This window comes from Euleptes europaea, chromosome 19 (genome assembly GCF_029931775.1).
Source record: "Euleptes europaea isolate rEulEur1 chromosome 19, rEulEur1.hap1, whole genome shotgun sequence".
Taxonomy (NCBI): Eukaryota; Metazoa; Chordata; class Lepidosauria; order Squamata; family Sphaerodactylidae; genus Euleptes; species Euleptes europaea.
In genome coordinates this window covers 30,437,136-30,581,314 of record NC_079330.1, presented here as the reverse complement: position 1 = coordinate 30,581,314, position 144,179 = coordinate 30,437,136, and the positions used below count along the sequence as shown (strand labels likewise).

The window sequence follows — 144,179 nt, the reverse complement described above, 5'->3', positions numbered from 1 at the left end:
TTGTTCTTCCGCCATAGGGTTGCCAGGTCCCTCTTCGCCACTGTAGGCTGGAGATCAGTTGTAATAGTGGGAGATCTCCAGCTACCACCTGGAGGCTGGCAACCCTATTCCTTCAAGAAGCTCGGGGTGGGATATATCATTCTCTCCTCCTCCATTTGATCCTCAAAACGACTCTGCGAGGTGGGCTACGCTTAGAGAGAACGAGTGACCTAAGGTCACCCAGAGTGCTTCCACGGCAGAGTGGCAATTTGAAAGTCCCCAAATTCTAGGACGCTTTCACACATACTGAATAATCCACTTTAACAATCGTTTGCAAGTGGATTTTGCCATTTCATACAGTAAAATCCAGCTGCAAAGTTCATTGAAAGTGAACTGAAAGTGCATTATTCTCCATGTGCGTAAGTGCCTCTAGTCCGACACTCTAACCTCTGCATCATACTTGTTGGGAGGATGTTCCTTCATGTCAATATAATTTCACCAGCAGTTTTGGAGAAACCAGCAAGTATATCTGAGGGGGGCCAAAACTGCTTATAAAATACACCAAGCAACCATCTTTCAGTACAAATATTTTCCTTCCATTTACTGGCAAGATAAAATGTTAGATTCTTTTTCCCCATCTTTGGGGTTGTGTGATGGAGAAAGATCTGGAAGTCATTTATGGGTTCCCTCCCCCACACACACATCTTGATGAAGTATATTTGGGTGGTTGATTGTACAATGTCTCCCAGGAACATTAATAAAACCATGATTATATTAGTGGTTGAGAGAATGAGCTGTGAGCCAGGAGGCTGCCAGTTCAAATGTAATTTCAGCCAGGAATTAGCCAAACTGCTTTCTCTTGGCTTCAGTCCAGGGATTATACTGGTCTAGCATCTAGGGTTGTTATATTATATTTGTGAAGTTCTAAACACTTAAAGAGAAATTTATCGATGCTAATTAATATTACTTCAACTAATGAATAAATGATACATTTATCCTATTTGTTTCTGAATATGACATGAAATGAAGCCATTTCTACTCCCAATACTCTCATTCAGCTAAAACAGTAGTGAATACGGGTGTTTCAGAACTTCTAAAAAATATTCAACATGTTATTTATATTTTATTTTAAATTATTTATCGGTATAGCTTTTAACCACAGTTTAAGACTATTTCCCATCTAACCCAGCATCCTGTTTCCAACAGGGGACAGCCAGAGGGCTCTGGAACACTTTCAAGCAGGAACTGAGGGAGAGAACCCCCAGCATCTGGCCCTATGAGCTAGACTGCCGCTGAACATGGAAGTTATCATGGCTAATAGGTATTAATAGCTTTCTCCAGTCCTTTTTCCCATCCAAGCTTTTGAAAAGCAGTGAATTCCATAAGATCAGTTTTTGGAGCAGGGAAAGAGGTCTGTTCTCAATAGAGTTGCCAACCTCCAGGTAGAAGATAAAGAACAACAGAATAGCCAAACAACAAGTAATATGCAAGGGTGAGCGTTGTTGTAAATATATCAATAAAGTGCAGCAAGGTGCAAACACATGTAACAAGTCAAAGCTTGTATACAAAATACAATTATACACGAAATACAAAAGTACAAAAATACAAAAATGCAAAATGTCCAAGAAATATAATCCTTGTGAACCTGATGAAGGTGCCTGCAAGCCTTTCCACTTTGTTTGCTATGTAGCATGAATTCTTGGACATAAAGAGCTGCTGTAGAGTTCCCTTGACCTGTATCAAGAGTGTAGGAATACAGAGATCCGGTAATCTTCCTGTTTCGAAGATTAATCTTCCTCAGAATAGGACGTGGACTACTCAGTGGCTAGTTCACACATCAGAATGAGAGAAGTATCTTTATTTTGATTCAACCTCCAGATAGAGCCTGGAGATTTCCCAGAATTACAACTGATCTCCGGATGACAGAGATGAGTTCCCCTGGAGAAAATGGCTGCTTTGGAGGGTGGACTCTATGGCATTATACCTCCCCAAATCCCCCTGTCCCAAGACTCCACCCCCAAATCTCCAGGAATTTCCCCACCTGGTGTTGGCAACCCTAGTTCGCAAGATATTGACACTCCATTTCTTTTTTGCGACCTTGAATTCTAACACAGTATTCCTTTCTACTCCATCTTTTCATAATATTTTAATCAGTTTGGCTGCCCTTTTTATGTACTCTTTCCAGCTATACAGCCTCTTTATTTTTGTCAAGGGATGATCAATAATTACAATGATATGTATAATTTAAAAAAGAGAGGGCAAAAGAACTCCATATCCCAGTTGCGCAAAGGGTGGGGAAAAAATGCTCCGTGTGTTCCCAATCCACATATGCGGCGCTACTACTAAACACTGTTCAAGGGTTAACCCCTTCCTTGGACCTATATAAAAATATTAATCCAGTTGCCACAGGGTTCTCTGAAACTGAAATTTACTAGGGTAATCAAAACATATGTTTTTGGATCAACACAACATCCTTTCATCAAATGGGGGAAAAAATCCAACAGGCCATCTAAAAGGGCATTCGTAGCTGAATCCATCATATTTACTGCGTTTAATCAAAACTTGATTTGGTTAAATTTATACCATATGCACTGGCCATGCTGCGCTCCTTGTTTCAAGCCCCAAGACGCAAGTCTGTAAATATGTGAGGAGGCTTTGAATATTCTGCTCTTGAATGCTAATAAGATCAGGAGTGTTCACTTAATGCTATTATTAAGGCTAGAACTTTGCAGTGGGGATACCTGTGTTCAAATTAAAGCTGCCACGATTCCTTGACGAGACGTTTCAATTGGTTTTTTTCAAAAAGGCATCTTTAGATCAAACCAAAAAAAAAAAACCCATCTTGATTAAGAGGAGAGGAGTTTTTAAAAACGTCGAGTGGTTTTAGATTAATACCAGGACAGGCTGAGTATCCCTTATCCGGACTGCTTGGGACCGGAAGTGGTCTGTATTTCGGCTCTTTCTATATATTGGAATATTTTGGTATTTTTGCATATACATGAGATATCTTGGGGATGGGACCCAAATTCATGTATGATTTATATACACTTTATACACATAGTTTGAATGTAATTTTAAACAATATTTTTTAATAATTTTGTGTACATTGAACCTTCAGAAAGCAAAGGTGTAACTATCTCACCAGAATACCTGTATCAGCTGTTAAACAAGAGCAACAAGAAACACACGAACGACGGCAGGCTTTCAGTCTCCACCTACATGCAGGGTACACTGTATTTTATTTTTTTGGACGAGAGGAAACATTGAAAGGTTAAGCTGCAACAAAATGACTGGCCCAAGATCGCCTAGCGAGCTTACATGGCAGAGTAGGGATCTGAACCTGGGGCTTCCCAGATCCATCCTAGTCTGTTAGGGCTGCCAGGTTCCTCTTCACCACCAGTGGGAGATTTTTTTTGGGCGGAGCCAGAAGAGGGCGGGGTTTGGAGAGGGGAGGTCTTCCGGCAATTGACACAGATGTGTAGGTTGCCAGCTCCGGGCTGGGAAATACCTGGAGATTTTTGGGGTGGGGTTTGAGGAGGGACTTCAGTGCCAAATGGGTGGCTGAATGAGGTTTCCATTGACAGGAGAATGTTCTCACATTTTGTGTGCAGCCATAAGGACTAGGAATATAGTTTTTTGTTGTTTGTAGAAAGCTTCTGGTGGTTCTTTTCTTTTTCTTTTTTTCTTTTCTTTTCTTTTAATAGAATGCTTTTGAGAATCTTAGGATGTCAAATTCTGGGCTTGCAAAGTGAAATTGCAGGTCTCCAAAATGCTCCCATTCCTTTCGGTCTTTTCCTGAGCCTTGGCAAGTTCTTTCACAGCATGCAGACAGACACAAAAGCTCTCCTATAAATGCACCCCATGTTTCTGCCCCTTTGGAGGTCAGAAGCAGAGAGGCCAACACCTGCGTTGCAAAATTAATTCTGCCTTTTGTGAGACATTCTGTATTTGGTTGCTAACTGCAGAGTTGTTTTTTTTTAAGGAAATATTTCAAGGGTTGCAGTTGAAGACAAGCCTTACCCAGCAGCAAACAGAAAATATATTACCTTATATATCAGGTTTGGGTCTCCAGCTGAAGAGAATGTTAGGTGTTTCTTCTGCAGCATCTTGTGGAACTTCCTCGTGAGTAAAAAACACATTGCACGTCAAAGAGAACTACAAACTTGCAGGAAACGGTGTTTGTGTGTTAATTTGAAAAACACAACCTTTTCTCTCTCCAGTCTCCCATCCATTTCTCCCTAAGTCAGATGTGCAAGAAAAGTCATTTCATGAAGTTACACACAAATAGATTTTCAATTGTCACAGCCAGGGGCAACCCAGTAAATTTGCAGGGGCGGGAGCCAACTTCAGGCAGCAGATTTATTGTCTACATTTAAAGGACATCATGCCGTCAAATATTTCATTTCTTATTTTAATTTACCACCATTTTTATTTATAGACTCAGGTGTATCTCTGGCAGTTGCCATTTTGAAAGAGGACAAATGTGTGTTCAAAATAGATCCAGCCCTTTACCGTGTGAAAATGCCCTGGACTCAAGGAGATCAGATCTGCTATGTTCATATGGTTGCCAACTCCGGGCTGGGAAATTCCTGGAGATTTGGGGCTGGAGCCTGGGGAGGGCAGGGTTTGGAGAGGGGAGGGGTCTCAAAAGGGTATGATGCCTTGGGGCCCAACCTCCAAAGTAGCCATTTTCTCCAGGGGGGTTGATCTCTGTCATCTGGAAATCAGTTGTAATTCTGGGACATCTCTAGGTACCACCTGGAGGTTGGACAACTCTACTCCTTCAACCAGATCCAATGCCAGCTGGCCCAGGATGCTCTTTTCAACAGTGGTCAGCGAGATGTAACAGAAGATCATCTTCAGCATCTGGTACCCAGAGGTATACTGCTTCTCAATTCAGAAGTTTCCACCCTGCTAACCTTTCCTCCATAAATGTGTGTAATATGCTACGTGAATCACTAGCTCCAGTTTTTCAGTGAGGCCTGAAACAGCATACTACCTGCGGGGCCGCTGCTTCAGGCCAGGCTGGACCCCATTAGAACATTTTCTTCTTCTCCCTCTTCCAAAATACTAGAACTCAAGAGCATCCAATGAAGCTGATGCACAGTAGATTGAGGACGAACAAAAGGAAGCACTTCTTTACACAATGATTGATTAAAATGTGGAATTCTCTGCCAGAGGATGTAGTGATGACCACAGGCATAGACAGCTTTAAAAGGGTATTAGACAGATTCATGGAATATTGGTAAGGTTGCCAACCTCCAGGTACTCCGTGTAGCATATAAACGCACACGTTCTCTTAGAGATATGCTTACACAGCACACACACAAGAGCAACATTTCAAATCTTCCTCATGGTAATTATAAATGTGGCTCTTGTTTAAGTTGCAAGTACATGCTTACTGTGAAGGAAATTACACATCCCATTACTAAGAAAACCTTCAAGATATGCAGCTTTAACAATTGTGACTCACGCAATCTTGTGTATTGCGTAATTTGTTCCTGCCGGCAGTGGTACATTGGCAAAACGTCTAGACCCATCAAATATCGCATCAGCGAGCATAGATCTAGAATAAGGAACCAGGTAGCTGAGGCACCTTTAACGGCGCACTTTCTTAATAAAAATCATAGTGATGAAGACTTATCTTTTTTTGTATTATGGCGCTTTGAAAGCTCACACAACCATGACAGGGTTGATCTGGAATTGTTGTTGAAGCGACAAGAGTCTAAATACATCCAGCTCTTTGACACTGTACATCCTAAAGGTTTAAATACCACATTAGATTTGTCTTGCTATTTATAATTGTAATTCTGCATATGTTCTATCATGCCTTGTAACATTGGGTCATTGTACCTTTAAGAATATGTCTATTACTGAATCAGTGTATCACGTGGATATTTTGTATTTAATTGGGGCGGTGACATGGCTACTTTGCCAACGCGGAAGCTTTGTTATTAACAGCAAGCGTGTAAGTAATTGTCTTTACAGTATATAGCATATATATATATATTTTTAAATTCTATATCATATGTTTATGCCGTTGTACTGCATTTTTTTTATTTATGTTATCAATATAGTGGCCCCTGAGGAAGGCTATATCTAAGCCGAAACAGAAAAACAACCGGAAGTCTGTTGCATTTCATCTTACCTCTTGTATGGTCGTCAAGTTGAACCTCCTTATGAGAAGGATGAGTTCCTAGTGACTACGCCAGGATTGTATAAACTTTCGTTTAACATTTATGCCATTTTGAAAAATTGTTTATGGTCATATAGATACTGGATGTATCTTTGGCGTTTTCTATGCTTTATTATTTAAAAACTAAGTGTTTGTGCAGTTTTGTGACTGTCTTTGATTTATTAACCTCCAGGTACTAGCTGGAGATCTCTTGCTATTAGAACTAAACTCCAGCCGATAGAGATCAATTGGCCTGGAGAAAATGGCTGCTTTGGCAATTGGACTCTATGGCATTAATGTCCCTCTCCTCCCCAAACCCCACCCTCCTCAGGCTCCACCCCCAAAATCTCCAGGTATTTCCCAAACTGGAGCTGGCAACCCTAAATATAGGTCTATCAGTGGCTACTAGCCATGGTGACAAATCGATCCTCTACATTCTAGGGTTCCCAGGTCCCTCTTCGCCACTTGGGGCGGAGCCTGAGGAGGGTGGGGTTTTGGGAGGAGAGGGACGTTAATGCCATAGAGTCCAATTGCCAAAGCAGCCATTTTCACCAGGCCAACTGATCGATATCAGCTGAAGATCAGTTGTAACTGCAGGAGATCTCCTGCCATCACCTGGAGGTTGGCAGCCCTACTACTTTCAGAGGCAGTAAACCTGTGAATACCAGTGTCAAGAGGTGACATTTATTTATTTATTTATTTTTATACCCCGCCCTCACTCCCCGGCTGCAGCTGGGCTCAGGGTGGCTCACAACCTAGTACTCCATACATTGGATACAATAAAAAATCACACAAAATCAGTAATAAAGATAAAATCAGTCATTGCCGGCACCACAAAACATCCATAACAGATTTGTAAATTTGGCAGATGGTGCTCATTTTGAAGTATAAGGGCCGCTGCAAGTAGGGTTGCCAACCTCCAGGTAGTAACTGGAGATCTCCTGCTATTACAACTGATCTCCAGCTGATAGACTTCAGTTCCCCTGGAGAAAATGGCCTCTTTGGCAATTGGATATGGCATTGAAGTCCCTCCCCTCCCCAAACCCCGCCCTCCTCAGGCTCCACCCCCAAAACCTCCCGCCGGTGGTGAAGAGGGACCTGGCAACCCTAGCTGCAAGGCCTGCAGACAGCCAATACCCTCCACACATCAATTAATAGTTAATGAAAAAACGAAAGGGTGGGGGGAAGGGAGGCCATCTGGGGAAGGCCTCGACCTCTGCCCTGTTGCTGGACCTCCAAAGGAGCTGGTTGGCTACTGTGTGAGACATAGGGCTGCCAATAGGGTTGCCAACCTCCAGGTACTAGCTGGAGATCTCCTGCTATTACAACTGATCTCCAGCCGATAGAGATCAGTTCCCCTGGAGAAAATGGCCGCTTTGGCCATTGGACACTGTGGCATTGAAGTCCCTCCCTAAACCCAACCCTCCTCAGACCGTCAAAACCTGCCACCAGGGGCGAAGAGGGGCCTGGCAACCTTACCTGGTGAAAATGGCTGCTTTGGAGGGTGGACTCTGTATGGCATTATACCCTGCTGAGGTCCCTCCCCTCTCCAAACCCTGCCCTCCTCAGGGCCCACCCCCTAAATCAGGGGTGGGGAACGTCAGGCCTGGGGGCGTTTAAGGCCCGCGAAATCATTTGGTTTGGCCCTTCTTGGGTCCTGGCAGATCTCCAGCTCAGAAGGATCTAAGACTGGCAATCCGCCCCCACCAGCGGACAGGAATAGCTTCTATTCAAGGCGGATGTGAGTTTGTTTTGCCGAGAAAAGGAACCTTTTTCCCCCCTTGCAGAAGAGTCGTTAGCTATGGAGCTGCTAGGACCGCCCAAGAAACTGTGTTAACCCTTTCCCACCCGGGCCATGGAGAAACTATGTGGCAGACACTCGGAGCCATCTCCGGTCGTGCCTCTTGGCTAAATGCTTGACCAAATATAGCAGGCTTATTTTTAAGGTGATAACAGCCCGCGAATGATGTTATAAATCTCCAAATGGCCCTTGGCAGAAAAAAAGTTCCCCAACCCTGCCCTAAATCTTCAGGTATTTCTCAACCCAGAGCTGGCGACCCTAACCACTGGCCTGATCCAGCAGGGCTCTTCTTCAGTTCTCAGGACTCTTCTCTCTGATTTTTCCAATTGCACAAACTTGTGGCAGTTCTTCTGTACTTGGACTGTTTGTGACCATTTGTGGTAGTCCTGTTTGCTCTTTTGCTTCCTCTCTCACTCAAACCAGCTGGATGCATATATCCAGGACTGAGAGGCTGAGGGAATTACTCTGAAAAAGTGCAAAGTGAGATTGAGAAATCATGACGTGTGGAGCGAAATGGGAAGCCCCTGTTCTGGTGGGCTGGCCGCCCCCGCTGCAAGGTGTTCCTGAATCTGTCAACAGCCATCTGCCTGCTTTCCATGGGTAAACAGCCACATAGTAAGTGACTGTCAGTGACGGACACTCATCAAGAATAGACTCGTAGGCTCCGGCCGAGGCGAAAAAGAGCCTCAACTAAAAGCAGCAAAGTTGCAGTCGCGGAAGGGAGTTGCGTCGGACATGACGCGATACGGACGGTTTCCCTTAACAGATGTGGACGGGGCTTCCGAGGGGACGGAAATGGGCAATAATGGGGCGGGAGAGTGACGGGGACCATGCTTTTTGCCCTCGTGTTCACCAAGCGGGAGTGGAGAGATGAAAAACGGTCAAGGAAGGAAGGAGAAGACGAAGCAGCCGTCCTTGTGGTAGATGCTTGTCAAGAAACCTCTGGGTACCACCTGGCCTAGCGCCTCATAAGTCATGGGCGGGGACACACTTCACCCAAAAGGAAGTGTATGCAGCCAGCTTTCTTTTTCTTTTCTTTTTTAAAGGTTTCTGCCAGTTGTACAGTGCAATTTATGGCTTCGCAACATGGGAGCAGTTCAGAGTTCCCCCAAGTCGAGCACCGTACAGGGGCAGCTCTGTTTCTTATTTTGCTTCTGCTGTTCCCGCAAGCGTTGGGTTTGCCAGACTCTCCAAAGCAGACCCATCCGCTGGGAAGGAGACAGTCTGCAAGCCTTCAGCGTCAGGATCTGACCAAATTTCATGACGACTCCTGTTCAGTGAGAAAGCTTGAGTTTCTTGGACGGTTTCGCACGATAATGCCGTTTTCCTGGCCTCCTTATCGAAATGCAACAGAAATATTGCTGTTAAAATGGATGCTTGCTTCAGTGTGAATTGTATGTCCTTGCTGTTAAAAATGGCATTAAAAAGGCCTGCAAAAACATTGCAAAAGAAAGCAAAACAAAAATGAGAAATCTGCAAAATAAAGTAGGAGCAATAAAACGAAACAAGTATGTGTGTGTATTCACGCCCACACCCACACATTCATAATCATTACCTCGGAGGAATAGAAGAGGCTACCGTTTTCAATGCCTTTTCAGTGCCCTGAACAAAAAGAGTGTACAGAGAAGACCCAGGCCCGAGAAATCCATTACTTCCTTCCAAGTATATGGGCTTTAAATGAACATTTTGAACTCCTTTCCTCTAATCTCTGCGGTAAAGACCATAGCGACCTGAGAAAATTCCTAGAATGTCACTACAGATGCTCCTCAATTTCTTGTGGGTGAAGGATTGGGGCTAGGGTTGCCAACCTCCACGTAGTTGCCAACCTCCAGCCGATAGAGATCAGTTCACCAGGAGGAAATGGCCGCTTTCGCAATTGGACTGTATGGCATTGGCCCTCTCCTCCCCAAACCCCACCCTCCTCAGGTTCTGCCCCAGAAATCTCCAGGTATTTCCCAACCAACAGCAGGCAACCGTAATTGGGGCTGAAGGCCCCACCTGCTGTGGGGTGGCAAATGGCAACCGTTAAATGAAGTAGGGTTGTCATGTCCCTCTTCGCCACTGGTGGGAGGTTTTTGGGGTGGAGATCAGTTGTAATAACAGGAGATCTCCAGCTACTACCTGGAGGTTGGCAAGCCTACCCCCAATCCTCCACCCACAAGAAATTGAGGAGCATCTAGTGAAAATAGCTGTTTTGGCAGTTGGATTTTATGGCACTGAAGTCCCTCTCCTCCACCCCAAAAATCTCCAGGTATTTCCCAACCCAGAGCTGGCAACCCTACATGGCCCCTTCCATGCGTTGCCTGAACATGTGGAGAGGCAGAGCGGGCGTGAGTGCGTTGGCCCGGCCTCCTGCCTCCATGGGATTACTGGCTTGTGAGACCAGCACCTATGCTCCCTCCCTATGGTTGAGGAGGCTGCTTTCTGCAAGTTGCTGATCCCGGGGAGCGATAGTTGGCAGCGTGCCTATGTAGCGGTCAAGATACCGACCGGATTAAAGGAGTGAAGAAAGTTTTATTTAGGAACTAAAAAACTGGATAGGAAAGAGAAGAGAGAAACCAATCAGCCTCGCTAGCTGAGAGTAGCGTTCCCAGGCGCCCGTTTACGGCAGGCAATCTCCTGGCGATTCTTGCCGCTCCCACCAACTAGGGTTGCCACCGGTGGGAGGTTTTTGGGGCGGAGCCTAAGGGGGGCGGGGTTTGGGGAGGGGAGGGGCTTCAATGCCATAGAGTCCAACTGCCAAAGCGGCCATTTTCTCCAGGTGATCTGATCTCTATCGGCTGGAGGTCAGTTGCAATAGCAGGAGATCTCCAGCTAGTACCTGGAGGTTGCAAAGCAAAATAATGATCAACTGGTGCTGTACTGAGAGATACTCAATCAAAATAACAGCACACAATATCTTATAGCATACACAAAATGTATTTTTTTACAGAAGTGACAAGAATAAAGGAACTACCTAACTATTATTAACATGCAAATCGTGTACAAACACACAGTGTACTGAACAAAACAATATATACAATATATACTGTAATGTATGTGAGTAGCTAGGATCATAGCAAGGGAAAACCTAGGAGCTTAAGTCCCGGGCGAAGGCTCCTAAACCCTGCTCGCGCTATTGGCCAAGCCAACGCATCCCACTGGCCCTAAGCCGGGTCGTGCCATTGGTGACCCGGGGGTTGTATTCCCCCTACCACGGATCAGGGGGGGAGCGGCCGCCAGGGGCCAGGGGAGCATTTAAGCAGGGCCCGGTTGTACAGTTCTCAGTTCTGTACTCCACTGCAATAAAGCGTTGTTGTTGGAACTCCGTCTCGTCCTCGTGTGTCCTCCCCACGTGGACTTAACATATACAATAAATCGTGTTGTCCCACAGCACGTATATAATTTCGTAATATATCTTATGGATCCTGTAGGTACAAGAGGAGATAAGCCGTGTATGGACTAAGCCAGCCTCAAAAACGTGGTAAATGTCTCTAGTTTCACTCGTAGTATCAAAACCAATATGGATTCCATAAAACGGTAATGTCGAACGCCTGGTGGGACCCACAAACGGACCGCATCAAAGGACGCAAATCCCAGGTATTCTTTTGCGTTTCACCAAACGGCTTCATCAGCCTGAAAATGTAAGTTGCATGTATAAAATACTTGCAAAGTTGCATTTTTAATATAAAGAAATATTCAATATGTTAACCAATGTTAAAACTCCTATAATAAATCAAATTAAAATTGAAAATCTCAAACCTTGCATGTCTCTAAATGAATTCACGAACGCCTTGAATAAAGGTCAGAAGGTTTCCAAGGAAAGAGTTCTCTGTATATAATTGTGCATAGAGCTCTACTTCTGGCCTTTATTTCCTTGGAAACCTTCTGACCTTCATTCTTGATAAATCCCCTTGTATCCGATTCAGGAACGTGGTAACTGTTAAACTGTCTGTGCAACCATATCAAATGGATATCCTATATTGGAATTGATGAAATATAAATAGAAATATGCATGGTTGCTATATTGATCCCTGATGGGGATTTATCAAGAATTTTATAGAAATTATTGAAGCTACAGAAGCTTATATTGAAATAAGTACATGCTTGACACCATTAAATAAATGGGACTGAGGAAGAATTGAAACGATCGTCTCCCTTTCCACCTTTCTTCATTGGAAGACATCGACCTTGGATTGATTGTTACTGTACAAGGTCTAAGACATTGTTTTTTATGTGCAATTGTTTGGCTTTGTAGCACGTTGTTAAATTTAATACACCATTGTTATCACGCATTGCCATTAGCTTATTCAGTACCTGGAGGTTGGCAACCTTACATGGAAAGCTGCCATCAGTCAGAGTAGACAATACTGGCCTTGATGGACCAAGGGTCTGATTCAGTACAAGGCAGCTTCATGTGCGTTTATGTGCAATCTTTACATAACTGGCCGTTTAAATCTTATCTCTGAAAGTCAGCATGGGGTAACAGTTACAGCATCAGACTGGGGAGCCACGGGTTCAAATCCTCACTCGACCCTGAAGCAAAGTGAGTATCTCTCAGCCTCACTCACCCCACGGGATCACAGTGAAGATAAAATGGGTGGGGGGTTGTGAATGCCACCCAAAGCTCTTTGAAGGAAGGGCAGGGATCCAACATGTGACAGATAGTTGCCAAGATGAGGCCTACCACCATTTTTCCATAAGCTGGCTGACAATGTTTATCTAGAACTTTTCAAGCATCACGTGAAGCCTTCGAGCCTACTGGATTATTATTTCTTTAAGCTTTATTACATCTTACATAACAATACATTTCAATATAGTATCTATTTTGCATCCAGGTTTCTTGAGTACATGAACCCTAAAATTTAACTTTAAAATTAAATGCAAAAAGTGAAAGGATACAAGGGTGTGGAAAAAGCTCTATGGAAAGTAGTTTAATGGGGGAAGGGGATTTCCCCCCCCCCATTATTTTTTCTTTAGAGATGCCAATTCAGGCCTAAAAACAGCGCATTATTACCAAAAATATTGCAGAGGGAAACGATGGGGGGATATGTATGCCGGTAATTAGGAAAGATGATCAAGATATAAAATGAAAATTGGCCTCGCTAAGGCAGTTTGAACTTCACCCTCCTCTGTCTTTCCAGTCCTAGTAAATGATAACTGTTTTCAGAGGGGGGGAAATCAGACAAAAACATTTGTTTAGCTTGAATTTCTTATTCCTTTTAATTAACGTAATTCCTTCCGATCAGCTGCCAACAAGCTGCCAAGGCAGCTGCTTAATTTCCCAGATCTTTACGGCTACCTTTCTAGGAATTGGCCAGATCAGGTGTTCTATAAGCAGAGTTAGTTTCACTGACTTTAGTGCGACTCGCCAACATTTTACTGTGTTGGAATCTTGTAAAAATAAAACCCATTAACTGTGCTGGGAGTTTTGCCTGTTGAAGGGGAAGAGGAGATTTGAAAGCCAAGGAAGAAACCTAAGAAGTTTTTGCATCTGGACGGATGGGGAGGGCTGCTGGTTTAAGGACAGAACAAGATGTTGCAAGAGGCATGGAGCTGACATTGCTTTGAGCCTCCTCACTAGGGCTGGCAGCTAGGGTTGCCAGGTCCCTCTTCGTAACCGGCAGGAGGTTTAGGAGGCGAAGCCTGAGGAGGGCGGGGTTTGGGGAGGGGAGGGACTTCAATGCCATAGAGTCCCATTGCTAAAGCGGCCATTTTCTCCAGGTGAACCGATCTCTATTGGCTGGAGATCAGTTGTAATAGCAGGAGATCTCTAGCTAGTACCTGGAGGTTGGCAACCCTAGGTGGGGGAAGGCAGTGGTATGGCTCAGAGCTGCAGTATTGGGAAAAGCTTTTTTAAATCCTCTCCCCAGACTAGGAATGGGCCAGTTCTCAGCCTCTTCTTTTTTCAAGTGTCAAGTTTCTAGTCCTCTAGTCCTCTATCTCCAGTTGATAGAGGTCAGTTCACCTGGAGAAAATGACCGTTTTGGTAATTGGACTCTATGGCAATGAAGTCCCTCCCCTCCCCAAACCCCGGCCTCCTCAGGCTTTGCCCCCAAAACCTCCTACCGGTGTCGAAGAGGGACCTGGCAGCCCTACCCCCACCATTTCTTGCGAATTTGGCTCATATACGTTTGAACGAGGCATCCAGAAAAGTTGGGGGCGGGGGGGGGGGGAGACACAGTAATGTACCAGACAACAAAATAATTGGAATAGGCCCTGGTCAATAGGGCTGTTTGGAACACATGGAGCAAGCTTGGTTTCCCAACTTTATGTCCTTGCTTTTCCCATTACCAAGTTTATTGGGGGGTTTTAAAGTAAAGATGTCATCTGAAGCTGCCCCCCCCTCCATCCCCAATGCAGAGTTAAGTCATGCACTGTACAGAAAGCTGCATCTTGGCCCCGCTGGCTGTTTGGAGCCCTCCGGCGCTCGTAAGCTATGCGGCCGAAACAGCCTCCCTCCCACCCGCTCGGCTCCTCCAGCAGGGCTCTTCTGGACTGTCTCTCTTGTCTTTTGAACATCTCCCACACTCTGTTCCATCGCCTGAAGAGAGCAGAGGTGTGAGAAAAAAAGCAAATCCCTCCACTGGGGACTGCCAGAATGTCTTTTACAATTAAGGGGAGATACAGCTGAATTTTCTGGCTGATGGATTTTTCTGCCATATGTACCTTTCTGGGGTTGTTGGGCCTTTGGGGGAGGTATGTGCGTGGGGGAGACCTATAATTCTCAAGGGCTTTTCTTCTTGTATCGTCTTATATCTTGTATTCTTCTTATATCTTCTTCTTTTGTGTTCTTGCTTGTTTTTTTTTTATTGAAATGAAATACAAATCTCTTTAAAAGAATAAAAGAAGATTAGATTTAATTTGGCATGAAGGCCAAATTATGGAAAATGTATCCCCCCCCAACTCTTGACCTTTATGTGTGAGGATTCGAAATGACAAATGTAACAATTATTGAAGAACTTTTGCATTGAAATGACAAATGTAAATATTATTGAAGAAGTTTTGTAGATATAATAATAATAATAATACTTTTAAAAAATGAAGATCTGTATAGAGTACTGAGAATCCTGACCCTTATTCCCACCTACTCCTGTCCCCCTTTTTAATTAATTTTATTTACTTACTTCATCCCCCCCCCACCTTTCTCTCCAGGGGGACCCAAAGAGGCTTACATCATTGTCCTCTCCTCCATTTTATTTCCACAACAGCCCTGTAAGGTAGACAGCTGAAAGTATGTGACTGACCCAAGGCCACTCAGCACGCTTCCATGGCATAGTAGGAATTCGACCTGGGTCAGCCAGATTCTAGTCTGACCTTTTAACCACTTCACCATGCTGGCTTTTAAAACATATTTTATTTAAACGTTTTTACGCCACACGTTGAAGTGAAAAAAATTCCCCAAGACCCTTTGAAATGATGATCCTGGATGTCAGGAGCTACTTGTCATGTTGCCAACAGACTCTGCATGTGCTCAGGGGCACTATCACCTTTATTTCCATGTCCTATATGCTCAGGGCATAGAACCCTGGAGGTGAGAAACAGCGATTCCTGGCTCCAATTAAGACTTGTCCAAAGGACTTCGTACTTCATTCCTTTGCAGGCCTGCATATCATTTTAAGCAGAGCCTCCTGTGACTGAAAAGTACTTAACCCCAGGACTTCCCGAGTCTTCCTCCTGTCTTCTGATGTCCTTTTTAAGACTGTCCACGTTGACAGTGAGTGATTTCATTGCTGAATCCCCCTTTCCGTGTTTACGGGCAGCTGTCCAATTTCGCCTTAAGTGGGCCACCCCCTTTAATGGTGCTACCAAGGCTTCTGCCCCCACGCTTATCCCTAATATCATTCAGAAGTCCCGCGGCTGAGTCACCTTTGCAAATATCCCTTTTCTGCCTCTTCCTGGCAGGGGCAGAAGGAGCCCCCTCTCTAAGAGCTGACCCATTGACCCTCCTTAAGCCGGGGAGGAAGGAAGCTTCTTCGGGTAGAAGCAATACCAAGGCCTGGTGTGACATTTCTGGACAGCGGATCCATTTAACAAATACGCTTTATTAAGGATTTTTTTAAGACTTCCGGAAAAAATTAAACCATTCACATTCAGGTATATCCTATACCACATAATTACAATGAACTCAAATTACGGACGCATTAGCAATCAGAAAAGACAACACAAATCACATGAAGCACAGTTCTATTCCATGAAATTATGAGAGATCCAAAACATAACAGAAACCCCATAAAAAATCTTATTCCCCCTCAAGGGATCTTGCCTTAATTACACAAACATGGATAGTTTCATTAATTTAGCTACTACCCCTCTGTGTATCAGACCTAATCCAATCATGCCTGCTAATGTCATTTACTTGCTTTTGGCATTTACATTGCCATTGTGGGTCTAATTCACTCTTCTCTACTTAAGGAAAGAAGAAGAAGAAGAAGAGTTGGTTTTTATATGCTGACTTTCTCTCCCACTTAAGGAAGAATCCAACCAGCTTACAATCACCTTCCCTTCCCCTCCCCACAACAGACAGCCTGTGAGAAAGGCTGGGCTGAGAGAGCTCTAACAGAGCTGTGACTAGCCCAAGGTCACCCAGTTGGCTTCACACGTAGGAGTGGGGAAACAAATCCAGTTCACAAAATTAGTGTCCGCCACTCATGTGGAGGAGTGGGGAACCAAACCCGGTTCTCTAGATCAGAGTCCACTGTTCCAAACAACCACTCTTAACCACTACACCATGCTGGATTCACATTCTAGCTGTATCTGAAGAAGTGTGCTGTGGCTCACGAAAGTGCATACCCTGCCAGAAATTTTGTTAGTCTTTAAGGTGCTATTGGACTCTTTCTTTTTTCTACTGTGCTTTTACTGCCATTTCTGAGTGCGTACAAGCAGATTTCCATTTATGTGCCACTTATATTTTTGCTGCCAGTAGCATATTGCCCATGGATTGAGCAAGTCCATAGATCAAAGCAAATTAACTACCCTTCTTCAGAGGGCCAGAGGAATAAATATTCCCCACTTTGATTCTATATCCATTAATATTTTTTAAGCCATTTTAGTTCTCTGCGCTCTATACTTGGTTTTGTAGAGAGGTTTATCATGCAAGTACTTTCTACAGTTTTAAAGCACATTTAAATATACCATGAAGGTAGTTTATATCTATAATGTATATCACTGTTTTGCAAAATTAAAAAACAAAAAACACTGATTCCATTTGCACCAAGGAAGAGGAAAATCAGAATGGGTATCTTCAGTTCAAAAGAGCTGGGACGAGAAACTTTAAATAGTTGCTGCACAATGAGTCTTGCATAGCCAATTTGCCACCAGTTGGGAATGGTCCACACCCACTCTACTTAGGGTTGCCAACCTCCAGGTAGTAGCTGGAGATCTGCTATTACAAACAATAGAGATCAGTTCCCCTGGAGAAAATGGCTGCTTTGGCAATTGGACTCTAGGGCACTGAAGTTCCTCCCCTCCTCAAACACTGCCCTCCTCAGGCTCTGCCCCAAAAATCTCCAGGTATTGGAGCTGGCAACCCTAACTCTACTTGGATCTTTCTACTGGATCCTGTTTTCATTTCTGCTCTGCAAACTACTGTAACACACCTACCTCTTGGCTCTCCTGCCCTTCCTGATTTGGTAATGAATCTTTCTCCACCCCTTTTGCCCCCATTGGAGTGTGATGTGTATTTATATATCTGATAAATGAATGAACACTTCATGCATCCCACGGAGTGGGCTCTGGTTCACAAAAGCTTCTGCCGCAATAAATGTGTTAATCTTGAAGGCGCCATGAGACTTTTTGTTGTTCTGTCTGTGACAGAGTAAAATAGGAACCCCTGTGGAATCTTGTCAAATTCTTTTATAAATAAAGAATAAAGCTGGTTTTTGTTGCATCTGTTGTGATTAGGGTTGCCAACCTCCAGGTACTATAATTCAAGTTCAAACAAATAAGTGTGTGTCAAAAACATGTTTAACTAAACATAACAACAACCAACAATAAGTGTGAAACAACAACTATGTACAGGGTATACACTAAAACAATATAAGCAAGACAAGTGTGAAATATAACGAAATTATAAGGTGAGTATGAATACTTTTCTTTCTTTGTACTTAATTATTTCTTCTTCGTTACAGGTATTTCCAATTAATCCCAGCTTATTCAATATCAGTCCTAAGACTTTTTGACATGGAACATGGAACAAGAATGATTAAATAGTACAGATGATAGAGAGTTGAATTAGACTCAAATAGGGATAGAAATTGTTAAAAATATCAAATGATGTTATATTGTATCCTATACTTATCCTTTTCCTTTTTTTGTTATTAATCATCACTTTTTGAAATAAAAAAAATATTTTTTAAAAAAAATAAGTGAGGAGCCATGTAGTTCAATACGAACTTTCTTTTTACTCAGATTGAACAGTTTGTTATAATCAGGTGTGCTCACTACTTCCACGTCATTTAGTGAAGGCATGGATTTAAGAATTTTTCCCCTTTCCGCGTTGGAAAATGTAAACATCAGAATTTTTTGAGCCATGGTGAATAGTAGATATACTAACAAGAAATCACCATATACTATAAGTCAAGTTTAAGCAAAGTAATAGTACTAGGCTGTAGGTATAATAATTCAAGTTCAAACCTCCAGGTACTAGCTGGAGATCTCCTGCTATTACAACTGATCTCCAGCCGATAGAAAATCAGTTCGCCTGGAGAAAATGGCTGCTTTGGCAATTGGACTCTATGGCATTGAAGTCCCTCTCCTCCTCAAACCCCGCCCTCCTCAGGCTCCACCCCAAAGACCTCCCACCAGTGGTGAAGAGGGACCTGGCGACCCTAGTTGTGATGTCATTTGGGCAATGCAATGAAACAGGGTGGGCATGTGAACCAGCTGTAGGATCCACTGCACAACGGTTATCAGCTGGAGATCTGTTGTAATAGCGGGATGATGTCCAGCTAATACCTGGAGGTTGGCAACCTACTTTTCATTTAAATATAGATGTGGGGTTTTTTTGTTTTTTAAGGATTGGGCTCTTTTGTTTGTTTGTTTGTTTGCAACATTTATGTCCCACCTTTCTGCCCATCCAGGGCTGCCAAGACAGCTGACTATTAAAATATTGTAATAATTTATTATTGTATGGCTTGTTTGTTGAAAATAATTTTACTCGTGCTGGAAATTGGCCTCTGGGACACTCTCCCATTTCCTGCCAGGACAGAAGAGGAGTCTGAAGTAGCGGCATGGAACCCTGAAACTCCAGCATTTCTTTAACTAGGAGATAGGCTGGTGTGATGCCCCAGGAGTGGCCACCAAAATATACTGTAGCAGCGAGTTCCATAGGTGACTTTTGTTTAAAATAACTGCAGCAGAGGCTCCGTTTGGATAATACATGCTATTGAGGGATGGGTATTTAAAAATATCTGCATTTTTATATGCGGTTTATCTCTTTACCATTTTTAATCACTTCCTTTTCTCTCTTTCGTTGACTTCAATCTATGCTTTGGGGATGGAGGGTAGGAATCAGTGTGGACTCTTGGCCAAAATAGCTGAGGAATGAAAGAGCAAAGTAAACGAACCCCATGGCTGAACACAATGTGGATTGGAAGCCCTTCTATGGTAGTAAATTAGCTTATTGCACAAATATACTAGCGTCTTGGCGACAGGAACCCGTTGACAAGCCCTGGATGATACGGCTGTGATCACAGAGGACTAACACAGCCTCGGCGTTTTCCTTTAGAACTTGACAGCAGTCCCCTACACAACAATGGGCCTGATCCACCAGGCATTTCGCTTGCACAGACCATCCCCTGTGAGAGAAGCACAAGCTTATGCTCCCAAGGGGAACTTCCCAGTAAGCAGGGTCTTGAATGCACAATTTTTAATTTGGCAAGTAGTTTCCAAATTGTGTTCCAGAGCATTATCAGGGCCAAACCACACAAGTGATGCGAGGGATCCCCAGATGAGTACTGTATCTGCGAAAGGAAGCTGGATCCGAGCCATAGCACTGGGGGAAGAGAGGTTCCCCGCCATTTCCTTGAGTGCAATCTCTTCCCACTGCATCTGCCTTTGGCAGCTAAAATATATGGCTCTCTAGGATCCCATGTATGTTGCCCTTTAGTGTATTATGAGAAATAGTCTCTTGTGATTCCAAAGGACCCATTCACAGAGGTGGTTGCCCATTCTCTGCACAAATTACTGCTCTGAACTTGCCGGCTTCCAGCCAGTATATCCTGGGGATGGGCCGTATTTCAGGGTGCCCGCATTGGGCAGGATTTAATGCAGAGATGAGATGCAATGTTATTGCCAGCCTTCAAAGGAGGCTGCCCCTTGTCTCTCTGCATGAGTCATTGCTCTGGTCTAGCCTTGCAGTCAGGAAGCACACCTAGAACCCTGAGCATGCAGAACCACAGGGCTCCTTTGGTGGCCAGTATCTAGAAAAGTTCATAGCACTCTATAGAAAGCACCTCACAGTAGGTAATGTTGGATGTTCCCATAAACAGAAATAAAAGGGCCGCGCCAGAAACAGGAGATAAACACAAGGCTGAGGCCAATGGTAGAAAATAGGGAGCCAGCGTGGTGTAGTGGTTAAGAGCGGTGGTTTGGAGCAGTGGACTCTGATCTGGAGAACCGGGTTTGATTCCCCACTCCTCCACATGAATGTCAGAGGCTAATCTGGTGAACTGGATTTGTTTCCCCACTCCTACACACATGAAGCCAGCTGGGTGACCTTGGGCTAGTCACAGCTCTCTCAGCCCTACCTACCTCACAGGATGTCTGTTGTGGGGGGGAAGATAAGGTAACTGTAAACCAGTTTGATTCTGCCTTAAGTGGTAGAGAAAGTTGGCATATAAAAACCAACTCTTCTTCTAGGTTTAAAAATGTATTACTCAGAATAGAATTTCCCTACATGTTTCGCCCAAGAGGCCTCTTCAGGGGAATTGGTAGTTATTACAGTAGTCCTTCAAACTAGCATAAATCCTGAGTAATATTTTTTTAACCTATTTTGCACCTTTGGCCTCAGCCTTATTTTTATCTCCGAATATTTCCATAAGACATTTATATTTATGTAACACAGATTATGCTAGGGTTGACAGGTCCCTCTTCGCCACTTATGGGAGGTTTTTGGGGGCAGAGGAGGGGGGGGTTGGGGAGGGACTTCAATGCCATAGAGTTCAATTGGCAAAGCGGCCATTTTCTCCAGGGGAACTGATCTCTATTGGCTGGAGATCAGTTGTAATAGCAGGGGATCTCCAGCTAGTACCTGGAGGTTGGCAACCCTAGATTATGTATGTGCCACATAAAACTGCAGCATGGCATCTCGAATAATAACATGGGCAAGTCATCCTGGACCAGAGAGTCCACTGCCTAGATTTTCCCTTTTTGGTACTGTCATGCTACCTTGGTAGTGAACAAGGTTCCTTCTAGGATAATGGGCATGATTCAAGAGCCAGCGTAGTGTAGAGGTTAAGAGCAGTGGTTTGGAGCGGTGGACTCTGATCTGGAGAACTGGGTTTTATTCCCCACTCCTCCACATGAAGCCAGCTGGGTGACCATGGGCTACACTCTCACACACTCTCAGCCTCATCTACCTCACAGGGTGTCTGTTGTGGGGAGGGGAAGGGAAGGTGATTGTAAGCCGATTTGATTCTCCCTTAAGTGGTAAAGAAAGTTGGCATATAAAAACCAACTCTTCTTCTTCAGTAAGGTGAGCCAACCCATCTCAGGCAGCAGATTTTGGGGTACCCTTGAAGAACCACGAATGGTTCACTGGAGCTTCTTCTAGGGTGTAATTTGGGTTTTCCATTCTTGGGGCTGTCTGGGTGAGATTCTGTTGGTTTTGCCTCCCAGTGTCGGTGGAAAGGGAGGACGGACTTGCTTGCCACAGAAGCCAAGCCATAGTATGGTACATGTCTGCAAAGTGTAACCTACCTTCCAAAAGGCGCCCCGCTTTGCCAAGCCAAGGTGGTTGTGCCTGAATCAAAGCTTAGCGCAAAGCAGATGTTGAACTGGATGGAAAGAGGCCTTGAGGCTCCAAAACCAAGTCACTTGGGTGCATTAGAAATTATTTCCTTCACTTAAAAGGGGGGGGGAGTGAAATCTTTGCGTGGCGAAAGTCTCTTGGCCCTTGATGAGTTACAATTTCATAATCTGGAAGGTATTTTTATAGCATTGGGGGGGAGAAAGAAAGTGAAAGCAATGGGAATTTTAGAACGCTCCAACTCTTGTAGGGGAAACAAAAATGATCACATCTTGAAAAATATGAAATCGTCATAGGATGTCTGATCCTATCCATTTCCACCACCACCGATTCCCCAAGACTGAACTGCACGAGTAGCTATTAAAGACAAGGCAATGTTACTTTGGAAATCATTATTAACTACCAGTGTTAAAAAGCCAGAGTATGACAGTGATGAGTGATTTTCAAAAGGCGGCTTTTGCCAGGGTGTTTCCCCCCTCTCCCCCCATAGCCCTTCCTGCCTTTTCCCCTTTCTCTCTCTTCTCCTTCACTCTCCGATGATGAGAAATTGATGCAAAAGATCACCAACTAGTTGGGTGTTTATACAAGGTGTGCCAGCACCCCAGGGTGTTTCTAGATCTAGGAATAAATTACCAGAGACCTCTCCGAACATACAGTGGTTCTAGTGACGCTTCAAAGAGATTTTGCTTTGTTTCATCAATGGGACTTCTTTTTCTTTCTTTTCTCTCTAAAATGACTTTTAAAAAAAAGTAGGAAAAAATTAGATTTCAACTCAGACAGAAACATTTATTGCGGCATTACGCCAGTAAAAAATTAGAACATAACAACAATGTTACCGCGGATACATTGATATTGTTTAAAAGTTGTGTCATGTTAATTTAAAAGGATATATATAGTTAAAATGTTTTACAAATTAGGCAGGAAATAAACATTTTGCCACCAGTTCAGAATTTTTTTTTAGCTTTGTTTTTTTGTTGTCGTTTTTTAACTTTATTTTGCTAAACTTTGACGAAGTTTATAAATTGCTGCGCAGCATTTGGCGACCTCACTAATTTGTTGGGGAATTTCATCCGAGAGGAGCTTCCTAATCAGAAGTTTTTCAGAATAGCCCGAAATTTTCTCAAACAAGGACCGGGTCAACTTAGAGCGGGCAGCCTTGTAGAATGAGCATCTGAGAAACATATGTTCCAATGTTTCTATTTCCCCAGAGTTGCATGGACAGAATCTCTCTGCTCTTGGGATCTTGTTATACCTCCCCTGTAAAACCGCGGAGGGTAGAGCTGAACACCTAGCTAAAGTGAAAGCCCTTCTGTGGGTGTGGATTTCAAGGATGGAAAGGTATGCAGCTGGGGCTGGGATGTATCTAGTCGTAGGGGCAGACATAAATGCGGGTACCCTCATCAGGTCAGACTGCCGTTCAATATCATTTACTCTCTGAATTATAATTTTCTTTGCTTGATCTCTACCCACCTTCAGCAAAGCCTGGGGGGAGAGACCCAAACTCTCCAACTTACTTTTCACGGCCTTCTGCCATTTGGATTCGTAGTTGTCATTTAAGGTTAGGGGAAGAAGACCATGGGGATTGAGTTTTGTTTTTAGCCATAGAAGGGAGGATGATATGTTCATTCTTGTTTCTACTCTTAACATACCTATTTCTAGATGTGCCAAGGGGTTTGATACATATCTGGGGACCTGGAGGGCCAGTCTAAGAAACGTAGACTGGACTCATTGGTTCTTGTAGGTTATCCGGGCTGTAGACTGGACTCGTTCCAGTGGTGCAAAGCAGGAAGAGGGAGGTCCAAGATGTGTACCGTAAAGCATTTGTGCCAAAGTTTTGGCCTGATATAGTTTAAGAGCTGCTGGGATGAAGTGTGCCCCCTTTGTGCGGAGGAATTTGGTTATACTATAGGCTGATCTAACCCCCAGGTTGGCCACGTATTTGCTATGGGCCAGCTTAGAGCCTGAGACCTGTAGAACTACACCCAAATACTTAAAGCTGTTCACCTGCTCCAGTCTATGCCCTTTTAGGTTTCAGACTCTGAGTTTTGGACGTTTGCCAAAAGCCATTATCTTTGTTTTCTGAAAATTGATGGTTAATTTTTCATTATCGCAATATAAGGCAAATATGGCAAGAGCTCTTTTAAGTCCTATAGGGGTTCTGGATAATATAACGGTGTCATATGCATACAATAGGACCGAAATATGCTGATGTGAAAGTTTTGGGGGATGTAGATTTCAACTCTTTGGCCTAATAACTGAGCCAGAGATGAGAAAAAACGTGACAGGGTCAATGAACACTTTAAGCTCCTTGGGAGCAGAGAACTGACCCCTTTGGTTCATACTTGTTTGTGTGTTTATACCCCCACCTTTCTTCCCAATGGGAACCCAAAGTGGCTTCCATCATTCTCCTCTCCTCCATTGTATACTCACAACAACCCTGTGAGGTAGGTTAGGCTGAGACCAGGTGACTAGCAGAAGTAGGGTTGCCAACCTCCAGGTACTAGCTGGAGATCTCCTGCCATTACACCTGATCTCCAGCCAATAGAGATCAGTACACCTGGAGAAAATGGCCGCTTTGGCAATTGGACTCTATGGCATTGAAGTCCTTCCCCTGGAGTAAATGTGACTTCTATGCCATAGAGTACGATTGCTAAAGTGACCATTTTCTCCAGGTGAACTAGGCTTGCCAGGCCCCGTAGCTCCACCGGCAGAAGCTTTGGGGGGCCACGGCCGAGGTGCGCAAGGTGCCTGTCGCGGCACGCACGCACATCCCATGCAACGCGCCTACATCACTTCCGGGTTTACCTGGAAGCGACGCAGACGCTCTAGTAATCTCAGCCGAAACTCTATGGTTTCCATAGAGCTTTAGCCGAGGTTGCCAGAGCATCCACATCGCTTCCGGGTAAACCCGAAAGTGGTGCGTGCGCATGCACGCAATGCATTCCGGCCCTCAGCTGGTCGGCGGAGAGTCCGGTGGATTGGCGGGATTTTACCCGCCACCACCAGGCACTTGGCAACCCTAAGGTGAACTGATCTCTATCAGCTGGAGATTGGTTGTAATAGTGGGAGATCTGCAGCTAGTACCTGAAGGATGGCAACCCTAGGTATGAATGAAGTAAATAAATAAATAGAGAGAGGTTTTAAATAAGTCAAAAGGTTTTTTTTCTGCCGGGGACCCTAGACAGCTGCCACCAGTCTAAGTAGGCAGCTCTGTGCTAGAGGGACCATCCAATTCAGCTTAAAAAACAGATTCTTGTCCTTATCTGAATTCCTTTCCTAGACATTTATTTATTTTATTTATCCTTTCTCTTAAAGCAGTGGTTCCCAACCTTTTTTTGACCAGGGACCACTAGGGCTTTTTTGTTCGGTGCAGGGACCCCAAGGTTCAAAATAAAAATTCGGAGAATTTGAAAATAAACTTTAATCATAACTGTTAGTTAAACATTAAACTTAGAATAATATTTGAATATATATATTTTTATAATAGAGAACTTTTAATTGAAAATGTTAATTTATTATGGGTTTATAACTTTGTTTCACTGACCCTAATTTAGTTCTCGCGAACCCCTGGTGGTCCACGGACCCCCGGTTGGGAACCAGTGTCTTAAAGCCTGCCCTCCCCGGCAAAGCTGGGCTCAGGGCCACTCAAATCCTAATCAACATTATAAATACAATAAAATACAATAAAGAGCAATAAGATAACAAGCATCAGAATAGTACGGGGCTAGTATCTCCTGGTCAGACTTTTGCTGTCCCAGATATGCTCTTCCCGCAAGCCCTGGATGCTAGAAACAGGATCCTGACCTCAGCTACTAGCTCACAACTGCTCATTAGAAGGTTCCCAGACTGAACCTCGCCTCCTCGGCTAGCAGGGGGCAAACTCGGCCTCAGGTAGGGTTGCCAACCTCCAGGTGGTGGCTGGAGATCTCCCGCTATTACAACTGATCTCCAGGTGATCAAGATAAGTTCCCCTGGAGAAAATGGCAGCTTTGGCAATTTGACTCTTTGGCATTGAAGTCCCTCCCCTCTCCAAACCCCACCCTCCTCAGGCTCTGCCCCAAAAATTTCCAGGTATTTCCCAACCCAGAACCGGCAACCCTAGCCTCAGGCCCCACCTTCCAACATGAAGACACAAATGCTGGCCTACTGTACAGAGTTGTTGTAAAGAATGCAGCAAGAAAATGGCCTTGGGCTAGTCACACTCTCTCAGCCCCACCTACCTCACAGAGTGCCTATTGTGGGGAAGGGAAGGAGATTGTAAGCTGGTTTGATTTTCATTAAGTAGGAGAGAAAGTCGCAACTCTTCTTCTTCTTCATTCTCACCTCTCTTCGTCTTCTTCTGGGGTTGATAGCTGGAGCTAAAGAGCACCGGACCCCAGAGTTGACCGGAAGTCGCCAGTTGTTTATTTCATGATTATTTTATATAGTCCCACAAATCTACATGACCCCTCACAGAATAAACATAAGTAAAAGGGAGGTACATTGAAGGTGGATCTCTTCCCTGGGCAGATTTCAGTATAAATTCTACTTTATCCTCACAACATTCCTATGAGGTAGGTTAGGTTGAGAGAGAATGACTGGCTCAGGCCTACCCACTGAGCTTCATGGCTGGGTGGAGATTTGAACCTGATTCTCTCCAGTCCCGCACACTAACTACTGCTCTGACACCCCACTGGGTCTTTGAAGAGAAGGTCTGATACATCTGTCGACCTCAGCTACACAGCACTGCAATGATCACTGTACCCCAGTACCAAGCTGTGAGATATTTGGGGTAGACTGTTATTCACACAATTAACAGTTTGTTTTACATACATACTTATACTGCACTTTGTTCAGTTCTTTATATCGCTACTGCACACATTTTTAGAAGGCTCTTCTAAGGACCTCCCAGACAACCTGGATTAAGATGAAATGGATAATACATAAATATATTTCCTTTATATGATTGGCCTATTTACATAACAGAAGAGAACATGATATAATATCTACAGCGAGACCTATGGTTGAGGTCATTTGCAGAGGCCATTTGACCTAACACACTGTTTGTTGTCTATACATCCTTGGAAGCCCAGAATGAAATACAAGGTGGGGTATGTGAGCCATGTCCTAGTGTACATGGAGTAAATAAATTTACAAGAAGCTTCATAATACTAGAAGGGCTTTTCTGTGTTTTCTACCGTGTATTATGATACTATACTGTTAGGATGTGTACTAGACTACAATTCTAGGTCTGACCACTGAGGAGGGCCTTTTTGAGGCCGAAACGCATTTGGTCCATATTTGGTCCTACTTTGGTCACTGTACGATTTCACATCAACTGTATATGAGTTTCATGTATTTATTGATTGTAAATGACTCACCTATGATATAGGCCTTATGTTTTTAACTTTACTGTGCACCATATTAAAATTTATAAATTTGTAATTTTAGTGTCTTTTAGCTCGATCTTTTCAGTTTGGAGTCATTTGCAGAGAACCCTAAAGGAGAGTTGGGTCCTTGCCCCACTTCATCAGGGGCCCACAGGGCCCACTTGCCATCGGGCAAGCTGACACAATGGCCAGTCCGCCACTGTACTTAAGGAAGCCAGACACATCCCCTTTTGGACTACTTGAAATATCACAAAACTAGGTGGAGAACATGTGCTGCCCAATTTTGACATTTTGGTTGGTCCATAAAAGGTATAAGACATTTTTTGTTTCAGAGATCCTCGTGGACATCACTCCACTCTTTATACAGTGAAAATGCACCACAAATATAATACATTCCATACTGCAAACACAAAAGAACCTTGATAAGGTTTGGGGACATTTTGACCACAGGAGCGTCTGTCTTCCAGAGTAGGCATAAATCCCCAAAAGAGCACAATGTCAGCTATTCAACATATACACAAATATCTATATATGTCATCTACCAAATGGAATATTATGGGGTGGCATCTGCTGAAGCCTGTGGGCAGTTTAGGTTTAAATTCAGCAAGGGAAGCCTGGTCACCCCTCCTGTTTTTGCATCATGCTTTTAACAACACAGAGGGATATTTCACCCAAATAATGTTCTAAACAACCTCTTTAAGTCTGTGCCTGTGTAGTTACAGGGGAGCAGGGAAGAGAGTCTTTAAATCCTATCCACGGCATGTGAGTATTTCCTATATGGAGTCCTTGTCCTAAAAATGGTTTTGAAAGTAATCTTCCAGCATTAAAAATGTTTTTTTAATGGATCATCTGTTAAATCTCTGTCCAAACCCTTATCTAGATTTTCTCAGCAATCGCACAATAACCCTGTATAGTAGGTCAGTCTTAATTGTTCCCATATTGAAGATAGGTTGGGTAAGGCTAAGACTGAGAAAACAGGGGCTTGCTAAAAGCCCCACATGATTTGGGGGCTGCAGAGAGAGTTCATCCTAAAACACATGTTCTTTCTTTGTTACAGCCATCTTTGGGAAAAGGTTGGCCTTAGACCTCTTATGAGCACTGACTTCACTAAGGCGGCCTTGCAAATTAGTTCTGAAAAATTAGGAACCTGCAGGGTATTTTTTTACTAGCCCCTCTGCTCATTCACTGGTGTAAAATAATTTCATACATCAGCTGGAAAGGGGTGTGTGTGGGGAGTCAATTTTCTATGAATATAAAAAACCGTTCCTAACAGTGTTGTCACTTTGGAGAAAAATCTGACACCATAGGTGAACAAGCCAGAGTCTCCGAGCAATGCCCTTGCAGCAGACTTGTAAACTAAAACACTTTCCTTTCAAACGCTGAAAGGACACTTTCAGAATAAGTCACTGTCTAAAATCCTGGTGGTCAGAGTCAAACGACTCTTTAAGCTAATGTTCAGTATATCCTCTCCTTCTGTTTCTACCCTCCCCCCATTCTAATGAAAGAGTTCTATGTAATTCCAAAGCCTGCACTCTTTGAAAATATTAAGTCTTGATTGAACAAAAAATATGTTATAAATATAAAATATTGAAACAGGCCATATAGGACAGTAAGTGGAGCCGCATTATAGGTCACGCACATCCAGCGTGCGATCAGATTTCACCTAAGGTGCAACTGCATGTGAATGCTAAGCGTCATACAAATGTGCATAGAAATTTTACAAACAGTTTCAACAGAATTAGTAAAATTGGAGAGGGGGCATCGTTTGCACCTCTCTGCTCCCCTTCTTCATTCTCCCCCTCCAATTTCAATCCTCTTGCTTACTGGTCCTTGATAATCGGACGCTCCTCAGAACCTTATCTAGGAGTTTCTTATTTCCTCAACTCCAGAAGGGAAGGAGAATGGGGGAGAGGTGTCAATAGTTTCTTGTTTGGTCCCATTTTTATCATACTGACTGTAACAGCTCTGTATGCATGGCAGGCTGTGCGTGTAATTTGTTTCTCTCTTTCCCCATCCCTACTCCCTCCATCTTTCCCAGAGCATCTGAAGAGAAAAGTTCAAAGCAGTGCGTTCTGACAGTTTTTTGTACAAACACTCACTTTCTCTGTTTACATAGCAGGCATGGTTTCACTTTTTAAAAAATACTTGAAAAGAAAAAAAACTTTTAACAGGCTAGGTTTTTTTTTTAACTATTCAAGGCCCCTTGTTCAAAGGGAGGGGAAATGGACTCTACAAAAAAAGTTACTCTAGTGTTTCGTTAGAGGGGACATCATAGTTGAAAAGCAACTTGTGAATGGTGTAGAGAAAGAGGAAATCTTGGGCAACAGGCTGTTAGAAACTCAGCCTAATGCAGCTGGGTGATAATAGGTTCCAGACTTTGTCACTCGAGGTATAGCTAACTTATGGAACTCCCAGCTACAAGATTTGTAGATGGCCATATGGATTAAACCAGAGGTTCCCAAACTTTTTGAGTCATGGAGCACTTTTCAGGAGAGAAATTCATCACAATTTTCACCTAGACCCTATATACTGAACCGAATGACAGTAGTATTTTTCTTTCCAATCTCTTCATGGAGCACTAGGAGATGTTTCGTGGAGCACCAAGTGCTCCACAGAGCACAGTTTGGGAACCTCTGGATAAAACAAACTACTATCATTGCTCAATACTCGAGCAAATCAGGGAGACACCAGGACCAAGCGAGGGAGGGGATCTTCACTGCCAGATTGAGATCAATATAGAGGCATCTGTCTTTTTGTAGTGTAGATGCAGGATCCAACCCCGTTTAGCACTTTCAAGGATGCAACCCTATGCACACGGACCTGGGTAGGAAGCAAAACAACAGAAATCCAATTGCAACCATTGAACAAATTACCTATTTCTGAGTAAATAGGGTACAGTAAATAGGGGAGGGGCAGTGGCTCAGTGCATGTGCTTGGCATGCAGAAGGTCCCAGGTTCAATCCCCGGCATCTCCAGTTAAAGAGACTAGGTGGATAGGTGATGTGAAAGACCCCTGCCTGAGACCCTGGAGAGCTGCTGCCGGTCTGAGTAGACAATACTGACTTTGATGGACCCAGGGTCTGATTCAGTAGAAGGCATGTGTTCAAAATTGGGCTTCATTGACTTTTCCCCCTGAAGGACATTCAAGACCACCTTTAAGTCCCCTTGAAAACAAGGAGACTTTAAAAAAAATTATTTTGGATATATTGTGCTCTTCATGTTTAATAATATCTGGGGGGGGGGGGGAGGCATTTTCCTAGAGATTTACTCTTCTTATTTTACTCATGCACCTGAAAACGTTCAAGAAGAAATCTGTCTGGTGGTTTGCCACTGATGAAATCATAAGGTAAAAATGTCTGTTTTGTTCTTAAATAACTCTTCTTCCCTCCCCCACCCCACCATGAAAATCTGGGAAACAGTTGGTGGAAGCTGGTATAAAAATTAAAGGCTTGCTACCCCAGAGCTAAGGTGGACTTTGATTGGGTAACTAAAATAGATCTCATGGGGAGGGGGGTGTTTGGCAGGAGATAGGGGAGCCGATTCTTGCTTTTTGCTCTTTGGAGTTTGCAGGAGAGGAAATGCACACGCAGGTCTCCCAAACTCTCTCTCTCTTGGAAATGTATGATATAAAGCTTGAATTTACACCATCCCAAAATCTGTATACAGAAGGCCAAGCTCAAAGGACTAATAATTTTCTCCTAATGCTAAGTGATGTTAATTGCTCCAAGATGATTGTATATCTTCTCGGGTTGTCCTTTTGGAAAGGGGAAGGGAGGATGAAAACAGATCAATAAAAATAAATTATTTTTGTATAACTCTCCCCCCTGTAAAACAAGGAGCCAGAGGATCAAGGAGGATCCTCTTGCTGGTTGGGTTGGTGGAGACAAAATCAAACAAAACCCTGGGGTCTTTTAGGAACAGAGTTCAAGGACTGGGGTTTGTATTTGGGATGGTCTTGGGTGTGAATGCAACATTTCAGAAAGTAAATGCAATTAAGTTTATTAGGAGGAAGCGGATGTCAGGTTGGGGATCGACGCTGACCTGGAAAGAAGCCCCATTGAATGTAGTAGGACTTGCTTAGGAGTAAAGGCTCAAAACACTGCTTTGCAGGAGTACCACCCCAGGGCACAATTACTTGGGAGAAGAATCCCATTGGATTCAGTAGAATTTACTTCCAGGTAAATGTGTATCGTAGAGGGCAAGGAAGATCAAGTCCTTTTGGAGTCCCTTCCATTTCCCTTCCCCATTCCATCTTTTTTTTTTTCTTTCTTTCTTTTTGGCAAATGTGCATTGATGAAGAAGATAAAAGGAAATCGAGGATAATCTATTAAACAAACAAATCACCTCCTCGATTCAGCTATACGATCGATTAAGTGAACTGGAAAATTGGAGAGGGGTGGGTATTAAAAACAAACAAACCCAAGGCCGGATCCTGCCGAAGCTAACACTTCTCCATAAAGGGAGGGGGGAGATAAGTAAGCATGTGGACAAGCCGATGGGGCTGCTGCTGGATCGTGCCCTCTGTTTCTCCGTCCATTTCCCTCCCTTAACTGGGGAGGGTCGATTTTCTAAATAAACCCCTACATCACGCTTAATTTTTAAAAAATAACTCCCATTTCAGACATAGCAATCTGAAACTCTTGATAATTGTTCTTCTTCTTTTCCCATCCGGAGCGACCTGCACACTTTTCACAAAGGGGGTGGGAAAACGTTTCTACTTTGGCGTTCATGGGGACCAGATCCCCTTTCGGTTCCCTCGGAGGTCTTTTTGAGAATTGATGGGGGGGCGGGCGGAGTCTTTAAAATTAGGATTCTTGTTCAAAATGCGGATCCGCTCAAACCCGAAGCTGCCCCTCTCCTGCTGGCCCTGCCCTCCCTGGTCGCCACATTAACGTGAATGGTAGTCATGATACCTAAAGACATCCTTTCCGCAGTTGGGAAGAAACCGATGGGAGGGAATCGGTCTTTGCCCCCCGGACTTTGCCCCCACGGCCAATCCTTTCGGGACCCCGCCCGTTGCTACCGAGTGATCTGTGGATCCGCCTTGGAGGACAAGCGGATTTCTTGAGGTGTGAAATCTCACATCCCTCCCGAAAAGGGCTAGAAGATCCTTTGAGGAATTATTTTTTTTTGGGGGGGGGACACCCCAATAGAGACCTTCTCCCTCTTGCTGAACGTGCCAGGGGGGCTAAGTTGGCGGGTATGGAGAGCGGCCAGCCCCCTCTCCGAAGCCTTTCGATCATTTGGAAGGGGGGGGGGCAAGATTTAGGTAGACGACCCTGGAATCCTATCCAAAGACTGGTGTGGTGCGGCTGGGAAGGCTGGGGCGACGGCCCCTCGGAGTCCGGACCCTGGGGGGTGGGTGGGTTGCAGAGCCCCAGGCAGGCCGGCAGGTTTAGGCGGCCCGACCTTGGGCTCCCCCTTCCTTGCCAGAAAGCCCCCCGAGCCTGGGCCACGGACTTGGGTCCCGCTGCCTGGACGAGGATGCTGGGCAGCCTCTCCCGCCGCGCCGCTGGTCCTCCGCTCTCGTCCTGGCCAGGGGGGTCCGCGCAACAGGGTGCCCGGAGGAGCCTCCGGAGGGTGTGCCGAGCGTCTGGCCCCCGGGGGCCACTCCGAGGAGACCCCGCAGGGGGAGCCCGCTCGGGGCAGGGGGCGCGGGGCGACCGTCGGGGAAAGAAAAAGCAAGGCAGCGGCGGCGCACGTTTTTGCTCGACGGGATTGACCCCCTTAGCCACGACAGCACAGCCAAGCACCTTTCCAAAACGAGGCCCTTCCTCCCCACTGAACTGCGATATTATTGTTATTAGTAGTAGTAATGGTATCATTAGTAGTAATGGTAACCCTTGCCAACCGCTTTGGAGATTCTGGACCCTTTTGCAGATTATTAGTATTAGTAATAGTAATAATAATGACAACATGCAAAAGGGTCCAGAATCTCCAAATAATAATAATAACACGAATGCTAAGAATACTAATTTGGAGATTCTGGACCCTTTTGCATGTTGTCATTATTATTACTATTACTAATACTAATAATCTGCAAAAGGGTCCAGAATCTCCAAAGCGGTTGGCAAGGGTTACCTAAAAGACTCATCGACGGCTGCATCCCCAAAAGACACGTCCTAACGCAGCCAGGGGAGGCAACCAGATCGCCTGGGTTGTTGCGTTTTCAAGCCGCGTCGTCGGAGTTTCCCGGGACGGGAAGATCCTCGGGGCAGGATCCTGGCGCAGTCTGGAGACACGCGGGATCGCTCCAGGCGCGCCCCGCAGTTTGCAAACGCGCCGGGAGCTGCGGGCCCGAGTCGGGACGTCCAGGTGAGGGGCTGCAAAGACCCGGGCCGGAGGACCCTTCCTTGCAACGAGCAAGCATGTAAACAACCCCCCCCCAAAAAAAAAAACCAATTTACTGCCTTGCGTGCATTCAAGGGAGGGAACTGAACGTGGGAGAGGGAAATGTGAAGAATCGTGATTTTTTTTTTAATTATCCTTTTCAGGAGTCCAAGAGACTCATCTCCCCCCTCCCCATAAGGGATGTTTTGGGCTGGGTGGCGACTTGCAAAATTCCCTCTCCTCATACGCATCTTCCCCCCCACACACACACACCCCCGAAACGGTCAGTCTATTGATTTTTACACATTTACATTTAATTGGTTTCCCTCCAAAAGCTTTTAAAAAGAGACCAGGAAAGTTTTCCTTTAAAAAAAATAAAATTGAATCAATCGGACTGATCGTTCAAACATTTTTGATCTTAGGGGATGAAATGACCCCCACCCCCCCCCCCCGCGCGCGGTTAACTGATACTGACATTATATAATTCATTTATACACTAGAATATTATCATAATATAACATTCTTCTCGGCGCGACGCGACCAGCACGCCTAAAACACCTTCGGCCTGTCAGGGATCTCAGAGAAGCTGCGACCCTCAACTCCCAGCCTCCGCAGGTCTGCTCCGGAGTAAATCTCACCGTGTACTCCAGAATACCTTGCAAGGAAGCCTGCAGATAAACCCCACGGATGATCTTCTAGGCAAATATGGTCACCGGCCACAATTTACCATTTCTGCTACAAGAGAGCTGGTGCCCCGAAGCGTTTGCTCGTGGAAGGAGCCCCCAGACTCATTTCTGGATCAGTCCCATCATTTCTTCCTTTGTTCCCCCTGGCATGACCGAAATAAGCGGATAACGTCTGGGTGAGCTTTTTAAAGACACGTGTTTGGTCTCGAGACGACCTATGCCCGGAGGGGGAGGTTGGCTGGGATGACTTCTTGGAGACGGATACCACGTGTGGGAGCCAACACGTGTTTGGTTCTTCCGCGCCCATGTCTGGACTGGAGGGTGGGGAGAATCAGACCCGAGCGACCGTTCACACGTTACACGTCTAGCACCTGTTCTTCCTTGGCTTTCCTCTCTGGAGCCCGGTTCGTTTCTCCCTTTCCCTTCCTCCGGTTAAGCGAATCCTAAAAAGCATTTTGGTCTTACCACTCAAAGGAATCTCCTCCTCCTCTTCCTCGTTCTCCTTACGGATAACATTCTAGGCAGCTGGTTCGTGTGTATATAACATACATATACATACATACATATATACATATATATATTTAAGGTCTGGGAGAAAATGGTTCATTAAGAGGTTGAGCATAGTTTACTTTTTCAGCTCTGCTTCTGTTCCCAATTTCTGTACCACGTGACGGTGGGAGTGAGTGTAGGGGTTTAAATTCACTTTCGGGGGGGGGGAGAGAAACTCTTGCTTTTTTTTTTTTTTTTTGGGTAAACGAAAAATTGACCCATAAAGAACCATTAGGGTGGGTGTGTTTTTTAAAAAAAGCATTGTCTTTTGGGACGGTCCAGGGGAAATACAAGTTATTGCGGTTTTCCCCTTCCCCCCCTGTAAATTTAAGATTTGGGTGGGGGTGAGAAGAAAGGAGAAGCAGTCCTCTTTGGATTTCGTGGACCCGGGACAAGCGACCCCCGACTGGTAAGCCCAATCTTCCGTTTCTGAGCAGGGCAGCACCGGGGTTTACAAAGCACGAAGCCGGGTTTTAAAAAGCGAAATGTGGTCTTTGAGAAAAACCACCGAGAGGAAGATCAGTAGATTTAAGGCTATTTGTATTGTCCTCCACACTTAAAAACTGATATATTTATTTTTTAGAATATGGAATGGATCGCCCCATAGCCTTCTAGGCAGAATTAGGTTGATAATTTACTTGGGGGGGGGATCAAATACTGATATTCTGTCCACAAATTATTCTTATCCTCAAGATTTATAAATATTGGGTGCGATCCACAGCTCCTTCGCGTCCATGATATTTTTTTTGTTTTATTTTTAGCCCTCGATATCACCTTCTTACATGTATACCCGGGTACAGAAGCAGCTCTCTCTACTCCCTTTGGCACACGTGTCAACGTTTTCAGTCCCGCTGCAGAGGGAAACAATAGGCGCTTGGATGGGTTTAGCATTTAGAGAGTGATTTAAAACCGCTAATTGCAATTTTTTAAAAAAAAAAATGCCTTGAGTATTATGCAGACAATTTATTGCCAGAGGATGTAATTTCTCTTCTTTGCATGTGTTGGAGAGGGATGCTTTGGGAACAGTTTCCAACTGTCTCCAACTGGACCAAAAAAAAAAATATCCCCAGATTTTTCCTCTTTCTATCCCCCTCCCCAATTTCACCCTTATGTTTATATAGAAAGTCCTATTACCCTGTCCCATCCTCAAACCCCCCCCCTTTCTATTTTGTCTTCCCCCTTTCCAGAATTTAAAAACGGGTCCCTCCCTACTTACTTTGCGTTATCTTGCATGCTGATAAATACCACGTTGAGGCCACGATCAAAGCAAAGGTAAGGCAGGGTTAGGGCTGGTTGCAAAGGTGGTTTCCCCTCCGCGAGAGGCGCAGTGCGATCCTGAAACGTGTTTATTTGGAAGTCAGACCTTTTCAGTGGGACTGGCTAGGCAGCAGTGCGGCCGATTCAGCTGGGGATTAATTTGAAGCTGAACTGAATTGCGAGAATCCCATTCTCGATCTATTCAATAAAAGATTACATTGCAGTTTATAATTTTTATTTTATTTTATATGGGGGAGGAGGACAGAAAGGCTCCCGTAAACTTTTCCTTTTGGAGAGGGGAAAATTCACTGCTTTTGAAAGGTATGTTTTAAGGCTCCAATCCTTTCACGCTTCCCCGCGAGTAAGCCCCGTTGGGTAGCTCCCAAAAGATCGCTATTATTCTATGGATAAGGTGGGCAGAAAGGATATTTCAGGATGGACTTCTTGGGGATAAAGCTGGCATGAGCCGTCTCTTTCTCGCTCATTTCGCCTTCCTTTCGAGAAGCCAGCCGGGAAGAGGGCGGAAAAGCGGCGACATTTCTGGACGTTATTTAAAAAAGCAAAGCAAAACCGAGTTTGGAATTAAAGGAATAAATCAACATTAAGGGCGACCATAAATATTCGCGCGTTTTCAAACTTGGCCTTGTCTTTGCCCAGAGTCCTCAGCAGTCAAAGATTCAGATCAGGAAAGGTTTGAGGAGGGGGTGGAATTAAATCCAGGAGAGCTGGACGGTAGGGTGAAGTTTGGGGGCCTTGGGGGACGCTTGCCTGCCTGCGCTGGCCGCGATCCTTTGTACGCTTCGACGGGAGAAAACCCCGTGGACCCCGACGGAACTGGATCCCGAGGAAACAGCCTCGCATTCAAACCAGTTGCGCCTGCCATAAAGACAGTTCTTCGTGGTTGGGGCCCATCAGGGCCTACCAAACGCGGCTCCACTTGGGAAAGTGTGGTCCTGGCCAATGCGTTTACTCCAGAGTAAGGTCCAAACGTCAGGAACAGGCCGGCAGGCTACCAAACAAACCCCTGAGAGGAAGTCTCCCTGACTTTACTTCTAAGTAAAGAAGTCTAAGTGGTCTCGGCTAGATAATTTCCCAGAGATACAATTCTGAAGGGGCTTTAGGAGAAAATGTGCTCCGCTGGACCGTTGCCTTCTGAGTAAAAAGTACTTTGGATGGGGCCGCAGGCCTAGGAGCCCATTAGTGAACACTTCGGTGGAGAAGAGGGTCCCCTCCAAGAAAGAAAGAAAGAAAGAAAGAAAGAAAGAAAGAAAGAAAGAAAGAAAGAAAGAAAGATAGATGATAGATAGATAGATAGATAGATAGATAGATAGATAGATAGATAGATAGATAGATAGATAGATAGATAGATCACCCCAATCCCCAGCACTTGGAGAATCCCCTAAATTTGAAAAGAGGGGTTTGAAAAGCGAAACGCCAGAGATCTCAAATCCTAAGAGAACCCCGAGGGCCCGTCCGGGAGTGACCAGAGACATTTCCAGATGTTCCGCACAAAAGAGTTTCTCTTCCAAACAGCCACGTTCGAGGGTTAATTTTATTTCATATTACGCGTGGAGAGATCGACGTGGTTATGTTGGGTGAATATTTAAGGAGGCCGGGTTTTTTTTTTTTAATGCGAATTTAGGCTGCTCACACCCCAAAGTTGCCACCCTATGCACACTTACCTGGGAGCAAGCCCCGTGGACTTACTTCTGAGTAAACATGCATAGGATTGCGCCGCTGGATTTGAGAGGCATCGCTCTGTCCCACCAGAGCCCGGGTGTTCAGACGAGCAAATCCCATCGGCGGGTTCTTACAGCCTGAAATTCTTGGCCCTGGGTTGTTGTTGGGGTTTTTTTTTTTGGGGGGGGGGGGGTGTTTGGGAGAAAGCGGCCTGTTGGGTCTCCATCAATGGTCGCCATTGTGGCGCCCCCCTTGGGCCCCAGAAAGGCCACCGTGGAGGGGTCTCTTGGCTGGCAGGGCTAGATGGGGGGGGGCGGGGGGGGGCTGTGTTTGCCCAGCCAGCGTCTTTCCAAGAGACGTTTCTGCATTTCCCCACTTTCCATTCCCTTGGTGTCTTTTCTGCGCCCCCTCAAAGGCGTCCTTCGCGTCCTCAATGTGTACTTGCAATCCGAAATCACCTTAGTGGGTCGGGAGGATTGCACATACATACAGAGACGCGCTCCCGTTTGCAAAGGCAATGCCCTTACTCGAGAGTAGAGCATCCTCCCCCCCCTTCTCCGGGAGGCAAGGAGGGGGGCGGTCTGGGTCTGCTCACCCTCCCTCTTTGCTCCAGCTTCAATCCCGAATCGAAGACGTTGCTCCGGAGGTAAGGGATCGCGGTGACTTTGGCCATCCCTTAGCCCAGACGGCGATCTGCCCGCGAGAGGAAGGGGGCGGGCAAATGCGGGGGTCCTTTGGGTCAGTTGGTCAGGAAGGGGCTTCCACCAGCGCCCCACCCCACCCCCTGGCCTCCCCCCAAACCGCTGCAGGATCCACAAGGGCTCCCTTCTCACCCCTAAGCGGTCCTGTTCCTAGCCGTTAACCCCTGGAGTGGATGCCCCCTTGGCCTCAGTCCCTTGGCCCATGTGCCTGGCGGCTCAGGGGCGCTTCCAGACCCCCGAAGTGCCCTCCCCCCCCCAATAAAGGCAAAGGCAGGGTTTTGCCCGGCGCCTGCCAACCTGGGCCCTGCCAGACGACCGCCAACGTTTGCAACTGTGCCCCGACGGAGCCCTTTTCACGCAAGGAATTTAAAGACTCTTGCTGGGGAAGAATTGCCCTGCATTTTTTTTTTGGGGGGGGGGGGCTTGCTTCTTCCAAGTATACCCTCTCTTAGGCAAGGGCTGGAAATATGCGTTTGTTCGAGAGGAAGGGCTTCTCCAAAAGAGCTGGAAAAGGCAAGACAAATGCCACCGAAGTTCGTCCCCGCGAGGAAAAAACCCAAAAAAACAAAATCCACCGAGGCCCACAAAACAGATTTTTCAATCGGTTGAAAATGAAGTGCCTTTTGGGGGCGGGGGGGGGGAGAGAAAGACCGAGGTCGGGTTTTAAAAGCCGCGGAGCCTGAGAGCTGGAGCTGGCTCGTTCCCTCTTGCTGGCGGCGAGCCGCGGGGGTTTGATCCCCCCCCCTCCCCCAGGCTCAGTGGGTCTCAAGTTAATCACTTCTTTTTCAAGAGGGGGAGCAAAAGGCCCCCGGCTCTCCCCAGTGCCTTAAAATTGCAATATTTCTGCAGAGGTGGGAATGGGCGATTTGGCTGTCGGAGAAGGGGGGGGGGGAGACCCCGAAACTCTTTCGAAGGGCTCCCGTCGCTTTGAACTCCGGCTAAAATCTAGATTTAGAGCTTGCCAGAAAAGCGGAGCTGTCCGGGGAGGCAGGTTGGGCTGTTTGCCTTAATGTCGGCCTTGCCTCTTCTGCCTTGACTTGTGTGTGGGGTGGAGGTGGAGGTGGGGGGAGAAGGACATCAGCGCGTCTGAGTTTTTAAAAAACGGTTGGGGAATCTTGGATCTGTCTCCTTTCCTTCGGAGGCCTCATCCTAAGACCCCTTAGAAGAGGGAAAGAGACACAAAGCTGGTATACCCTCAGTTTCTTTACTTTTTAAATCCATTTCTTGCAGGCTAGCTAGAGATATGCTGACTTCAGAGTCCCACAGAGCTCTTGGTCAAGGTTTTTTTTTGGGGGGAAGCTCTTCTCTCCCCCCCCCCTCCATGCACCAAAGAACCAGTCTGGATTTTAGACTGAAACAGCTGGGGTACGGCTGGAGAGACAGCTCAAAGGGTTTGAGAATCAAACGTGTGTAGAACAATACATACCTGGCGATGTGCTCAGTCAACCAGAAAGCCCCCCCCCGCCCCAAGGAGCTTGCAATCTAAGAAGCCTCTGACCACTGCTCTATACTGCCTTGTCTGCTATGTGGACCAATAGAAAGCAGCTTACTCTAGGATCTCTTAGGAGCTGGAGTGGGGTCCTCAATGGCTCACCTTATTCTGGAGATCTGGATGCAGAAGATGGAAACTACAGAGCTGTTGATCTGGGCATGTTTAGTTGAACCAGATCTTTCTCTGGTAGCAGTGATACAAAATCCTGACCCCTGATGGAAGCCAATGTCAGGGGCTTTGACAGAGGCCCATCACTATTTGAACTCAGGATTTGGTTGAGAATACTGGTGAATTTAGGGAAGGAAATTTGGGTGTGGTTCTAGATACTCAGGGCTGCCTGTGCCTTTGTTCTCATCACAATGCCTCGGTGGCTTATGGAATTTCCCGCCTCATGAAGTTGTGGTGGCTGTCAACTTAGATGACTTTTAAAAAGATGACACAGTTTCTTGAAGACTAGTTGGGGTGTGTGGCCACGCTAGCTAAATGTGGCCTCCATGTTCAGAGGCAGAATATCTCTGAATACCAGATGCTAGGGACACCTGGGAAGAGGAGGGTCATCTGGTTCATAAGGTGCTTGTGAACTTCCCTAGGCGTGTTCATCTGGTGGCTGAAGGCAGAAAAGTTGGATTGGAGGAACCCTTGAGGAGATCCTGGAGGGCAGTTCTTGGGTTGGAGTACCCCAAAACTTCTACAATGGATGCATTGATTTGCACCGTGTGTACAATTGTTCCAGATTTGGGGGGGGATTCATCCTCACAAGCATGGATTGGTAGGTTTTTGCGAGAAGCAACACCATGAAACTTGCAAAAAAGCATGTTTATATATCTGCCAGGAGTAGGGGGTCCACCATGCCTGGTCCACCACAATTATTCCCTTTATTTTAAAGATGGATCTACTGAGACTGAGAGTTGTTTTCCTAAGGCTTGTGAGGTTTTCTGAAGCTTATGAGTGCTAAACAGGCCATAATGATCTGCCTCTTAGTCTTGCATCTAGGGATGGAAACTATACCCACCCTTTTATTAATGCACCCAGTGCCCAAAGAGGTACAGAGATCTAGTGAGTGTCTTAAATAAAGAAGAGAGAGGAGAGGATAAACTTTTCATTTTATTTTGTAACGCGAAAAGTTGGGCTCATCCAATGAAAATCAAGCAGGTTCATCCAATGAAAATCAACTAGGCCCTGAACTAGCAAGTAATACTTCTTTAGCCTGGGAAACTCATTGCCACAAGATCTGGGGATGCCTGCTAGGGAGATGAAATAAGGCCTAGACAAATCCCTGGGACAGAAGTAGCCTATCTGTCCCCTAAAAGCCAGAGAACTGGGAATGGGGGGTCAATATATTCAGCAGAAACAGGGGAGGGAGGAGATGGACCCTTAATCTCACCCCCTTCCTTCCTTTGTGCCCTTTATCAACTGCAAGCCACAACCAGCCATTCAATAGGCAAACCTTTGCATTGCCACAGAGGATGGAGAAGCTGTGTCTCAGTGGTAGAGCATCTGCTTGGCATGCAGAAGGTCCCAGGTTCAAATCCCCCAGCATCTCCAGTTCAAGGGATTAGGCAAGTAGGCGATTGTGAAAGACCTCAGCCTGAGACCCCGGAGAGCCGCTGCCGGTCTGAGCAGACAGTACTGACTTTGATAGACCAAGGGTCTGATTCATGTTGTTCATTTGTTCATGTGAAGCTACACCTTGTCAAATATCTGTCTGCTGCGTTGCTATGGAGCAGGCCTGGGCTCTCCCACCCTCCCCCTTGCCCCACCCCCAGCGGCAGAGCTGGCTTACCCCTGCCGACCAGGCCCCTCTCCCTTTCAGGTTTGGGGGCACGCCTTCAGTGGGGCAGGATCCCCCAGCCTATTTGGGCAGCGCCTGCATGCGGGCCTCCCTTCCAAGCCGGGGGCCTGCTATCTCTGCCGCACTTTTAGCCGATGCCCTGGGCATGTGTGTGCGCTCCCTCCCACCCACCACCCCCCATCCTGGCTTCACTCTCCAGATGTACTCTAATTTAAACCCATGATGTGCCTCTAACCCCCCCTCCCATTCCTGGAAAGCAAGATCCAAACATTGCTGCTGGTGGGGGGGGGGGGTTGCGCTGTCCTCGCTGGGCTCCAGGGTCTTCTCAGCGAGGGGTGGAGGGCCTAGTTTGGGGGAAGGGGACCTCAGCTTGGGGCTGAGAGTCGGGGGTGGGGGGAGAGAGAGAGGGCAGGGGGCCCCTGCTGTTGGGAAGATCCTATGGCGAAGAACTGGCTGCGTCTCTTCCAGATTGACAGGGGCGACGTCAGCGCAGGAGGGAGAGGAAAGGCCAGGGGGAGGGAGGGAAGTGGGAAGTCAGGACTCCAAACTGGATCTCTCCTCTCCCCCTTTTTTATTTAATGGAACATTTTGAAAGAGAGGATCTGAAAGGTGCAAAGGCGGAATCCCTGGGAATGGAGGACTAGCCCCGCACAGCAGAGGCGCCCCGGGGCCCGAGATCTCCCCCGCCCATCCAGGGCGCCAGCGACCCTCTGGCAGGATCCAGAACTCAGAACCGGAGCCCGGTCCTCTTTTGTTGTTTTACTTCCTTCTTTGTTTCCTACGAGGGGTTTTTGGGGGACGGGACAGGGCGCCTTCCCGAGGATGCCAACCCCCCCTGGATGCTTCTGATGCGGCAGGGATAAAGCAACGCGAGTCTCTCCCAAGATTTCTCCTCCTCTGGAGCCTCGGGCGATTACTGTGAGTCCTTCTGGCACTTTTTCACTCTCCCCCCACCCCCCAAGGCGAGGGCCCCCAGCTAGGCTGACAGCGAACGGGTGGAAGAGGGGGCAGATCACAGCCGGCGCTACCCCCCAGTCGGTGCTTGCTGGCCTCTGCACTATCAAAGGGGGGGTGGACAAAGCTATACAGGAATGCGTGCCCCCCCCCACTAGTGAGGGGTGTGTGTGCTGGGGCTATGCAATTCTGTGCAGTTGTTGTGTTCAGCCAACCCCTCCGATTTTTTAAAAACACCCCAAACTACAAATGGGCCTACTTTGATGTGTCTGCCTGAACGCTGGGTTGGGCCAGGCTGTGTTTGTGTATTGCTGTTTTGGTGTGTGTGTGTGTGTGGGTGTTTTTTTTGGGGGGGAGAAAAGGACTGAATTTTCCCCACTTGGTTCCGAAGGTCTCTTAGTCACCAGCGTTCAGTAAAGAGTTTGGAGATTCTGGCAAAGACACCGGAGAACCTTTCTGGAAAGAAAGGGCTGAACTGGTTTGTAGAGCATCCTGTCTGTGTCCTTCAGAAACCCCCCCCCCTCCCCACCTGCCCTTATCCAAAATTTCTAACGGGAAATCACCTTTCCTCTCTAATTTCGAAGTGTCCCTCCCTCTCCATTAAACACAGATTGGATGCCCCACCGCGACAAGGATGCGGGACTCGCAGGAAAACGACCTGAAAGCTTTTCCACATCTCCTTAAGGGATTAAAAAAAATAGTCTGCGGTCCTCGCGCTGAAGTCTGCCGTGGAGAGCACGCTTTAAGCGGGTTTACGCCTAAGTAAGGCCCACCGCGTTGAGTCGAATGTACCGCCTGGTCATTTTTCAAGTGTTTGTCACCTAATGCTGTTAGTAGATTAGGCTGCTCCTTTCTTTGCAACAGGAAAGCAATGAAAATTGAGACATTTGTTTTGAAAAAAAATCAGAATATTTGGTAAGGACTTGTTTCTAACCGAACCGTCGCAGGTGTTCAGATGGGCAACTTGCTGCAACGGACGGAGATCTTGGGAGAAAGGAATTAAAAAACCCAGAAACCCCGAACCAAGCAAAAAAACAAAATGTGTATTTTGAAAATGGGAGGTTCAACATTTGTGGGGGGAAAAAAATCGATTTTGCCGTGATCCTTGAGGCCTTTTCCGGGTGGCGGAGGTGAAATTAAGAAGGGGATTTGTCAAGATCACTGCAGGGCTGCAGGACGAGATCTCTTTGCCAGCAGCAATACCTGCAAGCAGGTTTCTTCGGGGGGGTGGGGGAAGAAAACAGGAAACCGGCCCGTGCGTAAAATGGGGACCCTCCGTTACGCACACCTCGCCGCCTTTGAAGTTCAGACGAGTCCTTTGAACTGGCTTTACCTTGGGGGGAAAGCGGGTTGCGACGAAAAAAAGGGCCGCGCTGGGGTGGGGGCTTGCATAAAAGGGGCTTTAAACCAATCTGAGCAGGCAATCTGCCGGAGGTGGAGATTGCAGAGGCAGGTAGAAATGGCAGAGGACTGGAAAGGAGCGGGAAAAGAACCCGCCCTAAAGGGCTTGAAATCGATTGAAACGGGGCTCCTCGTCAAATAAAGTGGGCTTTGGCAACCCCCTCCCCCTGCAACCCACAAAGCAGGTCGGCAGTATCATTTTGGCGGAGGAGAGAGCTCGAAAATGATGGAGGATTGAGATTTTGCCCTCGCCCAAGTAGGGACTAGCTGGGACCTCTAGCATTTTGAGGTCATTTACGACCCCCTCATACACTCCCTATTCAGTCATTTGTGGTTGACATAATATTAGCACGAAATGATACTGGCGCTTGTCGGGTAACCTTGATGATTTCCGTCACGTTGGCTTTTTGCAGAAGTTCTGCGGACTCAATCCTGTTTTAGGGACTGGGGAACCAAGGCCGAAGAGTTAGCGACTTGTCCAATGTACCCATAGAAAGTGGAAGGGGGGGGGGTTAAATCACTGCCGTCCTAACCCGTTACACCTTTCTGAATCCTTGGAAGTCAACGGGTTTAGAAGGGCCTAACTCTGAAATCACTTGGAGTGGGGATCTCTCCTGCATCCCATCTCGGATGAAAAGGAGTCGCTGGCAGGAGTTTTCCGGCTTGCTTTCCACAGGGAGGCTTTATGCTAATGATAAGTGGATTCTCCCAATATACTATCTTTTTCAGATAATAATAAAAATACATTCTCTGGAATTTTCTTCTCACCTCTACATTTATCCGGGTTCACTGTGCTTTAACTGCAACCCCCTCTCCCAAGTTTACTCGAAAACAAACCTCTCTGATGACAACTTTCTGAATTTAGTTATTTGTAATGGATTATATAAATGAACGCCACTGGTTTTACTCCCAAGTAAATTCGTGTAGGATTGCAGTTTTGCAGCTGGGCTTTTACTCTGAAGTAAAGCAACCTACTTCAACGGGAATTTCTCCCAAGTCAGGGAGCCTTGGCGCGCACTTTAATTTCAGGCAAGTACCGTCGGAATAGGTGCAACTTACTTCTGAGCAAACCTTTCATAGCTGTCTTTTCATTTCCAGTGATGGTCCCTTAGAAGAGGTGGAGCTTACTCCCTAGTAAAGTGTGTTGCAGACAGGGTAGAAATAACACATTTACTGGGAGTAACTCCCGTCTGTTTGCACGACGTAAGATCTTAGCTAAATCTTAAAGCACTCCAGTACTCTTGAATTTGGTGTGTGTGAAGAATCTCTCAGGTAGATTTTATGCATGTTTACTTCCACTGCGTCCAATGGAACTTGTTGCAGCCCGAGCCACTCCATGTTTACTCAGAAGTAAGGCTGATTCCAGTGGGAGGGACTCTCAAGCAAGAATGCATAGGATTTCATCCTTAAAAGCGCCATTGGACGCAGCGGAATTTACTGGGGAGTAAACAGGATCGGGCCGGCCAGGTTGGAACCTGGGGGAAACCGAGGTGGTTTTTTTATGAAGGTGCAAGGTTTTCCAGGTTAGGAAAATGTATTTAAAAGTTTAAGGGGGGAAAACATCATTTATCCGATTTGTTTTGTTTGTTTGTTTTTAAATGCAGACTCTTGCTTAGGAAAACGGTACAGTTAATAAACTTATTTTAAGGCGGGGTGAACAGAGTTTACTCCCACCCCCCACCCCCATCACGTTTTTCTTGACCGAGTGTTCCAGATCTGGGGTGCTGGCGTGAGGACGAGCCAAGAGCTGGATCGATTCTATCTGAAGAAGAAAAACAAAACAGATTTCAAATACCATTGAGGAGGCCCTGCCCCTATTCATAACTACCCTAAACCGAAGCCCTTTACTTCAAACCGGTTTGGGCCCAAGAAAGTTACAGGGTACCCCGATCAGAAGCATGATGACTTGGGAGTAAACATCCGCTTCCTCTCTTTCCGGGGAAGTAAAATAATAATAATAATGATGATGATAATAATAATAATAATAATAATAATAATAATAATAATAATAATAATATCTCAGTTTCCTCCGCAGCCGCAGGCCGCCTTCGGGTCAGGGTCGATTGCGTGGCGGTCTGCTTACGATCTGGGCAATAAGGATGCTCAGGAGGGGTGGGCGGAGGTGGGGGGCATCTCTCAGAAAAGAGGGGGCACACACACACATACTCCCAGGTATGTTTGTTCGGAAGTAACTCACATTGTGTTCAGTAGGATTTACCCAATTATGTGCATGTTTACTCCCTAGTAAGTGAGGATTAGAAATTCCATTGCAACCTACAGGCAGAGCAAAGCTATCTGCCATGAGAATGCAATTCTTAGACACGGGTTTGCAATGAACACACGAAGCTGCCTTATGCTGAACCAGACCCTTAGTCCATCAAAGTCAGTATTGTCTACTCAGACCGGCAGCGGCTCTCCAGGGTCTCAGGCAGAGGTCTTTCCCATCACCTTACTTGCCTAGTCTCTTTAACTGGAGATGCCAGGGATTGAACCTGGGACCTTCTGCATGACAAACAGATGCTCTGCCACTGAGCCACGGCTCAGTCCCCTAGAGCCTCCGCGGGATTTAAAAACTGGGATGGACACTGGATGTCAGCTGCGGTATATGGCTTTGTGGGTTTCATGGCACTCTTGACCGTAGGAGAATCGCGTGGCATGAAGACGAGATTCTGCTGGCTTGTTGAAGATCAAGTTTCTAATCCTCATTGTGTAGGCAGATCTGACCCACGCAATTTTCCTGGGGGTTTTGCTACCCAGTTCAACTGGCTATCCTAAACATTCACGCTAGGTGAAGTAATCTCCTTTAGACGCCATAAGTGTCGACGACTTCCAAGTAGATGCAAGAGGGCGGTTGGGGCTTCCAGATCGAAGGGGTTTCCCAAAGAAACCTGCCGGCGTGTTGCTTGAAACGAGGATCAAAGATCTGAGAATTAAAGCAATATTCGGATTGCATTGATCATTGTAAAGGCAGGATTGGAAGGGGGCGATCTCTGTCGAAGTCCGGGAGATTTGCCAGGATGTGTGCAAATTTGGGGGGGGGAGAGATTCAAGATTCGGAGATAGATTGTAGGCCTTGTGGGGGGGGGGAATACCTTTGGATTTCCCTCCAGGTGGCCTCGCTTTAATTGAATTAATATTCCGATTTACGTGGGACTGAGACCTACATTTGTTGGTTTAGCTAAACTCGAGTTACTTTGAAACTGGTTGTGCTACGAAATGGCATCTTGCAACCGAAAATACGCTGGGAGGGGGGTGTTATACTGCGAAGACTCCTGCCCTTAATCACAGCTATTATAGTAATTCATTTTCCGATCGGCGATTTAAAAAACAAACAAAAAACCCACCACCACCATCACCACCACCACGGTTCTGGGTTTTCTCTCTCTCCTCCCTCTCACAACCCAATGTAGTCAAACAGCCCCCACCACATGCCCTATTTGTCTGCTAGCTGTAGGGTTTCCTGTCCCCCCTCCCTTCTTTTTATTCCTGACCCTCTGCTCCCCCCGGCAATTTATTAATTATTATTTATGAGCTCCCCCGACTTCAGCAACATGCGAGGCGTGATGAGGAAATTCGATGGCGTTGCCGTTGAGATTGGGAAAAGGGTTTGTAAGACTAAACAATCTAGCATCCATGGCGTTTTAAGGGGGCAGCCAAAGGCCTACAATCGGTGAGGTCTTTTAGAGGCAGTGGTTTGCGGACCACCCCCACCCCCCAACTATTAAATTGGGCTCTCTACTAACTACCTACTCTGGTGTCTTTAAGGACAGACCGGTCTACTTTCATGACTACGGAGGTTGCGTGTATAACGTGTAACATCAGCCTTGAGAGGCTGATGTTAAAGGCCTACTCGCCCGTAAATCGATTGGATTGATGACCAGCCTGCCTCACTGATGTGTGGCTTTTCATGCGGGTTTATCATTTTTTTAAAAAAGACACACACACACCCCACCGGCCAGAACATAACCAACCCAACAGAAAAGTTTGCAGGCGATCCACGCACAGTTAAAGCTTTTTTATTTTAGTGGAGAATCGAAGCAGGCCTCCTTCGGAATTCAATGAGCCTTAAAATACTGCTCAGTTGTGGCGGGATCCCGCCCAAGATCCATTGACTTGACTGGTTCTTCAATGATGGCCCAACTATTTCAGTTGAGGGCATTAAACTCGAGGCCGATGCAACCCTTTCAGACGACCTAGTTCACCTGGAAGTGTCGCTGGCATTCCAGGAGAGGACTCTCACGCAAAGGCAGCCAGGATTCTTGAGAATGGCATTGGCCATTTCTGCACGGGAAGTTTTGCCTTGGGTTTGCCGCTCTCTCGGTGCACATTTCCCCCAGGCACATTTTCAAAACTCAACCATCAGCCCCCATGCAGAATTCTGAGAATTCGCATCGGAAAAAATGTGCACCTCGAGAGCAGCAAATCCAAGGCAAAACCTCCCGGGCATGAATGGCCATTGATTGTCAAAGAAAAACACGTATTTCCCCCCCCCCCCGAAATGTTTATCGGAACAAGAAACGCTTGCCCCGGAGTCTTAATCCGGTTTAAGGGTTGTAATTGGGGAGGAACCAAAGCCGAGCGGGTTAGAATTTCAAAGGCTGGGCCACTCGGCACAACATTGACACGTGATAGAGACACTCCCCAAGTTTTTTTTTTAAGTGTTATGGGGGGGGGGGCTATTTGTATTCAGCAGTTCAGAAACCAGCATGACTTGGAGTGCCTCGTGTTTAGACGTGGTGGGTGTGAACGGGGACTCCGATTTCCCATTAGGAATCGGTGGCAATCCGGGGCTTCCGGAGTGACATTTTACAGGCTCCCCAACCGACCGTTGGAAGGAGGCTGGCGGGCTTTACTTGGAAGTAAGAGCCGCATTGATGTCAAGGGCACTTGCTTCCGAGTAAGCGTTCCTGGTAGGAGGCCAGTAAGGCCTACATCTGCTCACCAGCAGAGTGGAGACCTTCGGGGAGGGTGGGCAGCGATTCACCCCAAATGAATGAAGGGTGCTTTTATTTGGGAGGGGGGGTTGCTGGCAAGGAGCCCCCTTTCCAAGTTGGAAGTACTCGTGGTCACTTTGCAACCAGCGGGGTGTGCCGCGGGAACGTAGGCACGTTTATTCCGGAGTAAATGCCACCGAGTTCGGCCATTTATGCACGCGAGGTTTTGCCTTGGATTCGCCGCTCTCTCGATCCGCATTTTCTGCCTCCTAATTCTCCAAACTCTGTATGGGGGCTTGCTTTTGAGTTCATTCTGATGAGGGGAAATGTGCATCCAGACAGCGGCAAAACCAAAGCAACCCCCCCCCCCCTGCGCTCAAGACTCTATAGGATTCCGACTGGGCGGGAAACTGTGATCCGCGAGCATCTTAATCCGGAGCAGAGAGGGATGTTGGGATTAAGGAAGGTTTCCTGGGCGGGGGGAATGGGGGGCTTGGAAATCCTGAGCACACTCTGAGAGAAGTCGGTTTCCATTGCAATCGGTTCAAGCCAGTCCGTGGGACGCTCTGAGCCCGGTTTTGGCTGGGGAAAGTGGAAAGAATACATAAATAGAATAAATAAATAGACCGTCCAAAAGGGTTCAGCCACGGAAAGCTGCCTGCCTTAATTCCAAGGAAACGCGCGATCCCCAAAGCTGCCGGGCTTGGAAGTCGGTCACACTGGATCATTCCAGGCCTCAACTGGCATGGAAATCCCGTTCCCCTCTATGGCTCCTCATGTCCGAATAAAACTGGAGCCACAAACAGTTGGGTTTCTTTGCGGGTAGGGTCGTGCTGGAAGTAGGTTTGGAAGGGTCTGGGAGTGTCTTTCCAAGTGATTTAATGCTGTCCTAACCCCCCCCCTCCCCAATCCCATGATATTGCTTTAAAAATATCCTATTGTCGTTCAAGCTGTGCCTGCGATCCTAAACACGGCTTCTTTTAGGAAAGACGTCCTTTTAGGGGGGGCATGCGGGTTGACTAAAGCAAGCGAGCTCTGCGAGGCTTACTTTCGAGGAAACGCGTGGCCAAGATCCGGGCTGCATTGATGGGGTGGTCTAGGACCGTATTTCACCGCATCGGCGGGTGAAATCGGCCCCCCCAAAAAGAGCCGGACCGTTTATCAACGTTTCTTCCACGCTCAGAGGCGTTACTATATTTTTTTAAACATCCAGTGGTTACTTCCCCCCCCCCTTTTTAAAGTGCAGTAAAACTGGACCAGAGGGCCGGCTTCAGCGAGGTCTGCACGCCCTCTTTATCTTTATGGCTTTTTTCCCAGTGTCTGTCCGAGTTAGGAGAAGGAGGATCCTTTTATCTTAACTGAAAGCTCACCCTTCGGATGTTTATAGAAGGCAACTTTGCCCGGTTTTTAGTATTATTACCAATTTTGAAAATGGACTTGAGATAAGGAGATGGGAGGAGTGGGTTCAACCGCCCCCCTCCCGAATCTGACCCTTCCCCAAAAAGATTTGCAGTTGGAGCCTTTGAGGATTTACTCGGGGGTAAGCCCCACTGACTCCCCGAGGAAGGCGTGTGTTGTAGAATTGCAGCAAAAAGAAACAGGAGTCTTTTGACACCTGGCAGGCTTGTTTTATTTAGCAGAGTATTAGATAAGTAAATTATTAGAATGGAAAAGTAGTAGGTGAGTAAATACTGCAGCCTTATAGTGCGGTTTCTGTGTAGGTACAGAATTAAGCCCTATGGCTAATTTCCAAGAAAGGGTCATAGGATTGCCGGATGCTCTTCTTCTTCCTCTTCCTCTTCTTCTTCTTCTTCCTCTTCTTCTTCTTCCTCTTCTTCTATTTTTAAAGAAGGAAATTGCCTCCAGTCTCCAAAGCCAACGAGGCTACGCCTTTTCCAGAAGTTATTTATGAAGCCCCAATACTACTAATAATAAAAAGAATGTTGGAAATAAGTCCCATTCAGTTGAATGGCGCTCTCAGGTAAACGTCCGCAGAATGGCATGCAGGCAAGATTAAACGTTGCCTGGGTGTCTCAAAAGATTATTTGTGAAATTAGTTGGGTTGCATCGCTTGTATGTCAAGACGTGGGGGAGAGAACCCTCGAACGGTTTGTGAAAACCCAACGCAGAACACATCTCGTCCGCTAGGATAGGAAGCGAAGTGACTTCCAATATAGATCGAAATTTCGATGGGTTTTTAGCCGGGACCTCTTTAAAACCTCGGAGATCTCCGCCTCAGGGGCACCTCTCCCGGGCCATTTATTCATGGAAGGTTTTGCATTGGATTTGCCACTCTTTAGATGCACTTTTCCCCCATCCATATTCTCAAAACTCAACAATAAGCCGCCATGCAGAGTTTTGAGAATTCAGATGGGAAAAATGTGCATCTATAGAGTGACAAATCCAATGCAAAACCTTCCATGAATAAATGGCCCCGGAATCGAATAGCTCAAAAGAATGCATTCGTTTCCGCAAGACGTGCGGCCCGATCCTACGCACGTTTACGCGGGAGAGCAAAGGCTCTTGAATTGAATGGGGCTCTGGAGTAAATGTGCACAGATTCCCTTCCACTCCCCAGTAAATGTGCACAGATTCCCTTCCACTCCCCAGCGTTTAAGGTGAGCAGCAGAGAGAGAAAATCTTGGGGCTGGACAGGAGACGCACACAAAAGACTTTCTTCCGAGCTCAGTCATTTCCCCCCCACCCCCACAAAATCGGAAGTAGCCACATCTGGATAATTGGAACCCAAAATATAAATATAATGAGATTGAGCCGCTAAACCTTTTTGTTTTTAGCTGCGATTCTAACAAAAATAAATTTTTATTACCTGTCTTTTTAACCGCACTACTTCCTTGTCACCATTATGAGCTGGGGGAAATATCTTTAAGGGAATAATGACATTTTATTTTGTTAAAAAAATCGTGGTGTTGGTTTTACAAATTGAATCTCCCAGCACCAGAGAGTCTGAGCCTCTCTGCTCACACATTTCATAGAAGTGTATCCCACCGGGGCCTCTCTTTCCACTGGCTGCAATCCTAAGGACACTTTCCTGGGAGTAAGTCCCACTGAATAACACAAGATTTCCTTTTGACCAACCTAGGATTGCTTCCTCTAATTTATTTTAGTTTGCACTCCAAAGCTGTTCTACCTGGGGGCAGCATACCTTGGCTTCAAAGTGTTTACTACCAAGTAAGGTATGACTCAGCCACACTGAAGACATAGCCCTGACCTAGCTGTCTTTACTCAGAAGTAAGTGCCCTGACTTCAACGGATCTAGCAAGTAACAGTGCACCTTACACCCCAAACCTTGGCGTGATTACTCTGAAGTAACATTTGCAATCCCCAATCATCAATAGGATTGCTGCTTCAATGGGACTTGCTTTTGAATAAACATGCAAAAAGATCATACTGAAAATGTCCTCACAGGCTGGGAATTAGGAGCATCTGTCAGCAATGCTGCTTCTATGACCTTAAGCAGATCATGAGAGGGAGGGCATCTTGGCCATCTTCTGGGCATGGAATAGGGGTCACTGGGGTGTGGGGGTGTTCTGCCAAGGCAGAGGTTCTTTTGGATTTGGAGGCAATAAATACACAGGTAGGAGAAGGAAAAGCAATGCTTTACTTATAAAGCATTCAGCTGGCACACAATATAGCATTTATACTTTACAAGAGCTTATCTCCACTTCAGCCGCTGGGAGCTTCATGTACAGCAGCGAGAGAGACCCCGGGTGGTCAGTCAGGTTACACAGCATCCAGATCCTGATCTGTTGAAGCTCTCTGCTGGTCATTCAGTGCACCAGGCTCACAACCCTTCATTCCTGATCGTGCATACCAGCTGATGCATGAGTCAGCATAGAATGCCTAATCAATCTGAGATTACACTTGGTACACAATGCTCCCATCTTGTAAGCAAAAAAAAGAAAACAAACTATGCCTAATAGGCCAGCATTCTATACAGAGGGAATATGGGGGAAATGAGACATGTCAACCTAAACTCCTCACCATACAATATTCTTCCACATATTTCCAATACATGGGGGGAGGTAGTTCAGAATTTCCTGCATTGTGCAGGGGGTTGGACTAGATGACCCTGGTGGTACCTTCCAACTCTATGATTCTATGAAATCCCTGGGGGGGGGGGTAATCTAATGTATGCTGCCTTTGGAAGCTCACTTCAGAGTAAATGTGTTCAGGCTGCATTCACTGACACATTTGAAACCAGGATTTATAAGACTGGTTTGAAACGCCTTTTCTTCAACTCTTGCTGTAGTTGGGTTTAAAAGATCTTTGGCATGCTGTGGTTGAGAAACTGGCCTCGTTCCTTCCTCTCCTCTGCAGCGCCTAACTTGAATACGGGCCCTACTATGTTTAACTCACGGCCAGCCTATCTGAATGCTCTCTATGTTCTGTTATTCCCCCAACCCAGAGGAATAAAACTCATTCCGAGGAGAGATACTTTCTGAGTCGTTTATTAGGTTGCCAGGCCTGGAATCCAGTTCAGTGTCTGGTGGGCAGAGAGATGACTTTGAAAATATCCCTCGAAGCAGAGAACTATGGAGGTACCCCTTGGGAATCAGGAGGCACGAGGTGCTTCACAATTGTGTCTCGGTCTGAGTTGAATGGGGCTTGCATGGTGTAGTGGTTAAGAGCAGTGGTTTGGAGCAGTGGGCTCTAATCTGGAGAACCAGGTTTGATGCCCCACTCCTCCACATGAGCGGCAGAGTCTAATCTGGTGAACTGGGTTGGTTTCCCCACTCCTCCACATGAAGCCAGCTGGGTGACCTTGGGCTAGTCACAGTTCTCTTAGAGCTCTCTCGGCCTCACCCATTTCACAGGGTGTATGTTGTGGGGAGGGGAAAGTGATTGTAAGCTGGTTTGATCCTTCCTTAAGTGGTAGAGAAAGTCGACATATAAAAACCACTTCTTCTTCTTCTTCTTCCTCCTCCTGCTGCTGCTTTGGATTCAAGTCCCACGCTATCTGACAGATGGATTTAAGGCTAATTGCTTTCCATAAGATTTCCAAGTAAATCCTACATGTGTTTGGAAGTAATCCCCGCTGAGTTCCATGGAATCTACTCCCAGAGGGTTACAGTTGTGGCCAACTTCAGTTGGATGGGGACCACCATTGTCTCTCTTCCGAATGAGGAGGAGACAGGCGCATCTACTGAAAATTGAATTTGTCCTTAGACTTGGTCAGATTACTGCCTCTTGGACTTTTAAGGGTAGCATGTGCTGCAGATAGGCTCGCTGCCACCGCCACTACCCCAAAAGTGTCACATATTGCTCCCAAAATGCTGAGGTAGGCACAGGAGCAGATCAGATTGGCTCTTGCCTGGTCAGTTGCCAATCCTAGTAAAATATCAGAACAAAAATAGGGACGAGGGTGAGCTAGCCACTGGTTTTGAACACATGAACACATGAAGCTGCCTTCTACTGAATCAGACCCTCGGTCCATCAAAGTCAGTATTGTCTACTCAGACTGGCAGCAGCTCTCCAGGGTCTCAGGCAGAGGTCTTTCATAGCACCTACTTGTCTAGTCCCTTTAACTGGAGATGCCAGGGATTGAACTTGGGACCTTCTGCATGCCAAGCAGATTTTGCCACGGTTTTGCTAGAGGAGCCACCGGACTCTTAAAGCAGGGCTGGTTACGGGGCCTAGGCTCCTAAGAAACTGCTAGGGGGCACAAGGAGGAGAGGGCTGGTGGACTGCAGCGGCTTGGCTCACCACCAGTCAGGGGCATGGGGGTGGCCAGCATTAACTCCTGGGCTTGCACTGCCCAGGTCTGGTACCTGGCTGGTGGGGGCACAGGATCAGGAATTGAATACATGAAGACATGAAGCTGCCTTATACTGAATCAGACCGTCAGCCCATCAAAGTCAGTATTGTCTACTCAGACCATCAGCGGAGCTCCAGCATCTCAGGCAGGCAGAGGTCTTTCACATCCCCTACTTGCCTAGTCCCTTTAACTGGAGATGCCTGGGATTAAATCTGGGACCTTCTGCATGCCAACAAGATGCTCTACCACTGAGCCACAGCCCCTCCCCAATTGATAAGGTGTACCTTGTTTGAGGGGACGAAAGATCTGGAACCAGCCCTGCCTTAAGGGATAACTTCCATAAATAAAGTGAAATGGTAGTGTTTGGATCTGTGGTTGGGCAACCATTCAAGCCCCCCTGCTTTCCCACCCCCTGATCACCAGTCCTGATATACAAATATCCACATTGAAGCACGCTGCTCGGGGCTGCTTGTAGGCTCTCAGGCAATTTGTAGGCTCTCAACAGGCACTGAGATAGAAAAATGCAAAAGGCTCCTGAATGTTGCTAGTGTAACTTTGTAAAACAAGTTGATAGCAAAAATTATGCTAGTGGTTAGTTGCAGTACTGCAGTCGAAGCTCTGCTTACAAACTGCGTTCAATCCCGACGGAAGTCAGTTTCAGGTAGCTGGCTCAAGGTTGACTCCATCCTTCTGAAGTCAGTGAAATGAGTACCCAGCTAGCTAAGGTAAAGTGTAGGAAGGGAATGGCAAACCACCCCATAAAACAAAGCCTGCCTAGTAAACATTGTGATGTGACGTCACCCCATGGGTCAGTAATGACCTGGTGCTTGCACAGGGGTCTATCTTTACTTTTTTAAAATGGATTTTAGATAGCAGAAGTGACTTTTTGAAGGGAAGCAATAGTCTTTGGATCCCCAGTGATTTGTCTGAACACCCCGAAGGGTGTTGGTCGAAGATCGTGAGGTAATTTTGGGAAGATGCACAGTAACCACAGTGGTCAGATGGCTCCTTGGTGGGCCTGTGGCTGCCACTTCTGTTCCATGGGATTAAATGTATGAGGGGAGGGGCAAGAGAGGCCTAGGGAGTTCCCTGTTGCCTATGAATCAAAACAAATTTTGGGTACAATAGCCTAGGGTGGCCCAATCTTGTCAGATCTCAAAAGCTAAGCAGGATAGTCCCTGGTTATTTATTTATATAGTACTTGGATGGGACTCCAGGGTCACTACGAAGAACTCCAGGGTCACTACACAGAATCAGGTAGTGGCCAACCCCCTCTGAATTTCTCTTGCCTTGAAAACCCTCCGGGGTAGCTATAAATCGGCTGCAACTTGATGGCAAAAAAGGGGAAAAGAAACCAAGGGTGGTGGTGGGGGAGTGTATATGGAATTATGGAAGAAGGGAAATGTGAAGGTAGGTGAATAATGTCTTTCTACATGGCCAGGGAGGATCCCCGTGGTGCAGAGTGGTAAGCTGTAGTACTGCAGTCCAAGCTCTGCTCATGACCTGAGTTCGATCCCAAGTTGGTTTCAGGTAGCCGGCTCAAGGTTGACTCAGCCTTCCATCCTTCTGAGGTCGGTCAAATGAGTACCCAGCTTGCTGGGGGTAAAGGGAAGATGACTGGGGAAGGCACTGGCAAACCACCCCGTAAACAAAGACTGCCTAGTAAACGTCGGGATGTGACGTCACCCCATGGGTCAGGAATGACCCGGTGCTTGCACAGGGGACCTTTACCTTTTACATAGCCAGGGACGGATCTAAGGGGGTGAGGGGGGTCAGTTGCCTGGGTGGCGGACAGAGGGGGACTGCGGGCAGCCAGGTCTGAGGCTGTGGCTGCCCACCCAACTGCTGTGCATGATACGCCCTTGCCTGGTATGGTGGCATTTGCCACTCATCATCCCCACTGGCTTCACAAACCAGCCCTCCCCCTCAGTTTTTAACTGAAATTTATCTTCTGTGTTCAGTGAAAGTCCTATTAAAACTTCTTTCCAAGTCTGTGATGGTTTAGCCTCTGAGGAGCCCGGCCACAAGTTACAAATGGCACATTGCACTTGTGTGGTTGGGACATAGCAGCCTGAATAGCCCTGACTAACCCTCTTGGGAAATTAAGCAGGGTTTGTCCTGGTTTGTACTTGGATGGGAGACCACCAATGAAGACTAGGTTAGCAACGCTGAGGAAGGCAATGGCAAACCACCTCTAGTCATCTGTTGCCTTGAAAAGTCCATGGTCTTGGGGTCACCATGAGTCAATAATGACTTTATGGCATGCTGCTACTATTATTATTCTTATAGTTTGGACATCTCAGTAGACCCTCCGTGCTTCATGCTCTGCTTTGGAGTCTCTCAGCAGGGCGCCAGATTGGCAGCTGCTGAGAACAGAAGGGGACTAGATGGACTGAACCCTTGGAGTGATCGGGGCTGATTCTTTGGCCAAATCACCCGAGTGACTGCATGGGGTGGCCTAGTGAAGAGGGTGCTGATTCACCACCAGGCGACAATACCACTACCAGCCAGGTCAAGAAGGGGATGGGTGTACCTTACTTGACAGGACAGAAGACCTAGAGCCACCCCTGGGTCTGATCCAGGAAAGCAGCTCTTGCGTTACTATGAAAGCAGGTCCCCGTGGCGCAGAGTGTTAAGCTGCAGTACTGCAGTCCAAGCTCTGCTCATGACCTGAGTTCGATCCCGATGAAAGTTGGTTTTGGGTAGCCAGCTCAAGGTTGACTCAGTCTTCCATTTTTCCGAGGTCGGTAAAATGACCCAGCTTGCTGGGGGTAAAGTGTAGACGATGGGAGAAGGCAATGGCAAACCACCCTGTAAAACATAGTCTACCTAGTAAATGTCGGGATGTGACATCACCCATGGGTCAGTATTTACCCAGTGTTTTCTATCTTCTAGTAACCTAGCCACCTTTACCTTTTTAAATCCCATGAAGAAGCTATCTTCGATTGCCAGGTGGTGGAATGCCCTGGGAAGGGGCGATCCTCCCTCCAGGTGCAGTTCATACTTTCCCACCAGTCAGTGGAATCCCACAGTCAGCTTCCCTTGGCCTTGGGTTATGAGGTGGGCGACTCTGAACTCAGCCAGCATGGCTGGCCAGATTGGGGAGAAGAGATTCACACATGCAAGTTGGTTCCTGCCTGCAGCATTGAGCTGTTGCTCTGGCAAGGGAATGAGCCATCCGAGATTCAGCATCGCAAGCAAAATTAATGCTCTTCAGCATGCACGCCCAGTGTTGCGGGTGGCAGCAGAGCCAGGTACCTGCTGGGGCCCCAGGAGGGCCCACCGCCAAGCTCTGGCACCCCCCAGCCTGTTCTTGCACTGCACGTTGTACGGGACGGGGGTTGCCCACCATGGCTCTCCAAGGGAGAGTGCCTTTGGGAAAAAAGCCAAGGCGCCTTCACCTGCTTCGTCTGCTCTGATTGTTCACCTATTTTGATTTTTCAGGTTGAAGGAAGAGTGGCTGGGATGGTGGTGGTGGGGAGGAATATTTCCCTCAAACTATGATGGTCAAACCCCCCCCCCCAATGCTCCATTGGCTGTTATTTCCCCTTTCTTTCCTTGCTTTACGATGGGTAGCCGTGTTAGTCTGTCACTAGCAGTAGAAAAGAGCACACGTCCAGTAGCACCTTCGAGACTAACAACATTTCTGGCAGGGTATGAGCTTTTGTGAGTCACAGATCACTTCTTCAGATACCTTGCTTTATTGTTTATTAAAATTGTACTGAACTCAGAAGTAGGAGCGGATTAGCTAGGATTCTAAAATACTCTAGAGAGTAGGGCCCTGGCTGAATTGCAGCCAGTTCTGTGGTTTAGGGCTGTTTAGCTTGGAAAGAAGGCGGTTAAGGGGAGACATGATAGAGGTCTATAAAATTATGCATGGTATGGAGAGAGTGGACAGGGAGAAACTTTTCTCCCTCTCTCATAATACCAGAATGCAGGGTCATCTGCTGAAGATGGAGGGTGAGAGATTCAAAACAGATAAAAGAAAGTATTTCTTCACACAATGCATAGTTAAATTGTGGAACTCCCTGCCCCAGGATGTGGTGATGGCTGCCAACTTGGAAGGCTTTAAGAGGGGAGTGGACATGTTCATGGAGGAGTGGGCTATTCATGGCTACTAGTCAAAATGGATACTAGTCATGATGCATACCTGTTCTCTCCAGGATCAGAGGAGCTTGCCCATTATATTAGGTGCTCTGGAACATAGGCAGGATAATGGTGCTGCAGCCGTCTTGTTTGGGGGCTTCCTAGAGGTACCTTGTTGGCCACTGTGTGAACAGACTGCTGGACCTGGTGGATCTTGGTCCGATACAGCAGGGCCTTTCTTATGTTCTTATTGTTTTGGTCATCCCAGATGAGAGGCCATGGTGACTCCTTCAGCTGGATTTTCTCCCTGCAGCTGAAGACACAGGGATTGTTCCTACAATATGAAGAGGTAGAAATGGTGCCCTTGTTTTCTAGATGGAGGGCAATGGTAGAAAACCTAGCCTGTTCAGTTTAGAATTGGAATTGTCATCATATACAATCTATTTGCTGTATGTATTATCCTGGTCTTATGGCGTTGTTTTCTACTTTTGTAATTCAATTTTCTGCATTGCTTGGAATATTGTCTAATTCTTTTATTGCACTGTTTCTAATTGTTGTGATCCAAATCTATTGTATTGCTTATTAGATCTCTCATGCTATTTGATTACATTGTTATACACCATGTAACCTGCCCCAGGGATTTCATAGAATCATAGAGTTGGAAGGTACCACCAGGGTCATCTAGTCCAACCCCCTGCACAATGCAGGAAATTCCAAACTACCCCCCCCGCACCCCCAGTGACCCCCTACTCCATGCTCATAAGATGGCCAAGATGCCCTCCCTCTCATCATCTGCTTAAGGTGATAGAATCAGCATTGCTGACAGACGGCCATCTAGCCTCTGCTTAAAAACCTCCAGGGAAGGAGAGGTCACCACCTCGCGAGGAAGCCTGTTTCACTGAGGAACCGCTCTAACTGTTAGAAAATTCTTCCTAATGTCTAGATGGAAACTCTTTTGATTTAATTTCAACCCGTTGGTTCTGCTCCAACCTTCTAGGGCAACAGAAAACAACTCGGCACCCTCCTCTATATGACAGCCCTTCAAGTACTTGAGGATGGTTATCATATCACCTCTCAGTTTTCTCCTTTTCAGGCTAAACATACCCAGCTCCTTCAACCTTTCCCCATAGGCACATCGACCTGGGACCATTTTGTATATGATTTTCTGAAGATAAGCAAATGTGGATTATGTATTCAGGTGGGGGTTTCTGACATGGGGGAGGAGGCACTTGCTCCTGTGTCTTTACTTTGCGGACATATGTGAGGTGATTTGAACATAAGGATTTCCTTTATTAGTGATGCCGCATCAATTAATAATAATACTGCCCAGCTTTTGTACAGGGTGTTATTGCTCAAAATTCTTCTCATATTGTATCAGAATAACTCTTGCAATAGTCCTGTAAGGTCGAGAAGTGTTGTTGACTTACTGAGGCATTTCTTACCTAGTTTTTCTCCCCAGTGGCTACCCAGAGTGGACTACAAAATGCAATTTAAATAAACAAACAAAAACAACAGAATACAATAAACTACAAAAAGAAGTACAATAAAGACTACAATAAATCACAGCAGACTATATCCTAGAACCCCTGATCTAAATGGCCTTGGCTAGCCCAAACTCATCAGATCTCAGAAGCTGAGCAGAGTTGGCCCTGGTCAGTATTTGGACAGGAGACCACCAAGGAAGTCCAGGGTTGCTGCGCAGAGGCAGGAAATGGCAAATCACCTCTGGACGTTACTTCCCATGAAAACCCTACCGCAACGGCATCAGTCAGCTGTGACTTGACGGCACTTTCCACCACCATATCCTGGGTGGATCCCGGATCTTATTTGCATGTCTTAAAAAGACCACGGTGTCTTTCAAATGAGTAGGAATTTTAGGAATAAATGTTTTTAAAAATTCATCCAGGTATATAGTTCCAGTGGTTCCAGGATAGAGCCACAGTCTGATACAATAGGTCTGCCAGGCACTGGAGATACATTTTTATGAATCTTCGGTAGGAGATAAAATTGGGGAACTTTTTAGACCCCCCCCCCATTCCATTTTTGGATTCTGGATGCTCTCAGGACTCCAGGCTATGAGCCAAGGGCCCTTTAGCTCTTGATCTTCAGCTCACATCAAAATACTCATGCCTCTGGCCTAGGGTTGCCAACCTCCAGGTCCTGCTATTACAACGGAACGTAAGAACATAAGAAAGGCCCTGCTGGATCAGACCAAGGCCCATCAAGTCCAGCAGTCTGTTCACACAGTGGCCCAACCAGGTGCCTCTAGGAAGCCACTAACAAGACGACTGCAGCAGCACCATCCTGCCTGTGCTCCACCGCACCCAATATAAGAGGCCTGCTCCTCTGATACTAGAGAGAATAGGTATGCAGCATGACTAATATCCATTCTAACTAACAGCCATAAATACCCCTCTCCTCCATGAACATGTCCACTCCCCTCTTAAAGCCCTCCAAGCTGGCAGCCATCACCACATCCTGGGGCAGGGAGTTCCACAATTTAACTATGCGTTGTGTGAAAAAATACTTCCTTTTATCTGTTTTGAATCTCTCACCCTCCAGCTTTAGCAGATGACCCCGTGTTCTAGTATTATGGGAGAGGGAGAAAAACCTCTCTCTGTCCACTCTCTCCAAACCATGCATAATTTTATAGACCTCTATCATATCTCCCCTCAGCCGCCTTCTTTCCAAGCTAAACAGCCCTAAGCGACTTAACAGCTCCCCATAGGACAGTTGCTCTAGTCCCCTAATCATTTTGGTTGCTCTTTTCTGCACTGATCTCCAGCCGATAGAGATCAGTTCCCCTAGAGAAAATATTCGCTTTGGCCATTGGACTCTATGGCATTGAAGTCCCTCCCCTCCCCAAACCCCACCCTCCTCAGGCTCCGCCCCAAAAACCTCCCGTCGGTGGCAAAGAAGGACCTGTCAACCCTACTCCAGCCATGGCCAGATATTAATACCTGCAAGCAGGAAGGGAAATGGAAGCTGCCCCTAAATGCATTTCCTACCTAGCTACTTGTGCAGAGTTAGGCCAAATCCGTATTAATACCAAGTCTTGGATTGCCCCTTTTAAATATTGGATTAAAATCCATTTTAGATCTGTACCTGACAGTCTTCTAACCTATTTGAAAAGTGATCCTTATAGCCCGCAATGGTCCCAAGCTATTCTTCAGAAGTTGGCTTGTATTGGAATTGATTTTGACTCTTTATTACTTTCTGATGAAAAATCTGCTTTTCGAGAAATCAAGCAAAGGCTTCTGGATCATGAGCCGCAAACCCTTTTCCCTACTAAGGCGTATATATGTTCACCTGCTTTTTTTGGCATTTCTAGCCAGCTAAGCTCTATGGTTCATTATTTTCATAATTTAGTTGATCCAGACCAAAAAAGGGCTTTTTTCTTAGCTCGTATGAATGCCTTTCCATCGAAGGTCCTACTAGGTAGATTTAGTCACATTCCGTATCAGGAGAGACTCTGCCCCTGTGGTTCAGGATCTCCAGATTCGCTCTAGATATATTGGAATGTTGCCTGGGTGAGGGCCCTCGTAATGACTGTCTATTAGATCTGCTTGATATCAAAATAGTCAATAATAAAAGTCGAATGTTATTTGCTCTGTTGTCTGATGCTAAGCCTGAAACAACTGCTTCGGTTGCAAAAATTTTGGTAACGTTATTGAGACGGGGATCCATGAAGCCCGTCTAATATTTTAAGTTGCAGTTGTGATTGCGGTTTATCTAGTGAATGGTCAATTATTATGACTATTATTGTTTATTGTATCATATCACAGTCCGGCTGCATGGGCAGATTATTTTAACCTTTTGCTTAATTTCAATAATGTGGTATATTTTATATATTTTATATTTATTTGTATTTTATATATTCTGTATAGTTTTGAGCCTGATAGGGGCCCTGGTTTGTTCATCTTGGGTTGGTGTGGTTTGATGTTGATTGTGAGAACCTGTACGAGATGTCTTTTGAACTATGCCTATTAAGGGTTAACGATATGATATGATATGATATGATATGAAATGGAAGCTCAGTTGAGATACCGTGCAGCTGTCCAAGATGCTCCTAAGAATTCCCCTCCCTTGGCCCCACCCATTACAGATGGCAGTCTGAAAGAGAGCACTGTGCCTGGTGTGCCTGTGGCAGATATGGTATTTGAATGGTGGCTGCCCAGATCATAGCTCTTGGACATGAGTAGGGTTGCCAACCTCCAGGTGGTGGCTGGAGATCTCCCGCTATTACAATTGATATCCAGGCAACAGAGATCACTTCCCCTGGAGAAATTGGCTGCTTTGGCAATTGGACTGTATGGCATTGAAGTCCCTCCCCACCCCAAACCCCACCCTCCTTAGGCTCCACCCCCAAAATCTCCAGGTATTTCCCAGCTCGGAGCTGGCAACCCTATCCAAGGGTCATGTTTACAATCGGAGTAAACTTAACAAAGTAACTTGTGGCACCTTCGAGACTAACAACTGCTAAGTTTTCAAGGGCTGGAGAGCACGCTTCATCAGACATCCAAAGGTTCAGCAGGACCTGATCTACAGAAGCTCTTTCAGCAACGAAGCAGGTAGTCTTCAGGGTTCCACAGCACTCTTTGCTGCCCTTACTACAGCCCAGGAACAGAGCTGCTGTTCCACAGTAGAATCAGCATGTGCACATCCCAGGTTCTGGGTGGCAGCCAAGATCCATACTGGTTCCAGGGGTTGCTTGTCTTTGGCCAGGCATTGATTCACTTATGCAATCTGGGAGGGAGCAGTTGGGCTCAAGCGTTCTGCCTCTCCTTTCAGGAAATGCTCCAGGAGAAAAGCTTGTCTGAAGCAGAGGACGGGTTTGTGGCGCCCCAGGCCCCCGGCCATGTGGAAACAGCAGCGGGTTCTCCAGTTCTTGGCATAGCGGGAGTCAGCAACACGCCTCTGAACAGCCCACAGGGTCCAGATCCAGAACAGGTATGCACATCATTTCAATATTTATTTATTTAAAAGCATTTATATCCTGCATTATTTACTCAGGCTCAAGGTGGGTTGCCAGGTCCCTCTTCACCACCGGCGGGAAGTTTTTAGGGCGGAGCCTGAAGAGGACGGGGTTCGGGGAGGGACTTCAATGTCATAGAGTCCAATGGCCAAAGCAGATATTTTCAATGTCATATAGTCCAGGGGTGTCAAACTCATTTGTTAGGAGGGCCGGATATAACATAAATGTCACTTGGTCAGGCCGGGCCATGTGCGCATGAATAAATAAATAACATATGTAATGCCAGATACTGGAAATACAAACTTTACAAAAGACACAGGCAAAGTCAATTAATGATATTGTTTTTTTACTTAAAGCACAAACAAGTTTACAACATTTATACAAGCAAATACTGTATAACATTTATACAGTATTTGCTTTTATTTAACAGTCTTACTGTTATTTTGTAAAGTATGTATTTTAAGTAAAAAAATTAAGTAAAAAATATCATTAACTGACTTTGAAAGTGTCTTCTATGAAGTTTGTATCTCTAGTCCCTGCCATTAATTCCGTTAAAATTTTTAAACCAGGGGGCTGGCGAACCTGCAGTGGGCTCACCAGCCCAGATCTGGATGGGGGTGGCGTGGGGGTGGGTGGGGGTGGGGGTGGCTGCCTTGGCTGGCAAGCCCACCGCAGACTCACCAGCCCAGATCTGGACTAGGGGAGGGCTGGCTGCCTTGACTGGTGAGCCTGCACCTCTCTCCCAGTCCAGAAAGACAGGGAGAGAGACAGAAGAGAAAAAGAAATAAAGAGTGAGAAAGAGAGAGCCAGAAAGAGTGAAACAGATAGAGGAGAGGGGGAGAGGGAGAGAAAGAAAGACAGAACGAAAGAGAGGGATGGAGGGAAGGAAGGAAGGAAGGAAAGACAGAAGGATAGGGAGGGAGGGATGGTGGAAGAAAAAGAAAGGTAGAGAAAGAAAGAAAGAAAAAAGAAAGAAAGAAAGAAAGAGAAAGAAAGAAAGAAAGAAAGAAAGAAAGAAAGAAAGAAAGAAAGAAAGAAAGAAAGAAAGAAAGAAAGAAAGAAAAAGAGGGAGGGGGGAAGGATCTTGGCTGAGCTTGCAGGGTGCCCTGGCCCCTGCACACCCGGGGGGGGGGGGGCTTCAGGCAGGCGCACAGGCCCCAATCCGGCCCGTGCAAGCCTGGGAAGAGAGGAGGGAGACTTTAGGCAGGAGCGTGGGGCCGTTGCCAGGCCCAGGAAGCCCAGAAATGGTCTGGGTAGGGGGGGAAAGGGGGACTAGCTCCCTTGCCTCCGGGGGGCCGGAGAAAAGCCTTCCGGGGGCACATCCGGCCCGTGGGCTGCCTGTTCGACACCCCTGATATAGTCCAATTGCCAAAGTGGCCATTTTCTCCAGGAGAACGATCTCTATCGGCTGGAGATCAGTTGTAATAGCGGGAGATCTCCAGCCACCACCTTAGTGACCAACAAGATTCCCAGGGTATAAGCTTTCTAGAAGGGAACTAATGCTTATAGCCTGGAAATCTTGCTGGTCTATATAACGTGCTACTGGACTTGAATCTTGCTGTCCTAAATGTGGCAAGGGAAGGTGCCCTCAACACCCACTCTGGTAGGCCATTCTGTTATATTGTTAGGGTTGCCAGGTCCCTCTTTGCCACCGGCGGGAGATTTTTGGGACGGAGCCTGAGGAGGGCGGGGTTTGGGGAGGGGAGGGACTTCAATGCCATAGAGTCCAATTGCCAAAGCGGCCATTTTTCTCCAGGTGATCTGATCTCTATCGGCTGGAGATCAGTTGTAATAGCAGGTGATCTCCAGCTAGTACCTGGAGGTTTGGTAAACTAAAGTTAGCGTGCTGTAGGAGAATTAGCAAACATACAAACAGTCACAAAACTGCAAAAACACTTAGCTTTATAATTGTAAAGCATAAAACAAAGCAAAGATACACCCAGTATCTGCTGCAAACATGGACAATGTCCAAAAATAATACTAATAATGTTTAGCAACAACGTATGCAATTCTAGAATAATAGCTAGGAAAACGTCCTTCTCTCAAGGAGGTTTGACGACCATTCAAGAGGTAAGGTGATGTATAATTCAGTTTTCAACAGACTTCTGGTTCTTTTTCTGTTTCGGCTTAAACCCAGCCTTCCTCAGGGGCCACTATATTTATAAAATAAAATAACATTATGCAGTACACCGGCATAAAAAAGTGAACATAGTCACAATACACTACAAGAGAATACAACAAATTTCTTACTTACACGCTTGCTGTTAATTACAAAGCTTCCGCGTTGGCAAAGTAGCCATGTTACCGCCCCAGTTAAGTACAAGATAACCTGGAGGTTGGCAACCCTATAGATAGACCTTTGGTCTCATTTGAAGTAAGGTAGCACTTTACTATTCCTGCCCAGTCTTCCTGCTGAGCTAGCCCAGATACAGGCTGGCTATGGTTGGTGATTAGGGTTGTCAGGTCCCTCTTCGCCACTGGCAGGATGTTTTGGGGCGGAGTCTGAGGAGGGTGGGGTTTGGGGAGGGGAAGGACTTAAATGCCATAGAGTCCAATTGCCAAATCAGCCATTTTCTCCAGGGGAACTGATTGCTATCGGCTGGAGATCAGTTGTAATAGCAGGAGGTCTCCAGCTAGTACCTGGAGGTTGGCAACCCTATGCATTCCTGATAGTGTGGGAAATGCACTGCATGTACAGTGGCCTGCCCTTCAAAATACCAAGTAGGAGGAACAGAATGTGGCCACCTTGTAGGTGCGCACAAGGATTACCAGGTGGTGAGGCCAACCCTGGCTTTCTTGTGGGAGAAGAATGTTGCCATTCAGTACGATATAATGTAGAAAGCATGCACACATTCCAACTTTATTGCACAGGCAAGCTGGATCAACACGATCTGAAACCCTCTCAGCAAAACTGTTCCTGTTAAAATTGTACACGTGACATACTTTTGGAGTTTAGGTTGCAAAGTAGTATGCTTTTTTTTTTTTTTTGGTAGAGGCAAAGCCTTTGGTATCGATTGGCTGAACTGCCCTGATGTCACAGAAGGGGGAGGAGCATAATGCCTTTGGCTGCCATTGGGCGAGCTGCTCCCATGCTACAGAAGGAGAGAGCCAGCGAGGAAGAGGCAGGGAGCCAAGGCAGGAGGTGGAGAGGGAGCAAATGGGAAGGCGTGGAAATCTCCTATTGGTGGGAAATAACTGTCTGATAATTCAAGTTTTTTAGACTTCATTCAATGGCAACCTGTTGATTTCTCTTTACTGTTGGCAATGCAGAGTGGAAAGTTCACTCGAGCCTCTTACCGCTGTGAGTTTTGCTGTATTTCCTCAAACCATGCTTGCGTGTCTTTCTAATTTTATTTATTTATTTATTTAAAATTCTTTTGTCCAAAGACTATTGAGAATATCAAAGTGTACCTGCACGAGAAAGAACTATGGAAGAAATTCCACGAAGCCGGCACGGAGATGATCATCACGAAAGCCGGAAGGTGGGTTGAAAAATCCTTTTGTTCCCAATCCTTTTCTATGGGTTTTGGTAATGTCTGCAGCTTCAAGCTTTTATGAAATCCTGTGTACGTACAGAGATTAGCGGATGAAACAAAGATATTGTACCTCACCGTGGAGTCATTGCTGCATCATAAATATAGCTTCCTTTTTCTTACAAACTGTCCCTTAGCAGTGTTTCTTCTGTACAACAGTTCTTGGAACACTTTGGTTCATGCTTTACGCCGTGGTCATTGTAGGATAGGTAAAATCCTGCTCTTTGATTAAGAAGTGATTGACTCTTTTTAACTGGACTTTTAACTGTGGCTCCCAAATAGGGTAACTACTTCTGATTTTAAAAATGTTGTTCTAGAGTTGCTCCTTCTTGTCCTGGATAATGGACATCACCTTGTAAATCTCTGGTTGGCTGAAGTACAGTGAAGTTAGCTGAAATAAATGCCCATACAGATAGTGGGGAGACTCCTATTATTCTACAAAGCTCATCTCAGGCCACTCTTTCTCTCCCGGCTGAAACTACTTTGTAGGGTTGTAGTTGGGCTTGCCAGGTCCCCCCTCGCCACCAGCTGTGGTGAGGCGGGGTGGGGGGGGGTGATTGGCGCAATAACATAACTTCCAGGTTTACCCAGGAAGCAATGGGGACACTCTAGCACATTCCTCCAAAAACTCTAGGGTTTCCATAAAGTTGTTGGAGGAATGTGCTAGGGCTAGGGTAGCCAACCTCCAGGTGGTGGCTGGAGATATCCTGCTATTACAGCTTATCTCCAGGCAATAGAAATCAGTTCCCCTGGAGAAAATAGCCACTTTAGCAATTGGACTTTAGCAATTGGATCCTTCCCCTCTCAAAACCTCAGACTCCACCCCCAAAATCTCCAGGTATTTCCCAACCTGGAGCTGGCAACCCTAGCTAGAGCATCCCTGTTGCTTCTGGGGTAAACTTGGAAGTAGGGTTGCCAGGTCCGGGTTGGGAAATACCTGGAGATTTGGGAAGGGGAGGGACTTCAATGCCAGAGTCCAACTGCCAAATGGCCATTTTCTCCAGGTGAACTGATCTCTATCGGCTGGAGATCAGTTGTAATAGCAGGAGATTTCCAGCTAGTAACTGGATGTTGGCAACCCTACCCAGAAGTGACATTAATCGCCCCCCCCCCTTCAGCTGGGCTGCTTCCACCCTCCGGCCAGTTGAGAGGTGGCAAGCAGCCCCCTTAATTGGCGGTCAATTGCCCATCATTACCTGGTATCTGGCAACCCTAGCTGTAGTTGAGAGGGTAAAATGGAAGAGGGGGGAACCTTGTATGCTTCGCTGGTCAGGCAGTGTTCCAAATACAAGTGGGTAGAAGGACCACAAAGTGTCAGTTTTGGACTGCTAGCAATAGAGCAGAATGGCCGTTGGTAGGGCTGCTAACTTCAGGTTAGGAAATTCCTGGAGATTTTGGGGTGGAGCTTGGGGAGGGTAGAGTTTGGGGGATGGAGAGAGCTCATCAGGGATGTGATGCTATGGAGTCCACTCTCCAAAACTGTCATTTTCTCCAGGGCAGCTGATTTCCATACTCTGGAAATCTGTTGCAATTCCAGAAGAACCCTACCTGGAGTTCGTCAAACCTAGTTGTTAGATGGGCAAAGGTCCATCTTGACCTGGAAGTCTTTGAGGTCATTCCAGGTCAAGGAGAACCAATGGTTGGCCTGCATTGGCAGGCTCACTCCAGAGCCTAGGAAGCTTGCACCAGCAATGAAATTTTCCACCCTTTGACCCCTGGGGTTCACCACCCAAGGCAGCAGCCCTCATATCCAGGGGATTATGTGGTGATATTTACATCCCACCAACTTTCATGCTAAAGGGCAACAGCCAGTGTCTGGCTAAGAGTTAGCGATGCTACACTGGTGGAGCTAGGATAGAATCTGGTGGGTTGTGGACATATCTTGCCAGAATGTGGAGTTGACTGGCTTTTCTGGCGTTAGTTATTAGACAAAACGTGGCATTACAGGTCAGGCCAGTGAAATAACAGGCTGGTTGTTGTTAGGGTTGCCAGGTCCCTCTTCACCATCGGTGGGAGGTTTTTGGGGTGGAGCCTGAGGAGAGCGGGGTTTGGGAAGGGAAGGAACTTCAATGCCATAGAGTCCAATTGCCAAAGTGGCCATTTTCTCCACGTGGACTGATCTCTATTGGCTGGGGATCAGTTGTAATAGCAGGAGATCTCCAGCTAGTACCTGGAGGTTGGCAACCCTAGTTGTTGTCAACTTGACTTTTTGCTTCACCAGAGAGTTGAAGTTCTCCTCTGGCATCAGGTGGGCTTAGAATGTGTGCCTGGGGCCTGGGGTTGCCAACCTCCAGGTACTGGCAAAAAGCACGAAGGCTCAGTTTGAAGTCAATGATACAATAGTTTACTAAGTGCCTATAACATCTGTTATAACTCTTTGCAATGCAAAACATTAATTACATAACTTAAAACACAAGTAAAGAACAGTCAATTTCTCAGGGGAACAAGCGCTACTGGAGCTGATGTATATGAAGGTGTTTCAAGGTTGTTTCAAGGAAGTGGTAAAAGCTGTAGCTGGCTCCACTTATTCCGAGATCGTGAATGTGCCCAGCCGGTGCACTCCGCGTTTCCGATGAGAAAATGGAGCATCGGAAACAAGACCAATTGCGAAAGCAGACATTTTCTCCAGGTGAGCTGATCTCTATCGGCTGGAGATCAGTTGTAATAGCAGGAGATCTCCAGCTAGTACCTGGAGGTTGGAAACCCTATTCATCACTGTTTCTTGATTCTTTAATGGCAGTTTTGAAGACACATAATGTTGAGAGAGAGATGCACCTGGTTTTAGGTGGCAATTCAGTCACAGGAAACAAGCTGGGGCAAACATGAAGAATTCCCGTGGGCTTGTTTTTCTCAGTCAAAAAGGGGATATTCGTTTTGAACCAGAAAGCTTGTGAAATTTTCTTGCTCAAAACTGCTCATCCTCGGAAACATCTGCAGGAGACAGGAGTTAGAGCACAGCCGTCCGAAATTCCCAGCCATGTTTCTTTGAAGGGTCTGTGACACCCACAAACACCACATACACTTAAGGAATTTTCTTTTTTGGCTTCCTCTGGAATTCTTCCCAAGTTTTGTTTGGGGATGAAGGCCAAAGTTCCCTCTTAATGTCTTTGTAGATTAGGGTTGCCAGCTCCAGGATGGGAAATACCTGGAGATTTTGGGGGTGGAGCCTGAGGAGGGCAGGGTTTGGAGAAGGGAGGGACTTCAGTGCCATAGAGTCAAAGCGACTATTTTCTCCAGGGGAACTGATCTCTACCACCTGGAGATCAATTGTAATAGCGGGAGATCTCCAGCCACCACCTGGAGGTTGGCAACCCTAATGTAGATGAATCTTTTACAGTGACTCTTCTTGTTTTGAGCTTGGTAAAGAAACGTCATGGGCAAGTTCTTGGCTCGTTGCTAAGTTTTGTGGTGTGATAGAAAAAAAGGTTTGTGATGCCTTGAATTACTTTTCCTAGCAGCCATTGGCCAAAGAGCAATTGCAAAGAAACCATGGTACTCTTCACCTTCTATAAGACACAGCAGAAGACGTCCAGCTCTATAAATTACCTATAATTTATTGTGAGCATTTACTTACAAGGCTCTGGACTCCCTCTGAGGCCTGATCTGAGGGAGATGTTGAAAAAAAGCCACCCAAACTCAACGGTGAAACAGGAATGGTGTTGTTGCCAAGAGCACATGATTTATAAAGTGGAAACTTCTTTAAAATGCGCTCACTATCTTTCTCATGTTTGACTGTTTTTGTTGTGGGGGAATGGAGAGATTATTTCATATTAAGAGGATCATCAAAAGATAAAAAAAAGTTTATGCTCACCAAGTTCCCTGAACTTTACGTAAAATGGTTTGACTCCTTCATGGGTGAAATATGGTGTGTGGAAGTCTACAAGACTTTGAACATGGCAGTGCATAAATCTGTGTATTTTTCTGGTTCCAGGTTTTTATTATGACTTGATCTTGGCATCCAGAATATCTCTTAATTATTTGCAAAATGTGCACTAAGTAGTATCTGCAGCTATTGTTCTTGTGCAAATACCCTAGAAGTTAAATTGTTATTTTACTAGACTGTTTTCCAGCAGATTCCCCCACCTTTCTAGAGATGGTTCTTTGACCAGTTGAGAATGGGAAGTTGGCCTAGAAGGCCCTTTAATCTGATCCAGTGGGGCTACTCTTATGTGTTCTTCGTAATGATATGGAGCTTCCATATTCAGTGGCAGTCTGCTTCTGAATATCAGATGCTAATAAGGTTGCCAACTTCCAGGTGGTGGCTGGAGCTCTCCTGGGATTACAGGTGTTTTATACTGAATCAAACTATTGGTCTATCAAAGTCAGTATTGTCTACCCAGACTGGCAGCAGCTCACCAGAGACTCAGGCGGAGGTCTTTTACATCACCTACTGCCAGCCAGATCCTTTAAATGGAAATGCCAGAGATTGAACCTGGGACCTTCTGCCTAATAAGCAGATGCTCTACCACTGAGCCACCATCCCTCCCTGGACTGTGTTCTAGTGATCTCCCCATCATGTTAGCTATGTTGAATGAAACTCTTTGAATACAGGACAGGAACCCGAAGCAAACATTGCAGATTCCAAATGGCCATGCCTTATTGCCTTCCAGATAGGGCTGTAAAGCTCAAGTCTATTAATTTGTTATATTAATTTATTTAAATTTTTATTGGTTTTCCAATGATGGAAGATCAGGGGGAGGAACCCATTTTCAGTACAATTACTTTAAAAAACATGGGTGACAGTACTTTTAAATTATGCACTTTTAAGTTATGCTAATTTCAAGGGGAGAGGATTTAAATGCGCTTGATTTGAAAGTGCTAACTGAAGTACTTTGACTCCTTGGGAAAGTGCTTACTAAAGACAAAGGGAATGATCCAGCCAAAGATAATCACTTTAAAGTCCTCTTGATTTCATGGGAGAATTAAGCATAGGCTTAAATATCTTTCATGGAAAACAACAGGGCTTAAAATTGCTTTTCTCTGGCTGGATCATACCCTTAGTTGCGTGTTTATTATTCTATTCATGTCCTTCCTACAAATGGCTCATATATGGTTCTCCTCCTTTTAACCTTAGAACTACCTTGTGAAGTAGGTGTCTTAGAGAAAGTGTCTGACTGAAGGTGAGGGAGCATCAAGGTGGAATGAGGATTTCCAAAGCATTTCCCATTATGTTGATGTCCCTTAGAACAACCCTGAAAGGAAGGCCAGCTTAACTATGCCTAGATTGCAGGTGAGGGACCCATGACAGAATATTAGTTGTCCTCTAGATTTTCCTGCCTTATTCACTTATGATGCCATCCTAAGCATCACTGGACTTAAAAGGACATAACTCTGGTAAGGAGGATTGCCCTGTAAAATTCTTTGCTAGTTCAGGTTAGGGTGGTGAGGTTGCAGGAATACACGTTCTGCCACTCAGAAGAGGTATATAAAAATCACACTAGGGCAGGGGTCGGCAAACTCATTAGTCAAAAGAGCCAAATATCAACAGTACAACAATTGAGATTTCTTTTGAGAGCCAAATTTCTTAAACTTAAACTATATAGGTAGGTACACTGTTTATTAACTTAATAAACTTTAATTAAAGTTTTAAGTCTTAATTAAACTATAGGTACACTGAATAAAACTTGATATCATACTTAATAGTGATCTTATTTATTGATAAAAATTAAATTGTAAGTCCCTGCCATTTACCCCTCCCCGTCTGGTCCTTGTCTGGAGGCCTGGTCTACCGCCATAAAAGCCTATTGGTAGACCTGGCCTCCAGCTGAGTCCCATTGGGAGGCCAGGTCTACCCATTGGCTTTCTTGGCAGTAGACCTGGCCTCCAGAGGCCCATAGAAGCCAATTGGTGGACCTGGCCTCTGAAGGGGGACTTTTTCCCCTCCTCGGAGTCCAGGTCTACCGCCAAGAAAGCCAGTGGGAAGACATGGCCTCCCAATGGGACTCAGCCGGAGGCCAGGTCTACCAAAGGAAGCCCGCCCCGCCCAACAGCTGATAGGCGGGGGCAGGAACCGCCGAGCCGCCCGCCCAGAAATCGCACGGCTAGAGGGGAGGGGAGGCTTTAGCCTCCCAACCATTGAGGGCAAGGGCAAGGGGGACCTGGCCATTCTCCACGGCGGGGAGGGGGGGAGAGACAGCACTCCCGCTTGCCTGCTCTCTCGCGCTCTCTGTCTCTCTCTCTCAGGCATGCCGGCTCCGTAGTCCGGCTGCCGGCGCGAGCGGGTGCGAGAGCAGGGGCTCCGAACCAATTTCGGAGAGCCGCACTCAACGGGCCAAAGAGCCGCATGCGGCTCGGGAGCTGCAGTTTGCAGACCCCTGCACTAGGGCATGGAAAGTGTTTTCTGGTGTCCTGCAATGTTGGTGGACTGAAGTCTGCTGGGAGACTCACCCCATATGGCTGGGGAATTCGTAAGACGGTCGTAAGACGGTCCCCTTGCCTGTAACAGAGACAATCCCGCTGCATCAAGGATAACGCTGGTCCTGTCTTTATAGGGGCAATTAAATGCATTATGAAACGGAGCGGTGTCGTTAAACTGTGATCCCACTTCTGCGGATTATTTACAGGGCCCTTCTCGATATTTACATTTTGAATAAATGTGATCTAATTTTAGCTCTGTTATGGTTTTGGCTCCTTGGAAAAGGAATTTTGCCAGTGTGCAGGAGAGAATCGAGAATGTAAAGCCTTGGGGAAATCTTTGTTTAAATCTTCTGTGCAGAACTAGGGTTAACGGTCTTTCTAGTGTCTGTCAGAACATTTTAAATAAAACTTAGATGAGTGAGCCAGATATTTATACCTACCCTCTTCAATATAAAAATACCTACCCTCTTCAATATAAAAATACCTACCCTCTTCAATATACCTACCCTCTTCAATATAAAAAGTCCTCTATCCCCCTGAACTCATCACTTAAAAGACCACAGAGCTGCCAACAGATACATCTCTTCGATCTGTCCGCAAGGCCATGAGTTCAAGGCTGCTTGTGTTTAGTGAAAGTGAATTTTGGGGTCTGAAAAATGAACTAGTGCAGAGAACTCCTGCTGAACCTGCCTTGTTTGTTATTCTGGAGTAAGGATCCGGCCTGAACTAATCCACCACTTCAAAGCAGAGGGCCCTGGCTTTGTATATAGAACGTCATGGCGGAGTGGTGGGGGTGATAAGAGAAAATGGGGCAGGAGCGGGATGCCCTGGGAAAACGGGCTTGGGATGGGAAACGCTTTGATCTCTCCTATTCTTCTGAAGGCTAGATTCTTTTTTTCCGTTAAAGTTATTTTAAAAGGTCCGAGTTGGTATCTCTTGATTCACTGCCTCGTAGAAGGCTGTGTTGAATGTGGGGGGGGGGGGGCTAAATTTTTTTTTTTACCAAGGGAATTTAAAGTCTCTGTCACAAAAGGCAGATTCTGTATTGTGTGAGCTGTGACGGTTTGTGCACATCTTAAAATGCTGAGTTCTCTGTCTGGTTCCTGCTGCCCGTAATTTTATTAATATTTTCATTTAAAACATTTATAGGCTGCCTTTCCACCAATGTAGGGTCCCCAAGGTGGTGAATGATAAAACCTGAATACATGTTAAAATACGTATAGATAGGCTTGCCAGGTCCCCCCTCTCCTCTGGCAGGAGGTTTTTGGGGTGGAGGTGAGGCAAGATCGCGTGTGCACGCAGCCGCGCCAACATGATTGCGTCACTTCCGGTTTACACCTGGAAGTGCTGCATCGCAAGGGGCCCATGGCACCACGTCACTTCCAGTTTACACCTGGAAGGGGCCTTTACCACTCAAACTCCCAGTTTGAGTGGTAAACGGCCCATTGCGATGTGGCGCTTCCAGGTGTAAACCGGAAGTGACATGGTGCCGTGGCAGGTGCGCCTGCACGCGTTGCCCGCCGACCCTCAGCTGGTGGATTGGCGGGGATTTCCCACCACCTGGCACTTGGCAACCCTACGTATAGGTATATTTAAAACAATTTAAATAAACATAGGCACGTGATTGGGAGAGAGGGGATTGAGTGGGAAAAGATCATAAAACCTCACCTGTTGGGTTGCCGATCGCTCCCCCTCCCTCCCCCCGGCCTGCTTCTGCCCGCCAACCAGCTGAGAGTCGGTGGGCAGCAGAAGCGATTGCCTGCCTTAACCAGGCAGTTGGGAACCCCCGTTGCATATCCTGCACAATCTTCTTCTGGCTTCTGCAATTTCTATTGTCCAGACTATTTCAGGCCTGCTTTTTCTATCCTGAGGGCTAGAAACTTTGCATTAACTACCTTAACATCTGCAAGGAATAAAGATGGCTAATAAGTTTTTAAGTAAATACCTCCCCTTTTAAAATTAAAAAATGTAAATGCAATTCTTAGGATGTAGAGTTCTGCACCCAGTATGGACTTCTTGCAACTGTATGATGCATTATGAAACAGATTATTCATTGATATAGACAAAGGGGATATTGCTGTTGTAACGTTCTTGGGAACAAAAGTCTAGCACCTCAGTCTGGTATGAAATGCTTCAAGGCAATTTGCTTTCTTACAAAGTTAGTGCCAGTGCTCCTTTCTTTCTTCTTTGAAAAAGGCCAATATTTTATTCAGGCAGCCGACATTAACAGTAACAAAAGTTGGGATCAAATAACTAGTAAAACAGCAGCAACAACATGTCTGAGCCAGCCTCCTCGAATGTGCTTCAAAATAAAGCAGTCTTGAGATGGTTTGAAAGGCTGAGAGGAGAAATGGGCCCACCAAACCCTCCTAAGCTGGGAGTGCCACAATTAGGGCACTATCACCAAAAAGGCCCTGCTTCTCGTAGCTGTCAGCCTAAACTCTGAAGCTGAATGCAGCAAAGTTTGGAAGTGTTCCCTTAAGTTGTGGTATGCAAGTGCCATGGACATAGGGTACCCAAGCGCTTGGTGGTGGCAGGTAAAATCCCGCCAATCCATCGGGCTGCCTGCCGGCTACCTGAGGGCCAGCGGGCAACGCTTGCACACGCGCCCGTGCGACGCATCCACGTCACTTTCGGTTTTACCAGGAAGTGACGCAAACGCTCTAGCAAGAGCTCCCGCCGGTGGAGCAAAGAGCCCTGGTAAGCCTACATGGACACCTATTGGACAATGTCCATGCCATCACTGGTGATGTGCAATACAACTCCACCCCAGCTCCTGCTAAATCTCTGCCGCTTTTGTGAAAGAAAAAGTTAATGATAAAAAAAAAATCCTAAAACTTCTTAAGTTTGATGTTAGAGAGGTAAGACGTTTCGAAAAGAAATACATTGAATAAAAGCTGGTCCCTCTCAGCTGAGGCACAAGTTGACTAACAAGGCCGCTTTATGCCTGTACTTCTTCAGGAGTGGGACTTCTTCTGAGTAAACAAAGCAACAAGCTGAGAGCACCTAATCCCCCAGGGTTGCCAACCTCCAGATACTAGCTGGAGATCTCCTGCTATTACAACTGATCTCCAGCCGATAGAGATCAGTTCCCCTAAAGAAAATGGCCGCTTTGGCAATTGGACTTTATGGCATTGAAGTCCCTCCCCAAACCCCGCTCTCATTAGGCTGTGCCCCAAAAACCTCCCGCCGGTGGCAAAGAGGGACCTGGCAACCCTACCCCCCCCCCAGCAATGCACTGCAATTTCATGATTTTTAAAAAGAGGTTGCTTTCTTCCTTCCTTTCCAGAACACTGCCTCAGTTTTTAAAAAGACAAGATAAAAACTGTTCCATCAGCAATGCAACAGCCTCCAAAATGCATTTGGGGATAAGCACCACCAGTGCTGGATCTGGCCGAATATAGTGCTGAGAATATTTCCTCTTTCAGGGGGAATGGTTGTTCATCTGGAATGGCCCTAGGAATAAAACAGAGTCCTCTTCAGATTTTTCAGACTCTGTCTCTCAAGCTTAGACATACCTTCTCAGTGTACCCCGCTGCCCAGATAGTGTTGTGCAGTGGTTAGAACGTTGGACTAGGATCTGGGAGATTCCAGATTCAAATCCCCACTCTGCCATGGAAGCTTGTTGGGTGACCTTGGGCCAGTCACATACTCTCAGCCTAACCTACTTCACAGGGCTGTTGTGAGGATAAAACAGAGGAGAATGATGTAAGCCACTTTGGGTCCCCATTGGGGAGAAAAGCAGGGTATAAATGAATCAAATAAACAAATAAGAAAGGGAAGGAAGGAAGGAAGGAAGGAAGGAAGGAAGGAAGGAAGGAAGGAAGGAAGGAAGGAAGGAAGGAAGGAAGGAAGGAAGGAAGGAAGGAAGGAAGGGGCTTCTCAGATTCGCAAGAGGTCAGGCATTGAGATGGATCTCTGCATCCTTCTGTGTACCACATTCATTGGGAGGCTCTTCACATGTCTGAAATGTTGCCCTCGCTTGGTTTCCATATCTGCGGTCTATCCCGTCAAGCTCTTCCTGCCAATCCAAGCATGTTTCTTGAGAGTCAGCGTGGTGTAGTGGTTAAGAGTGGTGGATTCTAATCTGGAGAACCGGGTTTGATTCCCCACTCCTCCACATGAAGCCAGCTGGGTGACCTTGGGCTAGTCACAGTTCTCTCAGAACTCTCTAAGAAGAGCCAGAGTAGTGTAGTGGTTAAGAGCTGTGGACTCTAATCTGGAGAACTGGGTTCGATTTCCCACTCCTCCTCATGAGCGGCGGACTCTAAACTGGGTTGGTTTCCCCACATGAAGCCAGCTAGGTGATCTTGGGCTAATCAGAAAACAGAACCTTTATTGGCATTTACAGTAACAAAACGAACAGGTAAAGCAGCTCTTGGGCTAATCACCATTCTCTTAGAGCTCTCTCAGCCTCACCTACCTCAGGTGTCTGTTGCGAGGAGGGGAAGGGAAGGAGATTGTAAGCCAGTTTGATTCTCCTTAAAAGGTAGAGAAAGTCGGCATATAAAAACCAACTCTTCTTTTTCGTCTTCTTCTTGGTGGCCTTGGATTCTGCTGCCCGGCACTGGCACGACTGGTATTTTATTTGCTGGTAAACTGGCGTGGCTGAATTTTAAAAAAAAAACTAGAGAAAAGACCCAACGTGTTCCTTCCCAGCAGAGCACGATGATTAAAATCTGCTCCATCTCTGGGTGGACAGTGGACAGTTCCTGGCTTTGCTTCAATAACAGCCGAACTCCGCCAGGAATTGGGACTTCTGCGAGAAATAAAAGCCGATAAATAAAGGAGAACCCCCCTCCTACGTGGTTTCTCCTCTAGCAGTTCATTTAAAAGCCATCCAAAATGTGCCTGGGACAAACTGAACCAGGGAGGGATCACTTCATTAGCGGAGCAAATAAGTCAGCCACACATCATTGCTTAGCTATTTTAACCCTGGCCCTCTGGTTCCCTCCCTCTGATTTTCTTTGTGCTTGGCCACCAGTGGAGATTTCCAGGGCAGGGCTGCCAGATTTGATCTGATTGTGGCAGGAAAAGACGGTCCCAGAAAGAGCGGCATCAAGTCCAGAGCTGAGAGGACTACCCTGAAACTTGGTGACTGGGGTGGAACCCATTCGGCCCTGTCCTCTGTTCCCAAACTGTGCTCGAGGGAGCACTTGGTGCTCTGCGCAACATCTCCTAGTGCTCCGGGTAGAGACTGGAAAGAAAAATAAATTAAATAAATGTGACAAGATCTCAAAACTGTGAATTTTTGCTGCCAAGAACTACATGTGGGTTAAGTATCAAGTAGAAATTATTTAGCTTCTGCAGTGTGCTGTGAAGCAGTAACTATAAAGGGCTAGTCAATGTGACAGACTCAGAGTTTGCCACCTGACTAGGGCTGCCACCGGCGGGAGGTTCTTGGGGCGGAGCCTGAGGAGGGCGGGGTTTGTGGAGGGGAGGGACTTCAATGCCATAGAGTCCAATTGCCAAAGCGGCCATTTTCTCCAGGTGAACTGATCTCATTCGGCTGGAGATCAGTTGTAATAGCAGGAGATCTCCAGCTAGTACCTGGAAGTTGGCAACCCTACGTCTGACGCCCATCACATCGGCCCTGTTTATGTTTTTGGTTGCTTTTTGTGTGTATAGTGAAATTAGTGGAGAACATAAATTTTTTTGAATGAAACAAAACTTGATGTTTAACATGCCCAAATGCTTAAACTACTTTCTGTCATCAATACTACTGTCGTTTGGTTTGGTATATAGGTGCTGGGTGAAAATTAGTGCTCTGTGACGAATGTCTCTCCTGAAAAGTGCTCCATGACTCAGAAAGTTTGGGAGCCACTGCTCTAAAGGCAGTACCCATTGAAACTGGTTCGACAATAATGAATTCTCTCCCTCTACCCCCCACGCTAGGGTTGCCAGGTCTCTCTTCGCCATCGGTGGGAGGTTTTTGGGGTGTAGCCTGAGGAGGGCAGGGTTAGGGGTGGGGAGAGACTTCAATGCCATAGAGTCCAATTGCCAAAGCAGCCATTTTCTCTAGATCAGTGGTTCCCAACCTTTTTTTGACCAGGGACCACTAGGACTTTTTTGTTCGGTGCAGGGACCCCAAGGTTCAAAATAAAAATCCTGAGGATTTGAAAATAAACTTTAATCATAACTGTTAGTGAAACATTAAACTTAGAATAATATTTGAATATATTTTTTATAATAGAGAGCTTTTAATTGAAAATATTAATTTATTATGAGACACTGTCCTTCAGTGTGACTCCTCTGAAGATGCCTGCCACAGCTGCTGGCGAAACGTCAGGAAAGAAAATACCAAGACCACGGTTACACAGCCCGGATAACCTGCAAGAACCAATTTATTATGGGTTTTTAACTTTATTTCGCGGACCTTAATTTAGTTCTCGCGGACCCCTGGGGGTCCATGGACCCCTGGTTGGGAACCAGTGCTCTAGATGATCTGATCTCTACCGCAGTGGTTCCCAAACGTTTCGGGCCACCGCCCCCTTGGTTCCACAAACTCAACCCCAGCGCCCCCTACCCTATCCTATAAGAAGCATTATTCTAAATAGGGGTTTGCATGACTCACTAAAGAAGATAACAACAATAAAACTTCAAAACTTGTGACATACATAACAAGTTCCCCTGGAGAAAAGGGCCGCTTTGGCAATTAGACTCGGTGGCATTGAAGTCCCTCCCCTCCCCAAACCCCATCCTCCTCAGGAGGGCTGGGGATTGAACCTGGAGATCCTCTGCGTGACTAGCAGACGTTCTACCCCTGAAGCAGAGTGCCTCCCCAGCAAGGCATCAGCCGGTGATAGATTCAAACTGAGAACTGTCCCTGATTCAGATTCCATGCCTGCTATGTACTCAGTCAGGTAGCCTTAGGTAAGCTCCGTTTCTCTGAGCCTTAGTCTCTCTGCTCCATCTTTAGAAATCCTGGCCAACTCTGTCCTGCCTCACAGTGCTGTTGTAACGATTGCTGGGGACACATCCTGTGCTGTACAGATGTCATGGACTTAAACTGCTGTTTAATTTTACTGACGTCCATGTGCTAGGTACTGTATGGAAGTGATTCCCATGTGCCTGTTGTTCATTTTGAGGTCTTGTTCCTCGGTTACTACCGCTGAATGTGTGAGCCGGCTCTGTTGAGAAGAGATTGTCTTATTTATTTATTTATTTATTTATTTATTTGCTTCATTTGTTGTCTGTCTTTCTCACTGAGGCTCGAGGGAAATTACAACTAAAGCAATGCAGTAAGAACAGGATAATACATACGCAAAAAAAAAATCGTAGAGAACAGCACACTAGTACAGAGCATTACTGGAGTGGAGAACGGTGCAGTGGAGCATAGATCAAACAAAGTAAGAAAGCTGGATTACAAAATTAGAGGGCAATGTAAAATAAAGAATGGCAGGACGAAGGGGGTTCTGTCTTTCCGATTTGTGTCTCGTGGTGGCTAGGGGGAACCTAGCAACCCTACCTGGAAGGGATGTCACACCACTGTAGGAATTGCTCTATATGGTAAATGGTAATTGGTAAATGGTAAATGGTAAAATGGTAATTGCTCTATGGTAAATGGTGTCCCCCCATGCCCCCAACCTTCTGAACTCCTGTTGGTTGTCAGTGGCAACCCTAGGAAAAAAGGTGCATCTTTTTTTTGGGAAAGGCCTTTGAGAGGGATTTTAGAGGCGTACAGGCTGGTGACTTGAGAGCCAGCATGGTGTAGTGGTTAAGAGCGGTGGTTTGGAGTGGTGGAGTTCACCTGGAGAAAATGGCCTCTTTGGCAATTGGACTCTATGGCATTGAAGTCCCTCCCCTCCCCAAACCCAGGCCTCCTCAGGCTCCACCCCAAAAACCTCCTGCTGGTGGCTAAGAGGGACCTGGCCACCCTAGCTGGAATGCATTGGCTGTGACCAGCTCTCTCAGCTGATAATTCCTGGGGCTGGTATAAAACTGGGCTCCTCCTCCCACACTGTCGATCTGGGGCTCTACGATGGATGTGCAGTATACAGTTCCTATAGGTGGGATGCTGGAGTGGTTGGTTTTTTTTTTTGGGGGGGGGGAAGGTGATTGTGGATCCTGCAGTTTTTTGGGATGGGAAGGAGGGCAACTTACTTTCATTTATAGGCTACCATGTTAGGTGTTGCATGTTTTAGAGCTCATCAGAGGCTCCTTCAAGGAACGTTAGACTGTAACTTCATAAACGGCTTCTGGCAATCGACACTGATGTGTAGGGTTGCCAGCTCCGGATTGGGAAATACCTGGAGATTTTTGGGGTGGGATTTGGGGAGGGGAGGGACTTCAATGCCATAGAGTCCAATTGGCAAAGTGGCCATTTTCTCCAGGGGAACTGATCTCTATCGGCTGGAGATCAGTTGTTATAGCAGGAGATCTCCAGCTAGTACTTGGAGGTTGGCAACCCTACTGATGTGATTGAGATGAATGGAGGGCCCTGTGGCTTTAACAAAGCTCTTAGCAGTCCCAATCAACAGGTGAATGCTGGGAAGGAGTTTGTGATGAGGGAAACCTCACCTGTGGATTCCTGGCTGTTAAAGCAAAGGTTTAAAAGCAAGGGCCATAGCTTAGCACTCTAGCATGAGCTTTCCATGTACAAGATCCCCTGACATCTAGTAGGCTGCTTCTGAACATGGAGGTTCTGCTCTTGGCTGTCACAGCCATTGATCAACTTATCCTACTTTTAAAAAAGCCATAGCTGCATCTTGCGGCAATGAGTTCCAGATGCTGACAAAGTTACCATTGTTTGTTTTGAACATGCTGCCTACTGATTTCATTGACTGACACCTCACCCCCCCAAAAAAAATTCTAGGACATCTCTACATCACAAATCAAAAAAAAATTTTTTTACATATCTGTTTAACTGTCATGGCTTTTCCAAAGGGAAGCTTGGGAACTTGTAGCTTGGGGGTAGGGGGAGCTGGAGACCACAGAAAGATTCTTTTTAAAAAATTATATTTTCAAAACAACACAAAAAACATCAGACACAAAATACATAACAATCAGTACACACTACGCACAATACACGCAACCATACATTGACTAAATGAAACAATAAAGTCCTAATCTACTATTCAACATGCATTTCTCTGGGTGAATCTATATCATTTTGTACTGTCCATCTTACTCTCAATTGCAAATTACGGTAATGAAAAGCTCCTTAAAAAGGAAAAATACACCTATATATGTGTGTACACACATACAAACACACACACACACGCACTCATACAAGACTATTATTTCTATCGCGATATATTATTAAGCAATGTTGGACATTGAAGAAAGCTAATAGGAAGAAAGTAGATTCCTTTGAAATGTGGTGTTGAAGGAGTGTTACGAATACTGTGGACTGGCAAAAAACCAAAAACAAGTCAGTGGGTTTTAGATCAAATCAAGCCTGAACTGACCCTAGAGGCTAAAATGACTAAACTGAGGCTGTTGTATTTAGGTCACATTCTGAGAATGCAAGAGTCACTAGAAAAGACAATCATGCTAGGAAAAGTTGAGGGCAGCAGGAAAAGAGGAAAACCCAACAAGAGATGGATTGACTCAATAAAGGAAGCCACAGCCTTCAATTTGCAAGATCTGAGCAAGGCTGTCAAAAATAGGACATTTTGGAGGACGTTGATTCATAGGGTCGCCATGAGTCAGAAGTGATTTGACGGCACTTAACACACACACACACACACACACACACAGTGTTGTCTAGTTTACTCAAACAGAACATAAAAAAAAGATTCTTCATGTTGTTACATATATGCTAACTAATTTATATTATTCTTAACAGTCTTTAATCTGCATAGCAACTGTAACGAGAGCACAGAAAGATTCTTACTGACCTCGCAGAGTGACAGTTCCCATGGGACTTGCCACAATAGTTAAAACTGTTTTTAGACTGGTATAAGCACAGAAACTGAGAGAACCATTTCCTCTGCCTGAGACCCTGGAGAGCCGCTGCCAGTCTGAGTAGACAACACTGACATTGATGACCCGTGAGTCTGCTTTGGTATCAGGCAGCTCCATGTGCGTTCAAGGTCTGCACCTCTGCAGCTTGCCCGGAGGCCAACAACCCCATGTTTGCATTCCCGGCAAAAACAGGTGGGCAGTGTGGCTCTCAAGTAGCCGAGGCATGCGCCGTTCCCTCTCCCCGTTCCGTTCAATAAGCAAGGGAACCGCAACCGGAGAAAGACCCCTTATTGCAGCCCGCTCTTCCAAAGACTGGACAAAGGTTTGGCTGGCTGCGCAAGGCCTCCGCTGCTGCCAGCCAGGACTCTCTGGTTCCACAGGTATTGCATTCCAGCTGGGCGTGTTTTCTTTGGTCTCTCTCAACCTGGGTCTACCAAGGGGGAAGAGAAACATCCCACAAATTCCACTTCAATCCAACTCTTGCGACAACATTCGCTTTGGACACAGCCCTGCTTTTTTGGGAGCGGGCGGGTCATCATCCCTCCAAAAGAAATTCATGCCCCACTCCTCCACATCTCATTGCCCCAAACATTTTATTGAGAAGCCGGCGTTGGCCAAGAGGTTGGGAAATATGTTTTCATTAAGCAAATTAAACGGACGAGTCCCTGGCACTGCGCTGGCAGATGCCAAAAACCCAGCAGCTAATAATAATGATGAAATGGGGATGTGAAGCCAGAATTCTTTAACTCCGATGCCTGGCATTTTTCTTGGAAAAGGGCGCAGACAATTGGCAGGATCCGAGGGCTCTTGACCCTTCCGATTTTGTTGCAGCGAACGCTACCAAAGACTGCTAGGGAGCCATTTGCAAGCGAAGCAACACCTACGATCAGATGCAAGGTCTAATTTGTTATCCTTGAAGAATTTCAGCTTGTATATATTACGGGAGTGCTTTGGCTCCCTCTATTTATTTTAGAGGGCTATTCTAAAAAACATTATAAACTCAGACTTGTCTACTCGATATGAATTCCATATGCTAAAGCTTAATTTTAAATGCCATTAAAAAGCACTTAACATTTGCAGTATATCAGATCCCGGCTCCCTTAGCAGCCTGGATAGGCTACGGTTTGGAAAGCAGTTGCCGGTTTGTGGGGCGGCGGGGAGGTTGTTCGAGGGGGAAGACGAAAGGAGCCCTTCAGAAGTCGGGGGTCATAAATATCCTTGCAGAATCTTCCAGTGCCGCGTTAGAAATTATGCTGAACAAACGTCTGTCGTACTTTTCTTTTCTTTTTTTAGTTTTCACTGGGGAGCGTGATTCTTTTTTTCTTTTCTTTTTTAAGGCCCAATTTAAAATAACAAAACAAAAAGGAAAGAAACATTTGGCCTGGACGTTGGATTCCTTCGGTAGCGTCCCCCTTCCCGCCCCCCGTCTGAAAGTGTGAATTAGTCTGTGTACTTGCAAACGGAAATATCCTACCGTATTTATTCAGGTGCTTCCCCGTGTCCAGGGTTAAGCGGAGTGCAAGGCTGATGAATGGAAATCAAAGATGGCTGTGGGTCCACCGGCCCCCTTTTCGAGCCCAAACTAATTACATGGTAAACACCTGGAATTTATGCAGGGTGGCAGAAAGGCTTGATTCAAAGGGCTCCTGAAAGGAACCCATTTTGTGGACTCCTGCCCGGGCGGTTACAAAATGGCGGCTCGGACAACAACGATTGTTCGGACCCCTCAGACCGCAGTTCTTCGGTCTCTGGGTCCTCTTCTCTTATTAGTCTACCAATATCGATATTTTTTGTGTGGAGATTGATAATGGGCGAAAACGCACGGTCGCTTTAGCCTCCTTTCTTCCCTGTTCCAGCCAGGATTCAGCCAGGATCGAACGCAGAAATGAAATGTATTCATTGGTAGATTGGTATTCATTGGAAATGTATTTAAATTGGTACATGTGATACTGGCTGGATCCTGGCTGGAACAGGGAAGAAAGGCTAAAGCGACCGTGCGATTGCGCCCCATGTCTATGTAACGTCTGCAGGAGCGTGTCCCAAGGAATCCAAAATGGCTGACAGAAAATGACCGAGAAGCATCCTGGCCGGAACAGGGAAGAAAGGAGGCTCAAGCGACCGTGCGTTTGCGCCCAATGTTAGGCCCAAGTGGGTTTTCACGGGCAACCGTATCGTTCTTTTTTGAGATACATTTGTGTATCTGTAGGGGCTGTGTGTGTGTGCGTGTTTGTGTGTGTTTTCGAGGAAGGGAACCGGGAAGAACGATCCGCTGTGAGGGAAATTAATATGGTTTCTGTTGGCCATCTGGTTTCTGGAGGGAGGTGAGGGGGAGAAAGAAATGTATTTAAATTGGTACATGTGATACTATGGGCGGATCGAACCAGCCAGGATCGAACGCACGGATGCCTTTCCAGCCACCATCCTGTCCCCAAAGCAGAAGAAAGATGTTCACATCCCATGAGATGTTCGTGTGCTTAGTTTATCATTTAGGACAAACACTTGTTTATCGGTCTTTTGCATTTATATTCTGCCCTCCTTCCAAGGAGACTGGGGGATTGGGTTGTCAACCTCCAGGAACTAGCCGGTAGGGTTGGCAGGTCCCTCCTCGCCACCGGCAGGAGGTTTTGGGAGCAGATCCTGAGGAGGGCGGGGTTTGGGGAGGAGAGGGACTTCAATGCCATAAAGTCCAATTGGCAAAGTGGCCATTTTCTCCAGGGGAACTGATCTCTATCGGCTGGAGATCATTTGTAAGAGCAGGAGATCTCCAGCTAGTACCTGGAGGTTGGCAACCCTACTAGCCGGAGATCTGCTGTTACAACTGATCTCCAGCTGATAGAGATCAGTTCCCCTGGAGAAAACGGCCGCTTTGACAAATTGGACTCTATGGCATTGAAGTCCCTCCCCTCCCCAAACCCCACCCTCCACAGGCTCCGCCCCAAAAACCTCCTGCTGGTGGTGAAGAGGGACCTGGCAACCCTACTGAGGGAACCATCCATGGCTCTTCCACCTCCCCTTTTTCTTTACAACAACCCTGTGAGGTAGCATAGACTGAAAGAATGAAAGAACGTGAGCTTCATGGCTTAGCAGGTATCTGAGCCCAAGGACGAAAACGCACGGTCGCTTTAGCCTTCTTTATTCCCTGTTTCAGCCAGGATTGAACGCAGTTCGGCAAAAACGCATGCGTTCGATCCTGGCTGAAACCTGGGTGGAACAGGAAAGAAAGGAGGCTAAAGCGACTGTGCATTTTTGCCCTATGTCTATGTAACGTCTGCAGGAGCGTGTCCCAAGGAATCCAAAATGGCTGACCGAAAATGACCGAGAAGCATCCATTTGTTCTTTAGTGGATAGCGATGCTGCCTTTCCATTTTTTAAAAGATGCCCATTAGAGGCTTACAAATGATAACTTAGTGGGTTCCTTTCATCATATTTGGTGGCTATGTGAGAAGGCAAAGAACTTTTGGGATAGGGTTGATAACGAATTAAGGTTGATACTACAACACAACAGCCCGAAAACACCGGAGATGATGCTATTAAGTATAATACCGGATACCATAGTGACTCAGAGATCGTTTTTGATGTACGCCACTACAGCTGCTAAATTGGTTTACGCTAAGAAATGGAAAATGACCGAGATACCAAATAAGACTGAGCGGATAGATAAAAGGATGGAACTAGCTGAAATGGCAAAACTTACAGCATTAATAAATCAAAAAGAAGACATTGGATTTGTGGCAGAATGGGAGGCATGGACCAAATACTGTATGGATGAATTTAATTGTGATATTAAGGGATATATTTTGATCTAATTCAGATATGTTGAAATAATTAAGAAAAGATATGAATTCATTATATCTATAAGTAAATTATATGGGTGATTTAATGGCCCAGGCTAGCCTGATCTGGTCAGATCTCAGAAGCTAAGCAGGGTCAGCCCTGGTTAGTATTTGGATGGGGGACCACCAAGGAAGACCAGGGTTGCTGTGCACTGGCAAACCACCTCTGTAGTCTCTTGCCATGAAAACCCCAAAAGGGGTCGCCATAAGTCGGCTGCGACTTGAAGGCACTTTACACACACACACACAATTGTGATATTAAATTTAATTGTGATATTAAGGGATATATTTTGGTCTAATTCAGATATGCTGAAATAATTAAGGAAAAGATATGAATTCATTATATCTATAAGTAAATTATATGGGTGATTTATTACTGAGAATTAGACAATAGATACAAAGAGAGCACCAATGATAATAAAGAGACAGAGGAGGGGAGAGGGGAAGTTAAAGATATACATGTTAGTTATGATAAGAAAAAGTTTGTTACATTGTATAATTTGTTAATGGATATTTGTAATCAAATATGAACAAATTTGGAAAAATAATAAAAAATTTATTTAAAAAAACCCAAAAACAAATGATAACTTAGAATATGTGTGTGTGTGTGTGTAAAGTGCCGTCAAGTTGCAGCTGACTTATGGCGACCCCTTTTTGGGGTTTTCATGGCCAGAGACTAACAGAGGTGGTTTGCCAGTGCCTTCCTCTGCACAGCAACCCTGGCATCCCTTGGTGGTCTCCCATCCAAATACTAACCAGGGCTGACCCTGCTTAGCTTCTGAGATCTGACCAGATCAGGCTAGCCTGGGCCATCCAGGTCAGGGCAACTTAGAATATAGTGTTCATTAAAACCTTAGGCATAGATAACACATTTGTGACCAGAAGGGGTTGGGAATTTTCTAGAGGCAAAATGGAAGGGAGAAAGAAAAGCGGAAGCCGGGGCCACGTGAAAAGGGAGAGAGTCAGCTGGGACTTTAAATCTTACCCTGGCCATGAGCTTGCTTAGGGTTGCCAGGTCCCTCTTTGCCACCCTAAGCTTGCTCCATGCCATTCTCTCAAATTGTGTCTTCAGGCTGGGGATATACAGCCCTTCCGTTGAGCCTGAATCCCACCTTCTGCAAAGATCTCTCCCTCTGCACCCATAAATTGTATCTTCGGGTGCTAGGGCTGCCATCTTTTTGGACTGGCTAGGCTCCTGCGCCTTTGAAAGCTGCATGATGGGCTGGGCGTTTGACAAGCAAAGCTTTCCCATCACTGCATTTCCATATTGGAATTTGCTTCACCGGTTGGATTTCCACAGCACCTGCTGCTGGACGGTCCATCGCCTCTGGATGCCAGGTGTTGTTTCATTTAGCTGTCATTACTGAAAGCCATTGATGGATCTCTCCTCTATGAATTTTCTAAAGCTTTTTTTAAAAAGCCATCAAAGCCAACAATACTCCTTGTGGCAATGAGTTCCATCAGTTAATTTTCCATTGTGTGATGAAGCACTTACTTTTGCCAGGCCTGAACCACCGGTTTGGTTGGCTTTTTAGAGTTCTCTGCCGTGGAAGCTTGCTGGGTGATCTTGGGACGGTCACATACTCTCAGCCTAGCCTTCCTCACGGGGTTGTTGTTAGGATAAAACAGAGGAGAGGAGAATGACGTTAGCTGCTTAGGGTCCCCAACTGGAGACAAAGGCAGGGTGTAAATGAAGTAAATAAATAAACAGTATGTGCATGCAATATATCCATGGCAAAAAGATGTTTCCTCATCATGTTTGGTTTAGAGCAGGGATGTCAAACTCGTTTGTTATGAGGACCGGATATGACATAAATGCCTCGCCAGCCCAGATTGGCAGTGGGGGTGTGTGGCTGCCTCAGCTGGCGAGCCTGCAGCAAGCTTGCCAGGCCAGACTGGCACTGGGGGGTGTCTGCCTTGGCTGGTGAGTCACACAGTGGGCTTGCCAGCCCAGATGGAGAATGAGGGCGGGCGTGGGGTTGCCAGGTCTCTCTTCGCCACCGGCGGGAGGGTTTTGGGGCGGAGACTGAGGAGGGCGGGGTTTGGGGAGGGGAGGGACTTCAATGCCGTAGAGTCCAATAGCCAAAGCGGCCATTTTCTCCAGGGGAACTGATGGCTATCAGCTGGAGATCAGTGGTAATTGCAGGAGACCTCCAGCTAGTACCTGGAGGTTGGCAACCCTAGGTGGGGGTGGCTTCCTTGGCTGGTAAGCCCAGCCCATACATCGGCCTCCCCAGCAGCTCCCGACTTCGGGGCGGGTGATGTCCTATGTCCTGGGCTGGAGCCCCTGTCCTCTGATCCCCAGAACAGGGGAGGGGGTGGCTGCCTCGGCTTGTGGGCTGGATAACAGCACTCATAGGGCCGGATCTGGCCCACGGGCATTGTCTTCGACACCCTTGGTTTCGAGCGTGTGCCATGATTCTTGACAGCAGTACGTCTGTCTCCCAAGTAATGCATTAATCTCTTTCTCTTTCCTTTCCATAAGGAGGATGTTTCCAAGTTACAAAGTTAAAGTCACAGGAATGAACCCGAAAACCAAATACATCTTGTTGATCGATATTGTCCCCGCGGATGACCATCGATACAAATTTTGCGACAACAAATGGTAAGGGGATGCATGCTGGTGTAAGGATGAGCGATAAAGATAAATGTTTCCTCGCTGACTGGTGCTGCGTCCATGTAGTGCAATCCCAATCAGGTTCTGTTGCATACAACTAGAAGAGGGGGGAAATCCTCTTCCCCCAAAACCTCCATCCTCGTTTCAGAATCTTGCAGACTGCAAAGGCTGGTACAGGCTATGCAGCCATGAAGGAAGATCAGATTGGCTTTGAAGGAAACTGCCCATGCCATTCACTGCTGCCATGAATAGGGTTGCCAACCTCCAGGTACTAGCTGGAGATCTCCTGCTATTACAACTGATCTCCAGCCAATAGAGATCAGTTCCTCTAGAGAAAATGGCCGCTTTGGCAATTGGACTCTATGGCATTGAAGTCCCTCCCCTCCCCAAACTCCGCCCTTCTCAGGCGCCGCCCCAAAATCCTCCCGTCATTAGCGAAGAGGGACCTGGCAGCCCTAGCCATCAAGGATTGCCATGGTGGGTCATCTGCTGAGGTCCCCAGTCTTGCAGGGGACCACCACTGACCAGAGATCCTTGGTCCATCTGCTCCTACTAGAGAGGGAAGATCACCTCAGAAAGTAGCATTGCCAACCTCCTGGTGGGGCCTGGAGATCTCCCAGAATTGCAGCTGATTTCCAGACTATAGAGATCAGTTCCCTTGGAAAAAATGGCTGCCTAGGAGGGTAGAATCAGGCATTGTATCTATGCTGAGCTCCTCCCTTCCCTCGGTTCCACCCCCAAAGCTCCAGGAATTCCTCAGGGTTGGCATAACCCTTAGCGTTGCCAGGTGGGTGGTTTCAACGTGCAATCGTCCACCAATCCACCTGGCTGCTCTGGAGCATCGATTGCACGCTAGGGTTGCCAGGTCCCTCTTTGCAACTAGTGGGAGGGTTTTGGGACAGAGCCTGATGAGGGTGGGGTTTGGGGAGGGGAGGGACCTCAATGCCATAGAGTCCAATTGCCAAAGCGGCCATTTTCTCCAGGTGAATTGATCTGTATTGGCTGGAGATCAGTTGTAATAACAGGATAGGAGATATCCAGCTAATACCTGGAGGTTGGCAACCCTGTTGCACGTGCACACACCTGACACAGTCATGTCACTGCTGGGTTTAACCCTGGAAGTGCGGCATTGCCGCAGCTGCTTTAGCACACAAACCCCCAAAACACTGGCGTCAGGCGCAGCTGCATGCGTGTGATCGCCCCAGCCCCAGCCCCCAAAACCTCCTGCTGATGGAGAGGGGGGACCTGGTAACCCTAATGACCCTGATTTTACAGGAACCCTTGGGACAGTTTCTAATTTTACAGTAGAGTACAGTACTCAGTAGTCTGGAGATCAGCTGAAATTCCAGGAGATTTCCAGGTAGGGTTGCCAGGTCCCTCTTTGCCATTGGCGGGAGGATTTTGGGGTGGAGCCTGATAAGGGCGGGGTTTGGAGAGAGGAGGGACTTCCATGCCATAGAATCCAATTGCCAAAGCAGCCATTTTCTCTAGGTGAACTGATCTCTATCAGCTGGAGATCAGTTGGAATAGCAGGAGATCTCCAACTAGTACCTGGAGGTTGGCAATCCTATTGCAAGGCCCCACCTGACTGTTGGCAGCCCCACCCAGTGATGGGTGGATAGCAACAAGCAACCATGCTGAAATCTTTCTGAAGCAGGCATCCAAGTGTTACAAATCTGCTGCACAAATCTAGTCTCAGCTCTTCCTCCTAAGGTTGCCAGGTCCCTCTTCACTACTGGTGGGAGGTTTTGGAGGCGGAGCCTGAGGAGAGCGGGGCTTGGGGAGGGACTTCAATGCCGTAGAGTCCAATTTGCCAAAGCGGCCATTTTCTCCAGGGGAACTGATCTCTATCAGCTGGAGATCAGTTGTAACAGCAGGAGATCTCCAGCTAGTACTTGGAGGTTGGCAACCCTTCTTCCTCCTTTCTTACATGCTGCAATTAATTTATTGTGATTTACCACTGCCTGTCCTCCAAGGAGATTATGGTGGTGCACATGATTCTTCCCTCCACTGTTTTATCGAACAGCCCTGTGAGGTAGGTATGTTTGAGATTGATTAGTCCAAGGTCATCCAGTGAGTTTCATGGCACAGTAGGAACTTGAACTCAGGGCCAATCCAACATTCTAACAATGGCTAAAACACCCTGGCTCTCATATGATGCTGAAATGGAAGCTAAGGCAGAAGAGAAGCCTAGGCGGGGTCTGGCCTGGGCTGGGAGACAGTCATAGAATATAATTTTCAGTCCTAAACTGGGTGTAAGTTCTATGATATAGCAGCGTCCATTGCATTTTACCATTAAAATGTTCCGATGATGATATTTTTACAAAATGGTTTGTTGAAGTGTTTTTAAAAATGGTTTTTAAAAATTTATTTGTAAGTCTCCTGGGGGCTATAAACTGGATAGGAACACTGAAGGTTTTCTACCTCAGAATTGTGTTTGGAGTAAAGTAGAAAGGCTTTCCCAATGATTATTTCCAAATGATTATTAGAACTGTGACTGGAAGGTGCGGGGCCTTTTCAACTGTAGCCCCAAAACTGCAACAACCTTCTGATTAAGTTTACCAATGCCCTCTGCTAGTCCTCCTTTAAATACAAGGCCTTTTGTGTGTGTGGCAATTTGGTATTTGAAAAAGGAATGTTGAAAATCCTTGGCTTTTTTGTCTTTTCTGTTAAAATGTGCTACTATTCCCTGGTTTTATAAATTGACTTGTGTACATGGTTTTGCAAGCTCCTTTGAAAGATGGGAGAAGTGGGATAGTGAGGCAGTAATATGCAGTGGTTAGAGTCTCGAGTAGGGAGACTTTGGGGGCAAAAACGCACGGTCGCTTTAGCCTCCTTTATTCCCTGTTTCAGCCAGGTTTCAGCCAGGATCGAACGCATGCGTTTTTGCCGAACTGCGTTCAATCCTGGCTGAAACAGGGAATAAAGAAGGCTAAAGCGACCGTGCGTTTTCGCCCTTGGGCTCAGATACCTGCTAAGCCATGAAGCTCACTTTCTTTCATTCTTTCAGTCTATGCTACCTCACAGGGTTGTTGTAAAGAAAAAGGGGAGGTGGAAGAGCCATGGATGGTTCCCCCAGTAGGGTTGCCAGGTCCCTCTTCACCACCGGCAGGAGGTTTTTGGGGCGGAGCCTGTGGAGGGTGGGGTTTGGGGAGGGGAGGGACTTCAATGCCATAGAGTCCAATTTGCCAAAGCGGCCGTTTTCTCCAGGGGAACTGATCTCTATCAGCTGGAGATCAGTTGTAACAGCAGATCTCCGGCTAGTAGGGTTGCCAACCTCCAGGTACTAGCTGGAGATCTCCTGCTATTACAAATGATCTCCAGCCGATAGAGATCAGTTCCCCTGGAGAAAATGGCCACTTTGCCAATTGGACTTTATGGCATTGAAGTCCCTCCCCTCCCCAAACCCCGCCCTCCTCAGGATCTGCTCCCAAAACCTCCTGCCAGTGGCGAGGAGGGACCTGCCAACCCTACCGGCTAGTTCCTGGAGGTTGACAACCCAATCCCCCAGTCTCCTTGGAAGGAGGGCAGAATGTAAATGCAAAAGACCGATAAACAAGTGTTTGTCCTAAATGATAAACTAAACACACGAACATCTCATGGGATGTGAACATCTTTCTTCTGCTTTGGGGCAGGATGGTGGCTGGAAAGGCAGAGCCTGCAATGCCCGGGCGTTTGTATGTTCACCCTGACTCGCCTGCCACGGGAGCCCACTGGATGCGCCAGCTGGTATCCTTCCAGAAGCTCAAGCTCACCAACAACCACCTGGATCCATTTGGACACGTAAGTGACTCCGACTGGAACTTTATCAACAGTCGCTTTTGTCTGTGGCCCTTTATGCACGGCTGTTTCCTCGCTGCCAAGCTCCAGGTGGTGGCTGGAGATCTCCTGCAATTAAACTGAACTCCAGCCGATAGAGTTCAGTTCACCTGGAGAAAATGGCTGGTTTGGCAATTGGACTTTGGCATTGAAGTCCCTCCCCTCTCCAAAACCCCGCCCTTCACAGGCTCCGCCCCCTAAACCTCCAGGTATTTCCCAACCCAGATTTGGCAACCCTGTTCCTCGCGGTCACCCTGCCAACTATTTCGGGGCTTTGCTTTGATTATGCTTGCATTTTCTGACAGTCAGAGGTCGCCTCGCTCTCCCCACGTGTTTCCGTGCGTTTTGCCCACATTTTCTGTATGCTGGCTAAACACTAGGGTTGCCAGATCCAGGTTGGGAAATACCTTGTGATTTTTGGGGCGGAGCCTGAGGATGGCGGGGTTTGGGGGGGACTTCAATGCCATAGTGTCCAATGGCCAAAGCAGCCATTTTCTCCAGGTGAACTGATCTCTGTTGGCTGGAGATCAGTTGTAACAGCAGGAGATCTCCAGCTGCTATGTGGAGGTTGGCAACCCTACTAAACTCGAATCCAGAAAACGTGGACAAAACATGCAGAAATGCGTGGGGAGAACGAGGTGACCTCTGATGGTCGGAAAATGCAAGCATAAACAAAGCAAAGCCCTGAATTAGTTGGCGGGGTGACCGCGAGGAAACAACCATGCATCAATGGCCTGTGTCAAAGATGCCATCTCCGTTATGGAAGCGATACTGGCACAAATAGCCTTGTGAGATCAGAGCTGCGATCAGGGAGACCAGCTGTCTAGCAAAGGAGTCAGTCTTGAGTTTCATCTTGTTCCGGTTTGTATGGTACATCTGCCCTCCTTGGGGGCGATCTGCCTCTCCCATGTAGTTCTAACCTTTTTTTTGCAACTCTGCACAAATGGCATGAAAAAATTGTTTAGGATTTCCCAGAAATCAGGTGAATCTTGTCTTTGACTTCTTGTAATGCTGGGTCCAGGCTAAGGTTGCCAGGTCTCTCTTTGCCACCGGCGTGATGTTTTGGGGGCGGAGCCTGAGGAGGGAGGGGAGGGACTTCCATGCCATAGTGTCCAGTTGCCAAAGCGGCCATTTTCTCCAGCTGAACTGATCTCTATCGGTTGGAGATCAGTTGTAATAGCGGGAGGTCTCCAGCCACCACCTGGAGGTTGGCAACCCTAGTCCAGGCATGCCCGGATGAGAGTATCAACTAGACTGCTCCATATTTGGCACTTTTCATCGGTTGCCTGCACCGTGTTATCAGTTCATACATGCATATTTCTCTGAGGCTTTTATTCATTCTGTGTGGTAGCCCTTCGAATGTCTTTGTCCTGGTTTTCTCTCAGTTGGGGTCTCTGATGTATAGCTTCTTCCAATACACTCAAAACCAGGACTGTATCCTATCCACTCATCGATTAGAGTTGCCAAGTGCCAGGTGGTGGTGGGCAAACCCCTGTCAATCCACCTGGCTGCCCGTCGACCAGCTGAGGGTCGGCAGGCAGCGTGTGCACGCATGCCTGCCCGCCGCGCCACGTCACTTCTGGTTTACTCCCGAAAGTGCTGCATCGCAAGGGGCCTTTTACCACTCAAACTCCCAGCCGCGTGTGCGATTTTTGCCTCACCTCTGCCCAAAAACCTCCCACCGGAGGAGAGGGGGGACATGGAAACCCTATTCACCGCTATTCACCCTATTGCACATTCTTTCTGCTATAGCAATCATTTGCAACGGGATTGTCTTATCCACATAGGAAAACCCAGTTGCAAATGATTGCTATAGTGCAACGATAACACAATATTCAATGATGTGTGGATACAGCCCAGGTCGCAAAAGCGAATTATTCCCCCTCCCCCATTGTTTTTTGAGGCCCTATAACAGGAGTGGGGGACCTTTTTTCCGCCAAGGGCCATTTGGATATTTATAACATCATTCGCGGGCCATACAAAATTATCAAGTTAAAAATTAGCCGACCAAGCCCCAAGCCCCAGATGACCCCCCTCCCCAGCACGGGCAAGCAGGCAGGCATCCAACTGGTGGCACACTCGCCCACCTGGTGGCACAGGATGGTTTGTTGCACTAGCCGGGTGTAGCCGTCCAGCCGCACGCGTGTTCAGGGCCGGATTCTACAGCCGGCTTCTGCTACCTCCCACTGCAGGGATGAAATGAGGACACACTGGCTAAGAACTCACCCCTCCGCGCATGCTGGCCTTCCCCCTTTAACCCCTCTATTGTCGCCACTTCTGCCCCCAGCCCTCTTGTAGTACAGAGGGAATACGTTTCTCCATGGCCTGGGTGGGAAAGGGTTAACACAGTTTCTTGGGCGGTCCTAGCAACTCCATAGCTAAAGACTCTTCTGCAAGGGGGAAAAAAGGTTCCTTTTCTTGGCAAAACAAACTCACATCTGCCTTGAATAGAGGCTATTCCTGTTCGCGGGAGGGGGCGGATCACCAGTCTTAGATCCTTCTGAGCTAGAGATCTGCCAGGACCCATGAAGGGCCAGACCAAATGATTTCACGGGCCTTAAACGGCCCCCAGGCCTGACATTCCCCACCCCGCCCTATAAAATATAGATGGTATTTGTATTTGGCGTCTCTTAATTCATGTGTGATGTGAATGACATAGGGACCACTATGAGCAAAGTGGATTTTATATGTACAGGAAGTTCTCCTGGGCACAGACATGGATCAATGCGTCGCTGACCTGTTTGCATTCTAATACAGAGGTCAAAATGCAGCAGTAAAGTAAAAGTCAGAACAATGGACAGAAGTACTACCTGAGATTCTTAGCAACCCCCCATACTCTTTTTACCAGAAACTCTTTTACTCCTTCCTCACAGTTAAGAGGCCTACTGTACTTAATAGATTACTCTTTAGGTTTCTTCCATGTATATATTCGTTATGGTCATAAATAAACAGGATGTTATCCAGCTGGTGTTGGAACCAAGACAGTTTGTGCTTTGTGACCTTTGTTGCATTGGCTAAAGTTTCAACATAATGTTCAGTACAGAGGTTCTCCTCTTCCCAGAATTTGCATTCAAAATTGGATTGGAACAGGGGTGGCCCGTGAAATCATTTGGTCTGGCCCTTCATGGGTCCTGGCAGATCTCTAGCTCAGAAAGATGCTGCCCTGCCTGAATCTCTTGGGCCCAGCTGGGGACAGCAGAGCTCAAAAGCGAGTCGCTCTATGTGGCAGACCCTCAAAGCCATCTTTGGTCGTGCCTCTTGGCTAAATGTTTGACCAAATATAGCAGGCTAATTTTTAAGTTGATAATTTTGTATGGCCCACGAATGATGTTATAAATATCTAAATGGCCCTTGGCAGAAAAAAGGTTCCCCACCCACCCCTGGATTAGAATGACATTGTGAGAGCCGGTTCACTGCTTTCAGTATTCACTCCCCGCAAAAAAAAACCTGTGGTCAGTGTGTGGTTTGAATTGCTTTTTCTAATCTGGTCTTGCCTGTAAGTATTGGTGGGAAACAAATGCATGTATTGGGTCCCAGTGCAAAGCGTTGTTCCAAGTGGAAGGTCACCATTCTTATAACTAGACTTTGATGGTGCATCGTGCATAGCTGAATAATCTTACTCAGAACCTATAGATTTAGGGTAAACTGCACTATAGGCTAGGATACTGCGTTCATCACCAGTGTATATCCGCTGTTGTAGGTAAATATCCTAAACAGGCCTCAGGTTTGAGAATACTGCTGCATGAGCTTCAGGAAAAAGATTTGTGACCAGATGTGCACAATAATGCACGATTAAGTCAATTCAGATCTGCATTATATTGCAAGGACAATGCAGTGCACAGAAGCAGCTGAGGAAATGCACATGACTCAGCAGTCCAGAGCCACTTTGCAAAAATCTCATCTGTTCTTCTGATAAGAGCACTGAGCATGCAGTTCCATAGTGTACGAAAGCAGAAACCAACAGATAAGGTTTTTGTTGTTGCTTTTGTTGCAACTCCCACATTAAATCAGTATTCAGGGCATTCTATTGCTCTGTGGGAGTAGGAAGTTGTTTGCCATTCATCTCAAATGATCCCAGGGGATGGTCACTTCTTACACCTGACAAAATGGAGCAGATCCCTTTTTTGTTCAATGGAAGACTGTTGTCTCTCCCATTGTCCAAGGTAGGAAGGGATAACCTCATAGGGTCTCTAATGTGAGAGCCAGCATGGTGTAGTGGTTAGGAGCAGTGGACTCTAATCTGGAGAACCGGGTTTGATTCCCCACTCCTCCACAGGAGCGGTAGACTAATCAGGTGAACCAGGTTGGTTTCTCCACTCCTCCACATGAAACAAGGTGGCTGACTTTGGACTAGTCACAGTTCTCTTTGAACTCTCTCAGCCCCACCTACCTCACAAGGTGTCTGTTGTGGGGAGAGGAAGGGAAGGAGATTGTAAGCTGGTTTATTCTCCCTAAAAGGGATAGAAAATCGGCATATAAAACCCTTCCTCCCCCACCCTCTTGTTCTTCTTCTACTTCTCCTCCTCCTCCTCCTCCATTTGGAAAGAAGACTGTGGCCTTTACTGGCAGATGCAGATCTCATGCTTGTCATTTATACTCCACTGGATCTGCTTCCTGGAGTAACTTTGAATCAAAAAAAGTTTAACATTTCATTTTTTAACCCCCAGTGTGGCTGGAGAAGCCAGCTACTCTGCAACTGCAGCTGGCTGAAAAGACATTTTATCACCCCTTAAATTTCAGACATCCTTTTAAAGCCACCTCTACTCAAAAGCAAAATCCCCCTTCTTAGGGCAAGACATTAATTTATGTATTTCAAAATCTTTACATGCACAGAGATAATCAGTCTGACAAACCCCCCTGATTTAAGAGTATATCCTGAGGGTGGCGAGGGATCAAAGAAGCTTAACTATTTTGACAGATTTTTGGGCTTCAAATCATTGGAAGCAATCTGTCTGCCCCCCCCCCCACCCCGCTACCTTTGGATGAAGAAAAAGGGGAAACTCTCTCAAACCATACACAAGTCAAAATTGCTGACACCATGAAAATGCATCTATTAATAATGCCAGATTTCTGTAATGCTTGCTACTGAACTACCATTGAAAAATGAGACTTAGTTCTTCGAAATCCACTCATCAAAAATGGGGAGAGGCTGTGGCTCAGTGGTAGAGCATCTGCTTGATATGCACAAGGACCCAGGTTCAATCCCCGGCATCTCCAGTTAAAGGGGCTAGGCAAGTAGTTGATGTGAAAGACTTCTGCCTGAGACCCTGGAGAGCCACTGCCGGTCTGAGTAGACAATACTAACTTTGATGGACCAAGGGTCTGATTCAGTAGAAGGCAGCTGCATGTGTTCATACAGTTTTGCAGAAGGTCCCAGGTTCAATCTCCGGCATCTTCAGTTAAAGGGACTAGGCAAGTAGGTGATGTGAAAGACCTCTGCCTGAGACCTTGGAGAGCCGCTGCCGGTCTGAGTAGACAATACTGACTGAGTAGACAATACTAATGGACCAAGGGTCTGATTCAGTATAAGGCAGCTTCACGTGTTCATTTAAATTAGTCTGTTTTCATAAAGTCACCTGTAAACAAAAGTCACCTGTAAATAGATTAGCTTTAAAGCTTGCATAGTAAGTTGGCTGCTTGTTGCAGGTCAAGGAAGAGCATTAAGGATCTGTCACGTGTGAGTATTTTTGCAGAGATAGCTGTTCATTAAAAGAATTTCAGTGTCAGAAGGAATCACAGGATGCTTCTGGAGTTGGAGAGGGTAGGAGAGATCTAAAGACCATTTGGTCCAATCAAAAGGTTGGACCAAGCACCTGTGTGTGTGTGTGCGTGCGCATGTGTGTGCCATCAAGTGACAACTGACTCATGGTGACTCTGTAGGGTTTTCAAGGCAAGAGACTTCAGAGGTGGTTTGCCACTGTGTGAACAGACTGCTGGACTTGATGGACCTTGGTCTGATCCAGCATGGCCTTTCTTATGTTCTTATGCCCTTGCCTGCCTCTGCATGGGCTAAGAGAGTTCTGGGATAACTGTGACTGGCCAAGGTTAGCCAGCAGGCTTCATGTGGAGGAGCGGGGAATTGAACCCAGTTCTCCAGATTAGCATCTGCCGCTCTCAACCACTACATCATGCTGGCTGTCCTACCAGCAATGAATTCATCAACCTGTGTGGTCCTGACCACAGTATGCCAACTGTAAAGAAAGATGGTTCCAGGACAAATTATTCCAGATGAGTCAAGCGAGATGCCAACCTACAATCTAAAAGAGAATGCATCCCTTTGTGCCCTAGACATTCTATAGCCGTCTAATGTCCTGTACCTAGGATGGCCAGTTCCTGATATTCACACAGAAGAGGGAACTCCAAAATCGTAGGGTGTAGTGGCTAAAGTGTCAGACTAGGATCTGGGAGACCCAAGTTCGAATCCCCACTCTGCCATGGAAGCTTGCTGGTCCAGTCATACACTGTCAGCCTAACCTATCTCACAGGGTGGTTGTGAGGATAAAACAGAGAACGATGTAAGCGGCTTTGGGTCCCAATTGGGGAGAAAGGCAGGGAATAAATCAAGTCAATAAAATAAATAATAAAAATAAACATTCCTTGCATGCATGCAACCTAAAAGTGGCGCTTAATTTGAGGAAATGAGATACAGCCCTAGTAGAGAAGACAAGTCAGGGTCACGGGTTTCAGAGAAGGTGCAGCAATTTAGGTGCAAAGGTCTAGTCCAGCTTCTGGAAGATGCCCCAGTTTGGGACTTCTTGGCACCTGCAAACTAGTTGGTGGAGTTTTGATCTAGCTTTGCCATTGCGTAGGAGACAAGTGTATGGAATGATGACTTGGATGTCTGGCTTGGAACGTGCCCTCTCTAGGAATATGCTAAGGACAACTTGCTCTCCTGAAAGGGATGATTCTTCTAGTCCATCCCTTTCAAGGATGGCCAGCTCCAAGACAGGTGGCTCCTACAGCCACTATTTATCGCTGTGTGAAGAATCGGTTATTTTTCCAGTTCAGTTACTGGATATACACAATGAATGTGCTGATCATATTTCCATTCAGTGCTCATGGTGAGGAGGCAGAAGGGTATGGCTTGCTCATTAGAAAAGGAGAGAGTAATGTTGGGAAAGGGGATTACAGCTCAGCTATATGATTCCCTAGAAGCAATAAAATTATGGGGCTTGCATGCCCCTATCGGTTTGTATAAAAGGGGGGATTGCCTTGGCAACCTTTGTATTGTGTGACACCTGATGCCTTCGGAGAACCTGGGAACTCTCTTAATACAGTTCCCCAAATTTTTTACTCAAAAGCGATGACGTTTTATAGCAGCACTAGGGATCATTTGTGTTAAGGGGAACCAAGTGACCCCTGGTCAAAAGTATGGACATCTTGAGATTCGGAACACAGAACACCTTCCACTTTTCAATAGAAGTTGTTTCAAAGGTTGTGGCCAGAAATGTTGACTTTGTAATCCATCTGTGATCAAAGAAATTGATTTATGAGGAAAGATGAGGGGGAGGGGGAGGTTAAGAAGAAGAGTTGGTTTATAGATGCTGACTTTCTCTACCACTTAAGGAAGAATCAAACCAATTTACAATCACCTTCCTTTCCCCTCCCCACAACAGACACCCTGTGAGGTAGGTGGGGCTGAGAGAGTGTGACTGGCCCAAGGTCACCCAGCTGGCTGCATGTGGAGGAGTTGGGAAACAAATCCAGTTCACCAGATTAGTGTACGCCGCTCATGCGGAGGAGTGGGGAATCAAACCTGGTTCTCTAGATCAGAGTCCAGCTCTCCAAACCACCGTTCTTAACCACTACACCATGCTGTCTCTCTCCTAACACGCCTCTAATGTCCATCTGGACACCTTTCCATTTCGCCTCATGAAGAATTCTGTGTAACTCAAAAAGCTTCGTACAGAAAAACCACCTCAATGAAGAAATCTTATTCTGTTCTCCAAATTGCTACAAATTGTAGGAAGCTCCAAGGTATCTTCAAAGGGTCAGTTTGCTCATGGAGAGGAAATACTAGAGTTTTGAGCTGGTCTTTGTATTATCTATTTATTGACAAAATATGTATATATACAGGTTGAGCAGGTGGGAAACAAGCAGGGGCTCTCCCCAAACAGCAGTGGCGCACCCCGAAGCAACACCTTTGTAGGCTGCTTCTTGCCAGCCAGACCCAATATTGTCATTTTGACCCCACCCATCTGCTAAGGCACAGCCCACAAAACGGTGGTACCAGAACATGGTTGTCTCTTTGCTTGGCACAACACATAAGGGTTGCCAGCTCCGGGATGGGAAATACCTGGAAATTTTGGGGGCAGAGCCTGAGGAGGGCGGGGTTTGGGGAGGGGAGGGACTGCAACGGAGGATAATGCTATAAAATCCACCTTCCAAAGCAGCCGATTTCTCTAGGGGAACAGATCGCTATCAGCTGGAAATCAGTTGTGATCCCAGGAGATCTCCAGCAAGTACCTGGAGGTTGGCAACAACACAGTGATGTCATCTCTAATCAACATTTCCATCTGTTCTGAGATTTCTCGAACTCTGAGCCCCTGATAGGAAGGTCTAAAATGCATGGTCACTTAGCCCAGTTCCAGCCCCATTCCAGCCCAGTTGGAATCCCAGTTTCACCCAGGATCAAATCTTCGCAACCAGACGGGAAGCCTCCATTAGTCAATTCGAAAGGACCAATCACCAGGAGCTTTTTACTCAGCAGGAACCCACATTTTCTGTTTACATGGATCCATTTGCACAGTTTAGTCCCTGCTCATTCCAGGTAATGCGGGTTCATTCGATCCTGGGTGGAACGGGGCTGGAACTGGGCTGGAACTGGGCTAAGTGACCATGCGTTTTAGACCGAAGGCCGGCTTCTCCCAGAGTGCAAGATTGGACTGATGAGCCTGCTCGCAAAAAAGAAATGGCATAATTCCCGGCCACTCTGTATAGCCACCTTCAGTTGCGAATGCCAAGGAAGCCGCTGGATTCTGGCAGGCTCTCTCTTACTGGAAAGGGCTGGCAAGCTCCGCTTCCAGAACCATTTGCGATTTTCCCATGATGTCGTTGTGGGGGGACATTCGCTTACTTCTTTAACTGCCTCCGCGTGTGCTGAAAAGCTTCACAAGTCGCCTTCCTGGTGATTCCGCACAATACTCCCTTGGAACTGAGCCGTAACATTTGGTTATTAAAAATTACCGAACGTGATCTATGGTAACAAACACATTTGCAGGTGGCTTAACAGGTAAAGGTCCAAAGGCATCTCGCGCTTCCTTCTTTCGGGATACTCACCGGGAAGCATTTTTAAAGAGAAAGATGGTCGTTTGCCTTCCCTGAGTAAAGTCTGTTGAGGCCATCCATTTATAGGGGAAAAGCATTAGGATTCCTCAGCTGGATTTGACCAAAGGCCCCTCAGTTTCCTATGGTAGTAGGGTTGCCAGCGTCCGGGTGGTGGCTGGAGATCTCTGGCTATTACAACTGATCTCCAGGTGACAGAGATCAGTTTCCCTGGAGAAAATGGCCGTTTGGGCAATTGGACTCTATGGCATTGAATCCCCTCTCATCTCCAAACCCCGCCATCCTGAGGCCCCACCCCCAACATCTCCAGGTATTTCCCAACCCGGAGCTGGCAACCCTATATGGTGGTCAGTCAGATGCCTTCAAGGAGCCCAAAGGCAACATTTGAAGGTGATGGGCCTCCCCTGTTGTTTGTACCCAGGATCTGTTGTTTAGAGATAGATTGGGTCTGCACATGGAGGTTCTGAGCTGTGAGCTCCCTGGAAGAATATGTACACACGTAAGCGCTGTTAGGTCACAACCGACTAGGCAACCCCAGCAAGGCAAGTGAGAAGCAGAGGTGGTTTGCCATTGTCTTCCTCTGCAGTGTCTTTCTTGGTGATCTCCCGTCCAAGTACTGACCCTGCTTAGCTTCCAAGATCTGATGAATTTGGGCTATATCCTCCACCCCTTGGAATGGCAGGGTAAAAATGAGAGGGATTCCATGAATAGCAATAACCAGCATGAGAGCTAGCATGGTGTAGTGGTTAAGAGCAGTGGTTTGGAGCAGTGGACTCTAATCTGGAGAATCGGGTTTGATTCCCCACTCCTCCACTTGAGCTGTGGAGGCTAATCTGGTGAACTGGATTTGTTTTCCCACTCCTCCACATGAAGCCAGCTGGATGACCTTGGGCTAGTCACACTCTCTCAGCCCCACCTACCTCACCGAGTGTCTGTTGTAGGGAAGGTGATTGTAAACCGGTTTGATCCTTCCTTAAGTGATAGAGAAAGTTGGCATATAAAAACCAACTTTTCTTCTAACTTCTTTCAAACTATCTTCAACTCTTTCTTTTCATCTCCACAAAAGTACATGTGCAAGACTGAAATCTAAAGATGCAATTAGATAGGATGGTAGGACATTTATGATCAGATCTGCATTCTTTAGAAAAACTACTAGCCATTGTGGGAGAGGGAATTGGATTATGGGTCACATCTTTACAGGCAGGAGCCTTAACTTTCTCTGCTGTGCTGATTTCCTGCTATAAATCACACTTCTGGGCAATTGCTGTTTGGTCCACATAGACAGGAGGCTGCCACCTTCCAGGTGGGGTTCTCTCAGAATTGCAACTGATCTCCTGACTACAGAGACCAGTTCCATTGAAGGAAACAAAAGCTTCAGAGGGTGGACTGTATGGCATCACATCCCTGTGGAGCTCCTTCTCCTCCCCAATGTCTACCCTTCCTGTGTACTGCCTCCAAATCTTCAGGAATTTCCCAAGCTGGAGCTCAAAACTAGGGTTGACAACCTCCAGGTGGTAGCTGGAGATCTCCTGCTATTACAACTGATCTCCAGCCGATAGAGATCAGTTCTCCTGGAGAAAATGGCCACTTTGGCCATTGGACTCTATGGCATTGAAGTCCCTCCCCAAACCCAAGCCCCGCCCTCCTTAGGCTCTGCCCCCAAAACTCCAGCTGGTGATGACAAGGGACTTGGCAACCCTACTCAAAACCCAGATGCCAGGGGCCCTGATTTGGGGCACCCACATGGCTGCCATTAGCTTTTTTAAACAATGGGGTATCTAGGATTGTCCTCTCTGGGATGGGAAACTTCTAGAGATTTGGGGGGTGGGATGGGATATGGGGGAGGCAGACTTTGAGACCTCATAGAGTCCACCCTCCAAAGCAGCCATTTTCTCCAGGGAAACTGCTGATCTCTGTAGTCAGGAGACAAGTTGTAATTCCAGAAGAACTCCAGGCCTCACCTGGAATAGGGTTGCCGCGTCCCCTCTCCGCATCAGCAGGAGCTTGGTGGGGGTGGGGGCGATGATCCCGCACGCATGCAATGACGTCACTTCCGGATTTACCCTGAAAGCGTCAGCATTGCGCAGGATGCTCTAGCCCACTCCACTAACAGAGTTTTTGGGTCCATTCAAGAGTGTACCCATCGCAGTCCCGGCACTTCTGGGGTAAACCCGGAAGTGACCTCATCACTCCGCGCATGCGTGGGATCACCATCGACTAGAAGCAGCCTGACTTCCGCATCCAGCCCAGTGAATTGGCAGGCAATTGCCCGCCAGAACCAAGCATATGTAGGGTTGCCAGGTCCCTCTTCGCCACTGGCGGGATGTTTTTGGGGCAGAACCTAAGGAAGGCAGGGTTTGGGGAGGGGAAGGACTTTAATGCCATAGAGTCCAATTGTCAAAGCGGCCATTTTCTCCAGGGGAACTGATCTCTAGCGGCCGGAGATTAGTTGTACTAGCAGGAGATCGCCTGCTATTACCTGGAGGTTGACAACCTTAGGCATATGGTAAGGCTAACCTGGAGGTTGACAAGCCTAGGGGTATCTGATCATGGCTTCCCAGCCACTGAGTCCCAGCAACCATAATGATTAAGGGACTAGAGCAACTGTCCTATGGGGAGCGGTTAGGACGCTTAGGGCTACTTAGCTCGGAAAGAAGGCGACTAAGGGGAGACATGATAGAGGTCTATAAAATTATGCATGGTTTGGAGAGAGTGGACAGGGAGAAGTTTTTCTCCCTCTCCCATAATACTAGAACACGGGGTCATCTGCTAAAGCTGGAGGGTGAGAGATTCAAAACAGATAAAAGGAAGTATTTTTTCACACAACGCATAGTTAAATTGTGGAACTCCCTGCCCCAGGATGTGGTGATGGCTGCCAGCTTGGAGGGCTTTAAGAGGGGAGTGGACATATTCATGGAGGAGAGGGGTATTCATGGTTATTAGTTAGAATGGATACTGGTCATGCTGCATACCTATTCTCTCTAGTATCAGAGGAACATGCCTATTATTTTGGGTGCGGTGGAACACAGGCAGGATGGTGCTGCTGCACTCGTCTTGTTTGTGGCTTCCTGGAGGCCCCTGGTTGGCCACTGTGTGAACAGACTGCTGGACTTGATGGACCTTGGTCTGATCCAGCAGGGCCTTTCTTATGTTCTTATGAGTTTCACTTGCCTGACAGAAGGGTTTAATTTAGGGATGATTTTGACAAATGGGGAGAGAACCGAGTCCCTGTGGGAAGAGTCCAATGACTACTAACTAACATCCGACATTACGGTAAATGTGGGCCTGCGCAGGCCTACCCTAAATCAAGTTTTATTTCAGGGCTGCAAATTTCTCACTGCTCTGTTAATCACGTTTTACTCTTGCAACTCCCAAACCACTTTCTTTTCATGGTTGCTGGGCTGCAAAAACACACCACGCTAAGCTTTTTCACGAGGTTCTTTGGCATTAGCCCCTAGCTCGCAAGCCCCCATCCCTCGATAGCTGTGAAATTTGTAATCGGCTGCAGTGGGATGGGGTGTGCAGGAGTCCACAGGCACACTGGGGCGGCTGAAATGGAGTTCCCATCGATCTCCCTTCCCCCTCTGCGTCTCCCGCCAAGTGGCGCAAACCCAAAACCTTAGACAGCTTTATGGGTCACACTTGTGCCTTTTGGAGTCTCTGTAAAATATCCTTTTGGGCTGGACACCTCCCTTTCTCTCAGTTATATTGACTATAGGCAGGCAACCTGGAGGGCTGTGTTTTTGTTTTAATGTTACTTGCTCCTCAAGGCGCCTTCTGTGCTCAAAGTAGCGCAAGCAACGGATGGAGCTGGAGACTTCAGTTCGAGGTCTTCAAAGCGGCTTAAGGAGTAAAACCCAAATGGGATTTGGGCGCCTAACTCTCCCGGGGCTGCTTGGGAACTGCCGGAACTTTGCTTCGGACCATTCACATGTTATAAGAAGCAGGGGCGAGGAGGAGAACAAGCAAGAAGCAGAGGTGCAAAAGTGTAATGCAAGTTTGATAAGAGTTTTTAGTGGGAAAACTGCTTTGCAAGCGTTGAGCGATTATGAAAAAAAAATCTGCCTTTAAGATGAGGATAGAATCATAGACTCATAGAGGTGGAAAAGACCACCAGGGTCATCTAGTCCAATCCCCTGCACAATGCAGGAAATTCACAACTACCTCCCCCTCACACCCCCAATGACCCCTATTCCACGGCCAGATGATGGGGGGGAAACCCTCCAGGATCCCTGGCCAATCAGGCCTGGAGGAAAATTGCTTCCTGACCCCAAAGTGGCGATCGGCACTGCCCTGGGCATCCAAGAAAGGGCCACGAGTAGGGTTGCCAGGTCCTCTTCGCTATGGGCAGGAGATTTTTGGGGCGGAGCCTGAGGAGGGCGGGGGTTTGGGGAAGGGAGGGACTTCAATGCCATAGAGCCCAATTGCCAAAGCGGCCATTTTCTCCAGGTGAACTGATCTCTATCGGCTGGAGATCAGTTGTAATAGCAGGAGATCTTCTGCTATTGCCTGGAGTTTGGCAACCCTAGCCCCAAGAGCCAAACACTGATGCAAACCTTCCTGCCCTCCTTCTCATGAACTGCCTAAGTTCACAAAATCAGAATTCAGCCCAAGAGATACTTAGAGCCTCCACATTTCAAGGCACCTAGGGACAAACATAGTTGGGAGCTTCCAGAAGCACCCCTTTTTGTGCTCTGATGACGTAGAACACAAATTCCCAGGGCCGCTGAGGTCGATCCCACATAGGGGCTGTTTCCCGACTTCATCTCCTTGCCTCTGTGAATGCAAAGGCAATTGCAGCAGAACGCAGACTCTCCAGGGGGCAAGTCCTAGGGATGCCAACCTCCAGGTGGGACCTGGGGATCCCCCAGAATGACAGCTCATCTCCAGACTACAGAGATCAGTTCTCCTGGAGAAAATGGATGCTTTGGAGGGTAGACTGTACGGCATTGTACCCCACTGAGGTTCCTGCCCTCCCCAGACTCCACCTCCAAGCTCCAGGAGTTTCCCAACCTGGAGCTGGCAACCCTCCCTAACCCCTCATCCCCTGCCGGTGGACAGAGGGGACCTGGCAACCCTAGCAAAATCCTATTCTTTCCCCTCTCACCTGACACTTCCCTCACTCACATCTGGAAGGCACATGACAGATGACAATGTCATGCAGAAACCCCCAGAGGAATCAATGGGGAGGCAAGGCAGAGCAAGAACTCCCTAGATTTGGTGTGTGTGTGTTTATATGTTTTTACGGAATTATTTTTATATTATTTGAGTGGAAAGATGGCATAAAATGGTTTAAGTAAATAAATAAGCAAACTGTGTGGAAGCAACCCTAGTGAATTTTCTGATTAAGCTAATATTTGGGCACACATGATGGTAGCCAACCACCAGGTGGGCCCTGGAGACTTCCTGGAATTATAACTGAACTCCAGATGACAGAGGTCAGTTCCCCTAGAGAAAATGGCTGCTTTGGAGGGTAGACTCTAGGGCACAGGTAGGGTTACCAACCTCCAAGTAGTAGCTGGAGATCTCCTGCTATTACAACTGATCTCCAGCCGATAGGGATCAGTTCACCTGGAGAAAATGGCCGCTTTGGCAATTGGACTCTATGGCACTGAACTCCCACCCTTCCCCAAACCCCGCCCTCCTCAGGCTCCGCTCCCAAAACCTCCCGCCAGTGGCGAAGAGGGACCTGGCAACCCTAGGCACAGGTGTCAAACATAAGGCCCGGAAGGCTCTTATCCGGCCTGTGAGCCAGCTGTGGCATCTCCCCCCCGCCCCCGATTTGGGCTGGCAAGCCCGCTGTGGGCTCACCAGCCGAGGCAGCCACCTTCCCCAGTCCTAGGGTTGCCAACCTCCATGTGCTGGCTGGATATCTCTTGCTATTATAACAGATCTCCAGGCAATAGAAATCAGTTCCCCTGGAGAGAATGGCGGCTTTGGCAATTGGACTCTATGGTATTGAAGTCTCTCCCCTCTCCAAACCCCACCCTGCTCAGGCTCCACCCCCCCCCAAAAAAAAATCTCCAGGTGTTTCACAACCTGGAGGTATCAATTATCAAAGAATGTTAAATAAAAGAAAATACTGTAAGAGTGTTATTGTTTTAAGCATATTTGTATTTCAAGTAAAAAAATAAAGTAAAAAATAATATAATTAATTGGCTTTGCCTGTGTCTTCTATAAAGTTTGAAATTTTTGTCATATATCGCCCTTGTAACAAATGAGTTCTACACCCCTGCTCTAGGGCATTAATACTTTGCTGAGGTCTCCAGGAATTTCCCAAGCTAGACTTGGCAACCTTAGCACACAGGCAGGGCCTTAGGTGCCAAATTATTTGCAGGATTGTATTGAAGGCTGCACCTTCAGCTATGTAGGAGGATTCCACCATCACCCAAAAAAAAAAATACCCGCTCTGATTTAAAATTCATCCTGATTGATCTTCATCAACAAGTACACCAAAACCCAGGGACAGATCTAACCTCCAGACTTTTAATACGGTTTTCCACCAGTTTAACAGTCATGGCTACTTTGGACACAGTTTTGAGAAATTGTAGTTTGGTGAAGGTCTAAGAATTTTCCGTCAGGCATCTCCCCTCCTACCCTTCTTCGCTCTCGCAGAACTACTAAAAAATGTTTAGGATGTGTCTAGCGCTTTCAGCGTTCAAAGCACTACATGCATATTTATTTATGTATTTAGAATATTTCTGCACTGCCTCTTGAGAGTCCTGCTTGAGGCAGGTTACAATTAAAAACTACAATGTTAAAACACAAGCCATCGAAACCCAAGCGGCATAAAAACTGTCCATAAGACAGAAGCAAACTGTTTTAAAGTTGATAAGATAAAACTCCTAATTGAAAGCTTGGGTTAAAAAGACGTGTTTTAGTCTGGCACCTAAAAGAAAGTGAAGGAGGCAACAGGGGAGCCTCAAGGGGGAGGGCATCCCAAAGGCGAGGGGCCATCACAGAAAATGCCCCGTTTCTAGTCCCTGCCCATTTCACCTCTGAAGGCCGGGGGTACAGAGAGCAGGGCTGGAGAGGCAGATCTTAACTGGCCAGGTGGGCAGTGTGAGAGGAGACACTCCTTCAGGTGTCCTGGCCTCCAGCCATTTAGGGCCTTAAAGGTAAGGATCAGCGCTTTGAGTTGTGCCTGGAAACAGATCTTTATCCCTTAGAAGCTCCTTGATCCATTGATCTTGAGCAGCGTAAATCTAATGTTTGAGGGATGTAAGGACGGAAACAAATCTTGCCACTGACAATGTAGCCTTGGGGTCCCTATCGCTTAGTAAAAAAGGCATTATGTCAGAGACAGAGGCATTAGATTTATATGTTAAAAGGGGAGAGATATAACGTGATCGGAGTTCCTCATAAAAGCACCATTCCAAGAGGGCATGAGCTAATGAATCAATAGAGCCAGAAGAGCAAGGACAGGTCTTGTCTGGGTATGGTATATTCAAAATCCTGCCCTGCATAACCATAGAGGGGTTAGCATTCAGTCTAGCTAAACAGAAGGCTCTAGAAAGACGAGGAGTTGTCAGAAAATAAGTATAAGTGGGCAAGTGCAGATCTTTCAGCACCTGATATGATCCCTGTAACCAACCCCTGACAGAAGCCTGGATGCCACATTTTGGATGACTGGAGTTTTCGAACTGTTTCCAAAGGCAGTCCTGCGTAGAGCACTTTTTGTTGTTGCCGTCAAGTCACAGCTGACCCCAAGCACATTATGGTAATCTAATTTGGATGTGATCAGAGCATGGAGCACTGTGAGCAGAGCCCTCATTTTGAGGAATGGCCGTAGCTGGCAATTGAGCTGGAGCTGATAAAAGGCACTACGTGTCTCAGAGAAGACCTGAGCCTCCAGCAATAGGCCAGAATCCATTAGCATCCCTAGGATAGCCAGGTCCCTCTTCGCCACCAGTGGGAGGTTTTGGGGGCAGAGCCTGAGGAGGGGGGGGGTTGGAGAGGGGAGGGTCCAATTGCCAAGTCCAATTGCCAAGGCGGCCATTTTCCCCAGGTGATCTGATCTCTATCGGCTGGAGATTAGTTGTAATACCAGATCTCCAGCTATTGCCTGGAGGTTGGCAACCCTAAGCACCCCCAAGCTGTGAACCTGCTCCTTCCAGGGAAGTGCAGCCCTCTCCAAGACATACTGGCTCTGTAGTCCCCAAGTAGCTTCTCCAATGACCAACAGCACCTCAGCCTTGTCTAGATTGAGCTTCAGTTTATCGCTCCTCATCCCTCCCATTACCATCTCCAGGCACCTATTCAGGGCTTTTACAGACCCACCCAGCTTAGCTGTTAAGGAGAAAAAGAGCTGGGTGTCATCTGCATATAGCAACTCGCTTCTAGGGTTGCCAGGTTCCCCTTCTCCACCGTCGGGAGGTTTTGGGGGTGAGGGTGGGGCGGCGATCCCACGATTGCAGCCACATGCAATGCAATTACATCACTTCCGGGTTTACCCCAGAAGCACCGCATCATGACGGTATCGTTTTGGGGGGGTCTGAGTGCTAAAGCATCCAGTCGCGATGTGGCACTTCCGGGGGTAAACCCAGTACCAGTACCACCTTCTGGAATCGACTGGTCATGTACGAGCAGAACCTCCAAAGCACAGTGCCTAGGGTTGCCAACCTCCAGGTACTAGCTGGAGATCTCCTGCTATTACAACTGAACTCCAGGTGACATAGATCAATTCCCCTGGAGAAAATGGCTGCTTTGGCAATTGGGCACTATGGCATTGAAGTCCCTCCCCAAACCCTGCCCTCTTCAGGCTTCGCCCCCAAATCTCCTGCTGGTGGCGAAGAGGGACCTGGCAACCCTAACAGCGCCACTTTCTCCCAGCCAGGCAGCCTCTCCAGAAGGATACTATGGTCAATAGTCTCGAAAGCCCCTCAGAGGTCCAGGAGAATCAACAGGGACATCCTCCCCCTTCAATCTCCTGGCAAAGATAATCAGTCAGAGACAGAGTTAGGGTGGCCAGATACCGGGTAATAGCGGGCAATTGCCTGCCAATTAAGGGGGCTGCCCGCTGCCCCTCAGTTGGCCAATGGGTGGGCCAGCTGAAGGGGGGGGATTAACATCTATGGTTTCCATAGAGTTTTTGAGGAATGTGCTAGAGCATCCCCATCACTTCTGGGTTTACCCCAGAAGTGACGTTATTGCGGTGATCACCCCCTCCCCCCCAGCCCTACCACAACGAAGCTCCCACCGGTGGCAAAGACAGACCTGGCAACCCTAGTCAGAGTGACCAAGACTGTTTCTGGCCCAAAGCCAGATCGAAATGGGTCTAGATCAGGGGTGGGGAAAGTCAGGCCTGGGGGCCGTTTAAGGCCCGCGAAATCATTTGGTCTGGCCCTTCGTGGGTCCTGGCAGATCTCTAGCTCAGAAGGATCTAAGACTGATGATCTGCCCCCTCCCGCGGACAGGAATAGCCTCGGTTCAAGGCAGATGTGAGTTTGTTTTGCCGAGAAAAGGAACCTTTCCCCCCCCTTGCAGAAGAGTCGTTAGCTATGGAGCTGTTAGGACCGCCCAAGAAACTGTGTTAACCCTTTCTCCCCCGGGCCGTGGAGAAACGTATTCCCTCTGTACTACAAGAGGGCTGGGAGCCGAAGTGGCGACAATGGAGGGGTTAAAGGGGGAAGGGCCAGAATGCGCGTGGTGGGGGGAGTTCTTAGCCAGTGTGTCCACATTTCATCCCTGCAGGCGGAGGTAAAAGGAGCCGGCTGTAGAATCCGGCCCTGACCATGCGGAGCAGGAGCAACTCTGGCGTGCAGCTGCACGGCTATGCACGGCTGGTGCAACAGACCATCCTGTGCCACCAGGTGGGCGGGTGTGCCACTGGTTGGATGCCTGCCTGCCTGCTTGCCCGCACCAGGGGGGGGTGGTATCTGGGGCAGCTGCCTGCTTGGTGCTTGGTCATCTAATTTTTAAGTTGATAATTTTGTATGGCCCGTGAATGATGTTATAAATATCCAAATGGCCCTCTGTGGAAAAAAAGGTTCCCCACCCCTGGTCTAGATAATCCATTTTCTCCAAGACCACCTGTTATTCAGTAGGCCACTTTTATTATGGCAGATTGCGCCTGAGGCCAAAGAGACTGACTTCTCTAAAGCAATCTGTGGAGTTTGTGGTTGAAGTGAGGTTTGAACTGTCAATAGCCTGAATCACAACTCATTCTATTGTCACTGTGCTACACCAGCTCTCAGAATTACAGTGCCATCCTAAACAGAGTTACACCCTTCTAAATCTACTGAAGTCAATGGGCTTAGAAGGGTGTAAGTCTGTTTAGGATGGCACTGTTGTTCTGAGAATAGGATGGCCAGGTCCCCCTTGGCCACTGGTGGGGGGTGGAGGATAGGGTTGCCAGATCCAGATTGGGAAGCTCCTGGAGATTTGGAGGTGGAGCCTGGAGAAGACAGGGAACTCAGTGGGGTACAATGCCACAGAGTCCATCCTCCAAAGCATCCATTTCTGCAGGGGAACTGATCTCTGTAGTCTGGAGATGAGCTTTAATTCTGGGTAGGGTTGCCAGATTTGGGGATGTAGCCTGAGGAAGGCGGGGTTTGGGGTGGGGAGGGACTTCAGTGGGCCATAGAGTCCACTTTCCAAAGTGGCCATTTTCTCCAGGTGAATCGATAGCTATCACCTGAAGATCAGTTGTGATAGCGGGGGATTTCTAGCCACCACCTGGAGATTAAAAACGTATGCTGACTCAACAAAGTTAATTAAAGTTAATGAAATAACAGCACCAGCTCAATTTGTTATATGCAAAATTATATACTTTACCCAAGTCAATATGACATATATGCAAACAAATGAATAAATAAATGAAAGACAGGTAACCTGTCTTTCATTTATTTATTCATTTGTTTGCATATATGTCATGTTATTGACTTGGGTAAAGTATATAATTTTGCATATAACAAATTGAGCTGGTGCTGTTATTTCATTAACCACCTGGAGATTGGCAACCCTAATTCCGGGGGATCCCCAGGTCCCACCTGGAGGCTGGCATCCCTACCTGAGATGGATGTTACACTCTTAAACCAGTAACTGTACTCGCTGTCATCCATTACAACTCTTCTCTTTCTTCCTCTTCCTTTTATCTCTTCTGCTATTAAAATTTACATTGTGCCAATTGCTTGGGGACCAGAGCCCCATGGCGCAGAGTGGGAAGCTGCAGTACTGCAGTCAAAAGCTCTGCTCATGACCTGACTCAGTTTGATCTCGACAGAAGTCGGGTTCAGGTAGCCGGCTCAAGGTTGACTCAGCCTTCCATCCTTCCGAGGTTGGTGAAATGAGTATCCAGCTTGCTGGGGGTAAAGGGTAGATGACTGGGGAAGGCAATGGCAAACCACCCGTAAATATAGGCCATTTATACATGGGAAGTTTTACCTTGGATTTGCCACTCTTTAGATGCACACTTTTCCCATCCAAATTCTCAAACCTCAACAGTTAAGCCCCCATGCAGAGTTTTGAGAATTAGGATGGGGAAAATGTGCATCTAGACAGCGGCAAATCCAAGGCAAAACCTCCCATGCATAAATGGCCATAGTCTGCCTAGTAAACGTCAGGATGTGATGTCACCCCATGGGTCAGGAATGACCTGGTGCTGGGACAGGGGACTACCTTTACCTTTTAATTGCTTGGGGGCAGGGACCTGTCTTTGTTTATGTAAATGACTCTGCAAAGCATCACACATCCTGATGGCATGCTTTTACCTTGAAAATTCTCACTTTTAAAAAAAAGGCTGTAAATAAGCAGCTACCAAATTAATAGCACCGATGATGGACGCTTTCAGTGGCCAAACTTTGGAGCCTTTTCTAATACTTTATTTCTTCCAACAACCAAGAAAGGAAAGCAGGCTAACTTTAAAACATAGGCTTTTCCCGCCTTTTGCAATCAAAGCCTTGAAACCCCACAGCAGCTAAAGAGTTAAAGCGAATCCCACCGCAGGCTGATAAAATGCCGCAAAGGTTCTCCTTCCTGCTCTGGGAGGGAGAGGGGTGAGCCTGCGTGATCTGGAAAATGTCATCAATAAAAACTACATTTAAACGGTATGAGATGCAGCCCGCTACTGTGGGCAGGGTTATATGCAATCAGATGAGAAGGGGCTTTAAAGCGCCGAACTCCCCGTTATGCTGCAGCCTTATCCATCTAGAAAAGAATGGGCTTCTGTTTTTGGTTTTTTCCCCCTCTTCCTCCCCCTCCCCGCCCGAGGCCATGGCCATCCATCAGCATCAAGTATAGACATAGCTAAAGCAGAGGAGTGGAAGGGGACCGGCATGGATCACTGGATCTCTCCTTTTCAGGGGTGCCCTGACTTCCAAGGATTGGAGCCAGCATGGTGTAATGGTTAAGAGTGGTGGTTTGGAGTGGTGGACTCCGATCTGGAGAACCGGGTTTGCTTCCCCACCCCTCCACATCAGCAGCGAACCCTAATCTGATGAACTGGATTTGTTCCCCCACTCCTACACACAAAGCCAGCTGGGTGACTTTGGGCTAGTCACAGCTCTCTGAGCCCCACCAACCTCACAGGGTGCCTGTTGTGGGGAGGGGAATGGAAGGTGATTGTAAGCCGGTTTGAGTCTCCCTTAAGTGGTAGAGAAAGTCGGCATATAAAAACCAGCTCTTCTTCTTCTTTCTGAACAGAATCTGTTCAGATTGTCATTCAACAATACAGTGGTGGTGCACGTACATGTGTGAACTGGCCCATAATTCCCCACGTGGTGCTACTCAGCCTCTGAACCTAGTTTTAGAAGTTCACGGTCCAGCAAGACTACAGGTAGCCCTGGTGAGAGATCTGCGAACAGGACTTGCCGGCATCTTTTAAAGGAAGAGATCTGCTGGGCACAGCCCTGATTTGGACGGTGGTGGTTATGGTGTGTGTGCATGTGTGTGTGTGTGTGGGGGGGTCATAGGTAGGGTTGCCAACTGCCAGGTAGTAGCAGGAGATCTTCTGCTAATACAACTGTTCTCCAGCCGATAGAGATCAGATCACCTGGAGAAAACAGCCGCTTTGGCAATTGGACTCTATGGCATTGAAGTCCCTCCCCTCCCCAAACCCCGCCCTCTTCAGGCTCCGCCCCCAAAATATCCCGTTGGTTGAGAAGAGGGACCTGGCAACCCTAGTCATAGGGCTGCAACTCCAGGTTGGGAAATTCCTGGACACTTAGGGGTCGAGCCTGAGGAGGGTAGGGTTTGGGGAGGGACCTCAGCAGGATGTAATGCCAGAGTCCACTCTTCAGAGCAGTCATTTTATCCAGGGGAACTGATCTTTATCAGTTGTTATTCTGGGAGATCTCCAAGCCCCACCTAGAGGTTGGCATTGGCAACCTCTACGGGGAGGTGTTGAGACAGGAGAGTTGGAAGAAGAGGCAGGGAGCTGTTCCTGTTGGCAGAAGAGGGTTTAAATTGAGGGCGGAAAGGTACCGGCTGGATAGTAGGGGGGAAATTTTACAGTAAGAGTTGTTCGACAGTGGAATCAGCTACCTCGGGAGGTGGTGAGCTCCCCTTCACTGTCAGTCTTTAAGCAGAGGCTGGACAAGCACTTGTCAGGGATGCTCTAGGCTGATCATGCATTGAGCAGGGGGTTGGACTGGACGGCCAGTATGGCCCCTTCCAACTCTTCGATTCTATGAGGGATGGAAAGAGGGTCACAGGCTGGAGCGGGGAAGCATGGGTCCAAGATGCAGCGTCCTTGCTAAAGCGAACCCGGATCCAGTATGGTCAATGACTGGAGGAGGTGATCTCTGGACCTCCCCCCACCCCTGCCCTGTACACTGTCTAGAGTTCAATGCATGAAGAAAAGAAGGATAGAAATTACATGGCATCAATAAAACTGGGGAGGTGCCCAGGGAGAGGCGCAAGGGGAGGAACGGCAAAGGGGAAAGTCGAGGAAGTTCGTTTGCTGACTGTTTGAAGGAAGTCACGGAGTCTGGCTGCAGGCCTCGAGTCCTTCTCGCTAATATTTACGTGCATACCAAACCACAGCATCCTCAAAAACAAAGCTCTCAGCTGAACTTAACTGTTCTTAAACTGCCTTCCTGTCTCCTGTGGCTTAGTCCAGTCGAACAGGCTTTCTTTGATTCTTAATGGCCTTTTTCCCTCTCCCCATTTCCCTAGATCATTCTCAATTCGATGCACAAATACCAGCCAAGGCTGCACATTGTGAAAGCAGATGAAAACAACGCGTTTGGCTCCAAGAACACGGCCTTCTGCACGCACGTGTTCCCTGAAACATCTTTTATCTCTGTCACCTCCTATCAGAACCACAAGGTAAGATGCCCAGAAGTCCAAAAGTAAATCTGATTTCTCTATTTTTTAAAAAAATGTGGCGAGGTGGAAACAACTTCTGTTCTAAGCGTCCATAGGAAACGGTGACTGTAAAAGTGTCATGCACCTGGGGCGCAATCCTTGGCATCTCCCGGTGGCAAAGAGGGACCTTGGGCAGAAGGGCAGAGAAAGACGTCTGTCTGCCTGAGACCCTGGAGAGTTGCAGCCAGAGCAGACATTGTTGAGCTAGATGGAGCAAACGTCTGGTCGGGGACCAAACTAGATTTCCTGAGTTTCCTGTGCAGTGATAAGGGGTGGGCTGGCTTCTAACTGCGGTTGTAGGTCAGGGGGAATAGTGGTTTCTCCCCTCACCCCCTACCATGCCATTTTCCTGAAGTTTATCTTCCATCCACTCGCCACTTGGGGGGGGGGGGGAACCATCCAGGTGCTACTGGTTTGTCCCTGGCCCTTCCATCATCCTGTCTAGCTTGTTGCACTGAAGCAGGCCCTTTCAAAGGCTCATATATATTTTAATTTTTTATTTATTTTCCTTAATTTATACCCCACTTTATATCTCTCCAATGGGGATCTAAAGCAGCTTATATCAATCGTCTCTCCTCCATTTTATCCTACAACACCCTTGGGTGGTAGGTTAAGATGAGAGTGTACAACCGGCCCAAGGGCACCCAGCTAGCTTCCATGGCAGAGTGAGAATTCGAACCTGAGTCTTCCAGATCCTAGTCTGACACTCTAACCGCTACACCATATGGGCATTGTGATGCCAGAAGAAAGCCCTTTTACAGCTTTAAGATCTTCTGCTATCCTTATAGGATTCTCTCTTGACTTTCCTCTGATGTCTTGCCTGGCGCAAAACCACATATACTCTGTATTTTTATTTATTTTACTGTAATTGTCTTCATTTAATTCCTGCTTTTCTCCCTGCTGGGGACCCAAAGCAGCTGACATCATTCCCTTCATTTTTTCCTTTCATGTAAGTTTTTCCCTGCAATCATGAAATTTGAATTGTACATCTCAGTGAATGTACTTATGTGTGTGTGTGTGGGGGGGGACTGGACAAAATCACCCTTTCAGGAATTGAAACAATGGGCATCATGCACAAGGCTGATAATGATGTTACAAGATATGACAACCCTGGGAAGATCATGGGTGTACGGGGGATCAGGGAGTGCTGCAGATGGCACAGGCTCAAAGGGGCTGGTACAGGAAACCTACAGAGCTGCCACCCCCACCCCCCAAATTAAATGGAAGATGCAACCTCCAGGTTGCCATCCTCCAAGTGGTGGCTGGAGAGCTCCTGGGATTACAACTTGATCCAGGCGACAGAGAACAGTTGCCCTGGAGAAAATGGCTGCTTTGGAAAGTGGACTCTGTGGATTATACACCATTGAAGCCCCTCCCGAAACCCCACACTCCTCAGGCTCCACCCCCAAATTCTCCAGGAAGTTCCCAACCTGGAGCTGGCAACCCTATCTACAGGCAGCCTTGGAGATGGTGGTCTTTCGTAAGGATATGTGTGTGTGTAGAGTTGCCAACCTTCAGGTACTAGCTGGAGATCTCCTGCTATCACAACGGATCTCCAGCCGATAGAGATCAGTTCCCCTGGAGAAGATGGCTGCTTTGGCAATCGGACTCTATGGCATAGAAGTCCCACCACTCCCCAAACCCCGCCCTCCTCAGACTCCGCCCCAAAAACCTCCCGCTGGTGGCAAAGAGGGACCTGGCAAACCTATGTGTGTGTGAGACTGGGGCTCAGAATATGTATGTATGTATGTATGTATGTATGTATGTATGTATGTATGTATAGGAAGATTGGGGCTCAGAAACCGAGCAGTTGCTATTTAAAGACTGTAGGTCAACGTCATTGGGTAGAACATTTCTCCTACTCTCTCATGATCCTAGAATGTGGGCCCAACCCACTGAAGCTGACTGGCAGTAGGCTGAGAGGAGATGAAAGGCTCTACTTCTTCTTCCAGCGCATGATTAATGTACAAAGTTTTCTACCACGGAATGTGGTGATGACCGTGAGTCTCCATGGCTTGCAGAAGAGGCACAGATAAGTGTAGGGGAGGAGAATAAGTCTATCAACAGCTATTAGCTGTGATGCCTTGAGAGAACTTCCCAGCATACAGGCCTATTGGCGTCTTATTACCAGATGCTGGAGGCGGGGTGGGGGGGAGGAGGAAGCACCAGTTTTTCCTCTTGCATCGTTGTAAGCTTCTGGAGGAATCTGTTTGCCGCTGCAGAAACAGGATGCTGTCCTAGATGAACTTTGGTCTGATCCAGAAAGACAGTTCTTTTGTTCCTAAAGGTGTTTTAAATGTCGGAATGGATCACAGGGTAGCCGATGGATTGCAACAAGCATGTCCACACCAGCTTGGGAGAGTTTTGCCAAGGTCCAGAGGATGCAGCTCTAGAGAGGAAGGAAAGTGTGCCTTTTTGGGGGGGGGGGCACTTATTTTTTCCAAACTGGCAGCTTGGCAGTCTGCAGTGAGCCCAGCAACTAATGAATCAGAGACCATAAACTCTCGGATGTCATTCAAAACAGCAAGCAAACCTAATAATGACTAGTAAAGCCCAGTCATAAATCTACAGTGAAAAGTAATTACAGTATATGTATTTAGGGAGACATACAAGGAATGTTACTATAAAAGCTGAGTTAAGAGCCTGCCTTGCGGTCAGAACATGAAGGAAAAGAAGGATTTTGGGAGTGGGGGTTGAGTAGGCGTGCAAGAGAGAATTGGAGCAAGCAAAACACACAAAAAGCATTCAGTTCTTGTCCTTGTGGTGGATTTACATCCGTTTTGTGGGGGGTTTTGTCTGATTGGATGCAAGCTACCATGACGGGCATGGAAACAAGATCTGCATTGAGAATTTCTACCCTCAACTGCACTACTGTGTGGATGTGTGTTTGTGTATTCAGGCATGCACAGGACTCCGTTTGCAATCCCCACAGCATCTACAGCTGCAATTTGCACTGGCCCATGGATACCCAGTTTGTATTGGGGCGAGGAGGTTTCAACAGGGATGGGCCGTACCTCAGTAGCAGAGCATCTGCTTGGCATGCGGAAGGTCCCAGGTTTGATCCCAGGCATCTCCAATGAAAAGGTCTAGGCAGTAGGTGATGTGAAAGACCTCTGCCTGAGTCCTTGGATGGCTGCTGCAAGTCTGAGTAGACAATATTGACCTTGATGGACCAAGGGTCTTATTCAGTGTAAGGCAGCTTCATGTGGTTATGTAGAGGCCGTGAAAAGAGGTAGCAGCTGTGGCTCACTTGTAGAACATCTGCTTGGCCTGCAGAAGGTCCCAGGTTCAGTCCCCGGCTTCTCCAGTTAAAAGGACCAGGCGGTAGGTGATATGAAAGACCTCTGCCCGAGTCCCTGGAGAGCTGCTGCCAGCCTGAGTAGACAATACTGGCCTTGAGAAGCTGATTGTAAAAGCTGATTGTCAAATTCAGCACAAAGTACCTTCATGTGTTTTCAACAGAGCAGCTGCTGCTTGGAAGCAGACATTTAACTTATGGCAGAAAATGTGCAAATACTCATGGCGATTTCTAATGGACTATTCTTTGTGGGCCCTGACCTAGATGGCCCAGGCTAGCCTGATCTCGTCAAATCTCTGAAGCTAAGCAGGGTCGGCCCTGGCTAGTACTTGGATGGGAGGCCATCAAGAAATACCAGGGTCGCTTTGCAGAGGAAGGCAATGGCAAACCACCTGTTTGTCTCTTGCCTTGAAAACCCTACTGGGTTGCCATAAGTCAGCTGAGACTTGACAGCACTTTACACATACATTCTTTGTGGGGTTAAACCCAGAATTGCAGCAGTGAGTAAATTTCATAGGACGGCCATATTGGTCTACAGTAGAACAACTAGATTTGCGTCCAGTCCATCTGAAAAAGGGAGCTTTGACTCTCGAAAGCTTATACCCCGAAAATCTTGTTGCTCTCTGAGGTGCTACTGGGCTTAAATCTAGTTGTAGCATTGAGTAAATTGTATGAAAGCTGTAACAGATATTGGGAGGGGGAGTGCGTGGGAAGAAAGGGGAAAGCCAGAAAAAGTAGCTTTCAAAAAACCCGAGACAGCAGCGCTCGATAAGGAAAGGACATGAGGGATGCTGATGATCGGGCAGCCCTTAATTTGCTTAGTCCAGGGCAACGTTGTCAGTCGAAAAGTGAAGCTGTCCAGAAGCAGCCTTTTTTTCTCTCTTGAGTGGCTTTATGGAGAGAGATCACCGTAAGGTCTCACTTAAAATGTCAGCATTACAGAGGGGGTCATATTTCTACACAAATGACCCAGATATGTGCTGCTTCTCAGCGCCAGGCTCAGGCTTCCTTCCCCAAACCAGGAATGTGTCAGTGTTTGTTGCTTTGGTAGGGCTGAGAACATTAGAACATAAGAAAAGCCCTGCTGGATCAGACTGAGGTCCATCAAGTCCAGCAGTCTGTTCACACAGTGGACAACCAGGGGCCTCTAGGAAACCTACAAACAAGACGACTGCAGCAGCACCGTGCTGCCTGAGTTCCACGGCTCCTAATATAATAGGCATGCCCCTCTGATCCTGGAGAGAATAGATATGCATCATGACTAGTAGCCATTTTTACTAGTAGCCATGAATACCCCTCTCCTCCTCCATGAACATGTCCACTTCCCTCTTAAAGCCTTCCAAGTTGGCAGTCATCACCACATCTTGGGGCAGGGAGTTCCACAATTTCACTATGCATTGCGTGAAGAAATAATATTTTGTGACAAACTCTGGATCTGATGCTCGGCACATCAACCAAATGAGAGGACACAAGAAGGAGGCAGAAGAGAGCTGTTTTATTTATTTATTTTTGTGATTTATAGCCTGCCCGCCCTGGCTGAAGCCAGGCTCAGAGCAGGTAACATCATATAAGATACATCAATATAATCAATACCATTTTCTACCCAGAAAATGCTGCCCCAACAGAGACTGTGAAACGGAACATGAACCAGGCATCAAACAGAGTACTGGACAGATCCTAGCTACTATTTAGGGAGCAGACCCAGACTCCAGATTTTCACTGTCCCTTTGCCTCCTGGGGGGATTTCTGTGTTTATACCCTGCTTTTCTTCTCAGTGGGGACCCCAAAGAGCCTGAGACAACACTTCCCCCGCCTACACTTTCTCAGAATACTGTAAGGTAGTCTAAGCTGAGGGAGCAAGTAACAGGCCAAAGGTCACCCAGCAAAATTTGAACCTGGGTCTCCCAGATCCTAGTCTGACGTTCTAACCACTACATTATAAATTTAATAATAAATAAATAAAATGTAATGCCCTAGACTCAGCTGCGACACAAGGGCGATATAATAACATTACTGCAGAAGAATGAAAATGCCCATTTTGTCCGGATCAAGTAGACTCCCTAGTCCACATTGTTTTAGCATGGCCACAAAATAATATTTCTCGAAATAAATCAATAAATCACTCCCTAGATAAAACAGCTAAAGATGCTTTCTGAGAAGCGGATATTTATTTATTTATTTATTTATTTATTTATTTATTGATGTATAGCCCGCCGTCCTCGGCCAACGCCGGCTCGGGGCGGGTAACATCATACAAAAACATTAATACATCAATAATAAAATTAACCACAAAAACTAAATTTAAACAATAAAATCCAAAAACAACAAAACTACCTATGGTGTCTAAACAGTACTCGGGTTGCCAGATATTTGCAGCAAATAGATCGGTCAATTGCGTGAGGGATGTGGCAACTTTTCTCTTTATAGTGTCAAGGAAAAATTAAATTTCACTTCCCCTTTTTTAAGTGTGAAGAGGTTGATAGATAGCCAGTGGCTGTTAAATCTAGGGAAAGGTAAAATTAAATTATTCTGGCTATCAAAACAGACGATAGGTCAGCATGGCTGCACGGCTCCCCCACCCCCAAGTTATAGGTGCTATCATAGAACTCTTGTTGCTCACAACCTTAGTTGTTTTGCCACTAGCCAAATAGGTTTTGCAGGTTTTCATCCTAATAGTGTCTCTAGTCCAGCAAGTGTTTCAGGTTTTCACAGAAACCTGCTAGACTAGAGACACTATTGGGATGAACTGGGCGGGTATACAAAGTGGACAACAACGTTTCCTCCTGACCATCTTCAGCTCCGTGAAAAGTGTGATTGTCTTTTCTCATCTCCTCCCACCATCATCCAGTTCAGCCTTCTGACTTTGATAGCAGGGCTCTTCAGATGGTTTTGAGGCCCCTGACATTAACAGAAACCTCTCAAGGCACCAGGTGAACCCTAGCTAAGCCCTGCAGCTTGTTTGCTTGGACGCGCTCTGTTCCTTTTATCCTAAGAGGAAAGAGTTAGGGAGCTACACAGAGCCCCCAAACCCTGCCCAGGCTTCCTTCTGGGCATGCAGAATTTCAGGAGACCTGTCCACAGCCTTCCAAACTTGCCTTCGCAGGCGTAAGCAAGGACCATTTTGCATTTCTTTTCTCTGCTGTGGGTACCACCAGGTACCCATTTTGAACTTGCTTCTCCCTAGTGCAAATTGAACCCATGATTCTTTATTATCATACCACTGTTTCCTCTCATCAGATTCCCCCCCCCGAAACATAAAAGGTATGCATTTCTCAGCATTATTCTGTGTATTAATGACACACCTTGAATACTTTTAGAACGTGTACACAAAATAAATAAATCTCTGGTTCTGAAATATAGTAAACCAAAACTCTTGCCAAATGTGTGTGTGTAAAGTTCTGTCAAGTAACAGCTGACCTATGCTCACCTCTTATGGAGTTTTCAAGGCAAGAGACTAACAGAGGTGGTTTGCCATTGCTTTCCCCTGCATAGGAACCCTGGTAATCCTTGGAGGTCTCCCATCCAAATAGTAAACAGGGCTGACCCTGCTTAGCTTCTGAGATCTGAGATCAAGCTGTACCATACGGCCGTCCCTCCCTGCCAAATAGGGTTGCCAGCCTCCAGGTAGTGGAATTCAAAGGTATGCACTAGTGCAAAGCTCAATAAAGCACAATTACAATAAATTGCATTCAATTGTATTCAGAGAAGGAGTTTCACATGAACATTATCCCAAGGATATAATGACAGAGCAAGAAAATTAGTACAAAGAGAATACAAGGTGAGTATATACAAGGATACTTCAGGTGCACAAAAATTAATAGTCCAGAAAGGTATGTCCAAGTCAAGCGCAGAACAATATACAGTCACAATAAAGCACGGAATAATATTCAATCGCAATGGGCTTCCGGTAAAATCCCCATTTCAGAGCTTTCTTCAAGCTTCAAAAGATTTCTACGTGCCAATAACACCACAATTGGGAAGAGACGTCTATTGTGCCATTCTGTCTGAGCAACTTAATTAGCTAATTCTGGACTATTAATTTTTGCGCACCTGAAGTATCCTTGTATATACTCACCTTGTATTCTCTTTGTACTAATTTTCTTGCTCTGTCATTATATCCTTGGGATAATGTTCATGTGAAACTCCTTCTCTGAATACAATTGAATGCAATTTATTGTAATTGTGCTTTATTGAGCTTTGCACTACTAGTGCATACCTTTGAATTCCACTCTCCTAATTTGTACTTGTAGCCTCATTTTGAATACTAGCCTCCAGGTAGTAGCTGGAGATCTCCTGCTATTACAACTGATCTCCAGCCTATAGAGATCAATTCACCTGGAGAAAATGGCTGCTTTGGCAATTGGACTCTGTGGCATTGAAGTCTCTCCCCTCCCCAAACCCCACCCTCCTCAGGCTCTGCCCCAAAAATCTCCAGGTATTTCCCAACCTGGAGCTGGCAACCCTACTGCCAAATATATAAAAACCAGTATAAAAGGGAAAGGAATATTGAAGCATGTGCACTCATCCTGACAGACTGGAAATGCTACTGGGCAGACGTCACCAAAGAATGCACCGGCTTAACTCCAGAAGCTGACCGCCTTTTTGCTGAATGCTAAAGTTTGCAGCATTTGCAGTGGCAGAGCGAAGCTGCCTGTGTCAGCCCTAGAAACCCACTGGAAGGGCTGCCTCTGTCTGGCCTGCCAGTTAAGAGAAGATCTTTCTCACAAGCCCTCTTGTTCTCTGTGCCTTCAGAGGTCAGGCAGGCAGGGACCAGAAACGGGGCTTTTTCAGTGGTGGTGCCTCACCTGTGGAATGCCTTTCCCAGGAGGCTCACCTGGCGCCTGAACGACTATCTTTCAAAGGTCGGGAGAAAACGTTCTGTGTTACCCAAACTTCCAAATCAAGGGCTTGATCTTTTTAACTTCTATTTACAATCTGCTTTTAGCCTGAAAAGTGTTTTATGAACCTCGTTTTAAAGTGTTGCGCGTCAAGCTGTTTTTATGCTAACGTTGGATGTCTGGTGCTGGGTTTTTAGTAGCTGAGTTATTGTTACAGTTTTCATGGTGTTTCTCCTCTTAGGCCGTATTTTATAAACTGCCTTGAGCCGGCCCTGTGGAGGGGCAGTGCAGAGATAATCTAAATAAATAAACCTAAACCTTACAAATAAGCTAAGGTAGAGTGGGATCATTATGCGTGCATGTTGGCTGGAGAGGAGAAAATGCCTCTGAACATGTGCTGAATGCCCTCACTTCACAGCAATCACCGAGGTGGCTCCCTCCCATGCATCTCAGACTGGAAGGCAGAATCTTGATGCACCTTCAGCACCAAAGGCCCAATCCCTTAATACTTGTAGTATTTAGACCAGTGGTTCCCAACCTTTTTTGACCAGGGACCACTAGGACTTTTTTATTCGGTGCAGGGACCCCAAGGTTCAAAATAAAAATTCCGAGAATTTGAAAATAAACTTTAATCATAACTGTTAGTTAAACATTAAACTTAGAATAATATTTGAATATATATATTTTATAATAGAGAACTTTTAATTGAAAATATTAATTTATTATGAGTTTATAACTTTGTTTCGCGGACCTTAATTTAGTTCACACGGACCCCTGGGGGTCCCCGGACCCCCGGTTGGGAACCAGTGATTTAGAAGAAGAGTTGGTTTTTATATCCCACTTTTCTCTACTGTTAAGGAGTCTCAAAGCAATTGCCTTCCCTTCCCCTCCCCACAACGGACACCTTGTAAGGTAGGTGGGGCTGAGAGAGTTCTGAGAGAGCTGTGACTAGCCCAAGCTCACCCAACAGGCTTCATGTGGAGGAGTGGGGAAACCAACCTGGTTCACCAGATTAGAGTCCGCTGCTCATGTGGAGGAGTGGGGAATCAACCCCGGTTCTCCAGATTAGAGTCCTCCGCTCTTAACCTCTACACCACGCTGGGTCTCCCCCCAAAATGAATACTTATACATCAGGCCGTTCTACTCCAAAGCAATCCATTGTCCCAAATGCTTTAAGATCGTCCCTCTTGAACTAACAAGCCCATTGTGGGTTTTAATTATTTCTGTGTCCTCTCAAGAAAAAGGAACATCCGACTAGGAGAACATACTATTTTAACATTTAAAAAAGCTGCCATTACTAAGCCACAAACAAGCGACTTCTTGCTAAGCCATGTGTTGAAATGAAAACAGGCTCTCCTGAGGCCTGGCCAGAGCCGTTCAGTGTGAATCTTGGTTGCAAAGTGATAGTTGTCAGTGTAACCTTAGAGCCCCACCATGGTTAAGCAAAGCATCTGTCAAGAGACTTCTTAACAGCTCCTTGTAACATTTGACCATGTCAATTAGATTTGTCTGCCCAAGGGGTGTGCAAACATTTTCTTCGTTGGGTTTTGGGGTGCAGGGTGGAACAGACCCCCCCCCCCCCCGCACACAATTTCATTCCAAACAGGATGGTGGGGCTGGGCGGGTATACATAATGCAACAGACCATATTTTACCACTATCAGTTAAAAAGGAGAAGATGTAACATGATAAAGGGGTAGCGAAGACAAGCGTAGCTCAGCTGGTAGCCGGAAGAGAAAAAGAGGAATGGCCATCGGGCAGATGTTTCTCGGTAGACCTGGCAGGAGAGAGTTGTATGGGGCGAAGCGTGAGCCTCTGCAGATGTTTTCTGTGCCAGGGCTCAGATCCAGACCATGTGTGAGATAATAATAAAATAATGAGATAGTAATAATACAGTAATAATATATAATAATTAAGCCTGCCAGAGAAGTGTAGTGGTTAGTGTCAGACTTGGATCTGGGAGACCCAGGTTCAAGTCCCCGCTCTGCCATGGAAACTTGCTGGGTGACCTTGGGCCATTCACACACTCTCAACCTACCTACCTCACAGGGTTGCTATGAGGATAAAATGAAAGAGAGGAGAACCATGTAAACCACTTTGGGTGGGGCGAAAGTCCCACCAAACAAAGCCAATAAATAAGCAAAACCAGGCAATGCCTCTGAACATGTGCAGAGCTCTGCCACTGAAACTAGAGAGCAGTGTTTTTCACTTGGCACATCTCTCTCATCAAGGACAAGAACAAGAAGCCAGAGTTCCCCTTCACTTTGCTTCGGGATGGGCTTGTGGGTGGGCAGCTCTGCCGAGCGCCAGAGATAGCGACACAGCTGCGGCCAAAGATTTTGGAATTTGGAGGCTGTTGGGATTTTTTTAAAAAATTAGCAAAAGGGGAGGGGGAAGAAGAACAGAACCCTCTCGACAGAAAATTCGGTATCCTGCCAGCAATAAATGTGATTCCAGAGACGCCCTCTTCCCCGAGCCACTAAATAAAGAAGATGAATTGAGAAGTGCTCGGTTTGCATGCCATTCTGTGGGTGGCGTCCAGAGAGGCTCCAAGCATTCTGCGGGTTTGGGGGAGATTATGATGCTGCCACAATGGCTTAAGAAACCCACTGGGAAAAGCCAGCCAGAGGTGGTGGGCAGGGGGAAAGAGACACACTCCCTCCACGACTGAGCCAGTGAGGTGGCTTCCCGGCTTTTTTTACAGCACTGGTTCCCAACCGGGGGTCCGTGGACCCCCAGGGGTCCGCAAGAACTAAATTAAGGTCCGCAAAACAAAGTTATAAACCCATAATAAATTAATATTTTCAATTAAAAGTTCTCTGTTATAAAAATATATATTCAAATATTATTCTAAGTTTAATGTATAACTAACAGTTATGATTAAAGTTTATTTTCAAATTCTCTGAATTTTTATTTTGAACCTTGGGGTCTCTGCACCGAACAAAAAAGTCCTAGTGGTCCCTGGTCAAAAAAAGGTCGGGAACCACTGGTTTACAGTCTGCCCGGAGCAGATCCTGGCATCCCTCTCCCACATGGGGTACAATGCACAGATCAGTCAGATGCCCACACCTCCTCTTTGGGATGAGAACCAGCAAGGAGGGCAGGGAGGGACAGAGACAGGTGGCTATTTTTTCCTTTAAAAGGCTAAAAATATAAAAGCCGACTTAAAGCCGCATTCCTGGAAATCCTTTTTTTTTTAAAGGAGTTTGACAGAATTGGCCAATGTGAGCAGGCCAAGGAAACCACGGCTAGCCTGCCAGATGTAGAAACTGGCCTTCTTTTGAAATGTCACCACTTAACAGGGTGTGGCTTGAGGGGGGGTGCATACCGCTTCCCCACTGCCTTTCGTGCCTTATTTTTCCCCACAGTTGCAAGGGGAACACTGAATCTGTGGCTCATGCCAACTGGCTGCAAACTACCCTCGTAGTGTCGCCTTTCTTCCCCTGACAAAAAGAACTTCCAGCTGCGGGCTTATCTGAACCGAAGTATGGCGAGAGAGTTACAAGCCCAAGCATCTATCCGTTTGGCACCAAGTTCAGCTGTTATGATTTCTCCACTACACACATGGGAATTGTACTTTGGGAAGAGGTATGAAGAAATATGGCCTTGCTGGCCATAATTAGACAAAGAATAGAGAATAAAACTGCTGCATTCATACTACCCTTGTACAAATCTATGGTGAGCCCACTCTTGGAATACTGTGTACAGTTCTGGTCACCACACCTAAAAAAGGATATTGCAGAGCTTGAGAAGGTGCAGAAAAGAGCAACCAAAATGATCAGGGGACTAGAGCAACGGCCCTATGAGGAGCGGTTAAAATGCTTAGGGCTGTTTAGCTTGGAAAGAAAGCAGCTAAGGGGAGACATGATAGAGGTCAATAAAATTATGCATGGTATGGAGAGAGTGGACAGGGAGAAGCTTTTCTCCCTCTCATAATACCAGAACATGGCGTCATCTGCTGAAGCTGGAGGGTGAGAGATTCAAAACAGATAAAAGGAAGTATTTCTTCTCACACTACATAGTGAAACTCCCTGCCCCAGGATGTGGTAATGGCTGCCAATTTGGAAGGCTTTAATAGGGGAGTGGACATGTTCATGGAGGGGAGGGGTATTCATGGCTACTAGTAAAAATGGCTACTAGTCATGATGCATGCCTATTCTCTGCAGGATCAGAGGAGCATGCCTATTATATTAGGTGCTTTGGAACATAGGCAGGATAATGCTTCTGCCATTGTCTTGTTTGTGGACTTCCTAGAGGCCCCTGGTTGGCCACTGTGTGAACAGACTGCTGGACTTGATGGGCCTTGGTCTGATCCAGCATGGCTTTTTCTTATGTTCTTATGTTCTAAGAAAAAAAAAACACCCTACTGACCATGAATTTGTGTGCCTGGCTGGGATAGCGCATCAATTGCAAGCGTTCAGAGTCCATCGGAAGGAGAATCCTGGCTCAGAGGGGTTCAGAGATGGATACAACAAAAAATCTTCAATGAACCCAGGCTGCTTCCACATCGGGACAATTCTCCATTCAGTACTCATTAGAAACATAGAGTTGGAAGGAACCTCCAAGGTCATCTAGTCCAACCCCCTGTACAATGCAGGAAATTCACAAGTACCTCCCCTTCACACACCCACTGACTTCTGTTCTATGCCCAGAGGTAGGCAAAAAACCTCCAGGATCCCTGGCCAATCTGCAGTAGCATTTGTGGTGCCAAATGGAGCATCCATGGGTTTCCCATGGTACCCCCTCATGCCCACTAGCCCCCCCTCCCCAATGCTACTGGAGGGATTTTTGCTTTTTTTTAAAAAAAACAGTAGTAGGGCCAGCATAGTATAATTGTTAGAGTGTCAGACTAGGATTGGGGAGACCCAGGTTTGAATTCCCACTCTGCCATGGAAACTCGCTGCGTCAGTCACATACTCTTAGCCTGACCTACCCCACAGGGCTGTTGTTGTGAGGCTAAAATGAAGGAAAAGAGGACGAGGTAAACTGCTTTGGGTCCCCACTGGTGAGAAAGGTGGGCTTTGCGATCAAGCACCGTTTAACTACCGAACTATCACACAGTTTACAACACAGTTCAATTAATTCATTTTCTGTTTCACTTGGAGGGTTTTACCAAGCAACTTTCTGAACTTCCCAGATTTAAGACATACTCTGGTTTTCCCAACATGTATCGAGAAGCTCAGGGTAACAGAATTGTAGCCTAAGGAACTGCAGGAATGGGGAGGGTTATTCTAGAGTGCGTGCGTCCATTCGATCCAGCGTCCATTCGATCCTTGTCGTCAAAAAAAATTAGGTGGGGAAACGGGTGGAGGGAGGAGAAGATAGGGGAGACGAGCAAAACATTGGGCATGAACAAGGGAAGGGTGTTCGGTGGGGTGGAGAATAAAGTCCGTTTCAAGAAGTTTGCATGCTCAAGGGAACCTGGTTCAGAAACGGATTTAAAAAACATCACAGTAAAAGTGCTCGGGACAACAACGAAGGAAAAATGATGGAATGTAAGCTCTAGCCCTGCGGCAAAACCATAAAACAGATTCCAGCAGACGGCAAGTCCACGAAAGCAGTTTTATTTGGTTAGAATCGACAGGTTTCAGAAGCCATATTCAAAAGGACACTAGTAAGGGGCAAAGGCAAGGTGCAGAGCATATATGGAAAAGCAACAGGAGATAACTGGTAACCTAGACAACCCCCCTCCCAGCAGGAAGGAGCACTTGGCGATTCCCACAGTATGGGAATTTATGAAGACTAAACACGGGGCACAGATTGGCCTTGAACAGAACAGCACAACAGCACCTGGGAGCAGCCCAATCGCACTACCGCATACCATCTCCCTGGCTTGCTCCTGACACGGGGAAATGTTTCCAAAACCAAACAGAGGAAAAAACGTGCGGAAATGGGAAAAAAACAAAACAGAGCTTTTGATGGCATGTAACGTTGTAAACCATTCGTGCAGGAAAGGTCTCTGTGGCTGACGGCTTTCTCAAAATCCAGCACTTTAAGAGAGTATCCTGCGGTGGCCTGGCCTCAGTGCATTAGAGTGACCTCTAGTTAAGGCCAGTGTACACCCACTGTAGAGGTCTGGCTGGGGAAGAGCATTGCATCAAATTAGTCACCGTTGTAGGAAAATCTCACGAGTTGCCGTGCTGAAGTGAATTTCTACCATCCAATTCTGGCCACAATTGTGTACAACTTGGTTTCCATGCAGAACTTCTGGTTTTCTGAGGAAATGGTTTAGTTGTTTCAAGCCCAGAATAGTTATAATAGTGCTATTTATTTACGGTCGTACACCATCAAATAAGACAGGATTACAGAATTGCTTCCTGAATAGTAGAGCACGTAGACAAAATATGGCTAAAATTGCAATACTTAAAATGACACGAACATTACCAAAATAATCCAGTCATGTATATTCGTAAGATTAATATAAAACTAGTCTGAAACATTCCGGGCAGTCCCATGCTTCCTTGGCTATTGCATAGATTGCATCCCGCTCTGCCTTATTTTAATTGCTAGCCAGGCAAATCTGACAACTCCATTGGTTAAATTATCTGTTGTATCTGATAATAAAGCTCTAGGACAATCGACAAGTAATGGGATCAATGATCTCATGCATTTATGATCATACAGTTCTGAGGTTTCAAGTGCATCTTGTTGACAAATGCATTTGCATGCTTCCAGTGGGAGTGTGTTATATTTGTTATATTTCCCATCTAAGAATGTAGAAACCCAGAATAGTACAGATCTCTTCATTATTCTTTGGAATGGTGAAGGAAATGGAAAACATTTTAGATGGCTGGTTGGATAGCCAATATGTCCAGTAGGTGGGGAATGGCTGTGAAGAATATTTGAGCTGCTGAGTTGTTTTATACTGTTTTTATGGCTTGTTTCCATGCTGTTAGTTTTATGATTGCATTGATTCGTTTTTACCTAGGGTGCGGTTTTGAGCAGGTCTCTGGGGAAGCAGCATTTACATTTCCAAACAAACAAACACAGGGGGATTGAAGTCTTGTTTTTATGTGGATATTATTTTATGTAATTGTTTTACAAATGTTTTTAATGTCTCAAATGTCTTAACGTTTGCTGCCTTGTAGACCCTGAATTGGGTTGGAAAGGTGGCATAGAAACAAATAAAAAATAAATAAGGCTGCCCCTGCCTCCGGTGTGGTGAGGAGGTATACCCTCTCCCCCTTCCCACTTCTGCAGCTTCTCACTTGGCTCAGCAGGAGGAGATGTTTTGGTCACTTGAATGCTTGTGGGCCACTCCCAGAGTTGTGGTGCAAGTTCCTTTGGAGCCCACAGGAAGAAGAAGAGCTAGATTTGAAACCAGTAGCACATTAGAGAGCAATGAGATTTTTGGAGTGTAATCTACTTGTATCTGATGAAGGGAGCTTTGTCTCTTGAAATCTCATACCCTGGAAATCTTGTTAGTCTCTAAGGGGCTATTAGACTCCAATCTATATCCAATGCACATTTCTAAAACAAGGCTACACTTAGACTACATCATGAACTGGTTTAATAGGTAGATTTGAGTCCAGTCGCATCTTAGAGACTAACAAGATTTATGTGGTGTAAACCCCTTGTATCTGATGAAGGGAGCTTTGAGTCTCCAAAGCTCATGCCCTAAAAATCTTGATGGGTAGCGTAGCCATGTTCGTCTGTCTGTAGCAGTAGAAAAGACCAAGAGTCCAGTAGCACATGAACACATGAAGCTGCCTTCTACTAAATCAGACCCTTGGTCCATCAAAGTCAGTATTGTCTACTCAGACTGGCAGTGGCTCTCCAGGGTCTCAGGTAGAGGTCTTTCACATCATCTACTTGCCTAGTCCCTTTAACTGGAGATGCCGGGGATTGAACCAGGGACCTTCTGCATGCCAAGCAGATGCTCTGCCACTGAGCCACGGTCCCTCCCTGTAGTATCTGAAGAAGTGAGCTGTGACTCACAAAAGCTCTTACCCTGAGAGAAATTTTGTTAGTCTTTAAGGTGCTACTGGACTCTTGCTCTTTTCTTCTCCTGAAAATCTTGTTGGTTTCTAAGGTGCTGCTGGGCTTGAATCTAGTTCTTCTACTGCAGACCAGCATAGTTACCCTCTGAAACTATCTTCACAGGAAGGAAGAATCTGACAAATTGTAGAGATGGAGATTACCATTAGAATCATAGAATCATAGAGTTGGAAGGGGCCATACAGGCCATCTAGTCCAACCCCCTGCTTAATGCTGGATCAGAGCATCCCTGACAAGTGCTTGGCCAGCCTCTGCTTAAAGACTGCCAATGAGGGGGAGCTCACCACCTCCCTAGGTAGCTGATTCCACTGTCGAACAACTGTTACTGTAAAAAACATTTTTCCTAATATCCAGCTGGTACCTTTCCTTCCACAATTTAAACCCCTTATTGTGAGTCCTATCCTCTGCTGCCAACAGGAACAGCTCCCTGCCCTCCTCTAAGTGACAGCCCTTCGAATACTTAAAAGAGAGCAACCATGTCCCCCCTCAACCCCCTCTTCTGCAGACTGAACATTCCCAACTCCCTCAGCCTTTCCTCATAGGGCTTGGTCTCCAGGCCCCTGACCATCCTCATTGCTCTCCTCCGCACCTGCTCCATTCTGTCCACATCCTTTTTGAAGTGGGGCCTCCAGAACTGCACACAATACTCCGGGTGTGGCCTGACCAATGCAGTGTACAGCGGAACTATGACATCTTATTGTCTTTCTTTGAAGAAGGGGTTGCAGGTTGTTTGACAATTCAAAGGGAATTCCCCTGGAGGAAGGATGCCTACAGGGCCTGCACCCAAGAGAGGGTGGAAACTGCCCTCATTACTCATGATTGTTAGTTGGGAGAAGGGTTCTTGCCCTGCCCCATAGGATGGTGAGGCTACTGCAAGCCAGCCCAACAGAGCATTCAATGGGGGGGGGGAGCGTGGTGCCAGAGGGCACGTAATCCCTTGGAATACTCCACTTGTTCCTCTTTACCTGGATGCCTTCAGGCATCTTGTGATTTTCATGCAAGTCCCCCGCCCCCAAGTCTGGGAGACCCAGGTTCAAATCCCCACTCAGCCATGGAAGCTCGCTGGGTGACCTTGGGCCAGTCGCACTCTTTCAGCCTAGCCTACCTCACAGGGTTGTGTGAGGATAAAATGAAGAAGAGAATGGTGAAGGCCACTTTGGTTGAAAGGAGGGGTACAAATGAATGAAATAAAAATGAATAATAAAGTCTAAATATGACCTCCTGGGAATTTCCTGTTGGACATCCTTCACGGAACTGCTGAACAATTTTAAGTCTGCTGTGTAGTCAAGCTTGTACGTTCAAATGCAAGGCTGACCTGGCTTCTGTCCTTCTCTCCAAAGATAACCCAGCTGAAGATAGAGAACAACCCATTTGCCAAGGGCTTTCGGGGAAGCGACGACAGCGACCTGCGGGTGGCCAGGTTACAAAGGTGGGGAGAATAAACAAGCCAATTAGCAGGTGGCTGGAATAAGGAAACCTTCCAAGCATCTTTTCATGGATGCCATTTTCACATTGCCGAGTTGTTTGTTTTGTTTTTCTAAAGAGCATGTGCTGTCACGTCTGCAGTGCAGTATGAGCAGTATGTCCTCTTTTCCAGAGTGGGAAGTCACTGCCTGCTGAGGGCACGATCCAGCAAAATGTAGCGGAACTACAATCCCACAGGCAGAAGAGAATAAGCTGAAACAAAGAGGTAGATGCCCCCAGTGATAGATCTGTCTGTAGGCCACACCATTTCAGACTGCAGATACGGCATCAAATATCTGAACGTTCCCCCATATAAAGTCCTCTTTAACGCACAAAATTAGCATGCCAGAGAAAACGCTAGACTGGAGTCTTCTCTGGGACATGCTAGTAATTAAAACAAATAAAAATAATGATTTCAACATGTTTGGTCATCAAAATTCCTTCACCTTCCAGGATCTAGTCTCAATGGCTATATTAAAAGAACTCACTGCTCTTTTGTTAATGTATACATTTTCCCCAGCAAGAAAAAAGGTACTTGGACCTCCTGGGTGCTGAACAACCTGGTACACAGCCCATAGTGGGGCAGTTATTACTTTTCGTATTCCTTTATAGTATTTACAAAACAACTACACAGTTCTACCACCACACTGACAAGGATGACCGTTTAAAGAAATGTGGGTGTAATTGCTGATGGCAAATCGTTGGTGATGGAAAATGCCGTCAAGTCAAAGCTGACTTGTGGCGAAAACCCTGTAGGGTTTTCAAGGCAACAGATGAAAAGAGGTGGTTGGCCATGGCCTTCCTCTGCATACCCACCCTGGACTTCCTCTGGGGCCTCCCCTCCAAGTACTAACCAGGGCTGACCCTGCTTAGCTTCTGAGATCTGATGAGATCGAGCTAGCCTGGCTGGAGAGCCAGCATGGTATAGTGGTTAAGAGCAATGGACTCTAATCTGGTGAACCGGCTTTGATTCCCCACTCCTCCACATGAGTCGCAGTCTTAGGGTGTCCTTAGGGTGACTTGGTGGATAGGTCTCCAGGAAGCTGAAAGTAATAGTACACTAAGAGTGGCCAGCATGGTGTAGTGGTTAAGAGCTACGGACTCTAATCTGGTGAACCAGGTTTGTTTCCCCACTCCTCCACAAGAAACCTGTGGGGTGACCTTAGGCCAATCACAGCTCTCTCAGAACTCTCTCAGCCCCACCTAGCTCACAAGGTGTCTGTTGTGAGGAGGAGAAGGGAAGGGGGTTGTAAGATGCTTTGAGAGGCCTTAAAGGTAGAGAAAAGTGGGGTATAAAAAACCAACTCTTCATCATCTAGGTCAGGGGCAAAATATTACAGTGTACTAATGTAAAAGGTTTCTTATATTATGGCATGGTTAAGATTTTTAAATAGTTTACACACTTCTTGAGCAATAGTTAGCAGGACACTTTTGGTCTCCCTTCTTTACAGATTGGGATAATTATTGCTTTTCTTCTTATCCCGCTCTCCCACCAATAGAACAAAAGGGCCATAATAGAGAAACAATCCAGAACGCTAAGCTCCTGGCAGTGGGAGTGAACAAGATCAGTCCAATCTCTGCTGTGAACAACCATCTCAATGCACAGTCTTGTCAAGTAGCTCAATGAAGGACAAAGTCAACTGAATCAAAGCAGTTGGTTGACTTGATATCTAAAGATATCAAACATAGGTCTTTTATGCATGGGAGTTTTACCTGAGGTTCGTTGCTGGCTGGACCCACACTTTCCTGTTGGGAATCTATGCACCAGCAGTCTCCAAGTTCAAATCAAGTCCCCACCTCTTGAAATGCTGCTTTGTAATTGGCTTACTTGTAGTGCTTGCTGTGAGAGAAAATTTCCCCCCAAACCCAACCGCCACATAAAAAAGCATTTTAAGAACAACAAACAGAGCAATATGAAAAGAGGGGGGGGGGAGAAATCCAAACCTTGGTTTTAAAAAGATTTTCTTCTGCTCAAAAAGAGCTCCCAGGAAGCAAGAAGTATTTCAATCCCCGCCTCTGGACATGCTGCTTTGTAATTGGCTGTGAGCGAAACCAAGCTTGCGTGTCCCGCACTTTGCCTTATGCATAGGGATTTCACCCAGGCTTTGCTCAGGGAAGATGGAAAAGTCGGGTTAACAGAGGAATAGGGAGACTCGGGCATTGCGAGGGCTGGCAGCGAGGTCATCTCTAATGGACGGAAAACTCATGCATAACTCTAAGGAATAACCAAGACAGACCAGGAATGAACATGAGTGAAAGTACCCATTCATAAACAACCATAGAGAGCCAACTCAGAAACCATTAACAGCAGAGGACTGGGCAGCTTTTCAAATACTTAGCTCCCCGTGAAATGGGTTCTCCTACTGCAAAATTAGTGGAACTCAAGGTCAGATGTGTGTGTGGACCAAGAACTGTAAATGGAAGTGCCCATGATGGGATAGAAGTGTATTTAACTGAAAGAATGGAATCTGATTGACTTACCCAACAGCCATCTGATCCATCAAGGAAATCGGTGTTTTGTTTTACCAGAGAGTTCCCATAGAGTTCTGGGCCAGCAATAGCTGCCCTTGATCTTCACTAATGGAAAATGCTTTTGCCATACACATCGCTGCTTGGACAAATGTCCAACTGCTATTGGTCAACATGATCTATCAATACATGGGGAAACAGGTAGCCAGAGAGATTCAGGTTGCTGAAGGGGACCTCATTTTGAACCCACCCTGGAAGAACCAGATCTTCCAGCTCAAGATTTTCGTGTGGTGGCTTTCAAATTTTCTACCATTGCGAGAATCCTTCCCACATCACTTTCTCTGCAGAGGATTCTGGGGCATGTTCTAGACCTCCCATCACTACCCTCTGTGAATGGTGAGCATATCTTCCTAGAATATGCCTAGCACACATTTTGCATGTAGCTTCAGGTTGCAGAAGATAGGCAATGGCGGACAATAGTCAGATTGCCTTTTAAAGGAGCGTGTCTGCCATGATCTGTTCATGGGTTCCGTGGAACACAGTTTGAAAGCCACTGCTCTAGCAGAACCACACAATAACAGCAGTGACATTTACAGTCGTTTAAAGGTTACATAATAGGTTCTCTGCTCCTCTTATTCCTGCAGCAAAGAGTATCCGGTGATCTCCAAAAGCATTATGAGGCAGAGACTGGTGTCCACTCACGGTCAGCTTTCGGCTAAATCAGATGTCGGTTCGCTCCACGGGAGCCACCAGGGTCTCCAGCACTACCAATACGAGAACGGCGCTCACATGCAGTTTGCAGCTTCGGATGCACAAGACTTGCCCCTCAACTCCTTCACGGCGCAAAGAGAGTCGGGGCTCTTCTATCACTGCCTGAAGCGACGAGGTAACTGAGCTTTGTGGGCAAGAAAAGATTCGGCCAGGGGGTGGGGTGGGGCTTGCTTAACAGAGAAACTGGGGGATTTCCTGGTAGCTCTCCAAGGGAGAACTGGTCTTAAACAAAGCAATTTTGAAATTCTCAATGCTTCGTGATTTCAAAAGTGAATTGACCTAAGCATCTCCTTCAAGTGATGCCGACAGTTCTCCTGATTTCAACTTAACTCCCTTCCCTTTGTAGTTCCCTATTTCTGATCATCTTCCTGATTCTGCCATAGTTGTGCATAACTTGCTTGGGGTGTGTGATTAGTATTCAGAGAGCATGCGCTTTCACACATGCTGAATAATGCACTTTCAATGCACTTTTACAGCTGGATTTTACTGTGTGAAACAGCAAAGTCCACTTGCAAATGATTGTTAAAGTGCATTGAAAATGGATCGAAAGTGCATTATTCAGTATGTGTGAAAGTGCCCCATGGCTGGGGGACAAATGTTCTTATCTGCATTGTTGTGGGGATCTCTTGCAACATTTTTGCATAGACTTGCAACCATTTTATCTAAAATGTGAACAAAACAGTTAAAAGTTGGGCTGGACCAAATTTTCCAGGGTGAACATTTGGTGTGAAGAAAGCTTTTCGGGATGGAGAAATGTGCCCTAAACACCCTCCCACTGCCTCTCTCTTTCATGCTGTGTTGCCCATGCTCACAGCTTCTATTGGCATCACTGTTTTTCTTGAATCTGCATCTTCTTTTTGGATGTTATGGACCAATCACGACACCAACGAGATTTAGCTGCATGGTTGATGTCGCTGTGGGCCAACCAATCTAGTGCAAAGAGGAGGGTGTTCCTGACCTTGCCATAGTTGCCAGGGAGAGGACAAAGATTTTAAAAATCGATGCACTGTTAAGGAAGCAGCTATTCAGGGCTTCAAGAAGGCTCCTCCATGGGAAGGGTTGTCAGCTCTGGGTTGGGAAATACCTGGAGATTTTGTGGGGTGGAGCCTGAGGAGGGCGGGGTCTGGAGAGGGGAGGGACTTTGATGCCATAGAGTCCAATTGCCTAAGCAGCAAATTTCTCCAGGTGAACTGATCGCTATTGGCTGGAGATCAGTTGTAATAGCAGATCTCCAGCCACCACCTGGAGGTTGGCAACCCTATCCATGGGAGGGGAACTGCACAGTTGCAGCTGTGCAAGTAGGACTGTCTGAGGAGGGGGGACCCATTGAAGGGGGCAGCGTAGCTTCAACAAAGCTGACGAATGCAGGCTTCTGCAAAGTGTGTCTCCCCCCCACCTTCCGCTCAGCCCTAGTTAATGGTGCAACTAACAGGCAGAACGCATGAACACATGAAGCTGCCTTATACTGAATCAGACCCTTGGTCCATTGAAGTCAGTATTGTCTACTCAGACAGGCAGCGGTTCTCCAGGGTCTCTGGCAGGAGTCTTTCACATCACCTACTTGCCTAGTCCCTTTAACTGGAGATGCCGGGGATTCAACCTGGGACCTTTTGTATGCCAAGCAGATGCTCTAACACTGAGCCACAGTCCCTCCCCAGTAAAGCAAGCTGTTAATAAAACCATGCTGCAAGCTGACTCGCGACAGGAAGTAGCGTCACTGCAAAATGTACGAGACACCACGGAGCATGTCCCAAAAAAACATTTACCAGTTGTCAGACCAAGTCCCTATGCTTTATCTCAAACAATTTCTGCAGCCCTGACACAAATCCCTGTCAAATGTAGAGAGATGTTTTTTGAGAGCGAGAAAGCGAGCGAGTGCTCCCGATAAGACATTTTGAGACTCCTTGAACTTGTCAAGAGCAACACCCCAAAAGCGGTGAGGCCTGCCTGTTGTGGAGATGAATGAAAAACAGTTGCTGGATGTGAGAAAGTTAAGTAGCCCAGACCATTTAACTTTCAACTGATAAACAAAGCTCCAGAATTAAGATGGATTGGATTAGCCAGACATTGGCAATAGTACTGCCTTTTGCGAAAAAGAATGCCCCTTTAAAATATATATATATATATATATATATATATATATATATATATATATATATATATATATATATATGTGTGTGTGTGTGTGTGTGTGTGTGTGTGTGTGTGTGTGTGTGTATAAAAAAGTGGTGTGATAGGATTAGTGGAGAGCAATGCTGCAGATTCTCAAAGCCTTTGCCACAGGCCAGAACAACAAGCAGCCAGATGCTGTGCAGTGTTAGGCGTACACAAACCTATTGAAATCAATAGGATTATACGTGTTTAGCTCTGCCTGGGATTGGGCTGCAAGATGCATGGCAGGAGGAGTCTGGAAGGCAAAGTGTAGGAAGGAAGGCTGAAGCGAAGCAGGAGGGAATAAGTAAAATAGCTCAGCAAAGCTGGCTGGCCCCACACTGCAGGAGCGGAAAGGGGGGAGTTGGAAGTCCCTTCCCTCCCACCCCTACATTCTCCCAATCCAAGTTTCTCTAAACTCTCAAGGGCTAAGCAGGGTAATCCTGTTCCTTTTAACTGACTCTCAACTGCTCTTGACTTTCTGTGCCTCCCTCCCCTTCGTTTTCCCCGCATACCTGGAGTAGGATTGCCAGGTCCCTCTTTGCCACCGGCGGGAGGTTTTAGGGGTGGAGCCTAAGGAAGGTGGGGTTTGCGGAGGGGAGGGACTTCAATGCCATAGAGTCCAGTTGCCAAAGCGGCCATTTTTTGCAGGTGAAATGATCTCTGTCGGCTGGAGATCAGTTGTAACAGAAGGAGATCTCCAGCTAGGAGATCTCCACTAGGTTACCAACCCTAGTGCTACAGTAGACTAACATGGCTACCGCTTTGCAGTCATGAGAGGGGCTAGCCACTTGAATATGAGATACAGGGATGATTTCAGAAATGAACAGGGACAACTGTTCAGGCCATCAGAGGGAACAGAGCAAGGAGCCCCCTGCCCACTCCCTAAACGCTTCTTGGTTTATTTGTTTCACAGAGGGTGCCCGGCATTTGGATCTGCCCTGCAAGCGCTCTTACCTGGAAGCGTCTTCTTCCGTTGGGGAAGATCACTACTTCCGGTCGCCCCCTCCTTATGACCAGCAAATGTTGAGCCCTTCCTATTGCAGCGAAGTGGCGCCGCGGGAGGCATGCATGTACTCTGGTTCCGGGACCGAAATCGCAGGTGTCTCCTCGGTAGAAGATCTGCCTCCGCCACCTCCCCCTTTGAGTTGCAATATGTGGACTTCGGTTGCACCTTACACCAGCTACAGCGTTCAGACCATGGAAACTGTGCCCTACCAGCCATTCCCGGCTCACTTCACCGCCACCACAATGATGCCGCGCCTCCCCACCATCACGAATCAGAGCTCCCAGCCGCCCAGCAACAGCCCCTTTGCCGTCTACAACCAGCTCTCACAGTCTCAAGGACGGGAGAGAGTTCCTGCCACGTCCTTCCCGAGGGAAAGGGTGCACCCCTCAGTGTGCGAGAGGAAACCCCCCTCGCCCCACTTAAGCACAGCGAACGAATTTCTGTACTCACAGACCTTCTCGCTGTCCAGGGAGTCTTCTTTACAGTATCATTCCGGCATGGGGACTGTGGAGAACTGGACGGATGGATGACTCCGCCACCTGAGCAATAGACATGGTTGTGGCCAGGCCCACCGTTCCTGGACAACGTTCGTTCAGTGTTAATACCTGTGGGGTAACTTGCACTTCCGTGACACCTACAGGAACCTGCATTTCCATTGGTGTTTGTGTATCGAAAGAACTGGGTTTTTTAGCCCCCTCCCCTCCAAAAAAGCAACTCTGTGGGGAAAGAGAACCTCAGATTAGTGGCTCGGATCCACCAGTCTTAACTGGCCAGTGAAAATTTTGCTGCCCAGAGAAGCACCTCGCTGACAGAAATCCTGGAATGTCGCCTCTTAAAATCACACATCAGCCTTCGCCAAGTTGACCTTTTGACAAATATCCCCTTAAATTCCCTGGCAAGTCTGTAGAAAAGCAGGGAAGGCAACGAATTCCCCAAATGCTACTTCAGCAGATTAAATATGCATAAAGCAAGCTGAACTCCCAACTGAGTGAGCAGTACACAAGGCTCAGGGGCCCTGTGGGTCATACCTACGTGATGTGCTCATGGAATAATTTTTTTTAAAATCCAAGCCTTTTAGCATATTGCTGGCATTAATTAATAGGATCATTGGACTGACTTAGCCAAGGCCACATCAGTCAATTTCAGAGTTAAGGATACAAGCTAGGAACACAATTTTCTGTGAGTTGCCTAAGTTCGGTGGGGGTTCTGTTGGGGGAAAAATCCATCTGGATGGTTGCTGATAGGCTGCCTCCAGCCATCTCATCCTTTCTAGTACACCACACTATAGCCTCATCCTGTTAAATTTTAAATATGGAAGCAGTGAGTTTCAGAAACCACATCGGTGTACATTTGGCCAGAAGAGCTAATTCGCTGCGGAGCACATTACCCGGGGCTGCTGGTGAAAATGGCACCTTCTCACTTACCTGCCATAACGTGTATGTCAAATTACTTACGACCTGAGATTATTACCTATTATTTCCCCAGCTCCAACAATGGCAGTCAGTTGAGTGTGATGAGACAGGAAAATCCACAAATGGTGTTAAGACATGAAGCAATGTGACCTACTTGTTAAGGAGGGCGAGGAGAGAATCCCTTAACACAGAGCTGCTATTTTCAGTGGCAACCCTGTGTTTTTTTAACATTTTTTTATATCTGTTGCATTCCTCTCACCGCAGCCAGCAGGATTACCAGCTCTGGCTTGGGAAATTCCTAAAGATTTGACAGTGGTGCCTAGGGAGGGGAGGGAGCATCAAGCAGGGACATGATACCGTAGAGCAGGGGTGTCAAACATAAGGCCCGTGAGCCGGATCTGGCCCCTTGAGAGCTTTTATCCAGCCCATGAACCAGCCGAGGCAGCCACCACCACCCCAGTCCCGATCCGGGCATTAAATTTTATGGTACGCATGGCCCAGCCCAACCAAGTGACATTTATGTCATATCCAGCCCTCGTAACAAATGAGTTCGACACCCTTGCCCTACAGTCTGCCCTACGAAGCTGCCCTTTCTTCCAGGCTAACTGATCGCTGTAGTCTGGTGATCAGCTGTAATACCGGGAGGACCCCAGGTCCCACCTGGAGGTTGGCAACCCTAATTGCCAGATAATACAGTCAAATGAGGTGATAAGAATTTTGTGGCTACCGGGCGACGGGTGAGGAGGATCACCTTTTTAAATTCTCTCTTATAACAAGGGGTACTTTGTAAGTAAAGAAACCAGCACTGGCAGAATTTTTTTGGTGTGAGATTTTTTTTAAAAGAGGTGGCATGCATCCCATAACTGCAGCATTCTGTAGAGCTGGTCTAAGAGGATAAGACTGAAGTGTCCATTCTTGTCAAAGCCCACTTAAGCTACATACCAATGCTATTAATGCCACAACTGGCCACTGCCAGGGGGAACACAAAGGGAACCAAGATAGTCTTGCTCCTTCTGCCACAAAACTAACAACCCATTCCTGAACCTTTTGGCGGCCAGGGGTGGTGTGGCTGTGCGTCGCTGTGCCGCCTCCAAAGAGGTTCCTGGCCTCCAAAAGGCTTTAAAAAGCCTTTTTAAATTTTAAAACTCAAAAATGGGGCATTTTTCTCCATTGAGAACAGCAAAGCTGTGCCAGGAAAAATCTGGCACAGCAATGCTGTTGCTGG

At 46.7% G+C, this 144,179-nt stretch overlaps 1 protein-coding gene and 1 non-coding gene across 2 annotated transcripts; one reads left to right on the top strand and one right to left on the bottom strand.

Moving 5' to 3' along the window:
• Positions 1 to 42,596: 42,596 nt before the first annotated feature.
• TBX4 (T-box transcription factor 4) lies at positions 42,597 to 142,078 on the top strand. The gene is made up of 9 exons (XM_056865248.1): positions 42,597 to 42,677; positions 63,702 to 63,860; positions 67,273 to 67,367; positions 90,003 to 90,122; positions 93,770 to 93,917; positions 117,354 to 117,506; positions 135,019 to 135,107; positions 138,256 to 138,497; positions 141,450 to 142,078. Exons 2-9 carry the CDS (start codon positions 63,705 to 63,707, stop codon positions 142,070 to 142,072), a joined length of 1,626 nt encoding a protein of 541 aa, XP_056721226.1. The 5' UTR covers positions 42,597 to 42,677; positions 63,702 to 63,704; the 3' UTR covers positions 142,073 to 142,078.
• Positions 46,586 to 46,654, bottom strand: TRNAD-GUC (transfer RNA aspartic acid (anticodon GUC)). Its single transcript has one exon. It is a non-coding gene; the product is annotated as a tRNA-Asp (tRNA).
• Positions 142,079 to 144,179: the final 2,101 nt, after the last annotated feature.

Coding starts and splice junctions, on each gene's coding strand:
- TBX4 (XM_056865248.1), top strand. CDS start 63,705: ATGCTCCAGGAGAAAAGCTTGTCTGAAGCAGAGGACGGGTTTGTGGCG. Junction 63,861..67,272: donor AGGGTCCAGATCCAGAACAG/GTATGCACATCA, acceptor TTTTGTCCAAAG/ACTATTGAGAATATCAAAGT. Junction 138,498..141,449: donor TCACTGCCTGAAGCGACGAG/GTAACTGAGCTT, acceptor TTTGTTTCACAG/AGGGTGCCCGGCATTTGGAT.